A 144,179-nucleotide genomic window follows, 5' to 3' on the forward strand; every position below is an offset into this window, starting at 1 on the left:
TTTGTTCATGTTATTCACATCTTTTGAAACGATAGCTTGTAGATGTACAGCTTTTCATAATGTAAATTTACTTTTTTTGCTCTAAAACATGGAGAAAAGTTTGGAGTTGACATTATTTATATATTATTATGTTGTATTCTTATATATGTTATATTATTTTACTGGTTTGGCCCACTTCAGATCAAATTTAGCTGAATGTGGCCCCTGAACTAAGATGAGTTTGACACCCTTGCTGTGAGGGATTATCCAAAACAAGGAGCTACTTTATATTGAAAAAAATGTTGGAATGACAATCCAAGTTCGCTCTCTGATGGGACATTACTGTGTTTTGAACCATTAAGGTTCTCATAATTCATGCATGAAAGGGTTAATTTATTTTCCGCATGTACTGAATATACACATGCATATATGTTATTTATTCGGCCATTTAATTTGTTAAACATGAATTTAAAGATCTTTTAATTGCTCTCTTAAATTACTGCTTTAAAGTTGTTTTTTTGCATATTATCTCCATAAAATGAGTAATAGAGTCTACTCTCGTTATATCGCCAACTTCCGTTCACGGCCAAATTGGCGGTATAGCGAAAATGGCGTTACAACGGGTTGCATCCATAATGTGCATGTCTTTACTATATGATGTCTATGCTGCCTCCGTTAACCCGTTCTAATTGCGTTTCTAAATAAATCTTGATTCTGTTATGTTGTAAGGGATCATTTAAAGTGGGGAAACATTTTAAGCATTATTATACCGTGTCGGGAAATGACACCCCATCATCTTGAGGCTTTGGCTTAATCCCACGTCCTCTTCCCGACATCCTGACCTACTGAGTGTTCTGCGATAAATGAACGGTGGCCGTTCCGTAGACCTACTCGTAGCTTGTCGCGATCAACGTCTGGCGCGTTTGTTTCAGTGCATTGTTAAAATTTATGTGTACTCGATGGCAATCACGCTGGCGGTATAACGGTCGGGAAATCAATGGTATAAGTGTTGTTTGTGCATGGAACTGGGCTGGCGGATGGCGATAGGCGGAAATGGCGGTAGCTAATGGAATAATGCATTGGGGATTTTTATGCAATGGTTTTGGTCAGCGGTGAGCGAAAATGGCGGTATAACGGCGGGCGGTTTAACGAGAGTAGACTGTAACTAATATTAGAGTATGTTAAAATGCGATAAAACACCAAATTACCTGCATTTAAAAAAATTATTTCATAGTTTTGACACAGTGTATCAGTAAAATACATGTTTCTTTGCTTCAAAAACTAAATGCATGATGTCCAGCTAAGTGGATATTTTTGCAACTCCATGAAAAATAGGTTCACAAAACAAATTTTCAATCGCATTGTTTTTTTTTTTCATGCATAAAGAGGTATAAAAACACACACTGATTAGGGTCAAAAAACAGTATTCAAAATCTCTCTGACGGGACATTATTGTGTATTGACCCATTAAGGCACAGGTGTCAAACATGTGGCCCGGGGGCCAAATCCGGCCCACCTAAGGGTCCTATCTGGCCCTCAGGATGAATTTGTGAAATGCAAAAATTACACTGAACATATTAACAATCAGTGGTGACAAAATCTTTATAATTCAGGTTCCACATACAGACACATACAGTCCAATTAGATTTAAAATGGGTCAGAACCAGTAAAATATTATCATAATAACCTATAAATAATGACAACCCCAAATTCTGTCTTTGTGTTTTTTGGTGTAAAAAAGTAAAATTACATGAAAATGTTTACATTACCAAACTATACTTTTACAAAAAAATGTGAATAACCTGAACAAATATAAACAAATGGAAATGTCTTAAGAAAAGTAAATACAATTTTACTAATATTCTGCCTGTTACTAAATGTTTTGTGTGATTGAAACGCACATGTGTAAATGATAAACTGATAAACCCAGGCATAATACTGGTAAAACTGTACTTGTTTTTCTTAAGAATTCAATTTGTTCATGTTATTCAGATTTTTAAGGAAACTTTGTAGATGTAAACCTGATCATAATATAATTTCACTTTTTTCACTGTTATTATTTTACTGCTCCGGCCCACTGGAGATCAAATTGGGCTGAATGTAGCCCCTGAACTAAAATGAGTTCAACAGCCCTGCATTAAGGTTCTCATTACACTGGTCAACAACAAATTTATTGTTTAAGTTTTTTGAGCTGATTTAGGATCATTTTGGTGTGCCAAATCCAAAAAATCACATTAATTTTGCTCAATCAGGTCAACTTTCTGAACTATGCTACATATTGGCTTTTTAACATTTTTGCCTACATTTATGGGCATTTTCACATCATATGATATAAAATTCTTTCATATTTCTTGCAATAAACGAGTTCTGAAGATTTTGCTTTTGCCAATTTATGATTAATGGTTTTTTTTAATATTACAGGTGAATGAAATGGCTTCGACTAGAAGATCTTGCAAAAATAAGCCTGACGTATTCTGCTACATCTGCGGTGAATACACCATTGTACCTAACAGGAATCCTGTTAGAAAATGATTTTTTTTTTTCTCTTAAAACCTATTTTGGGTGAGAACGATATAAAAAAAATCAACTGATAAAGTCACAAAAATGTAATCAATTTTGTGAGAAGATCAAATTTTTCAAAATCAAATTAGCAAAAAAAAAAAACCTGACCTGATTGAGAAAAACAGATGTCATTTTTGGATTTAGCGGTGCAAAATGGTCCTAATTCAGTTGAAAAAACCTAGACAACTTGCACAAAACATTTTTTTGTAACCCAGTGTAATCCATGCATGAAAGGGTTAATTTATTTTCCACATGTACTGAATATACGCATGCATATATATTATTTATTCAGCCAATTAATTTGTTAAACATGAATTTAAAGATCTTTTAATTGCTCTCTTAAATCACTGCTTTTGTGTATTTTTTTCCACTGTATTGCTTTTGCGTTTGCATTGCACCAATTACAGACTTATTAAACAGGAAACACATATTATTTACTGCGGTAATGGAGGTTAAAATGGTCATTACTGTGTACTGCGATCACAAATGCTGATGTATCGTGTCTGAATAATTAGAAAAAAGGACTTCTGATCCAGGCCAAATAGGGGTGTTTATTGTTGTCACAGTAGTTTAATAAAAATCCGTCCCTATTATAAACTCTAACAACAATTTCTAGGGGGGAAAGTGAAGTGTTCAAGGCATGAGGTGCTAATAAAAAAAGTAATTTTTCTCCTTCCCTGTTCTGGAAGAAGAGTCACTGACTGCACTAGAAAAATGACTGGAGGTGAACAGCATGAATTATTTTCATGATTTCACACAGGCTACTCTCTGCTGAAGCATTAGCATAATGAACGGCAGTGGGTCTATGTTTCTCTTAGAATTAGCATTACATGGGCATATCAGTGACAGACCTGAGTCGGGGCATTCTTGTCGATCCGAGCTAAAATACAAACGAGCGGCTCTTGCCAAGTTTGCCTGGACTCACCGGACCGCTAAATCTTTCACATCCTACTAGTAAAGGATTCATCTCAGTGTGTCAAGAGTGGAAATTATGGCAACGGGAAATGTTTCTGTGGCCAGAAACAGACTGAAATAATAAAAAAAAGACTCAGATCCTTGGGTTTGTCTCAGTTTTGTCGCATTTTTACTCCGTTTTTTAAACACATTTTTACTCAGATCCTTGGGCTTCTCTCAGATTCTGTCACATTTCTATTTAGTTTTGTCGCATTTTTACTCTGTTGTTTATTTTTACTCAGATCCTTGGGTTTGTCTCAGTTTACGCCACATTTTTACTCAGTTTTGTCGCATTTAATTCCTTTTTTTATGCATTTTTACTCAGATCCTTGGGTTTGTCTCAGATTCTGTCACATTTCTATTTAGTTTTGTCGCATTTTTACTCTGTTGTTTATTTTTACTCAGATCCTTGGGCTTCTCTCAGATTCTGTCACATTTCTATTTAGCTTTGTCGCATTTTTACTCCGTTGTTTATTTTTACTCAGATCCTTGGGTTTGTCTCAGTTTACGCCACATTTTTACTCAGTTTTGTCGCATTTAATTCCTTTTTTTATGCATTTTTACTCAGATCCTTGGGCTTCTCTCAGATTCTGTCACATTTCTATTTAGTTTTGTCGCATTTTTACTCCGTTGTTTATTTTTACTCAGATCCTTGGGTTTGTCTCAGTTTACGCCACATTTTTACTCAGTTTTGTCACATTTAATTCCTTTTTTTATGCATTTTTACTCAGATCCTTGGGTTTGTCTCAGTTTACGCCACATTTTTACTCATTTTTGTCGCATTTTTACTCCTTTGTCTATTTTTACTCAGATTCTTGGGTTTGTCTCAGTTTCTGTCGCATTTCTACTCAGTTTTGTTGCAGTTTTACTCATTCTTTAAATTTTTACTCAGATCCTTGGGTTTGTCTCAGTTTCTGTTGCATTTTTACTCAGTTTGGTCGCATTTTTACACCTTTCTTATTTTTACATATTTCTACTCAGATCCCTGGGTTTGTCTTAGTTTACGTCACATTTTTACTCAGTTTTGTCGCATTTTTACTCCGTTGTTTATTTTTAGTCAGATCCTTGGATTTGTCTCAGTTTCCATCGCATTTCTACTCAGTTTTGTCACATTTTTACTCCTTTTTTTTTTTTTTTTTTTTTTACGCGTTTTTACTCAGATCCTTTGGTTTGTCTCAGTTTCTGTTTCATTTTTATTCAGTTTTGTCGCATTTTTACACCTTTCTTATTTTTACATATTTCTACTCAGATCCTTGGGTTTGTCTTAGTTTACGTCACATTTTTACTCAGTTTTCTTGCATTTTTACTCCTTTTTTTATGCATTTTTACTCAGATCCTTGGGTTTGTCTCAGATTCTGTCGCATTTTTACTCAGTTTTGTCGGATTTTTACTCCTTTGTTTATTTTTACTCAGATCCTTGGATTTGTCTCAGTTTCCGTCGCATTTCTACTCAGTTTTGTCACATTTTTACTCCTTTTTTTTTTTTTTACGCGTTTTTACTCAGATCCTTTGGTTTGTCTCAGTTTCTGTTGCATTTTTACTCAGTTTTGTCGCATTTTTACACCTTTCTTATTTTTACATATTTTTACTCAGATCCTTGGGTTTGTCTCAGATTTTGTCGCATTTCTACTTAGTTTTGTCGCATTTTTACTCCGTTGTTTATTTTTACTCAGATCCTTGGGTTTGTCTCAGTTTCTGTTGCATTTTTACTCAGTTTTGTCGCATTTTTACTCTTTTGTTTATTTTTACTCAGATCCTTGGATTTGTCTCAGTTTCCGTCGCATTTCTACTCAGTTTTGTCACATTTTTACTCCTTTTTTTTTTTACGCGTTTTTACTCAGATCCTTTGGTTTGTCTCAGTTTCTGTTGCATTTTTACCCAGTTTTGTCGCATTTTTACACCTTTCTTATTTTTACATATTGTTACTCAGATCCTTGGGTTTGTCTCAGATTCTGTCGCATTTCTACTTAGTTTTGTCGTATTTTTACTCTGTTTATTTTTACTCAGATCCTTGGGTATGTCTCAGTTTCTGTCACATTTTTACTCAGTTTTGTCGCATTTTTACTCAGTTTTGTCGCATTTTTACTCCGTTGTTTATTTTTACTCAGATCCTTGGGTTTGTCTCAGTTTCTGTTGCATTTTTACTCAGTTTTGTCGCATTTTTACTCCTTTGTTTATTTTTACTCAGATCCTTGGATTTGTCTCAGTTTCCGTCGCATTTCTACTCAGTTTTGTCACATTTTTACTCCTTTTTTTTTTTTTTACGCGTTTTTACTCAGATCCTTTGGTTTGTCTCAGTTTCTGTTGCATTTTTACTCAGTTTTGTCGCATTTTTACACCTTTCTTATTTTTACATATTTTTACTCAGATCCTTGGGTTTGTCTCAGATTTTGTCGCATTTCTACTTAGTTTTGTCGCATTTTTACTCCGTTGTTTATTTTTACTCAGATCCTTGGGTTTGTCTCAGTTTCTGTTGCATTTTTACTCAGTTTTGTAGCATTTTTACTCCTTTGTTTATTTTTACTCAGATCCTTGGATTTGTCTCAGTTTCCGTCGCATTTCTACTCAGTTTTGTCACATTTTTACTCCTTTTTTTTTACGCGTTTTTACTCAGATCCTTTGGTTTGTCTCAGTTTCTGTTGCATTTTTACCCAGTTTGTCGCATTTTTACACCTTTCTTATTTTTACATATTGTTACTCAGATCCTTGGGTTTGTCTCAGATTCTGTCGCATTTCTACTTAGTTTTGTCGTATTTTTACTCCGTTGTTTATTTTTACTCAGATCCTTGGGTATGTCTCAGTTTCTGTCACATTTTTACTCAGTTTTGTCGCATTTTACTCAGTTTTGTCGCATTTTTACTCCGTTGTTTATTTTTACTCAGATCCTTGGGTTTGTCTCAGTTTCTGTTGCATTTTTACTCAGTTTTGTCGCATTTTTACTCCTTTGTTTATTTTTACTCAGATCCTTGGATTTGTCTCAGTTTCCGTCGCATTTCTACTCAGTTTTGTCACATTTTTACTCCTTTTTTTTTTTTTACGCGTTTTTACTCAGATCCTTTGGTTTGTCTCAGTTTCTGTTGCATTTTTACTCAGTTTTGTCGCATTTTTACACCTTTCTTATTTTTACATATTTTTACTCAGATCCTTGGGTTTGTCTCAGATTTTGTCGCATTTCTACTTAGTTTTGTCGCATTTTTACTCCGTTGTTTATTTTTACTCAGATCCTTGGGTTTGTCTCAGTTTCTGTTGCATTTTTACTCAGTTTTGTAGCATTTTTACTCCTTTGTTTATTTTTACTCAGATCCTTGGATTTGTCTCAGTTTCCGTCGCATTTCTACTCAGTTTTGTCACATTTTTACTCCTTTTTTTTTACGCGTTTTTACTCAGATCCTTTGGTTTGTCTCAGTTTCTGTTGCATTTTTACCCAGTTTTGTCGCATTTTTACACCTTTCTTATTTTTACATATTGTTACTCAGATCCTTGGGTTTGTCTCAGATTCTGTCGCATTTCTACTTAGTTTTGTCGTATTTTTACTCCGTTTATTTTTACTCAGATCCTTGGGTATGTCTCAGTTTCTGTCACATTTTTACTCAGTTTTGTCGCATTTTTACTCAGTTTTGTCGCATTTTTACTCCGTTGTTTATTTTTACTCAGATCCTTGGGTTTGTCTCAGTTTCTGTTGCATTTTTACTCAGTTTTGTCGCATTTTTACTCCTTTGTTTATTTTTACTCAGATCCTTGGATTTGTCTCAGTTTCCGTCGCATTTCTACTCAGTTTTGTCACATTTTTACTCCTTTTTTTTTTTTACACGTTTTTACTCAGATCCTTTGGTTTGTCTCAGTTTCTGTTGCATTTTTACCCAGTTTTGTCGCATTTTTACACCTTTCTTATTTTTACATATTGTTACTCAGATACTTGGGTTTGTCTCAGATTCTGTCGCATTTCTACTTAGTTTTGTCGTATTTTTACTCCGTTTATTTTTACTCAGATCCTTGGGTATGTCTCAGTTTCTGTCACATTTTTACTCAGTTTTGTCGCATTTTTACTCAGTTTTGTCGCATTTTTACTCCGTTGTTTATTTTTACTCAGATCCTTGGGTTTGTCTCAGTTTCTGTTGCATTTTTACTCAGTTTTGTCGCATTTTTACTCAGTTTTGTCGCATTTTTACTCCTTTGTTTATTTTTGCTCAGATCCTTGGATTTGTCTCAGTTTCTGTCGCATTTTTACTCAGTTTTGTCGCATTTTGACACCTTTCTTATTTTTACATATTTTTACTCAGATCCTTGGATTTGTCTCAGTTTCAGTCACATTTTACTCAGTTTTGTCACATTTTTACTCTTTCTTTAAATTTTTACTTGGATCCTAACGAGTGGAAAGTATGGCAAAGGGAAATGTTTCTGAGACCAGGCACAGACTGAAACAGTCTTTATGTTTTGTATCTGTTATCACTGACGTAAGTAAAGATTAAAATGCTAAATCCCCTTTGCTGTGGCGCAAATAAATGTAAATTCTAAACTACATCCATTTGTCACATTTGTGCTGGGGAAAATAGGCTCCCAGTCACTAGAGTCAGGAGACATGCTTTCATTCATTAATTTTACACATTATTAATTTCACAGGTCTACACATTCTGCAAAATAATGTATGCCAGAATACAAAGCGTTTAATTTTATCATAATTTCCACCGCTGTAACCGAAGAAGACTGATGAGGCGAGAGAACGTGCAGCCAGTGTTCTCTGGTTACTATTATGTACGTTTACGAAGACAAACACCTTTTACATCCATGTCCATCCAGGAAGACGGATCCATCCTCTGTGTTTCATTACATTTGTTCTTCTATTAAAAATGTGTTTCATGGAGTTTTCCTCACCTTGAACTGACTCATTGTATAAATTACAGACGTCCAATTTGTGAAAATTTGTATCATATAAAAATAAAAGTGAAGCCAAAGTATTTGATCGCCCCCTGTTGGCTGGCTGCAGCATAGGTCACAAATCCCTCCCCCTTCATGGTATTGAATTAGACTGAGCCAATTACAAATAACCAATTATTACCCCGCCCCCCAAAGGGGAGGCAAGGGGTGTTGTGTTTGGTTTGGTTTGTTTATTTGTTAACACTTTAGCAGCAAAACTATAGGTTGAATTCATACCAAATTTGGTTTATAGATTTGCCAGTGACCCAGAATAGATATGGTTAAATTTTGGGAAAAGTAGGTCAAAGTTTGAATTTTTTATGAATTTTTTTATATCTTTTTTTTTTCCATTTACTTATAATGGGGGAAATTTCAAATGTCTCTAGCAGCAAAACTATTCTTTGAATTCATACAAAATTGGGTTTACAGATTGCCAGTGATCCAGAATAGATGTGATTACATTTTGGGAAAAATAGGTCAAAGTTAAAAAAAAATTTATGGATTAAAATAAAACAAAACAAAAAAATTTCCCCATTTACTTAGAAGGGGCAAAATTTCAAATGTCTGTAGCAGCAAAACTATTGTTTGAGTTCATACCAAATTGGGTTATGTATTGCCGGTGACCCATAATAGATCTCATTACATTCTGGGAAAAGTAGATCAAAGTTCTTTTTTTTTTATGAAATAAAAAAAACAAACAAACAAACAAAAAAACCCATTTACTTATAAGGGGAAATTTTTCAAATGTCTTTAGCAGCAAAACTATTGGTTGAATTCATACCAAATTGGGTTCACAGATTGCCAGTGACCCAGAATCAATGTGATTACATTTTGGGAAAAGTAGGTCAAAGTTTAAATTTTTTAGGAATTAAAAAAAACACACACAAAAAAAAAAAATTTCTCCATTTACTTATAAGGGGCGAAATTTCAGATGTCTGTAGTAGCAAAAATATTAATTGAATTCATACCAAATTTGATTTATAGATTGTCAGTGACCCAGAATAGATGTCAATATATTTTGGGAAAAGTAGGTCACAGTTCAAATTTTTAGTAAATTTTTAAAAAACAATTTTCCCCAATTCCTTATAATGGGCAAAATTTCAAGTGTCTGGAGCAGCAAAACTATTGGTTGAATTCATACCAAATGGGGTTTATAGTTTGTCAGTGATCCAGAATAAATGTCATTACATTTTGGGAAAAGTAGTTCAAAGTTAAAAATTTTTTATGATTTAAAAAATAAATAAATAAATAAAAAATTCCCCATTTGCTTATAAGGGTAAATTTTTCAAATGTCTGTAGCAGCAAAACTATTCGTTGAATTCATACCAAATTGGGTTTATATATTGCCAGTGATCCAGAATAGATGTCATTACATTTTGGTAAAAGTAGTTCAAAGTTTACTGTTTTGTTTTGTTTGTTTTTTTTAATTAAAAAAAAAAAAAAAATCCCCATTTACTCATAATGGGCGAAATTTCAAATGTCTAAAAAGAACATACATTTTGTTTCAATTTACTTCAATCTTGGCACATATATAGAGGCAGTTCATATGCTGACATCAGGACACAAATAGACATGATGACATCAGCTGGATCGATGCCAAAATAAGCAACAATACGTGCAAGGGGCGGGGTTTGTTGTGACTGGCACCACTATTTTTTTTTTTTTTTGTCCTAAAGGTGATGTCAGAGTTTTTAGGTAGATTTCAAGACAGTGATTTGTGTGAAAATGTTCTCATTTGTGATCAGTTTGTTCTTGATATTAAAAAACAAGTGATTGACGTCTGTAATAACCAATCACAGGCCTGACATCTCTGCAGTTTATATTTTAGATGCCTCCCCTTTTACCAGGCCAACGTTGTAAATAAGAATTTGCTCTTATACCCTGGATATTTAGCACAACAAATATTTTTCTCTACATTTGGGTCTCTCATCCACACATTAACAGCACTTTTCCGAGTGTGTATCCGTGTGGGGGTGAGAAAACAAATTAGAAAATGATGGAGTCACTGAAATATTCGCCCGGCAGAAGGATTATTCCATCCTATGAGCCACGTCGGTGCTACATAAATATAAGTCATTTGACTCATTTAGTTTCAGTGTAAACCCTCAAAGACCAAAACCACCGTCTATGGCAAAAATGAGTAGATTTCAGAAAAGTTCGCGTTTTTAACCACTAATTCTACACATTTATTTTAAGCGTGGAAAGTGGAATATGTTTAGACCTGACATTATACAGCAGTGATTTGTCATAATCTGTTATTTTTAGGTAATAAACTTCTGTAACGTCCATAGGAAAGGTCAGATATAGATATACATATATATATATATATAAAAAAAACTCATTAGCAACTCTAAAAAATATCACGTTGAACTTTCAAAATCGTAAAGATAATAGTAGAAAAAATTACTTCCTTAAGGTTATGTTTGAGTTAAAACACCACATTTTCAGTGTATTCTTTTTTTCTCATAAATTCATTCATTCTCCTACAAAGACAACGTGAAATTTTGACGTACATTGACTTACATCTGATCAGAACGTTCTCGTAAATCAGATGATATTTGACATGTGATGATAAATAAAATATTAACCCATAAAGACCCAAACATCCATAAAATCATTCACTGATATAAATTGTTTAATACCGGTTGATCCACTAATCCTATCAATTCATGTAAATAATTGGTGTAAAATGCAGTTTTTCATCTTTGATACAAACTGCACATTTGGACGTTCAGGGGCTTCGTGGTTACCATGGAAACACTGTCATCTTCCAAAAGATTGATTCAGCAGTAAAACCCATGGAGTTGGATCAATGACAGTGGATGGACACACTGGGTTTATGTTCAGTTAGTTTTTCTTTTTCATCAGTTTTCTCTCTTTCTGATGGAATAACTTTCAACTTTAATCTGAGCTTTAATGAACATCTACATAATGAGTACATTCAATATAAGAAAATGACTGATTTCACTTAAAAATGCAAAATATAAAGTGTAATATTAGAGTAAATGGTGATAAATCACTTAAGAAAGGTTGAAAATAGAGAAAAATATGATTTGGAAATCGCCACAAAAGCAGCACTGGGTCTTTATCTATTCCATCATTCTATCTATCTATGTATGTATGTATCTATCTATCTATCTATCTATCTATCTATCTATCTATCTATCTATCTATCTATCTATCTATCTATCTATCTATCGTTCTATCGTTCTATCGTTCTATCGTTCTATCGTTCTATCTATCGTTCTGTCTATCGTTCCATCTATTGTTCTGTTGTTCTATTGTTCTATCTATCGTTTTATCTCTTTCATTCTGTCTATCTATCTATCTATCTATCTATCTATCTATCTATCTATCTATCTATCTGTCTATCGTTCTATCGTTCTATCTATCTTTCTGTCTATCGTTCTATCTATTGTTCTATTGTTCTATTGTTCTATCTATCGTTTTATCTATCTTTCATTCTGTCTATCTATCTATCTATCTATCTATCTATCTATCTATCTATCTATCTATCGTTCTATCGTTCTATCGTTCTATCTATCGTTCTATCTATCGTTCTATCATTCTATCTATCTATCTATCTATCTATCTATCTATCTATCGTTCTATCGTTCTATCGTTCTATCGTTCTATCTATCGTTCTGTCTATCGTTCCATCTATTGTTCTGTTGTTCTATTGTTCTATCTATCGTTTTATCTCTTTCATTCTGTCTATCTATCTATCTATCTATCTATCTATCTATCTATCTATCTATCTATCTATCTATCTATCTATCTATCTATCTATCTATCTATCTATCTATCTATCTATCTATCTATCTATCTATCGTTCTATCGTTCTATCGTTCTATCTATCTTTCTGTCTATCGTTCTATCTATTGTTCTATTGTTCTATTGTTCTATCTATCGTTTTATCTATCTTTCATTCTGTCTATCTATCTATCTATCTATCTATCTATCTATCTATCGTTCTATCGTTCTATCGTTCTATCGTTCTATCTATCGTTCTATCTATCGTTCTATCATTCTATCTATCTATCTATCTATCTATCTATCTATCTATCTATCTATCTATCTATCTATCTATCTATCTATCTATCTATTGTTCTATCGTTCTATCTATTGTTCAATTGTTCTATTGTTCTATCTATCGTTTTATCTATCTTTCGTTCTATCTATCTATCTATCTATCTATCTATCTATCTATCTATCTATCTATCTATCTATCTATCTATCTATCTATCTATCTATCTATCTATCTATCTATCTATCTATCTATCTATCGTTCTATCATTCTATCTATCTATCTATCTATCTATCTATCTATCTATCTATCTATCTATCTATCTATCTATTGTTCTATCGTTCTATCTATTGTTCAATTGTTCTATTGTTCTATCTATCGTTTTATCTATCTTTCGTTCTGTCTATCTATCTATCTATCTATCTATCTATCTATCTATCTATCTATCTATCTATCTATCTATCTATCTATCGTTCTATCTATCGTTCTATCTATCGTTCTATCTATCTATCTTGTTTTATCTATCTTTTGTTCTGTCTATCTATCTATCTATTGGTCTATCAGTCTATCTATTTAAGAAAAGGAGAAACAATCGATATTAATGAACATTTTGAAAATATTTAATTTTACTTCTGATTTTATTGTAAAACACTTTGTGAAATCTATCTGCAAATCTGTTATATAAATAAACTTCATTATTATTATTATTATTATTATTATTATTATTATTACAAACACAACTGCAGTCTTCATGGATGCTATTCATGCTGCTTTGTGTTTTATGTAATAAAACTTGGGAACAGAGCTTTTTTTTTTTTCTTTCTTTTTTGAGACAAACAGTAGCAGAGACATGTCATGGGAAATCTGCAGAAGTTTGTGGTGTTTGCCTGGTAAACCTGTAACAACTGGAACTGGCTATATGTGTTCAGTCAGACAATTACAGAAGAACCCTCCCAAACATAGAGACACCTTATAGTTGGACTGCCAGTAAAAGAGAGAGAGAAAAAAAAACCTTCTTTCATAGGGAGATTTCACTGCAGGAGCTGTGACTGTCCACCTTATTCCCACATATTAAATATTTATTCATGGGGTCAAAATGTCAAGATGTGAACACAGGAATTGGATGATGGATCAGCGCCCATTTGACAGCTGGACGTGATAATAGCCCTTAGGTATGTTCAGGGAAGTGTCGTGTTTGTTCAGAAGCAGGTGGGTGGAAGACTGAAGTGCTTTGTTCTGTTTTTATTCTCGTGTTGGTTACCTCTTCCCTCGGCCTCCCTCCAAAAAAAAAAAAAAACAAAAAACAGAGCTTTCTTGACAAAATGTAAAGAAAGTAATGCATTTGTCTATTTTTAGGCAAGTGCCGAGTGATGATGGCGCTTGTTAAAGGGGATAGAAGAGATGGAAATTTATGGCGTACGTGACACATGCAGAGCGAGTCAATGTGCAGAACAGCTCATTGTTCAACAACGCTGAGTCAAAATCATCAATCAGCTCCTCAGGATTCTTAAATCAATACATTTGTGATGACATTTTTGACAGGGCTTCTGCCTACGTCTGCCCAAGACTTTCGGGACAAAAATAAGACTCTGCCCTAGAATATGCCATAATACATCTTCCTTTTCTCCTTCTTTATTTACCCAGGCAGTTGTTTGTGACAGAAACAGTGGCAGGTCACAGGTGCCAAGAAAATTAACCATCGTCCTCTTCCACCTGCAAACAAGTGCCAACATTTACCCTCCCATATTCTGACACATAACTCTGCGGATGTATTCACCGGCAAGCTCTGCATTTCAACTTGTGCAACAAATGAAGAATGGGCTCCTCTTCACAAGTGGAGGTGACTGCTGACCCACTTTGAATCGGGTAACGTGTGCCAAGGTCAGACATCTACAGCTGTTATTTGTTCACAAACTGCCAAAAGGTATTCTTGACTCAGGTTGTATGGACTATAACGTGGTTTTGTGTGTGTTCTTTTTTTTTTTTGTTATTTTAGATGTTGTTGTCGGTGCTCGGCGAACTCTATGAACCTGCACAATACAAAGAAAAGAGGAGATTTCTTTGCGATCTATAGTTATAGTAGTCTTTTTTTCTTTTTTTTTTTTTTTTTAAATATAAAATCACTTTGACATGACAAAGACATTCTAATGATTTTTTCAACTTAACCATAAAGAACCAAACTGCAACTGTCGACCAAAAACCATCGACTGATGTAAACTGTTTAACCCTTTCATGCATGAATTATGAGAACCTTAATCAAGACCCCCACCCCGCCCCCCCACCCCTCCAAGTGGTTTTTATTCCTCTTTAGGCATAAAAACAAAAAAAATGTGATTTATTTTTTTATGAACCTATTTTTCATGGAGTTACAAAAGTGTCCACTCAGCTACCATGACACCATGCGTTTAATTTTAGAAGAATAAAAACATGTATTTACTGATATACTGTGTGAAAACTGTGAAATAAAAACATGTTTAATGCAGCTAATCTGATGTTTTCTCACATTTTAGCATACTCTAATACTAGCTCTTTATTTATTTATTTATTTATTTATTTATTAGGATCCCCATTTGCTGATGCAGCACATCAGCTACTCTTCCTGGGGTCCTCCCATTCCAAACAAACATACAGTATCCATTTCCAAGCATAAAAACAATGTGATTCACCCTTATATTTCCTTCTTAAGAAAACTCAACAGTCAAACAAAACAACATAAACAATAATAACAATACTGCAAGATCAAATTAAAACCAACACGAACAAATGAACAAACAAACAAAAACTAATTATATTAAATAAATAAACCTAATTCTAATTGTGTGTGTGTGTGTGCATGTGTGTGTGTGTGCGTGTGCATGGCGCATGCGTGTGTGTGTGTACATGCATTTGCTAATATCACATGTTTATGTCTACATGTCTTCTGAATTGTTTACAGACGTTGGGTTATTTCATGGAGATAATATGCAAAAAAAAAAACTTATTGATTAAAAGAAAACAAAACTTTTAATTACATGTCTAATAACAATTAGCAAGGTTTTTTTTTTACACTCAAACATGTTACTGCAGATCAGGTTTATCTAGAACAGTAAAGTTACAGTAATGTATGAATTGCACTGTTCGGGATTATGCACCAGCGTCCACTGTGTCGGCTGATATGAAAATAAAACAACAAAACCCATGAATATACAAGAGAACACCTTTAAACAGCTGTCCACTGGAGTGACCACTATGCATGAAAGGGTTAATACCTGTTGTTCCACTAATTCTATCAATACATGTAAATAATTAGTGTAAAATACAGTTTTCGTCGTTTCATGGTTATCAGACATTCAGAGGCGCTGTAGTTACCATGGAAACACCGTTGTCTTCTACAACACTTATTCACTAGTGCACAGGTGTCGAACATGAGGCCCGGGGGCCAAATCCAGCCCGCCAAAGGGTTCAATCCAGCCCCTGGGATGAATTTGTGAAATGCAAAAATTACACTGAAGATATTAACATTCAAGGATGTTAGAATCATTTTAAGTCAATTCAGTCTAAAGTGGATAAGAACCAGTAAAATACTATCATAATAACCGATAAATAATGAAAACTGTAAATTTGTCTCTTTATTTTAGTATAAAAAAAAAAAAAGTAAAATTACCCAAAAATGTTTACATTTACAGACTAGCCTTTAACAAAAAATGTGAATGTCTGAAATGTCTTAAGAGAAGTATGTAGAATTTTAATAATATTCTCCCTGTTATTAACTGTTTTGTGTATTTGTAGATCCACTGTGATCTGTAAGTTGTGATTCACATGTATAAATCGTAAACTAAAGCATAATATTGTTAAAATTGCACTTATTTTACTGAAGCATTTTCAGGTTGTTCATATTTGTTTATGTTATGTTTGAGTACAATTCGTAGATGGAAACATTTTCATTACAGAATTTACTTTTTTCACTGAAAAGTTCTTATCCTATTATTTATATTATTTTACAGGTCCGGCCCACTTTATATCATATTAGGCTAAATGTGGCCCCTGAACTAAAATAGTGTGACACCCCTGCACTAGTGAAACCCATGGAGCTGGATCAATGACAGTGGATGGACACACTGGGTTTATATTCAATTAATGACAGATTTTTCTGAAAAAAATATTCTTTTTCATCAGTTTTCTCTGTTTCTGATGTAATAACTTTCAACTTGAATCTGAGCTTAAATGAACATGTACATAATTAGTACAATAAATATTGGAAAATAGCTCATTTTCACTTAAAAATGCAAAATTTAAAGCATAATATTAGAGTAAATGGTGATAAATCACTTAAGAAAGATTGAAAATATAGAAAAATATTATTTTGGAATTGCCACAAAAGCAGCACTGGGTCTTTATGGGTTAAATCAGTGTTTCTCAAACTTGGGGTCAGGACCCCATGTGGGGTCGCCTGGAATTCAAACGGGGTCACCTGAAATTTCTAGTAATTGATAAAAACAAAACAAAAAAAAGTTTGTCATCTTTTCATGGTCATCAGATATGACCCATTTGGACGTTTAGAGGCTCCACAGTGAACGCGGAAACTCCGTCATCTTCTACAGCATTGATTCACCAATAAAACCCATGGAGTTGGATCAATGACAGTGGATGGGCACACTGGGTTTATGTTCAGTTAATGATAGATTTTACTGCAAAAGTCACTTTTTCTTCAGTTTTCTCTTTTTTTGATGTAATATCCCTCACCTTTAATCTGAGTTTTTATGAACATCTCCATGATCAGTGAATTAAACATAAGAATATATCAAATATATTAAAATAAAGAAGATAATTTTGCAATAAATGGTGATAAATCACTTAAGACAGGTTAAATAGAAAGATAAAAACATTTGGGAACTGCCACAAAACTAGCTCTGGGTCTTAATGGGTTAAAATGTCACACAGCTGTGTTCATTTACCTGGAGAACCCACTGTGTCAGTTCATACAGTAAACATACAGTTCTATACCCAGTCTTTATTGTACATAGCTAATAAGTGTTTCTGCCCCTTGACAGGGTTTTGAAGTCTTAATCTCTGTTTTACAGCCTCTCTCTGTAATACCGGGTATGTCATTCATAAATCTGACCCAATGAAAAGCCTTTAGAGTCAAAACACTGTCAACAATGGAAGGATGAGATACGCGACTATCTCTGCTTCCTCTTTGCATGCTAAATTATTAAGCCGTGATGGGGAGGCACTTTGCTGCCACAACACTGCTCTCTGCTGGTAAATGAACTTCTCATGTTTGGATGACCTTTGAACAAAGGCAGGACACAGATTAGGAACGTGAGACTTCAAGTGTCTGTTTGCTACAGACCAGAGGCATAAAATGTAGTATGTGGGAACTTTCACCATTATCATAATGAATATACTGTATTTCTGCATATGTATTCAGACAGATTAATCATGAAGCCAGTGTCATTAATTATTTTGCCGTAGCCCAGCTCTCTGTGCACACTCATCAGTGTTATGTCACGTCTTCAGCAGGTTAATAATGTTCCAGCTCCTCCGCTTCGGTGACATGCAGATCCTCAGAGTCGAAGCAGAAAGTTTCAGTCTGAATCCCAGCTGCAGGGGGGATCCTGTGCATTTGCAGTAATAGGACTTTGTTCGGACGCTATAGTCATCTGACTTCTACGCTGACACCTTGTCAGGACAACGGAATTTCCCATAGAGCCCCTGGAGCTGACCACCCACCTCCTTTAAGCCTTGTTAATGAACCAAAGGGAAATCATATTTCAAGATGGATCCCCTCTCCCTTCATCTGCACTATGCTTATTACTGCATCCAAGAAAGATCAAAGCTACCAAAACTACCCTCGGAGCTCGCAGCCCCCTAAAGATTCTTCACAGTACTAGAATAACGAGGTGAAGCCTGCCTCTACTTTTATCTTTACCTTGCTTAGCAAGTGAGTCATATTTGTCAGAAGTCTTTTTGGCTGAAGGTACCATGTTCTCCTCAAGAATCCACAGATCCACAGTGGAAAAGGGGATTGTTCGTCCAGGCAAACACGAGGCATTCTTTTCTATTTGTTACTAAAGGGTGGAACCACATATTCCCTGAGTGCCAGGTATCGATTCATGTATCAGCATCAGCCAAAGCTGGCAGTAATAATCATTTGTGACCAGTATGAAGTGGTGAGTGAGGCAGCAGACCAACCTGGGGACCCTGTGCCTCCCTGTCTATCCTGAAACAGCTGTTTGAGCTCTAATTAAAGGGAAGTAGCAGGTGTCACCTGAGCCCCGACTGCAGGGGCACACCTGGTTGCATTAATTTGATCCAAAGTGGTTTTGACGGACTGCCTGCACTCCGGTGTCCCACATTAAGCCACTGGAACTGAGCACCTGCTTGGAGCCAGTGCTCCACTAACACCGCTCTGTGGAGGTGAGCCAAGCCGGCCGGCCCGTGTCTTCGCGCCGAACCCGAGGGAGCGCTCCATCATCCCTGCCTCAGACGCACCAGTAACATCTGTAAGTGAGTCGACCTGTGACGCGGCCCTGTGGCGGCGTTGGGCGAAGGCCTGGGTGTGCCCGAGATAATTGTCTGTGGAAACCTCCCCGAGGCTGTAAAGGCAGCTTGTTTCAGAGCTCTTGATGATTTCACAGGACATTTAACTTAACACCTCTCATTTGTTACCTCTTCAGGGTATTTCCAAATATCCATTACCAGGTTTCCAGGGAATGTAGCAACCTTTAACCTCCACTGGCTTTTATGTATGCATAAATTGCCTGAGGAATAAATGTGACACTATGTTTTGGGGTATTGACATGACACGGCTGAAGAGTAAAGCACACCCATGGTTCTGTGCTCAATCTTAACCCCTGTGCTTCACTTAAGGTTGGAAAAAGTCTATTTTTAAAGCACTTTTAGAAAGGTGACATTTTTGTTATTCACTCTGCACGAAGAATATATACACATCAGCTCCAGTATTGTCACTAATCATCAACATATCCAAGAAAAAAAATCCCCAAGAGAATAAATGACTCCCATGTAAAAAAAAAAAAAAAAAAAAAAAAACACATGATGCAAATAAACTTGCATTTAAAGGGTTAAATTTCTGAAAATGGATATGTAGTAATAACTGTGAATGCATTAGTATTATGTAGACCAGGGGTGTCAAACTATTTTAGTTCCACATTCAGCCTAATATGATATAAAGTGGGCCGGACCTGTAAAATAATATAAATAATAGGATAAGAACTTTTCAGTGAAAAAAGTAAATTCCGTAATGAAAATGTTTCCATCTACGAATTGTACTCAAACATAACATGAACAAATATGAACAACCTGAAAATTCTTCAGTAAAATAAGTGCAATGTTAACAATATTACACCTCAGTTTATGATTCATCCATGTGAATCACAACTTACAGATCACAGTGGATCTACAAATATACAAAACAGCTGATAACAGGGAGAGTATTATTAAAATTCCACATACTTCTCTTAAGACATTTCAGATATTCACATCTTTTGTTGAAGGCTAGTCTGTAAATGTAAACATTTTTTTGTAATTTTACTTTTTTTTTTTTTTACACTAAAACAGAGACAAATTTACAGTTTTCATTATTTATAGTATTTTACTGGTTCTTATCCACTTTAGACTGAAATGACCTAAAATGATTCTAACATCCTTAATTGTTAATATCTTCAGTGTAATTTTTGCTTTTCACAAATTCATCCCAGAGCCCTTTGGCGGGCCAGATTTGGCCCCCGGGCCGCATGTTTGACACCTGTGCTGTAGACTGTCCCAGAGCTGCATATTTGAAACTATGTTGAAAGTTTGTGTTCATTTATAAATGTCAAAAAAAACTTTGTACTTTAAACTAATATATAATATATAAGTTTTTCCATTTTTATGACAACAAAGAAAAATTTGTTTTAGAAGAGGTCATCAAATATACCAGTCATTTAATATAATATATATGCCATTCAACTTGTTGCATATTTGTAGTTATTTGTTTAAATAGATTCACTAAATTCAATTTTAATACTTTAATACTTTAGTACTTGGATCTTTAGATTCAGCTCTACAGAAAAACTCAGTTTCACTTACACATTTTTATTATCTAGTCAATAATAGTGACTGTCATGTTGCCACAATTTACTCCCACTCAGTAATATCTTACTGTGTCAAGATTTATATAAATAGTATGAATAGCTCAAAGTAAAAGAATGGAATGCATGGAAACATCAACATTTTATTAGGTTTTTCTTCTGTTTTTAAAGCAACATAATTGTGTTGAATGTACAATAAAACCTGTTTGCTGACTCTTATCATTAAATTCTATGTAATATTTTATAATTACATGTTTTTCGATTAAATGTAATCAATAAATGTGGAAAAAGTGTCTAATTCAATTTAATATTTGTCAAAACCACCTTTAGCCAGTTTTTAAGTACATGTTGCACATATTTTTTGGTATTAATTTCACATTCACTCACTTTTTATAGTGTAGCAATGACATGATTACATTAAATGTATAGGTAGTAAACTGTATACATGCGTTTGTATTATGTTAGTGTTAATCTATCATTTGGATTCATTTTTATCCTTTATTGATGTTTTTTGCTGCTAGTTGTGGTTGTTTCCTGACTACATTAATGATTCTCTTCTGCTCTTCTATAGCAGCAACAATGTGCAAAGAAAGCGACCATTAATAAATTAATTAATAAAGAAAGAAATTAAGAAACTAAGTCCAAACATGTCAGCAAATGAATGAATGAATTTCACATATTAAAACATTTAGTCAGAGTAAAATAATGTATCTTTTCTAATCTATCAAAAGTATTTAAAGATGCCAGTGGGACCTTTTTAACCCTTTATCGTATGTTGGTCTAATGTTCTAAAATACATGTTTCTTTCATATTGCATGTGTTTTTCTTTATTTTTAATAAATGCTTCTTTGAATTTTTTTTTTAATTGTATGTTTTTTATATATTTCGGGGGGTTTTTTGTTTTGTTTTGTTTTTTTGTTTTTTGCCACATACGGGCAAGAAACCAAATATGGTAGCTTCACTTACCTTGATTTTCTACATGACAATAAAAATTCTTGAAAAAAATTCACAAATTTCACAATGTATGTATGTATCAGACATACAAAAAGGGATGCTGACAAGTGTTCAAGTCACTATTAGTTATATTGTCAGTCAATTATTATTTTGTTATTTGCTTTCACTGCTGTTTCAAAATTCAAAGGTGGTCTTTGGTGATGGTGAGTGGGGGTGGGGGGTGGGGGAGTTCTGGGGGTTTATACTTAGGGGAGACCCACATAATATTACCAATTCATGTCAGAAAAGATAAGTAATGTGTTAAAAAAAATTCCTAAACATGTGTTAAAAAAAAGTATATTGTCTGTCAGTTATTATTTTGTTATTTACTTTCATCAGTATTTTAAAATTCAGAGGTGGTCTTGGGTGGTGGTGGTGGTGGTGGTGGTGGTTGTTGTTGTTATTATTATTATTATTATTATTATTATAATAAATTGTATTTGTATGGCGCTTTTTGTGGTACTCAAAGACACTTTACATACAGCATAACTAGTATTCAGACTATGTTAAAATATGAGAAAACATCAGATTAGCAGCATAATTTTTTTTTTTTCATTTCATTTATTTCATTCATGGTTGTGCATTCCATCAGCAAACATTCAATAATCATTCAGTAAACAAACATGCACACACCCATGCTCGAAAAGGAGCAGGATGAAGAAAATCTTATGTTTCCTGCCCCCTTCTAAATAATAATAGCATTAATGGTTAGCGATAAACAACTAGCTAAAAAATCCTACTGTATAAAGTCAGACAAACAAAACTAAATACATCCAAAGATTGTACAAAATGAATACAAAACCAAGTGCAAAACATAGGTAAATATATACCTGACGAAATGATGCAAAAACATTATACCAGACCAAAATAAGCAAATAAATATGTCACAAGATGCAGTACAAATACAAAGCAAAATGTAAAACTTAGAACTGTTCATATAAAAAAAAAGTTATTTCATAGTTTTCACGTAGTATATCAGTAAATATACGTTACTTTGTTTCAAAAATTAAACGCATGGTATCACCTGTCGACATTTTTGCAACTCCATGAAAAATATGTTCTTAAAAAAAAATTAATCACCTTATTTTTTTCATGCCTAAAGAGGAATAAAAACAGGACAAAAACATATTGATTAAGGTTCTCATAATTCATGCATGAAACTTTCATGCGTGAAATTAGGACATTTTTAATAGGTTACACATCTTTTCTGACATGAATTGGTAATATTGTGTGGGTGTTTCCTAAGTAAAAACCCCCAGAATGACAACCCCCCCCCCCATGAAAGTAAATAACAACATAATAACTGACAGACAATATGTATTTTTAAAAATTTTTAACACATATCTGTAGGCCATTTTTAATACATTACATATCTTTTGTGACATGAATTGTAATATTGTGTGGGTCTCCCTTGAGCATAAACCCCCAGACCCCCCCCCCACACACACACACACACACACACACACCCTGAAAACCACCTCTGAAATTTGAAACAGCAATAAATGAAAGTAAATAACAAAATAATAATTGACAAAATAATTTTTTTAACACATATCTGTTGGAAATTTTTTACACATTACATATCTTTTCTCACATGAATTGGTAATATTATGTGGGTCTCCCTTGAGCATAAACCCCCCACCCCCCACCCCCAAGACCACCTCTACAATTTGAAACAGCAATGAAAGTAAATAGCAAAATAATAACTGACAGACCATATAATTTTTTAACACATATCTTTATTAAAGTTTTCAGATATTACATATCTTTTCTGACATGAATTGGTAATATTTTCATGATGAAAGGGTTAAAAAATAAAATCGAAGGTGCCCTATAAAGGGTTAAGCGAACAGATGACCTTGAAAACTCCACTGTGCAGTCACACTGGCAGTATTGTCTCCTATCTCTGACACTTCTATTTACATAAGCTAAGAATGAAACTGCATCTGTTTCAGTGAGTCCTTCCTCGGGTCATGCTGCAGTCTCTGTTGCAACAGTTTCTTTTGTGCCACGACAATACATTAATTTCATGAGTCAACAGGCTACGACTGACAGTTTGTGTCGAGCTAAACAGTGTTTAATTGGATTCTGATCCATGGCAACACCATCGGAGGCTTGTTTCCATCTTTTATTGCTGCAGCACCTGGAGCGTAATGGTGGTTATTACATCCCTCCTGCGGCGTCCCGGTGCTTCAACACTTGGGGCCCCTGGGATTTCGCTGCAGACAGTGGCAGCCCATGCCTCCTGCTGCCCCGCTGCCCTGTTTTGGCTTATTGTAGACCCTGAGCTGCTGCTGCCGCTGCTGCTGCTACTGCTGCTGCGACGTTTTGTGACAGCACCGCTGAGACGAGTTCAGGTTCAAAGGGAATTATGATAATATGAACCAAATAAACTGTTTACTGCACAAATTCAGACACAGTTGAGAAAACAATGTTTTATGAGAGGATCCTATTTGTAGAAGCAAAGTATTGACTTCAAAGTGAATTAAAATAAAAAAAATAATTAAAAAAAAAAAATCTGAACCATTTCTGAGTCGACCTTGTTAGGATATTTTTTATTTACAAAATGCTGCTTTTGGGATGGATCAGTGCAGCGAAGGTTCCTTTTGAAGTCGAATACAAGTCAGAAATATGACGATTTCAGACGCTTCATCAAAGTAATCTCAGTAATCTAAACCCACACTGCACAGTAATATTACCGTAGGGCAGTGTTCTTCAACGTTGGGGTCGGGACTCCGTGTGGGGTCGCCTGGAATTCAAATGGGGTCGCCTGAAATTTCTAGTAATTGATTAAAAAAAAAAAAAAAAAAAACGCTTACTAATAAAAAATATATGGTGAGTTGACAGAGACAATCACAAACATAAAAAACAAACTGTGAGTCTGAAACTGAAGCACTATGGTTCTATTTATCTGTCAAAGAGGAGATTCAGGAGATTCAGTCTTTGGTGGCCGACGTAAAAATTCAGCATGAATTTGACAAGACAACACGCAACGAGCGAGTATATCAGCGACTCTGAGCAGACGACATGGTAGTAACTCACCGCATTGCTGTGACGTCCAGGTACTGTAAAGTCGGCGGTATGACATGCCCCCTGTTTTAACATGTAAAATGTTGAAAAAAAAATGCAAGCAGTCCTGCTGGGATTTGAACATTGTAGACCAGTGGGGTCACCTGGAATTCAAATGGGGTCGTCTGAAAATTCTAGTAATTGATAAAAAAAAATAAAATAAAATTACTAATGGAAAATATATGGTGAGTCCCATATGTATTGGTGAATCCCAATCCATAAAAGACATGACAAACTGTGAGTCTGAAACTGAAGCACTGTGGTTCTGTTTATCTGTCAAATGTTCATTGTGGTCAGTTTCAGATGCTGCAGCTCTTTCATAATTCATAGTTTGAGTTCTTGTTTGTTCAGTATTAATTGTCAGCCTTGTAAATCCAAGCTGGACTGACTGTACATATCCTGACCAAAGAAAATCAAATTCTCACTTTGTGCAGTAATCTACACCTGGCTTTTCTGCCTCCGTCCATAATAATATACATTATAGAGACTAAATGTCGTCTAAAATTAACGTTTATTTGCAACATAGTACAGCAAACTATTACATGATCAAAAACAAATTAATTTTAGAAAAAAAAAAAAAAAAAAAAGTCTCCGTTCTGAATGTCTGGGGTCGGCAGAAATTTGTGATGTTAAAATGGGGTCATGAGCCAAAAAAGGTTGGGAACCACTGCTGTAGGGGTTTTCTTCATACAATAACATGACCAGCTGCAGTGGTGTGCTCTGTGTGCGCTGTTACAGATGCATCTGTGTGTGTATATGTATATGTATATGTATATGTATATGTATATGTATATGTATTTGTATATGTACAGGGTGGGGAAGCAAAATTTACAATGAACATTTAGTTGTTTTTTCTCAGCAGGCACTACATCAATTGTTTTGAAACCAAACATATATTGATGTCATAATCATACCTAACACTATTATCCATACCTTTTCAGAAACTTTTGCCCATATGAGTAATCAGGAAAGTAAACGTCAAAGAGTGTGTGATTTGCTGAATGCACTCGTCACACCAAAGGAGATTTCAAAAATAGTTGGAGTGTCCATAAAGACTGTTTATAATGTAAAGAAGAGAATGACTATGAGCAAAACTATTACGAGAAAGTCTGGAAGATACTATTAAAGAAGAATGGGAGAAGTTGTCACCCCAATATTTGAGGAACACTTGCGCAAGTTTCAGGAAGCGTGTGAAGGCAGTTATTGAGAAAGAAGGAGGACACATAGAATAAAAACATTTTCTATTATGTACATTTTCTTGTGGCAAATAAATTCTCATGACTTTCAATAAACTAATTGGTCATACACTGTCTTTCAATCCCTGCCTCAAAATATTGTAAATTTTGCTTCCCCACCCTGTATATGTATGCAGGACACATCACAGTCGGTGGAACTCAGTGGAGTTACAGTCAACAGCCAACAATGTTCAGCTTCAATGCCATGAAAACACACAGGAAAACACAACTAAAAAACAAAGAGAAGGACTGTAACGTACATCAGGTGTCATTTTTTTCTTTCTTCTTGACTTTCTTTTCATTGTCTTTCACTCAAAATAAAATTAACCCTTTCATGCATGAATTATGAGAACCTTAATCAATTTTTTTTTTTTTTCCTGAGTGTTGTTATTCCTTTTTAGGCATGAAAAAAAGAAAAGAAAATATTTGTATGAACCTATTTTTCATGAAGTTACAAAAATGCCCACTAAGCTGGATGCAATGCCTTTAATTTTATAAGCAAAGAAACATGTATTTACTGATATACTGCACAAAAACTATGAAATAAAAACATGTTTAATGCTGCTAATCTGATGTCTTCTCACATTTTAACATACCTGCATGGAAATAATATGCAAAAAAAAAACAAAAAACTTTTACAATCTAATAAGAATTACCAATTTTTTACACTCAAACATGTAACTGCAGATCAGGTTTATCTAGAACAGTAAAGTTACAGTGATGGTATGAATTACAGTGTATGGGATGATGCATAAGCGTCCAATGTGTTGGTTGATATGGAACTAAAACAATGAAATCTATAAGAGAACAACTTTGAACAGCTGTCCACTGTAGTAACAACTATGCATGAAAGGGTTAAAAAACTGTCACATCCTCATTTCAATGATACACTTTTCAGCACTGCAAAAAAACGGTATCTAAAAACATGATAAAAACACTAAATCTGAGGGAAAACGTACTAAAAACAGGTGAAATATCTGTCCACGCAGCAAGATAATTTCACTTGGCAAGAATTCTTGAATTAAGATTGTTGGACAAAGTATGATATGACGTCAGTTAATGCAGTATTTTCATGTTGTAGCATGTTCTGTATTAGCTGTAATCCTTTAGTGATCACTAGCATTCATCAATGATTTTTTTTCTCTGTAAATGATGAAAATGCAATTTTTAGGTGAAAAGTCCAAAATGTACCAAATAACAGAAAAATATTAAACATTCACTTAAAAATGTGGACAAAGTATGATATAACATTAATTTATGCAGTTGTTTATAATAATGTAGGATGTTCTGTATAAGCTGTAACCCCCTTTGTAATCATTAGCATTTGGATTTGTACAAATAATTTATCTAATAATTTATCTAAAGACTCTTTTTCAGTAAGTGAAGAAAATGCAAGTTTTAGAATAAAGTCATAGATTTCAAATAATAAAAAAACAGTCACCTAAAAATGTGGACAAAGTGACATTACTGACATTAATTTATCCACTTGTTTATAGTGTTGTAGCATGTTCTAAACCAGGGGTGTCAAACTCATGTTAGTTCAGGGGCCACATAAAGCCCAATATGACCTGAAGTGGGCCGGATCATTAAAATAATAACACAATAATACATAAATAATATCAATTCCAAAATTTGTATGTCTAATTTCTATGTTTTAGAGTGACAAAAGTAAGATTATATTATCAAAATTTCTACATCTATAAACTATCTTTTAAAAAAGTATGGAAAAACATGAACCATGACCAAAATGAAATTTATTAAGAAAAAAGGTGAAATTTTAACAATTTCTGCCATTATTTGGCCTCGGCCTCTCATTTTTACGTGTTCATCACAATGTACAGATCACAGTGGATCTACAAATGCATAAAACATTTAATAACAGACAGAATATTGGTAAAATTACTCTTAAGTCTCTTAAGACATTTCAGGTTGTTCATATTTGTTCAGGTTTTTCACATTTTTTGTAAAAGGCTAGTCTAAATGTTAACATTTTTGTGTAATTTTACTTTTTTTTACACTAAAACAAAGAGGAAAATATGTGGTTTACGTTATTTATACTTTATTATGATAGTATTTTACTGGTCTGACCCACTTTAGATGGAATTGAACTAAATTTATTTTGACATCCTTGATTGTTAATATCTTCAATGCAATTTTTATATTTCACTAATTCATCCTGCGGGCCAGATTGGACCCTTTGGTGGGCCGGTTTTGGCCCCCGGGCCGCATGTTTGACACCCCTGTTCCAAATTAGCTGTAAGCCCTTTGTAATCATTACTAGCATTTGGATTTATACAAATAATTTATCTTTTTGTTTTTCCCTCGTAGGTGATGAAAATGCCATTTTTAGAATAAACTCCTAAATTTAACCAATAACAGAAAAACCAAACATTCCCTTAAAAATGAACCCCTTCTGTGTTTTCTGAGTGACACCGGCTAACAAGGCCCTCTGAGATGCAGAAGGAGTTCCATGTAAACAGGGGCAAAGGTCAGCGACCTCTGCAGATGAAGACTTTTTTTTTTTTTGATTGTACTTTTTTTATATATTTCGTTTTTTATTTTTTTGTTTTTTTATTTTTTTTGCCACATACAGGCAAGGAACCAAATATGGTAGCTTCACTGACCTCGATTTTCTACATGACAATAAAAATTCTTGAAAAATTTCACAAATTTCACAATGTATGAATGTATCAGACATACAAAAACGGACGCTGACAAGTATTCAAGTCACTATTAGTTCTATTGTCTGTCAATTATTATTTTGTTATTTGCTTTCACTGCTGTTTCAAAATTCAGAGGTGGTCTTGGGTGGTGGTGGTGGTGGTGGGGTTCTGGGGGTTTATACTTAGGGGAGACCCACACCATATATTACCAATTCATGTCAGAAAAGATAAGTAATATGTGAAAACTTTAATAAAGATATGTGTTAAAAAAAAAAAAAAAAACTTATATTGTCTGTCAGTTATTATTTTGTTATTTACTTTCATTGCTGTTTCAAATTTCAGAGGTGGTCTTTGGGGGGGGGTGTTTATGCTCAAGGAGAGACCCATACAATATTATCAATTCATGTCAGAAAAGATTTGTAATGCGTTAAAAAAATTTCCTACAGATATGTGTTAAAAAAAATTAAATACAGTAGGTGATGAAAATGCAATTTTTAGAATAAACTCCTAAATTTAACCAATAACAGAAAAACCAAACATTCCCTTAAAAATGAACCCCTTCTGTGTTTTCTGAGTGACACCGGCTAACAAGGCCCTCTGAGATGCAGAAGGAGTTCCATGTAAACAGGGGCAAAGGTCAGCGACCTCTGCAGATGAAGATTTAGGAGGACGGCCGGTGCATGAGGTCGGCGTTGACAGCACAGGGAGGAATAACATCAGCAGGCCTCTGACCTTCAGTGTAGCCCCACACTGTCTTACAACCACAGAGTCAGAAACTTGTGAATAATACATCAGCCTCTCCTGCTGGGACCACCCTGACTGCAAGCACCAGAAAACATATACACAAACAAAGCATCCGCATCATGGACAGGCTTTGTCTCCCTCAGCTTCCCATACAATAACCAACAGTGCACTTGACCGGCCGAGGCCACAGCTCTGCTATTTTTACATCTTATTACATTCGCTTTTTCCCATTTGTATTAACACAATGCTTTATTGTTCTATTTTTTTTTTTTTTTTTTTGGGGGGGGGGTTGTGATTATTATTAGTACTTTTCATATAACCCTCTGGGATTTATTATTTATAGCTGCTACTGAAAAATTAAGCTTACATAAACTATTTAATAATCATTCTTTTGAGTGAATGAATGAATGTTTTATTTTGGACATATCCTCCTGAGACCCAGAAAAGTACAAGTTTGGGCTTTTTTTTATATTAAATAATTGGCTTGAATGCAAACAGCATGATGCAACAGTTCAGCTACATTTTTCCTTTTTATGATGATGATGATGATGATGACGATGATGATGATAATAACGATGATTATTATTAAATATACATTCATTAAATATTATGACAAAAAAAAAGAAAATTAAATGTCCATAAGGTAGGTTACTTAAATGCCTTCATCCTTAATCATAAATTTTTTGCTACATAAACAGCAGAAATGTTTAATTACTAATTTAAAAAAATGTTTTTAATGTAAAAAAAATATATATTATTATTATTATTTTTTTTTTTTTTTTTTTTTTAGTAGTAGTAGTAGTAGTAGTAATAGTACTACTAGTAGTAGTATATCTATAGTTTCATTTTATTTTGTTTTCATTGTTATTATTATTTTCCTTTGCAGTGGCAGCATTTTTTTTTTTTATTATTTATTTTAATTTTTTAAGGTAAAGCTGTGAAACTCTTGCAAACAGAATGATGCAACAGTTCTTTCAGCTACATTTTTCCTTTTTGTAATGATGATGATGATGATGATGATGATGATGATGATGATGATGATGATGATGATGATGACGATGACGATGATGATGACAATGATGATGACGATGATGATGATGATTATATACACATTCATTAAATATTATGGCAAAAAAAAAGAAAATTAAATGTCCATAAGGTAGGTTACTTATATGCCTCCATCCTTAATCATATTTTTTTCAAACATAAATAGCCGAAATGTTTAATTACTAATTTAAAAAATATTTTTAATGTAAAAAATTATTATTAGTAGTAGTAGTAGTGGTAGTAGTAGTAGTAGTAGTAGTAGTAGTAGCAGTAGTATTACATCTATATTTTCATTTTATTTTATTTGTCTTATTATTTTTAATTTCCTTTGCAGTGGCAGCATTTTTTTAATTATCTATTTAAATTTTTTTAAGGTAAAGCCGTGAAACTCTTGCAAACAGCATGATGCAACAGTTCTTTCAGCTACATTTTTCCTTTGTGTAATGATGATGATGATGATGATGATGATGATGATGATGATTATATACACATTCATTAAATATTATGACAAAAAAAGAAAATTAAATGTCCATAAGGTAGGTTACTTATATGCCTTCATCCTTAATCATATTTTTTTAAACTTAAATAACCGAAATGTTTAATTACTAATTTAAAAAATATTTTTAATGTAAAAAAATTATTATTATTATTATTATTATGAGTAGTAGTAGTAGTAGTAGTAGTAGTAGTAGTAGTAGTATATCTATATTTTCATTTTATTTGATTTTTTGTTGTTATTATTATTTTCCTTTGCAGTGGCAGCATTTTTGTTAAAATTTAATTTAATTTTTTAAGGTAAAGCTGTGAAACTCTTGTCCCCTACAGGGGACAAAAACATCGCTGTATCATTGGATCTCAAGAGAATATAAAAAACACAACACAACCACCAACAAAGCAAATACCCAAAGCAAATGATCAACATAAGGCTTCCCAAACAAAAAAAGGACATTTATACTATCATAAAAAATAAATATGTACCACATTTTTAGTGTTTTTTACATATCCAAAAATGAATGAGAAGAAGTAAACACTTATATAACCCCACCCCTAGTCCCTAAATCATGTATTATAACACTCTAAGCTTCAAGTACATAGCTAATCATAGCCTCACTAGAATAATGAGGAAGAGAAAGAAAGAAAATGAATAACAGTAAATATTAATAAATAAAATAAAATAACAACAGTATTATTCTTATTACTTTCCCCCCTCGTACCCAAAGAATAAATGAGAAAACCAACCGATATTCAAACATTTTGGGGGACAACAGGACAGAAAAAGACTTTATTACTGTTGTCAAATTTTAAATTTTTTTATTGTCATGTAGAAAATCAGGTCCACGAAGTTACCATATTTGGTTTGGTCATATAAATTGAAAAGAGCATGTATTTTAAAACATTATAGAATATTAGAAAACATCAGTGCTGATCCAGACCCCTGTCCACATCCACATTCTCCCTTTGAACATCATTCCTTACATTAGTACCATTACTTCATGGTACCTAACAGAGCAGGTACACTCACTGTTCATGCACAGGTGGACCTTACAGACCCTGTAGACCACATTGGACCTGAGACTGTTGACTCACTGGAACTGTTACTGCCACTGTCTTGTAATGTATACAGAAATTACCAAAAATGGTCACGTGCCAGATAAAGGGTTAAATTCTTTAGATAGATTAGAAAAGATAGATTATTTTACTCTTTGACTAAATGTTTAATCCAGTCATTCATTTGCTAACATGAATGGACTTAATTTCATATAGTATTAACAGTAGCTTTCTTTGCACATTGTTGCTGCTGTAGAAGAGCAGAAGAGAATCACTGATGTAGTCACGAAACAACCACTTGCCCAAAAAAGGATTAAAATGAAACATATTTGGACATTGATTTTACTCCATTTTCTCACTGTTCCATAATTTCATCCCGCAAACAGAAACACGAAAGCTCTTCCTAGGTGTGCACTATGTCGTATTTTTAAAATTGTGTAAAAAATAAAATAAATGGGTCAAGTCACGCACCTGTTGACTTTGAATCAAAAAATTAGAATTGAGATAATGATTTCAAACTTTTTGTAGTTCAATAGTATAACATCTTAAGTTTCTAAATCCATTAAAATTTTTGCTAAAAAAGGATTTTCAAGAAAATTACAGAACTTTTTATTCAAATTAAATTCAGTCCCTCGGAAAGTTCTCTAAGAATGAATAATAACATAACTTATCACTGCTATAATTTGAAATCTCAATTATATATTTCTATTTTCAATATAGTTATATAACCTTTTATACACCCTTTTATGATTACAAAAATAATTTTGTCAGAAAAATTGGTGTGAATTGCTTTTTTAAGCATTTGAATATCAGATGGTGCCGGTTATGCAGGGAATTTCACTTTTCTCAAAAAACCTGTTTTTTTTTAATCACTAAGTAATCAAATGAGATAAACCAATGGAAATTTCTGAAAGTAAGCATTTAACCCTCTGCTTAAGCATGGTTTCATTGGAATTTAAGATTATTTTGTCACTAATCTAAAAAAAGATTTATTTTTTTTCCCTACAGAACCAAAAATAGGTCTCGACATGAAATAGCTAGCTTGTGAAGGATTTTTTTCTTTCACTTTCCATAGATTTAACTTTTCAAATCAATAATTATGATATTCTGTTGTCTTCATATGGATTTGGTATACATGAATATTACATTCTCTGGAAAATATTTCCTCTTAATTGAGATCAAAGGGTAGTTATCACAGGATATTGATGAGACTCAACTTGAGCACTCTGTCAGCTGGTACGAATGGGGTCGCAGCAATGGAGCCACAGCTAAGTTCCTCAAGACTGGAACAGTCTCAGAGCTTCTCTCAGCTTTGGCCACCATCATCCCTTACTTCAAGACCCACAGCTTCATCAAGAACAAGCAAGCAGCCTACTTCAAGGAGAAGCAGTCCATTCAGGATCCTAGCCGCTGCACCATCCAGATTGACTTCAGTCAGAATGCCAGCATTCTGTGGCAGGATGAGGTCCAAAGTGGTCAGTGGTGCCATGGCCATTTTATTTATTTATTTATTTATTTATAAATAAATAAATACAATTATGTAACCCACTTATGACCTGATGCAACATGAGAATATATCCGAATGATCTGACATGGACTGAAACAGGACAATATCTAAACTAACTCAACCCTCTTATCATGATGGAATAATATTGTGACTCATTGACCCACTTTGTTATCATTGCACTTTACGTTTTGATACTGCTCTGTCTGTGCTTGTCGACGCTCTTTTTATGTCTTTGCATTTTCATTTTATTGTCTGTTTGTTAAAAAAATTAAAAGTGGTCAAAAACAAAGTATTAAATAAATAAATAAATAAATAATGTAACCCCCTTAAATTGTTATTTCCTTCCATATGAATACATGTCTTCTGAATATTCTTTGGTAGATGGTTATTATTCTTTATTCTTTTTCATTACATGTGTAATTAGTCTCCACTTTCAGCAGCTTTTGTCCTGAAGCAAAAGCTTAAGAGAGAAGAAAACAGCAGTTCTGGCCTCCCCACTCAGTAATTTCTCACCTCCATGCATGTAAGTGAACAATAGATTGAGCCTGGAGAATTTTTCTGTTTACACAGTGAGAATGAACAGAAATGCATGAAACATTTTTAAAACCCCCTGTGATTTCTGGAAATGCAGGCTCTCTTTCTCCCTCTCTCTCTCTCCCTCCCTCTCTCTCTCTCTCTCTCTTGTTTCCATCTGCTTTACATACAAGAACAGTTCCTTGGTTTGCGCTGAGATTATTTGAATTTCATAGAGTGTTTGACATTTGATAATAGTGCCGTGTGTTTATAGATTCAAGACTTCCCTGCTGAAGGTTTCCTATCATGTTTGTTCAGGCTCTCCTCCTACAACCCCCTGAAAAGCAATTGAATCAAAAAAAAAAAAAAAAAAAGTCAAATATCTATGTGTGACATCAGAAAGACAAACCCAATTATTGTTTTAGCTTCGCATGAGCAGATACATATCAATCAGCCTTTAAGGAATAAATCTATATTTGCATAAATTATTCAGAACAGCATGAAAGATGAAAAAAAAGAAGTCAAGTAAGTTTTTTTTTTTTTTTTCAGAACTGTATCATTAATTACAGTCCAAATAATAGCTGGATCACTTGCATAACAATAGCTGGACATGTTTATAATTAAACGCGTTTATGTGTCTGCATTTGTTCTGACTCTTGATCACTGTTTCGCGGATAAATTTATTACAGTTGCCTCATGAGACAGAAAATTTATGCAGCTTCGAGGCTGTGATGGTGCATAGATATGTGGAAGAGAACTGAGCAGGATGATGCAGCCAATGCACCCTGGGATATGGAGGAAAAGCAACATTAAACAAACAGGCATGTGTGTTTGGTCTCCTATGTAGTCCACTACATCCTGGTCACTTAAATAGAGGGGACACAATTCAGCATTTAATTGACAGTGTTAAAAAAATAAATAAATAAATAAATAAAAGTCTGATCTGACAGGTTGTGTATGCTACTGCCCTCTACTGGAACACAAAGTAAATACACATATAAGATTCTGCCTTAAGAGTATAAAAATATAAGTATCACCCCTTGTAAATATTATTTAAGATGTAACACAAATATATGTATTATATATATATTAGAATATTTCGAAAAATATACATATTAACACGTTTTAAGAACCTTAATCACACCGCGGAACTGATCTAAGACGCTGTGGTTCCTACCCGGTGTGTTTTTGTCGACCCACCGGCAGAAGAGCAGAAGCAGCCGTGCACTAAAGTTTATAGTTTTACGGATTAACGACACAAATACGGTGGAGGATGATGTAAAAGTCAAACCAACAGGTAAATGTTGCATTTTAAGATAGTGAATATGTTGTAGTTGTGATTGTCTGATGTATTTTTTCGCTGAATGTTTGCGTTAAAAATGAAACACATCAGATGTTAAATGGAAGTTGTACAGGTGGAAACATAGTTCATCCAATTAGTGTGTTTTTTTTGTTCGTTTATTAATATTATTTTGTACCGTCAGCACTGATAACATGGTTCTAATGACTAAATGTTCTATTATTATTATTATTATTATTATTATTATTATTACTAGTAGTAGTAGTAGTAAACATGGACCATAATTACACAAATATATCTAATATTATAAATGTTATTATTCCTGTTTGTTTTGATTGTGACTGCAATAATGTCCGCAAAGTCACATTTTTTAAACAAATGTTTCAGCTTGTTTAAGAGAATATAATCTTATTGCCTCGTTTTGTGATGATAAGAGTTATTTACATTAGTTTTTAGTTTAGTTTTTTTTTTTTTTTTTTTTTTTTTTAACCTTTTATTTAACCCTTTCATGCATAGTGGTCACTACAGTGGACAGCTGATCAAAGGTGTTTTCTTGTATATTTATGGATTTGTTGTTTTGTACATCATCCCATACACTGCAATTTATACCCAGAGGTGGGTAGAGTAGCCAAAAATTAGACTCAAGTAAAAGTACTGTTACTTTAGAAACATATTACTCAAGTACAAGTAAAAAGTAGTCATCCACATAATTACTCAAGGAAAAGTAAAAAAGTACTTAATGAAAAAATTACTCAAGTACTGAGTACTTCCTGAGTAACATCATATTTATTGTTCTTTGAAATTCAACAATTAATAAATGAAATGTTAAAATAAAATATATAGAATATATGTCGAGGCCCAAAACGGAATCTGGCCCGATTCAGAATCGGGCCGGCCCAGAATGGAATTCTATTCTAAGCCGGCCTAGAATGGAATCCTGCTGCTATAATGTTATTTTTATACCATGTTTCATGCAAATGATCCATAATTCCATAATTTGTCATAATTTTACATTTTCAGTCTTACATACCTTGAGTAACTATTGTCAATTTTAGTCGACTTCACTGTACCATATATTGGTGGGGAGTACCACTAGGTTCTATTTGTAAATAAAGTGTATTATAGTTTACAATTAAAATGTTGTTTGTTTCATTTTTTTTTTTCACATATTTGCAAATTCCATGTATTGATTTTTGTAATAATTTAGATCATTTGCATTAAACATGGTATAAAAATAACATTATAGCAGCAGGATTCTATTCTAGGCCGGCCTAGAATAGAGTTCCATTCTGGGCCAGCCCGATTCTGAATCGGGCCAGATTCCGTTTTGGGCCTCGACATATATATGGGAACATTACAGCTAGTGACAAATATACCTCACAACAATCTTTGTTGGTTCCATCACTTTAATATTTCTCATCTGTTCTTATGGAGGCAGATACTGTGCATGCTTTTCTATTTACTTTTACAAGTTAGCCTAGATATCTTTATCTTAACATATCTTCCCCTTCTGTCGAATTTCTTTTAACTCATGTGAGTCGTGAGTTTTTGGTGAAAATCTTTCTAACAAAACCAAACAAATCGTTCGTCCATTAACAAATGACCAAAAATAAAAGTAATAAGTAGAATGTGCACCATTGTAATGGAGTAGAAGTAGCGTTTCTTCTTCATAAATATGCTCGAGTAAAAGTAAAAAGTATGTCATATTAAAAGTACTCTTAAAAGTACAGTTTATGTAAAAAGTTACTTAAGTAAATGTAACGGAGTAAATGTAATGCGTTACTACCCACCTCTGTTCATAACATTACTGTAACTTTGCTCATCTAGATAAACCTGATCTGCAGTAACATGTTTGAGTGTAAAAAATTTATAATTGTTACTAGACTGAAATAAACAGTTTTGTTTTGTTTGTTTGTTTTTTTTTTATTTATTTATTTTTTTGGCATATTATCAGCATGCAGGTATGTTAAAATGTGAGAAAACATCAGGTTAGCAGCATTAAAAATGTTTTTATTTCATAGTTTTCACATAGTACATCTGTAAATACACATTTCTTTGCTTCTAAAATTAAACACATGGTGTCCAGCTGAGTGAACATTTTTGTAACTCCATGAAAAATAGATTAATAAAAAATCAATCGCATTGATTTTTTTTTTTTTTTCATGCCTAAAGAGGAATAAACTAGGAATACACTCCAGAAAAAAAATCTTGATTAAAGTTCTCATAATTCATGCATGAAAGGGTGAATGTTATAGGTTGGCTTTTTGATTTCTGATTAGTTTTAGTTAGATTTATGAGTGCCCATTAGTTTTAGGCTTATTACTATTTTTGCAGAATTGTGTAGATGTAATTATATTATATTAGTAGTTGTTCTAGATATTGGATCCCATGGTAGATGTTACAAGATAATATATACTCAGATAAACAGATTTGCAGTCTGAATGCTGCTAAAATATGACCTTGGATGTTTAGAAGTACTTCATATTTTTCAATATTGGGAAATGTATTGAGGTTTTTCACACAGATAATGTTATTTGTCGTGTGTTTTTTTTGTTTTGTTTTTTTTTTGTAGGGTTTTAACACTCTGACTCAATTCATATGTATGACTTTTAAAAATGCATCATTGCTGTTTTATTAAAAGTTAAACCCCAGCCTTCCTTTAGAACCTCTTTTTCATCATCTAAAGGGTTTTTTCTGATAAAGAGATTCACTTTTCTTCGCACTGAATAGTTGCAGATCTCAGTCCATTGATAAACACCCCCGAAGTAGAAACTTAACTGACATTTTCTTGTACAATGTAGAGTGAAAAAGATTATTTTTCTAGAATGAAATACAGCATAGCGTCAGATACAATTTACAGAGCGGTTATTAATCAAATATCACATATTTTGCAAAAATGAAGGGTGAAATTACAACGCTATTTTGTTTTAGCTCCATCGTTAATGATAGTAATTTTCATTTTTATTTGCTTTAACAAAATAATTTTTTCTCAGCTATTTTTGTTTTGCTTAGTGATGCACTGAGCTGATGTTAACACTTATTTTCTGTTTATTTTCCAATCCAATTCAACTTTATTTGAAAAGAAGTTTAAAACAACCATAGTGGACCAAAGTGCTGTACAGAAGAATAAATAAAACCAAAATAAAAGAATAAGATACAAGACTAGATTAAAAGACATAGAACAACTGTGCAACAAAACCGTGTTATACAGAAAAATAAATAAAACCAAAATAAAAGAATAAGATACAAGAATAGATTAAAAGACATAGAACAACTGTGCAACAAAACAGTGTTGTACAGAAAAATAAATAAAACCAAAATAAAAGAATAAGATACAAGAATAGATTAAAAGACAAAGAACTGTGCAAAAAAAACCAGTGTTGTACACAAAAATAAATAAAACCAAAATAAAAGAATAAGATACAATAATAGATTAAAAGACAAAGAACTGTGCAAAAAAAAACAGTGTTGTACACAAAAATAAATAAAACCAAAATAAAAGAATAAGATACAATAATAGATTAAAAGACAAAGAACTGTGCAAAAAAAACAGTGTTGTACACAAAAATAAATAAAACCAAAATAAAAGAATAAGATACAAGAATAGATTAAAAAACATAAAAAGCTGTACAATTAAAACAACAAAAAATACGGACAATAAACCAATACCAAATAAAACAATAGAATAAAATTATGCATTCAAACATCTCACATTTATTTTGTCTTGGCTGTTTTTTCCCTCTTGTACTAAGGAAGAAATGTTAGAAAAAAAAATAATTGTGCAGTGTTAAAATCCTTAAGGCCTTCATAATAATATCCCCTAAATGAGAGCAAAATAATTATCACATATTAACAAAACACCCCCTAATGCAACACGACGGGTAAACATCGGCCACTGCCATCGTTGAAGCGTCATCTTCCTTGGCAACAGCTGATTTGGCCGACGTTTGTCCGATACGTCTGTGATTTCCCAGTTTCAGTCTTAGCTTTCGTTAACTGTAATAACCCTGGCTCTGACGCAGATAATTACCTCAGCCATGTGGACGCTGAGTTCTGTTCAGTCGACCTCACAGTTCAGAAAGGTGTGTTTATGCACTCAACGAATCAGGTGCTCAAAACTGGCGGCCTCACACTTTGGCATCATCTCCAGCAGCAGCACACAGCGTCCAAACATGGATGGAGTATCATCGAGTCGAGAGCTGGCGGCTCCACCAACTTTGTGACAAAGTGTCGTCATTGTGCATGTGTCACGCTCCCAGACTTGGCTCAAGTTGCTCTCACCTGCTTTTTTGCGGTTGCCAATTTGGAAATTAGGTATATACATCTGTTTCTGTGCAGCAGTGAAGCGGTCAGTAATAGAAAGAGCAAGTGTCCTGTGTGTGTGACATGGGTGCACTCATGACCTACAGAGCACAGCAAGAGCTGAGAGATAGGTAGGTAGGTAGATAGATAGATAGATAGATAGATAGATAGATAGATAGATAGATAGATAGATAGATAGATAGATAGATAGATAGATAGAACGATAGATAGAACGATAGAACGATAGAACGATAGATAGATAGATAGATAGATAGATAGATAGATAGATAGATAGATAGATAGATAGATAGAATGTTAGAACGATAGAACGATAAAATGTTAGAACGATAGAACAATAGAACGAACGATAGAACGATAGAACGATAGATAGATAGATAGATAGATAGATAGATAGAAAGGAAGAACGATAGAACAATAGATAGATAGATAGAACGATAGAACGATAGATAGAACGATAGATAGAACGATAGAACGATAGATAGAACGATAGAACGATAGAACGATAGAACGATAGATAGATAGATAGATAGATAGATAGATAGATAGATAGATAGATAGATAGATAGATAGATAGAAAGGTAGAACGATAGAACAATAGATAGAACGATAGAACGATAGATAGAACGATAGAACGATAGATAGAACGATAGAACGATAGATAGATAGATAGATAGATAGATAGATAGATAGATAGATAGATAGATAGATAGATAGATAGATAGATAGATAGATAGATAGATAGATAGATAGATAGATAGATAGATAGATAGATAGAATGTTAGAACGATAGAACGATAAAATGTTAGAACGAATGAACGAATGAACGAACGAACGAACGAACGATAGATAGATAGATAGATAGATAGATAGATAGATAGATAGATAGATAGATAGATAGATAGATAGATAGATAGATAGATAGATAGATAGATAGATAGATAGATAGATACAATAGCATAATGACTCCAAATTCAAATCAAAATTTCATAGTGAAAGTATTGGTATATCGGCAAAACTAATCATAAATAAAATCGTATCGGAAGCAAAAAAATCCATTACTACTTGTAATAGAGTCCCACATTGCCACTATGAAGTGTTACACGGCTAAAATTTGCTTAGAGGTCTTATTTGTGTCTTTGTGCATAAGAAATCAATCTAAGTGAATCCCCAAACGAACTTTGTGTTGGTAAATGCAAGTTATGCAAATTTACAGGATTTCAGTTCTGTTACAACATGTTGATGGTCATATGAACTATGTTTTCAGGTCAAAAATGTCCAATTTCATCACAATTAATGCTATATTTTCATGTCACAAATGGCCAAGTTATATTTGAACTGAATTTACCTGAAAAACAAATATTCTATTCTTTTAGATTCCCCAGTTTTTCTTACAAGATTCTATCCTACATATCACATGTTTTATTTTTACAGGTTCAATATGGAGTATGGTGCTGATCCATCCTGCTTATGTTACGCCAATACATACATTAAGAATGTCACACATCACTTTTGAAATCAACAGTTTCCTAATAATAAGCATTTTTATACAGAAATAACAATTCTATATTGTTATTTACTCTTTAGTATGATGATAAACTATACAATAAATAATTCTGATCCTAGTTTTTGCACAGGGATCATTTGTGGAAACGGTGACATGGCTGCCGAGCATCAGTATGATGGGATCTGTAACAACCATGTCACATCCGTCCACTGCCACATTTTGTGTTTTTGTGTCAGCTGTTATTGTTTTAGATCCACAATACTAACATTTATGAATAAGAGGAGAATTAGCAATAGTAAGTCTATAAGTTTATTACTAATAAAGTACTGGTACTGACCAGAGCATCATGGGTAATGTCACGTCCGTCCACCAGCAAAAGTTTTCACATACACGTGCTATTCAAAATCCAATATTTCTGAAAATATAGCTTCCACTGTCAAATAATATCAGTAGTCTGTGCACAAATGTATTAGCATTATTTCAACACAGTTCTATGCATTTCTTACAACTTTTTTTTCTTTGACAAAAATGGCCACTCATTTGACCCCCTAAGTAAATTTTAGCCGCTATAAATAATGACTCCAATTTTAAATCAAAATTTCATAGTAAAAAGTATCAGTATTGGATCGATATCGGCAAAACTAATCATAAATAAAATCGGATGGAAGCAAAAAAAATCAATTACTGCTTGTAATAGAGTCCCACGTTGCTGCTATAAAGTGTTATATAGTGTCGGAAAGCTCAGGATCTCAGCTTTCTGATGCAGTTTGAATTTTGCAGATAACGCAGACAGTTCAGGAGTTATAGTCATTTGAATGCCGTAAAGTGCAAAATGCGGCACCGGTGAGATCGCCGATGTTAAAGGGTTAAAGTGTCCATACTGTGTTTCAGGTAAATATAACTCCATCATCAGAGTGTCATCCTACTTCACCTTTATTGTCTGTCCCCACAGATTAACACCGACCCCCCCTCATCGATGACAGCGTTGTGGTCAAAACTCTCTGCCGTCCTTCCGCCAAACGAGGAAGAGTTTCCACTACAATTCAGCGACAAAGTGGAATCAAGTGTGGTGAGCGTGCTCCAACAGTCCAGGCGGCAGCTGTACAGCGACGCCACAAGCACCGACCGGACGCTCACCGCTCAGATCATTCTGGACCTTTCGTGGGAGAAACTCAACACGGGGACGTGGCGTGATGTTGACAAAGAGTGGAGATGTGTTTACTCCTATGGCTGCCTGTTCAAAGTGGCTGCACTGTGCCGGGAACATCCTTCAGCAGATGAGATCCTCCAGGGCATCAGGACTTGTGACATGGGTTTACTCATGGGTGCAGCCATTATGGATAATGTACTTCAAGTCCTTGTCCAGATCCTGCAGGAGGAAGTTAGGAAATCCACCAAAGAAGAGCATGAACACATTGCGAAAAAGGTCAGTGGTTTTGTGTATTAAACACAGATACATTTCTACATGAATTAACATGATATTCACGAAAGTTTTATTTATGTCGCCTCCAGTCATAACAATATTAATATATTCCCAACATATTAAGGCCATCCTTACAGTATTACAGATGAAAACCCAGCAGATATCCCTTAAAGCGAGCAACACAACATCACAAGCACATTTGTTTATCATGAAAGGAACAGAAACCAAAGTAGAAAGCTCAGTGTCATTATATAATGTTTATATTTTTCTCTGTGTGCAGCCATTAAAGCCTAAGGAGGAATAAAATACAGCATCCCTGTGTATCTCTCTCCTCTTTATCAAAACAAAAAGACTGAATATAAAGATATATAGAATAAAAGCAAAGTTTCTGGAGCTGCCATGTTGCTTTGAACAGTACAATCAGTTTTAACAGTGATAGGTTATTACAGATTTCAGTCACATTATTTAATTCATTTCTCCTACTTGTCTGAAAACACCTGCGATAAACCAAAACCTTCTGTCAGGTCGGTTTTTTACAGCTGATGAGCAGAAGAGTCTAGTTTCCTCTCAGATGAGTTCCAATACAATATGGTAATACAAAACGTAATAGAATTAAGCTAAAAAAAAAAAAACTATAACGCACTTACAGTTACTTTTGATTGTTTTATGCTTGTGCTGGATTTGACAACATTATATTAAATTTAGCGGAAAAAAAAGTGTTGTTTATTTCACATGGATCATGAAAAAAATATCAGGGAGAAAAGATGTGATGCACCAGATTTAGATTAAATCTCCATCTACAGTGCATGTGCAGGTAAGAACAAATATAAAACATCTGCATAATCCATAAGCACTGAATCCACTAAAAGTTCAAAATAGTAAGAAATCAACGAAAAATGAGCAAAATGAGATCTAGAATGGGGAAAAAAAAACAAATTCAATGCATTCTGGGGATCTAGATGAGAAAAATATGCATTAGAATACAAAAAGAGCAAAAAAATAATGCAAAATCAAAAAATGAACAAAACAGCAAAATGATTTAAATAATTAACAAAATACCCACAGGTTTTTTTAAGAGAAATTAAGAAATAATTGTAAAAAAAAAAAAAATTAGCCAAACGATTAAAGAAATTGGCAATATAAGTAAAAAATTTTAAGAATCAACAAAAAATAGTATAAAAAAAGGAAAATAAATAAAAAAAGGAAAATAAATAAATTAACAAAATACGCATAAAATTTTATAAAGTGGTTAAAAAGTAACAGCAAAAGTCAGCAAAATAATTTACAAATTAAGTCAAAATAATGACCCAAAAATAGCAAAAAAAAAAAGTAGTAAAACACTTAAATTAACAAAATAAAGACACAATTTTAAGAAAAATGAACAAATAATAGCAAAAGCTGCACAAAATAAATAAATGAACAAATTAAGTGCAGAATGAAAACATCAACTAAAAAAACAGCAAAAGATGAGCCTAGTAATTCAGGAAATTTTCAAAAAAAAGTGCAAAATAACAAAAAAAAAACGTAAATAATAAAAAAAGAACAAATAATTGCCAACTTGCCAACCTACGATGAACTGGCGACTTGTCCAGGGTGTACCCCGCCTTCGCCCCTATGTAGCTGGGATAGGCTCCAAGCGACCCCCGTGACCCTAGTGAGGATAAAGCGGGTTCAGAAAATGAATGAATAATTGCCAACTTAAACATCAAGCTCTTGTTGTTGTTCATCTCATCTTCGTCCGAAATTAAATTCACTCAAATGTACGTTCTTCCTTTGCAGATGTGAGAGTTAAGAATTGGATTATTGCAAAAATAACATTTCCCAAAGCCTCAACTCTGTGGAGGAACGTGTGTGTCTCCTTTTCCTCTGAGGAGCTTCAGCGGTGGAGTTGTTTTACCCAATTAAAATCCCTTTGTTGTCGGGCCATTATTCACAGAGAGTAAAGACCGAGCGCCCACGTGTTCCTGTGATCAAAGACGAGCAGGCCGTTCCCAGGATAAAGTGTCCATCACTGGAGAGCTTCAAGTCCGACTACCTGCTCCCACTCAGACCCGTTATACTAGAAGCCACCGCTGACCACTGGCCTGCGTTTAATGAACACCCCTGGAGGTTTGACGCCCTGCTTTTACCCCTGGTCAACACAATCTGCATCACACCCAGTCTCATTTTCATCACAATAGCTTCTTTTGTGTCCGTTCTGTTATGAATGCGTGTGTCGTTATCAGTATTAATAACACACACACAAAAAAAAAAACAAACCTGAAATCCAGTTTTAAATGATCACACAGTATCTGCGTTAGCATTTATCATAGTAGAAGTTTGTTTGATGTTTCATATTCAATAAGCTCTATGTTGAAAACTAAATATCTTATCTCCATGTTTAATACATGTATGAATAGGTCTCAGTAAGTACTTTCACATGACACGTGTTACAGTAAAAATTTGGGGGAAAATTATGAAAAAATCTGAAATAAAATATGAAAAAAATTTACTTTTTTTTTTCACTTTCCGCAAATGTATAAAATAGAGCCCGACCATTATGGGATTTTTGGGGCCGATACTGATATTGGGGCCTAAAAAAAGCTGATATCTAATATATCGGCCAATACCTGATATATTAGCTGTGTAACGGCGGGTAGCCATTACGTCCGGTGTTAATTATATTAGTATATTGAATAACTGTATGTAAGCGTTAACCCTTTCATGCCCAGTGGTCACTCCAGTGGACAGTTCTTCTCCAGCTGTTCTCTTGTATATTCATGGATTTTGTCGTTTGTTTTGTTGTTTGTGGACACTTATGCACCATCCCATACACTGACATTCATACCATTACTGTAACTTTGCTGTTCTTGATAAACCTTGATCTAGAGTAACATGTTTAAGTGTAAATCAAGTGCTTGCTATTGTTATAAGTCTGTAATTAACAATTAGTTTGTTTGTTTTTTAAGTTGGTTTTTTTTCATGTAGAAATGATATGTTATTACTCAAAAATCACCAAATTCACCCAAAAATTACCCTAAAACCAACTAAAAATGACTCAAAAACCACCTATAAATCACCCAAAAATGACCCCAAAACCACCAAAAAATTACTCAAAAAAACCACCTAAAAACCAGCCAAAAAACACCTAAAAATGACCCCAAAATCACCTAAAAATTAGTCAAAAACCACCTTTTTTTTGCATATTATCTCCATGAAGTGAGTACTGACTGGTATTAGCATGTTGAAATGTGAGAAAACTTCAGATTAGTAGCATTAAAAATGTCTGCTGAAGGTTCATACTGTCTTCCACATATAATTTTTGTAGTTAATTCATTTATCAGAGCAGTAGCATGATTGTCAGAGCAGGAATGAAAGTGAAAATGACACACTTTACTATTCCTCTAACTCTCTGGGCAGCACAGACACACAGGAGCAGTGAGCAACACATTCTCCGTAACAAAAAAGTTAATACATTGCTTTCATATTGGCCGATATTGATTAATCGGTGATACGCTATAATCGGTCGGGCTCTAGTACAAAACATGCTGTTCTCATAAGAAATTAATACTAAATGAAACATAGAGCTTTAGCTATGGTGTTAAACTACAATTGTGATTAATATTGGTTAAAAATGTTTAAATGATAAGTTTTTATGAACACAAATGTGGGACAGCAGTTTGTCACTTTATTTAATAGTCATAATAAAAGACTACTGGAACTATAACACTACAAATATACTAATAAACTTTTATTTAACATACATCTTACATCTGAAGTGATAGTTATATAGCTAATAGCAGAGCATATTTGACAAATAATGTGATTGTACATAACCTTTCTGTATTCTTGTACTGTCAAATGATTAGTTCCTACAGATTCACAAACTTAAAATATCACTGATACAAGAAAAAATATGATTATTAAAGTTAATAGTGCATTTACATATATGTCAGAAGTATAACTATATCTTGTTTTTCTACAAGTGATACTGACATTTTTAAACGGTTCCATAAAATAGAGCCTATTTTAGAAATGATAGGTGACACTGATGTTCTTTATCGCTTGATCTGGCCCAGAAGTGAAAAAGGAGCCTTAATGTTTTACTTACAGACTGGCTAGAGGAACAGTTTTACAGATACGGATGCACTTTATTGGTCCCCTAGTTGAATTTACACTTTAACAAACTCCTTGTTTATTTCACACGAGTCTGTTAATCAGCCCTTCACTCTAAATCAGACCCTCTGAGCTCCTGCCGCCTCCCAAAAAAACCCATGATGCTTTCAATGACCCGATGTCAGGACGCAATATCTGTAAACCGGCCCGTTCTTTTCACCATTTTCTATTAATATTAGTTTTTTAATATTAAAAAGTAGGAATATCAGCACATTACACACAGATTCCAGCAGGTTAAAGAGAACTAATAAATAAAACACTTTTAGCACTTACAGACTCAAAGAATCAAACCAAAACTGTTCTTAAACTCTGATGTAGTTTAAACAGGGTTCATACAGGTGCTTGAAATCTTTGAAAATGCTTGAATTTCAATGTTGTTTTTTCAAGGTCAGAAAAGTGCTTGAATTTTAGTTAAAGTGCCTGCAATTATAACTATATGATTTGTTGATTTATTTTGAATTTTAACTCAAGCCAAAGCGACTTACAGAAAGGTGATACATTTTTAAAAAAAATAGAAGTTTATGTCAAAAAAGAAGCAGGTGCTCTCAGGTAGAATCCAGGTACATTTTTATCTTAATCTTTGGCTCGGTGCGAGTTTGTCAGAAGAACGGCAAGTGGCTTCCATTTTTTTGGATAAAACTTTGTGTTCTTTAATTTCTAAACTTTTTGCTATTTTGAAACATCATTTTAGATGTTTATAGCATAATACAATATACATCCTTTTGATAGAAAGTGAAAAAAATAATCATGAGTATATATATTCCTTTAGATATGTATTTTACCTCAGTGATAAGGTGCTGTGCTTGAAAAAAAAAAAAAAAAAAAAAAGATCCTTAAAAGTGCTTGAATTTGACCTTGAAAAATGTGTGCAAACCCTGTTTATAGTACTGATTCTGCCAAAATAAATCAGAGTTCGGAATGTTTACCACCCTCTCATGGAGCTTTCCTGTCTGAAGTTGCCATTTTTTCCTAATTTGCAGTAAAACAAGACATTAAACAAACAGGATAATCTGCAGACAAAGTGAATGTGTCGAGCACAGACGAATGACTGGACGTAAAAGCACCACAGCCTTAATGCAAAATACCAATAATGCTACACTCTCTGATTTTACACTGGTGCACTCTGCATTTAAAATGAATATGTGCTTGAATTGAGTTTTTTGTTGTTTGTTTTATTTAGTACAACATAATGACAGTATGATCGGTGTGAACACATCAGGTGACAAATGCTGATAAACAATAAGAAACAATATTAACCCATCAGACTTATTATGTTTACATGCACATAATATCCTATTTTTTGCCCTTATTTTGAAAAAGACAAAATTACTAATAAGCTGTTTGACTAATGAATATTCCAGTATTCTAATATTCTCATTTAGATGCAGCTGTGTGTAGCCCAGTGTAATGTCTTTTTCCAAAGTTTGCCACTGGTGACAGATGTTCCACTGTGTGAACTCAGCCTCCTTCTTTCTGTCCTTCAAAAACTTTTTTGAAAAGGTCAGTTCTTGATATTTGGTGAGATTTGTTTGTTATCTGTTGACATCCTCTGTCATAATATGGAACAGTTTGTGTGTTTCTCCTTTCGACCTGAAATGTGGACTTTTCCTTGGAGCGTCCATCTCTACCATAGAGGATCTTTGTCTTTACTACAACTTTGCATAAACAATCCTTGAAGAACTGGAATAGTATTAGTATATCCCATGTATCTTAATTAGAAAATGCTCAGTTCCTTAAAAGGCCTAATGAGTCAGATCAAGCGAAAGTGAACATCAACACGAAAAAGTAAATTTGAACACATCATTTATCAACAGGGCTAATTTTTTAGCTACGGATCTCTATTTTATGGAACTATTATCGTTTTTAAAATACCACTTGTAGAAAAAAGGTTCCAACCGATTTTATCAATTGTACTTTTTATACTATAGCCATAGCTCGAATTTGATGCTAAAAATTTTATCCAAAAATTTGAAAATTTATTTGGTCTGTTGATTATATAAATGATTGTTAAGTTTTAAGTATGAGATTTTCATTATTTTGTGAATATTATTGATATTTATGAGTTTGAACATTTCTGAGTTGCTTAAAAGGCCCTGTCCACGTGTTACCACAAAAATACCAATTTTTAATTTTCAAGTTCCTTATAATTCAGATATTTGAGGGAAACTTTCAGAAAGTAATGATCTTTTGATACATTTTAGGTGATCCATACAATGATAAAGAGTCGTCCGCGTGTTACTATGGCAACCTGTCCATATATTTCCACATTCTCATGTCAATAAAACAGAGATTTTTCAATATTTTACTCCAAAATTTATTTTCCATGTAGTTGAACATAATATCTAAAAGGTTTTGTCCTACATGATTATCAGTTTCTGTCGAGAACCACATGTTCTGAATGTTTGTGTAAAGCTTAAAAAATGTATGTCTTTTTCAAGACCACGTGTTACCGAGCAGTAATTTGACATTTTTCACCTAAACATTTAATCTCCCCAAATTTTGTTAAACATAATGTTAAAGTACTTATAAATACCTACTCAAATATGTATAATAGATGCATATAAGTTACTCTGTTGACATGACAGAGACTGTTGAACACAAAATGTGTCCACGTGTTACCGCTTAATCGGACCCTAATTCAGAATATCCAAATGGAATATGCTGTTTACATATGACACATGACACCTGTCAAACTAGAAATATTGTCACATTCTTAATTAATCAGAGGCATCTACTGATTTTAAACTTATCCTATAAACATAATGAAATAATTCATTTCATGGTCATCAGATGTGACCCATTTGGACACTCAGAGGCTCCATAATGAACATGGAAACACCATCATCTTCTGCAACATTGATTCACCAGTAAAACCCATGTACCGTGACAAATGACAGTGGTTAAGAGCTCGCAGGATTCCCAAACCATATAAAGAAAAACTAAAATGAACCTTTGCCATGTCTGCATTTGAATAAATACCTAAAAAGTACAATACTTTATACAATACATACAATATGGCTAAAATTTGCTTAGAGGTCTTATTTCTATCTTTGTGCATAAGAAATCAGTATAAGTGAATCCCCAAAGGAACTTCGTGTTGGTAAATGCAAGTTATGGAAATGTACAGGATTTTAGTTCTGTTCAACATGTTGATGGTCATATGAACTATGTTTTCAGCTCAAAAATGTCCAGTTTCATCACAATTAATGCTATATTTTCATGTCACATATGGACAAGTTATATTTGAACTGAATTTACCTGAAAAACAAATATTCTATTCTATTAGATTCCCCAATTTTTCTTACCAGATTCTATCCTACATATCACATGTTTTATTTTTACAGGTTGCAATATGGAGTATGGTGCTGATCCATCCTGCTTATGTTACGCCAATACATACATTAAGAATGTCACACATCACTTTTTAAATCAACAGTTTTCTAATAATAAGCATTTTTATACAGAAATAACAATTCTATATTATTATGTACTCATTAGTATGATGATAAATTATACAATAAATAATTCTGATCCTAGTTTTTGCACAGGGATCATTTGTGGAAACGGTGACATGGCTGCCGAGCATCAGTATGATGGGATCCGTAACAACCATGTCACATCCGTCCACTGCCACATTTTGTGTTTTTGTGTCAGCTGTTATTGTTTTACATCCACAATACTAACATTTATGAATAAGAGGAGAATTAGCAATAGTAAGTCTATAAGTTTATTACTAATAAAGTACTGGTACTGACCAGAGCATCATGGGTAATGTCACGTCCGTCCACCAGCAAAAGTTTTCACATACACGTGCTATTCCAAATCCAATATTTCTGAAAATATAGCTTCCACTGTCAAATATCAGTAGTCTGTGCACAAATGGATTAGCATTATTTGAACACAGTTCTTACAACTTTTTTTTTTTGACAAAAATGGCCACTCATTTGACCCCTCAGTAAATTTTAGCCGAATACAATACTTTTTAATATATAATATGATATACGATATGATACAGATGCAGAACCAATATTTTCCAACACCCCTAAATATGATCATGTTTACATATACAGAATAAAAATCAGTAATCAGTGTTGTGGTTGACACAATCGGCCAAGCTGGACTCTGAGAATTTTGACATTTCTAGTTAAAATTTTTTTGAAAAAGACTAAAACCGAGTTATTTATTGTTAGATACTACAAAGTGTGATGTAACATATCATCACATATTGAGTCAGCATTTGACTTCAAGATGTGGTTAAGTGAAAGCAGCAAACAAAAAAGGGATTCAGTTGGGTTTATTCCTGACTTTAATGTTTGACACCAGAGTCTGACATAACTGCTTTTCCATTTAAGAATATCCTTCACTGTCCTCCCTCTCGCCGCTGAGTCCTGACAGCTGACTATTCACTCTGACATCTGACATACGGCTCCTGGCATCTGACTCTCCACTCTGATGGTGGAGGAGGACATCAAAATGTGCACGCATGACATGTTATTCAACACTGCTAGGATGTAGAGAAGCTGTATTTTTATGTAAATGATCCTGCTGTATTCAAATGTTTAATTCATTCCTTCCTTCCTGTAAAAGCGTAGAATACTTGAGGTCCGTCGCCGGGTGTCGGACGGTTCCCGTGGAGGTGGGGTCGAGGTACACAGACGAGGAATGGTCACAAACACTCCTCACCGTCAACGAATTCATCGATCAGTATGTTTTAAACAGAGTAAGTGCATCCTCATTGAGTCAGTTTCCATTTTTGACGCTGTATGAATGTTTATTTTCTGATTTTGTTTTCTCTTTGGGTTTAAATCACTCAGGACGGAGCCAAAGCTGTGGGTTACCTTGCTCAGCACCAGCTTTTCGATCAGGTAAAATTCATCATATTTACCTCTTACGGCCTGTGTTAAATTCAGCCACCCCCACCTCACCCCCCTTATTGCATCCACTTTGGAAACGATGAAATGATTACAAAAATAATCAGTTCATTAACTGATTTTTCAGTCGATATTTCCACCACTCCGAGGAGGGGAATTCTCCTTTCTCCCGGCTGTCATCCTCACAATACATCGCTTTCAACAGCATTGACTTTTCGTCCTAATTTTACCATCAGAGTCGATACGTCGTCTGGACTGAACTTTGAGAAAAAGGGCACCTTGTCAAACTAGAAACTGGCTCGGGGCATTTTAGGACATTTTATGGTCTCCTCTAGATAACTCATGCCCAAATTAAATTCCTCACATTTTTCTGAAGGCTAATGAATTTATTCCCGTCTCATTATGAAGAATAGTTTCTGAAATGGATGAAATATTAACATAATAGTAATTTTGAAGTCTCTTTAAACATATCGTAGTATGAAAGGAAAATACGTTGGCCTGTACCTTTTTTTCTTTGCGGTTTTTAATGATGTTATAAACAGTTTTAGATGAATTTTATATGGATTCTGTTGAACAAACTGGCATCATGCAGGGCGGAAATAAGGAAGTTGATTTGTACGTGTCAAAATCGGCTTTAACCTGAATATCCACAAGGATTTGGCAGCAAAAATCAATCCTCACCAACCTGCATGTTAAAATCACCAAACAAACTGCAGAAATACACATTTTCACAGCCTTTTCTGTCTCCAGTTAATTTCTCCGTCTATGATTTAATGAATTTTGATGTAACTGACCTGTTTAAATTATCCAAAGCCCAAAAGTTTGGTCACTGTGATTGACAGATGAATGTCTGCATCTGCCATGTTGTTTGTGTTTGATCAAGCATTAGGTTAGCTTCTGATTTTGCTCTTGTTTACTCAATAAAATATATTTTTCTTTCTGACAGACACCTCTGAAGTAGTTGTATCAAAGGAGTTACACTAACAAGTGTCAGAGGATTCTGCTTTGACATTTACAATACTTACAAAAATATAAATAGTATAATTTGCTGACAAGTTGCATTAGCTTAAGTTAGCATTAATTGCCATTGACTTATATGGTTTGCCAGCTAGCCTGCTAATTAGCTCAAGTAGCTGCTATCAATATGTTTATACATTTTGTTAGCCATTTTTTGTGCTTCAGTTAAAAATTCATATTTCTATTTCTATTTGGTTTCATATATATTTAGATTCGATTTCTTATTAATAATTTATGCATATTATATGAATGCTGAGTAATAATAGCAAAAATCAGTCCTCACCAACCTGCATGTTAAAATCACCAAACAAACAGCAGAAATACACATTTTCACAGCCTTTTCTGTCTCCAGTTAATTTCTCCTTCTATGATTTAGTGAATTTTGATGTAACTGACCTGTTTAAATTATCCAAAGCCCAAAAGTTTGGCTGCTGTGATTGACAGATGAGTGTCTGCATCTGCCATGTTGTTTGTGTTTGATTAGCATTAGCTTAGCTACTGATTTTGCTCTTGTTTACTCAATAAAATATATCTTTCTTTCTGACAGACACCTCCGAAGTAGTTGTATCAAAGGAGTTACACTAACAAGTGTCAGATGATTCTGCTTTGACATTTACAATACTTGCAAAAACATAAATAGTATAATTTGCTGACAAGTTGCATTAGCTTAAGTTAGCATTAATTGCCATTGACTTATATGGTTTGCCAGCTAGCCTGCTAATTAGCTCAAGTAGCTGCTATTAATATGTTTATACATTTTGTTAGAGCCATTTTTTTGTGCTTCAGTTAAAAATTCATATTTCTATTTCTGTTTGATTTCTTATTAATAATTTATGCATATTATATGAATGCTGAGTAATAATAGCAAAAATCAGTCCTCACCAACTTGCATGTTAAAATCACCAAACAAACAGCAGAAATACACATTTTCACAGCCTTTTCTGTCTCCAGTTAATTTCTCCGTCTATGATTTAATGAATTTTGATGTAACTGACCTGTTTAAATTATCCAAAGCCCAAAAGTTTGGCTGCTGTGATTGACAGATGAATGTCTGCGTCTGCCATGTTGTTTGTGTTTGATTAGCATTATCTTAGCTACTGATTTTGCTCTTCTTTACTCAATAAAATGTATTTTTCTTTCTGGCAGACAGCTCTGAAGTAGTTGTATCAAAGGAGTAACACTAGCAAGAGTGTCAGAGGATTCTGCTTTGACATTTACAATACTTGCAAAAACATAAATAGTATAATTTGCTGACAAGTGGCATTAGCTGAAGTTAGCATTAATTGCCATTGACTTATATGGTTTGCCAGCTAGCCTGCTAATTAGCGCAAGTAGCTGCTATTAATATGTGTATACATGTTGTTAGAGCCATTTTTTTGTGCTTCAGTTAAAACTTCATATTTCTATTTCTATTTGATTTCTTATATATTTAGATTCTATGTCTTATTAATAATTTATGCATATTATATGAATGCTGAGTAATAATAACAAAAATCAGTCCTCACCAACCTGCATGTTAAAATCACCAAACAAACTGCAGAAATACACATTTTCACAGCCTTTTCTGTCTCCAGTTAATTTCTCCGTCTATGATTTAATGAATTTTGATGTAACTGACCTGTTTAAATTATCCAAAGCCCAAAAGTTTGGCTGCTGTGATTGACAGATGAATGTCTGCGTCTGCCATGTTGTTTGTGTTTGATTAGCATTATCTTAGCTACTGATTTTGCTCTTCTTTACTCAATAAAATGTATTTTTCTTTCTGGCAGACAGCTCTGAAGTAGTTGTATCAAAGGAGTAACACTAGCAAGAGTGTCAGGATTCTGCTTTGACATTTACAATACTTGCAAAAACATAAATAGTATAATTTGCTGACAAGTTGCATTAACTGAAGTTAGCATTAATTGCCATTGACTTATATGGTTTGCCAGCTAGCCTGCTAATTAGCGCAAGTAGCTGCTATTAATATGTGTATACATGTTGTTAGAGCCATTTTTTTGTGCTTCAGTTAAAACTTCATATTTCTATTTCTATTTGATTTCTTATATATTTAGATTCTATGTCTTATTAATAATTTATGCATATTATATGAATGCTGAGTAATAATAACAAAATCAGTCCTCACCAACCTGCATGTTAAAATCACCAAACAAACAGCAGAAATACACATTTTCACAGCCTTTTCTGTCTCTAGTTAATTTCTCCATCTATGATTTAATGAATTTTGATGTAACTGACCTGTTTAAATTATCCAAAGCCCAAAAGTTTGGCTGCTGTGATTGACAGATGAATGTCTGCGTTTGCCATGTTGTTTGTGTTTGATTAGCATTAGCTTAGCTACTGATTTTGCTCTTGTTTACTCAATAAAATATATCTTTCTTTCTGACAGACACCTCCGAAGTAGTTGTATCAAAGGAGTTACACTAACAAGTGTCAGAGGATTCTGCTTTGACATTTACAATACTTAAAAAAACATAAATAGTATAATTTGCTGACAAGTTGCATTAGCTTAAGTTAGCATTAATTGCCATTGACTTATATGGTTTGCCAGCTAGCCTGCTAATTAGCTCAAGTAGCTGCTATTAATATGTTTATACATTTTGTTAGAGCTATTTTTTGTGCTTCAGTTAAAAATTCATATTTCTATTTATATTTGAGTTCTTATATATTTAGATTCGATGTCTTATTAATAATTTATGCATATTAGATGAATGCTGAGTAATAATAGCAAAAATCAATCCTCACCAACCTGCATGTTAAAATCACCAAACAGACAGCAGAAATACACATTTTCACAGCCTTTTCTGTCTCCAGTTAATTTCTCCTTCTATGATTTAGTGAATTTTGATGTAACTGACCTGTTTAAATTATCCAAAGCCCAAAAGTTTGGCTGATGTGATTGACAGATGAGTGTCTGCATCTGCCATGTTGTTTGTGTTTGATTAGCATTAGCTTAGCTACTGATTTATACATTCTTGTACTTGTTTACTCATTAAAATATATTTTTCTCTCTGACAGACACCTCTGAAGTAGTTGTATCAAAGGAGTGACACTAGCAAGAGTGTCAGAGGATTCTGTCTTGACATTTACAATACTTACAAAAAATGAATAGTATAATTTGCGAACTAGCTGCATTAGCTGAAGTTAGCATTAATTCCCACTGTCCCACTGACTTATATGGTCTGTCAGCTAGCTTGCTAATTAGTTCAAATATCTATGAATGAATGAATGAATGGTTTATTTTTGGTTTGCACATTAATAAACACACACAATAAACACAAAAACAAAAAAAAGGAATAGATTAGAAGCAAAAGCTTATTTTTTGGCAATCCTTTTCACCTGACACGCTGTTTACATTAAATTAAATGTGTACATCATCGAGGATTCGCATTATAACAAATGAATCAATAACAACGAAGACACATCTACCATCTCCACTTAATATTACTGAATGATCTTATACTTAAGACATTTTTTAAACTGCTGCTATTAATATGTTTATACATTTCATGACTTTAGTAGTGTGTTATCAACCATGAGTCAAAGTCAAAATCGGCTTTATTTTCAATCAAACTATATATTCAGCTCATACAGAGGATTGAAATTGTGTTCTAAGACCCACGGTAAACAATAAGTAAAAAATATAAACTTCTAGCATTAAGCATCAGTAAAAAATAAAAACTACGGGTATGCAAAATAATATATCAAGTCAGTAAATATAACAAGTTAAAGCATATAATAAGTAAAATTGCATGTAGTGCAATTGTAAGTATTAATATTTATTCAGTTTCTTTCCTCGCTCTTCTCCAACTCCAGCTCATTGTTTTCACAGAACCAACTTTTTTTTTTCTGTTTCTGTTTTTCATTTGGCTCCTGTATTCAGTCTGCTGCAGTACTGTGTCAGTGACTCTATAAAACACATCTAGTTTTTATTCCACCATTTTACATGCGATGATAAAGAGCAATGGAAATGAATGAAGATGATAAACAAAGAACAAGAGAAAAAAAAAAAGTTTGGCTTCAGCTAATGTTAGTGCATTAACAAAGTAAGATTAGTTCCAACTGCATCTGGACTGGAACTGTATGGATTCTCCTGACAAAGAATAAGGTGTTTCACATCCTCACATTTCGTGTTTCATTTGTCGGCCCTGTATCTGTGCTGTCCAACTCAGTGTAAAGTAAATAAAGTAACGATTTATGTCTATGTACACAGCTGAGCATGAAGTTGAAGCGATGCACTGCAGTAAACGGACCGGAGGCATAGACACTTAAAATCGACTGCTAGTAAAAACACTGACTATGGAAATGTATGTTTCACCGTATTTGAGTTAAATTAATGAATTTAGCTCCTTGTGAACATTATGGTGCCTGAGTTTTATGTCAGACATCAGACAGTGGTTGGTATCAGAGAGGGTTTGTCCTCAATGTAAATACAGATTGTGGTCAAACTAAATGTTAAGGGCATCAGATGATTCTAATTTCAATAATTTCTCATTATCTCCTGTTCTAAACCTCACATCATAACATCAATGACCATTACTTTTAACAGCTAAAATTTACTTAGGGGGTCAAATGAGTGGCCATTTTTGTCAAAAAAAAAAACAGTTGTAAGACATGCATAGAACTGTGTTGAAATAATGCTAATACATTTGTGCACAGACCACTGATATTATTTGACAGTGGAAGCTCTATTTTCAGAAATATTGAATTTGGAATAGCACGTGTATGTGAAAACTTTTGCTGGTGGACGGATGTGACATTACCCATGATGATCTGGTCAGTACCTGTACTTTATTAGGAATAAACTTATATACTTACTATTGCTAATTCTCCTCTTATTCATAAATGTTAGCAGCTGACACAAAAACACAAAATGTGGCAGTGGACGGATGTGACATGGTTGTTACAGATCCCATCATACTGATGCTCGGCAGCCATGTCACCGTTTCCACAAATGATCCCCGTGCAAAAACTAGGATCAGAATTATTTATTGTATAGTTTATCATCATACTAAAGAGTAAATAACAATATAGAATTATTTCTTTATAAAAATGCTTATTATTAGAATTGATAGAATTGATTTAAAAAGTGATGTGTGACATTCTTAATGTATGTATTGGCGTAACATAAGCAGGATGGATCACCACCATACTCCATATTGCAACCTGTAAAAATAAAACGTGATATGTAGTATATAATCTTGTAAGAAAAAACTGGGGAATCTAAAAGAATAGAATATTTGTTTTTCAGGTAAATTCAGTTCAAATATAACTTGGCCATTTGTGACATGAAAATATAGCATTAATTGTGATGAAATTGGACATTTTTGACCTGAAAACATAGTTCATATGAGCATCAACATGTTGCAACAGAACTGAAATCCTGTAAATTTGCCTAACTTGCATTTACCAACACAAAGTTCGTTTGGGGATTCACTTATATTGATTTCTTATGCACAAAGACAGAAATAAGACCTCTAAGCAAATTTTAGCCATTCATCATCCAATAAACCTACACTACAAACAAAAAGTTTCTGATATTTCTTTTTTTTTTTTTGTCTTTTTTTTGTCATTTTTGCCATTTGTAAATAAAACTATGTCTGCTCATTAAAAAAAATGTGTTTCCATTCAGTTCACACAAAAAAGAAAAAAGCGCCCTGCAAGAATCCCAACTGAAAAAAATAGCCCAAAAATTAAAAATATCCTTAACTTTTTGTTTGTAGTGTAGGTATTAACTATTGTATTAATAACAGTATAATAATGTCTGGTGGAAATGCGCTATATTTTTACTAGGAATGGACAACATAGCCACTGACATTTTTTTCAATGTTATGGATTAATAATTGATTTTTCCATCTGCGTGAACTCAAGACACAAGTGTCTTTATTAGATCTATGACCATACATCTGCAGTACCAGCAAACAATTATATAACAAAATGCAGCACTTGCAAGAATGTTAATATGCTTTATTTGTTAAAAAAAAAAAAAGAAAGATTTTAATTAAAATAGAGCTCCTCTTATAGACAACAGGGTTACGATAATCACATTACAACAAACGAACAGGTTGTGTTTTTGAATATTTGTTCCCACAAGAAAGCTCTCCAGAGGAAGAACTAACCTCGATTTTTGTCACTTAGGCATTTTTGACAATTTTCACAAAGTAAAAACTTGATTGAAGAGAATTAATTTGCTTGCTCGGCTTTATCTTCAGTGTAATACTGTCTGTTTGGGTTGTGTGTAATTATGCTAATAGAGGAATCCCTCAGCTAGTTCTAGTCTGTATTCTACAGTACATTTCAATAAGGAAAGTTAGAAGTTTAGTAAATGCAAATTAAAAAAGGAAAATTGAAATTAACTTCTGGCTTGTGTTTCATTGAAGACAGTATGAAGACAATGTCAAACCATCTCTGATGTGCTTCAGACTTTCAGGAAATAATATTATCACAAACTGCCTACAATAATATTAAGGATGTGTACAAGAGGGAAACAACTAATGTATTACATGCAGTTAGTTAATACTCTATTAAATGTAGTTTGGATGAAGATATAAACTTCATATTTTGTGCATATATTAATGAAAACATGTTTTTCTAGTGATGTAAAGGCTTTTATGGTAGATGTCATATATCACAGGTGTAAAACATGCGGCTCGTGGGCCAAAACCGGCCTGCCAAAGGGTCCGGTTCAGCCCATGGGATGAATTTATGAAAAGCAAAAGTTGCACTGAAGATATTAACAATCAAGGATTATTATTTTAGTTCAGGTTCCACATTCAGACCAGTATGATCTAAAGTGGGTCAGACCAATAAAATACTATCATAATAACCTATAAATAATGACGACGGCAAATTTTTCTCTTTGCTTTAATATTTAAAAAAAGTAAAATTACATGAATATGTTTACATTTACAAACTATACTTTCACAATAAATGTGAATAACCTGAACAAATATGGACAACCTAGAGAAATAAGTGTAATTTTAACAATATTCTGCCTGTCACTAAATGTTTTGTGTTGTAGTAGATCCACTGTGATCTGTAAGTTTAAAGTATGTGTGTACATGATAAACCGAGACAGAATATTTTTAAAATTGCACTTGTTTTTATTTAAGACATTCCAAGGTCACATTTTTAAGGAAACTTTGTAGATGTAAACATTTTCATAATGTAATTTTATTTAATTTTTTTTTTTTTTTTTTTCACCATTGTTATTTTACTGGTCCGGCCCACTTCAGATCATACTGGGCTGAATGTCACCCCTGAACTAGAATGTGTTTGACACCCCTGTCATATCCTACTAAAAATGCACATCGTCCGACTGATGTTGCAACACGGGAGGGCGTTTGTACAAATTTTCCTCTGCCTTCACAGGCCCGATCGCCGCCAAACTTGCCAAATGAATAGAAACATTACCTGACTGTCTACTAGGCACCATTTTATGTCCGTTTTCAAATGTTGTGAGGTCTTCTGGGCGATTTTAGCCTCTCATGCTATGGTACAATGGCACCACGAGTACAATGCTGCTAGTTTGAACAATATGCATTTGATATAAAGGTGTGAAAAGTTCTCATTTTAATGCTTTATAAATAGGAAAATGTTTCTTCCTCTCAAAAAAATAGTTACTCAGACTAGTACTACAACATGACAAATAAATACCAAAAGTTGAAAGATCTAGTGTTTCAATGTAATCTGAAACACAAATGATTTTTACCTCTCGACCATGGACCGCAGGAGTAAATAAAAGAATGTGAAGCTGTTCGATGAGTTCTTTGGGCGTCGACCTTGACCTTTATTTAAGGTCAAATAGGGGTTAATGTGTTAAATCGGGACAGCAATGTTGACCTACATTTTTCAGGTTTTCCAGGGGGCAGTGCATGGTCATAGGGGCAGATGGGAGAAGCACAGATGAGGGGAGGGGGTGGTAGGACTGGTAGGGGGAACAGGGGGTAACAGGGGTTTAGGTACCGGGCAGAACTTGGGGGTCATCACAATGTTCAATGTTGGTCTTGTTTTTTTCCCCGACTGTTTTAGGCAGTCTAATTTGGCTAATATGCAACTGTGACTCTTCTTTTTTAAAGAAGTTTTAACACATCTTGGATAATTCCTGAAAATTTCATGCATCTATCATGAACAGTTAAAAAATGATTTATTTAGCTTTGCACCTTTTTCTGAACCATTTGGTTTTATGATAAAATCAGTTTCACATCCCATTTTCTAAAACCAGATATCTGTAAAACTAATGAAGATACAAAGGTGATGTTTTGTCTGGTCTTTCCTATGAATAATAACATTATTATTATTGTTATTATTATTATTATTAATTATTATTATTTATTATTATTATTATTATTATTATCATTATTATTATTTTACCATTGAATTTCCCCATTGTGGGATCAATAAAGTCTAATCTAATTTTCTTAATGTTTGAAACAAATTCCAGATGGTCAGTCCAGCAATATTTTTTAAAATCTTGTGGTTTGAGTTGGATTTATGCACACAATCAAACGACAGAACATTCAAGAAAAATAACTAATAATGAGTGAAAATAATGAAACAATATGATCTGATTAGGATGTAAACAGGTGAGGGGCTGAGAATCACCAGTTTGTCAACAAATGTATGAGAAAAATATCATAGGATGTGGATATTTCAACCTCTAGGGGAAGAATGTGTAAAAATTCAAGGAATCTATTCTTCAAATCACTTCCATTCTTTTCTTGTGATTGATGGACGCCCCCCACCCCTCTTCCTCCTTTCCTTTTTTTTTTTTTAATTATCATAATATTTCTCTTCGTGTTTTTATATATTTCATTTTACTTAATTACTTATTTTTTATGCATGTTTTTATGTTTTTTTTTTTTAATGTAGGTTTGCTTACTTCTAGTATACTTTGTTTAAAAAATGATCTTTTTGTGTGATGCACAAACAACTTAGATAGATAGATAGATAGATAGATAGATAGATAGATAGATAGATAGATAGATAGATAGATAGATAGATAGATAGATAGATAGATAGATAGATAGATAGATAGATAGATAGATAGATAGATTTTCATCTTTGACAGGCTTGTACACAGCAACACACTAAAAACACAAACAATTTAACAAAACACATTGAAAAAAACGGCTTTCTGGTGCAGTCATGCTAAAAAGGAGCAGGGGTGCATTTCAAAACAGCAAAGTGTTCATTTTAGATTCATTTTCAATTTTAGGCTCATTTATCTGTTTATTTCCTGAAATGTTATTTTTCTGTCTTTAATGTGCCATATTTTTCAATAAAAAATATTTATTTAAAAAAAATCGAGGAATCTGGATGCATTTCAGTGTGTTACAGGCAAGGGTTGGAAAAAACACAGTAAAACAGTTTGAATGCCATAAGTCACAGGTGTCAAACATGCGGCCCGGGGGCCAAATCCAGCCCGCCAAAGGGTCCAGTCCGGCCCATAGGATGAATTTGTAAAATGCAAAAATTACACTGAATTCAAGTTCTACATACAGATCAATCAGATCTCAACTGGGCCAGACCAGTAAAATAGTATCATAATAACCGAAAAATAATGACAACTGTAGATTTTATATTTGTTTTAGTGTAAAAAAGTAAAATTATATGAAAATGTGTATATTAACAAACTATCCTTGTACAAAAACATGAATAACCTGAACAAATATGTACAACCTGAAATGTCTTAAGACACAAGTGTAAAACATGCGGCCCGGGGGCCAAAACCGGCCCGCCAAAGGGTCCAATCTGGTCCGTAGGATGAATTTGCAAAGTGCAAGTTAAGGCATCAAACTCAAAAGTAATATCATAATAACCTGTAAATAATGACAACACCAATTTTTCTCTTTGATTTAGTGCAAAAAACATTAAATTATAAAAAAAAAATGTTTACATTAACAAACTAACTATTAACAATAACACGTGAATAACTTGAACAAAATGAAGAAATGAAGAAAATTAAGTGCAATTTTAACAATTTTCTGCCTGTTACTAAATGTTTTTGTCCATATGTATAAATGATAAGTTGAGGCATATTATTGATAAAACTGTACTTTTATTTCTTAACAAATTCCATTTTTTCAGGTTATTCACATCCTTTTTGTTTGGATAGTTTGTAAATGTAAATATTGGCGTAACTGAATGTTATTTTTTGCACTAAAACAATTTGGAGTTGTCATTATTTATTGGTTATCATGCAATTATTTTACTGGTCCGGCCCACTTTATATCATGTTAGGCTGAATGTGGCCACTGAACTAAAATGAGTTTGACGCCCCTGTCTAAAGAGAAGTAAATGCAATTTTACCAATATTCTGTCTGTTACTAAATGTTTTGTGTATTTGTAATTGTAATATAAGTTATAACGCACACGTGCAAAAGAAAAACTGATAAAGTGAGGCAGAATATTGTTTTTCTGAAAATTGCTCTTGTTTTTCTGAAGACATTTCAAGTTCGAGTTTCAAGTTCATTTAATTCATTTTTAGGGAAACGTTGTAGATGTAAACATTATAATGTAATTTTACTTTTTTCACTGTTATTCTTTTACTGGTCCGGCCCACTTGAGGTCATATTGGGGTGAATGTGGCCCCTGAACTAAAATGAGTTTGACACCCCTGTCTTAAGAGAAGTAAATGCAATTTTACCAGTATACTACCTGTTATTAATTGTTTTGTGTATTTGTAATCGTAACATAAATTATAACGCACATGTGTAAAGGAAAAACTGATAAACTGAGGCAGAATATTGTTTTTATTAAAATTGCTCTTGTTTTTCTTAAGACATTTCAAGTTCGACTTTCAAGTTCATGTTATTCATTTTTAGGGAAACGTTGTAGATGTAAACATTATAATGTAATTTTACTTTTTTCACTGTTATTCTTTTACTGGTCCAGCCCACTTGTGGTCATACTGGGGTGAATGTGGCCCCCGAACTAAAATGAGTTTGACAACCCTGCCATAAGTAAATACAAGGTAAAAAGGGAAAAGTCACGTTTCTTTAATGATTTTAATTTACCGCCGCCTCGTTTTACTGCCATGTTTATGAGAAGACACGACTTTAGTGTTAAACCCCCCCCTGATGGTTTTGATTGATGCCTCCTCAGATACCAGAACTAAAAGAAGACATCCGCATCCCTGATTACTGCTGCCTGGGCGACGGCGACGAAGACGACATTACCGTAAACGCCTGGTTCGGGCCCGGAGGTACCGTGTCGCCGCTTCACCAAGACCCTCAGCAGAACTTCCTAGTCCAGGTGACACGGGTCAAACTGATCCAGTTCATGTCATATGTCACAGATCCATCACATGATTGAAGTTTGTTTACCGCAAGGGATTTCTTTTCTTTTTTTTTTTTTCTTTTTTTTTCATCTATACATCAGGTTGTGGGAAGCAAATACATTCGCCTATATTCCCCTGAGGACACAGACAAGCTCTACCCTCATCAATCATCGCTCCTTCACAATACCAGTCAGGTGGGATTGACAGTCCATAGAGATAATGCATGTCAACCCTGCAAAATGAATGCAGTATTTCCAATTTCTACTGCAGGTGGAGGTGGAGAATCCAGACACGGAGCGGTTCCCAGAGTTTGCCAGGGCTCCGTATCTCGAATGCGTGTTACAGCCTGGAGACGTGCTGTTCATCCCCGTCCAACACTGGCATTATATTCGCTCTCTGGAACTCAGCTTCTCTGTCAGTTTCTGGTGGTCATAATAAAAAATAAAAAAAGTCACGGTAACACTTTATTTGAAGGTCTAGGTTATAATGCATTAAGCGCACATTTATAATGCATTATAAAAGTCATTACAACAGTTTATGATCATGTACAACAACTTATACCGAGGTTAATAAAATATTATAAGTGTAGGCATAATGTATTATAAATTCAGCTTTCATAATGTTTTATACGTCCATACCAAAGCAGTGTGAAGGAATTTATTTTTTTAGGTGGGGAACTTTTGTTAGGTTTTGTCACTGGTCCCTATACCCATCTATTTTAGGGATTTCATATTTATTAAAAAAAACAAACAAAACTATGTGTTTGAATTAACAAAGGTTTAGAGCTGCCACATTATTTTTTATTTATGTACAAAGCAACATGTAACACTCATATTTACTGTTTCTGTTCTTTTAACCCCTTTAGTCCTATCAGCCCGCCGGCGGGCCGAAAAAATTATATTAATATTCATTCATTCATTCATTTTCTGAACCCGCTTTATCCTCACTATGGTCACGGGGGTCACTTGGAGCCTATCCCAGCTACATAGGGGCGAAGGCGGGGTACACCCTGTACAAGTCGCCAGTTCATCGCAGGGCTGAACATTTAGAGACAAACAATCACTCTCACATTCACACCTATGGGCAATTTAGATTAACCAATTAACCTATCGGTGCATGTCTTTGGATGGTGGGAGGAAGAACCCGGAGAGAACCCACGCAGACACGGGGAGAACATGCAAACTCCGCACAGAAAGGTCCCACCCCCCATCGACTGGTGTTTGAATCGAACCCAGGACTTTCTTGCTGTGAGGCACGAGTGCTAACCACTGCACCACCGTGTCGCCCCCATATTAATATTCATCTACTATAAAAATATAATAAATCAGGACAATGGATGTTTTTTTTCAACTTTTGCTCAAAGTTTAGACCCTAATGTTAATAAAAGTACATCAAAAGTGTATTTTTGTGCAAACTTTAATGTTCAAACATGATTTTTAATCTTTGTGGGGTGAAATATACGCTATTAAAAATCTCCGAGATGAACAATTAATTTATGCATATCATTGTCAATTCAGCCAAAAAAAAACAGGCGAGGATAAAAAATTCTAATTTCTCTTTTAGTTTGTTACAGTTTACTCAGGCATAGTAATAGATACAATATTTTAGACAATGGGAATAGATTCTGTGAGGTCTCTAAATGACCATAGACACCAAGAACATCCATATGAACCTTATTATTGTAAGTACAGGGTGACCCAAAAAAACAGGAATTTTTGAAGTGCGTATTGGCAGACATGAGCAAGTGGCAGCACTGCGAGACAGTGACCTTGAGCAAGTAAACACACCCCCATTTTAGTAACCATTGGCGGCTGTGCGAGAATTGTTCGGTAACCATGTGATCTCAAGATTCGGTAACGTTCCCTGGCCCCCTAGATGGCCAGATTTGTCCGTTTGTGATTTTTTCTTGTGGGGCTATCTCAAGAGTAAAGTGTACACGACTCGACCAAGAACTCTGGATGAGTTAAAACAGAGAATTGAGGATGAAATTCACAGTATCCCAGCTGAGATGTTGCAGCGGTCAATGAGGAATCTCAACAGCAGATTTCAATAATGCATCCATACAGGAGGACGCCATCTACAGGAAGTAATTTTTTAAAAATGAAAATTCCATCATTGTTTCTTAAATGGCATGTTTTAAGGTTTCAATTACTATGAATAAAATATTTTTCTTCCATCACTCTTGGTTTTATTGGATTGTTAAAAAGTTCCTGTTTTTTTTTGTGTCACCCTGTATTATAAGTAATTCTTCATTTACTTTGGGTATGTCTTTTTAGGTGTTTTTCCCCTGAAAATATGGTCAGGGTCAAACAGGTTAATGTTTTTTTGTTTTCGCAAAATAAAGAGTTATTAAGAACACTTTGTATAATTTTTGACTTACACTTTACTTAGAGCCGGCAGATACTGCTCATACGTCATCTTTTTTTTTTTTTTTTTTTAATTCATACGTCATCATTACTTGTGTTATAATATCATACAATTGCTAATAACCTTATACAGTGTTGTCACTTTACTAAAAGCTCTGAAAGTCATCCTGTAACTTATTATTGATGTTTATGATAAGGCATTATTCAGTTTCAGAAACTACATGTCAGAGCAGTTCTCTGTGTCTTTATAACTGGCTAGAGTTATGATGGTTTTAATGTGTTCTGTAACCCAGGACTGGAGATTCTTCCTTCAAACACTGTTGTCACTTTGGTATGGAGGTATAAAACATTATGAAAGCTGAATTTATAATACATTACGCCTACACTTATAATACTTTATTAAGTTGTTGTACATGATCATAAACTGTTGTAATGACTTCTATAATGCATTATAATGTCTTATGAATGTGCGCTAAATGCATTATAAAGTAGACCTTCAAGTAAAGAGTTACCAAAGTGACTTAGTTGCAAAAAAAAAAAAAAAAAAAAAAACCTTTCCATCATGGTTTTTAACTAATGCGAGGGTAATTCTCATAAATACCAGGACAACCACGTTTCGCACAAACCTTTGATCCATGAACAATGAACACACGGCGCTGAATGATTAGTTCAATTGAGCTGCTGATGATTGCAACTGCATCTATTGTGTGTGGAAAACTACCAACGGAGGAGAGAAAAACAAATGAGCATTTTAAAACTGCTGTGCTCATTTCATTCCGCATATCATTAACAGGGGGTTGTTAGTTGTCTAATATGATAGGATATGTTTTTCCTTTCAAATTGGCTTATTTAATTGCGTGCTCAACCTTATTCCTACAAATACTCACAGATGTATGATTTCCATAATACATGGAAATGAAGCGAGTCTTCAAATTTAATAACTGAGCCGAGCTACAGGTGCAGAAACGCGCCGATAACAAACATGCCTCTGTGCTTTAAACTGACAGTCCGAGGCCGTCGAGCAAGTCACAGATGAAAATTAATAAATCAAATGGATTAATCCCCCGAGCGAGGACGGACTTTGAAAGTAAAATCATCCCATCGGTTAAGTACCCCGACAGCGGTACAACTCCCATCTCGAACCCAAAACACAAAAGCTTCTCTCCACCGACTACAAAGACAGCAGCGTTTTTCGTTGTAGATTTCAGACCTCTGACAAGCCCCAGTCGTGTGTCCCGTAGGTCCATTTCAATCAAACCTGCTAATTAGCATGAAGTATGTGAGGATGTGGCACAATTAAGTAGATCAGGACTGATGTACACATTTGATCTGCTTTTTCAACCAAATTCACACAGAGCTAAAGTGGTGTTTGGGGAAATTAAGCCTGCACAAAGCACAAGCACGCCACAGTTGTGTTGTCTCGTTTGGATGTATGAAAAAAAAAAGACAAGAGCTTAATTCTGTTAGTTTTTCATGAGTGTTAGTCATATTAACAATGCAATAAAATTAACTTTAATGGGCTTTAACTCGGCTAAAATTTGCTTATTTATGTCTTTGTGCGTAAGAAATCAATCTAAATGAATTCCCAAAGGAACTTTGTGTTGGTAAATGCAAGTTATGCAAATTTACAGGATTTCAGTTCTGTTGCAACATGTTGATGCTCATATGAACTATGTTTTCAGCTCAAAAATGTCCAGTTTCATCACAATTAATGCTATATTTTCATGTTACAAATGGCCAAGTTATATTTGAACTGAATTTACCTGAAAAACAAATATTCTATTCTTTTAGATTCCCCAATTTTTCTTACAAGATTCTATCCTACATATCACGTTTTATTTTTGCAGGTTGCAGTATGGAGTATGGTGCTGATCCATCCTGCTTATGTTACACCAATACATACATTAAGAATGTCACACATCACTTTTTAAATCAACAGTTTTCTAATAATAAGCATTTTTATAAAGAAATAACAATTCTATATTGTTATTTACTCTTTAGTATGATGATAAACTATACAATAAATAATTCTGACACTAGCTTTTGCACAGGGATCATTTGTGGAAACGGTGACATGGCTGCCGAGCATCAGTATGATGGGATCTGTAACAACCATGTCACATCCGTCCACTGCCACATTTTGTGTTTTTGTGTCAGCTGTTATTGTTTTAGATCCACAATACTAACATTTATGAATAAGAGGAGAATTAGCGATAGTAAGTCTATAAGTTTATTACTAATAAAGTACTGGTACTGACCAGAGCATCATGGGTAATGTCACGTCCGTCCACCAGCAAAAGTTTTCACATACACGTGCTATTCCAAATCCAATATTTCTGAAAATATAGCTTCCACTGTCAAATAATATCAGTAGTCTGTGCACAAATGTATTAGCATTATTTCAACACAGTTCTATGCATTTCTTACAACTTTTTTTTTTGACAAAAGTGGCCACTCATTTGACCCCCTAAGTAAATTTTAGCTGAACTGTATAATGTTATATTTTGCTAAACCCACTTTTATTAGTCTTTGGTTCATTTATTTGTGTATTTGGATCCTAATAGTTCATAAAGTTTGAATTTGAACCCTCCAGGTGCTGCAAAGTTATTTTTTATATTCATTCTGGCAAAAATCCAGTGGATGTCTACATCATGTTTCAATCCCTGCTTAATTTGTTACGTTTTATAACTAGTTACATCACAACATTTGCACATATAAGGTCAAGACTTCAGATGAACGTTTCTCCGAGTACGCCATAATTGTCAGCAGCAGCGGTTGTAGTAAAAACTGAAAGTATGTCCAAACTTCGAGCCGATTACCTAAAATGTTCAGTTATTGGTTGTATTAACGAACACAAGTGGCTGAACGGGACAGAAAGCTTGGTCGACAACCTGGAGGAGGTGGAGTCCTGTGCATTTAAAGGGCCAGCGCTCAAAACCACCTTTCTGGTGTCATTAGTCAGGAACACCAACACCAAAACGACCTCAGTGTCAACACGTTTTACCTCCGTTTTCGAGAGTGAGTTGAAAAATTCTGCAGAGACATCTTTAGCTACTGTAATCAGATCGTACAACGACAGTTAAGACAATGTCATCTGCAATTTTCTGGTGTGGTTGTCTTACAGCACAGGTGTCAAACATGCGGCCCGGGGCCAAATCCAGCCCACCAAAGGGTCCAGTCCGGCCCTTGGGATGAATTTGTGAAATGCAAAAATGACACTAAAATATTAATAATCCTTTTTGTTCAGGTTCCACATTCAGACTAATTCAATCTCAAGTGGGCAGGATTCAGTAAAATACTATCATAATAACATATAAATATTGACAACTCCAAATGTTTCTCTTTGTAAATGTAAATATTTTCATGTATTTACACTAAAACAAAGTATAATTTTGCAAAAAATGTGAATAACCTGAAATGTCTTAAGAGAAGTAAGTACAATTTTAACAATATTCTGTCTGTTATTAAATGTTTTGTGTGTGTTTGTAGATCTACTGTGATCTGTAAGTTCTAATGTACATGTGTAAATGATAAACTGAGGCAGAATATTGTTAAAATTACACTTATTTTTTCAGTTTGTTCATGTTATTCACATCTTTTGAAAGGATAGTTTGTAGATGTAAAGCTTTTCATAATGTAAATTAACTTTTTTTTCGCTCTAAAACAGAGAAAAGTTTGGAGTTGACATTATTTATATATTATTATGTTATTATTTTTCTGGTTTAGCCCACTGCAGATCAAATTTGGCTGAATCTGGCCCCTGAACTAAAATGAGTTTGACACCCCTGCTTTACAGTGTGTACAGTATAGTGTAGTTTTATAGCAAATGGTGACTTGACTTGCAAAATTGTCTTTTAAATTAACAATTATATGTGTAAATCAATCAAAAAAATAACTTGTTACTTACCTTTTTTTTTCAAAATTAGGTCCAGTAGGGCACAAATGTAAGGGCTATCCAATATTTATGGATCGTACTTTTACAAACAATGTTACAAAATGTCCGACCCTCCTTACATTCATCCTGGATTCTTTTATTTTGACTCTTTTGCATCAAGGTTATTATCGTTAATGAAAACTAACGAAATGATGAAAACTAGAATTGAAAAAACATTTTCATTAATTGAAATTAATTAAAAGAAAAAAACGATAACTGAAACTGTATTGTGTGTTTACAAAACTAACTAAAACGAATAAAAATTACGGATAAAATTCCCTTCTTTTTCGTCTTTGTCAATGTCGGTTTGATACGAAATCGATTTATTTTGCTCGAGCAATTTTAGCTAGCGGTACCATACGACACTTCACGGTCCATCATTTCTTGTCACTTGTCATTTACAGTTGTCTTCTGGTCCCCACTCTACCTGGAAACATGGAGACTAAAGTTGGGAGAAAGCAGCAGAGTCCTGTCTGGGATTTATTTGAATACGACGGCGAAGAAGAGAAAAGATATGAAACAACTAAACTAAAACTAAGCATTTAGAAAAAAATGAAAACTAATAAAAACTAGCAAACCTGCTCTAAAAACGAATTAAACAAACTGAATTAGAGGAAAAAAAAGTCAAAACTAAATAAAACTAAACTATGATAAAAAATCCAAAACTATTATAACCTTGTTTTGCATTCCTCTAATTTACGGCCCTCAGGCCAAAAAATTTACAAAAAACTGCTTTAAAATCACCATGTGTCAATATTTTTTTTCCTTTTTTTCTGCATAAATCTCCTAAACCACTTCAGCTCTGGTTGTATTTTTCAGTTTCCAGAGGGTTTAGATCTTATTATTACCTCCGCCAAGGAGGTTATGTTTTTGCCCGGGTTTGTTTGTTTGTTTGTCTGTTTGTTTGTTTGTTTGTTTGTTTGTTTGTTTGTTTGTTTGTTTGTTTGTCTGTCCGTTAGTGTGCAACATAACTCAAAAAGTTATGGACAGATTTGGTTGACATTTTCAGGGTTTGTTGGAAATGGGATAAGGAAGAAATGATTAAATTTTGGTGGTGATCGGGGGTGGGGGGGCCCACGGGGGGGGGGGGGGGGGGGGGGGGGGGCACTGATCAGCCTTGGCGGAGGTCTGCGCTCTCCGAGTGCTCCTAGTTGTGGTTTGCATTCCTCTAATTTACTGCCCTCAAGCCAAAAAAATTACAAAAAACTGCTTTAAAATCACTTCATATCAATATTTTTTCTCCTTTTTTCTGCATAAATCTCTTAAACCACTTCAGCTCTGGTTGTACTTTTCAGTTCCCAGAGGGTTTAGATCTTATTATTGTGGTTTGCATTCCTCTAATTTACTGCCCTCCAGCCAAAAAAATTACAAAAAACTGCTTTAAAATCACCACGTATCAATATTTTTTTTTTCCTTTTTTCTGCATAAATCTCCTAAACCACTTCAGCTCTGGTTGTATTTTTCAGTTTCCAGAGGGTTTAGATCTTATTATTGTGGTTTGCATTCCTCTAATTTACTGCCCTCCAGCCAAAAAATTTTCAAAAAAACTGCTTTAAAATCACCATGTCTCAATATTTTTTTTCCTTTTTTCTGCATAAATCTCCTAAACCACTTCAGCTCTGGTTGTATTTTTCAGTTTCCAGAGGGTTTAGATCTTATTATTGTGGTTTGCATTCCTCTAATTTACTGCCCTCCAGCCAAAAAATTTTCAAAAAAACTGCTTTAAAATCACCATGTGTCAATATTTTTTTTCCTTTTTTCTGCATAAATCTCTTAAACCACTTCAGCTCTGGTTGTATTTTTCAGTCTCCAGAGGGTTTAGATCTTATTATTGTGGTTTGCATTCCTCCAATTTACTGCCCTCCAGCCAAAAAAATTACAAAAAACTGCTTTAAAATCACTTCATATCACTATTTTTTCTCCTTTTTTCTGCATAAATCTCCTAAACCACTTCAGCTCTGGTTGTACTTTTCAGTTTCCAGAGGGTTTAGATCTTATTATTGTGGTTTGCATTCCTCTAATTTACTGCCCTCCAGCCAAAAAATTTTCAAAAAAACTGCTTTAAAATCACCATGTGTCAATATTTTTTTTCCTTTTTTCTGCATAAATCTCCTAAACCACTTCAGCTCTGGTTGTATTTTTCAGTCTCCAGAGGGTTTAGATCTTATTATTGTGGTTTGCATTCCTCTAATTTACTGCCCTCCAGCCAAAAAAATTACAAAAAACTGCTTTAAAATCACTTCATATCACTATTTTTTCTCCTTTTTTCTGCATAAATCTCCTAAACCACTTCAGCTCTGGTTGTACTTTTCAGTTTCCAGAGGGTTTAGATCTTATTATTGTGGTTTGCATTCCTCTAATTTACTGCCCTCCAGCCAAAAAATTTTCAAAAAAACTGCTTTAAAATCACCATGTGTCAATATTTTTTTTTCCTTTTTTCTGCATAAATCTCCTAAACCACTTCAGCTCTGGTTGTATTTTTCAGTTTCCATAGGGTTTAGATCCTATTATTGTGTTTATTTGATTCATTTTCCATCATTTTGTGTCTGTGTTATTATAACCCTTAGATAACAGATAATCATTTCAAAGCTTTCCACTCCAATGAGTAAGAAAATAACCAACAATTGCTGTTCTGATTTCATGTATTCCCTTCATTAAAACTTAACGCTCATGGAAATTTTATCCTCAGAACTTGAAAACTCACCTAAAAGCTTTGATTGTAAGAATGTGTTTTTGCAGAAAACAGTATAGATAGTATAGAAAATGGCACAAGTAACAGCATTAGACGTACTTATTTTCAGGTAATAGACTTAATGCAGTTACGTTCTTTTGTCCTTTTCTTTAAGTCAATAATATGAGCGCTGCCAGGATCCAATTTTGTGAGTAAATGCTGTATACTTCGCTTAGGCCATCTGTGCTTTGTTGTTGTCGTCATCTAAGTGGCACAATTGACTTAAGATCACACAAAACTGCTTACTCTCATTATAATGTGATCAATATTCAATTACCAGTGAAGTAATGCGGGACCTCCGGGCCTATAACCCTTTCTCTACAGACTACACCCATTCCTTCTGTTTGACTTTTGATTAATGGCCCCCGTGGCTCTTCATATACATCTGGAGAATAAACAGTGGATGCGGTAGATTTATTTTAAACGGTTATATACTAAGAATCAAGTGTCTCAAAGGAATACATTTCTTATTAATGCAGCTCAATCAAAGAAAACAAGAAAGAATAAAATGAAGGTATTTCATCTTATAAATAAATAGTCTGGTGGCAAACACACAGATTATAACAGGTTTTATATGCTTGTCTCCAGTGTTGTATGAATGGTTTTAGAACTGAGTTTTATTACCCCACCCGTATTGTTTTTGTTTGTTTGTTTTTTTAATGTATTTATTTTGCATACAACAACAAATCAAACATTAGGACAAGCAAAGAAAAAGGGGTTTATAAAATTAATCTCACCTCATTACAGCATTAGCATAAAGAAAGTCAATAGAAATAAAACAATAATATACAAAGTACAACAAATATATAAACAAGGTTCAGTTTGTTTCTATGTTAACATTTTAGCAGCAAAACAATTGGTTGAATTCATACCAAATTAGGTTTATAGATTGCCAGTGACCCTGAGTAGAAGTCATTACATTTTAGGAAAATTAGGTCAAAGTTCGAATTTGTTATGAATTTTTTATTTGTATTTTTTTCCCATTTACTTATAATGGCCGGAATTTCACATGTCTGTTAAAACATCAATTTTCTTTCAATTTACTTCAAACTTGCCACATATATAGAGGCAATTGACATGCTGACATCAGCTGGATCAATGCCAAAATAAGCTAAAATATGTGTGAGGGGCGGGGTTTGTTGTGGCTGGCACCACTTGTTTATTATGTGTTTTATGTACATTTTTTAATGAGGATGTATGGATGAAATCGCTATTGTTTGTTACTTCTGCTGCTATTTTGGCCAGGACACTTGCAAAAGAGGTTTTTTATCTCAACAAGCTTTTTCCTGGTTAAATAAAGCTTAATAATAATAATAATAATAATAATAATAATAATAATAATAGTTGTAGTAGTAGTAGTAATAATAATAATAATAATAATAATAATAGTTGTAGTAGTAATAATAATAATAATAATAATAATAATAATAATAATAATAATAATAGTTGTTGTAGTAGTAGTAGTAATAATAATAATAATAATAATAATAGTAGTAGTAGTAGTAGTAGTAATAATAATAATAATAATAATAATAATAATAGTTGTAATAGTAATAATAATAATAATAATAATAATAATAATAATAATAATAAAACTAACACATGGCAAAAGAGAAAATTAAATGTCCATAAGGCAGGTTACTTATATGCCTCCATCATAATCACAGAAATGTGCAACTGAATGTACTGTTTAAAAGGGTCCCACATTGCCTCTTTTATGGAACTTGCTTGTCCACTAGTACAATGGTTCTCAAACTTTTTACAGCGGAGTACCCCCTGAAACATACTTTTTTAACCAAGTACCTCCAACTCTCACTTCAGCATTTTTGATTGAAAAAAAAAAAAAAAAACTGGCAAAATTAGTTCCTGTGTCAAAGGTGTATGTTTAATATTTTCAAAACTTTGCAAATAAACAACATATATTTAACTATAATATATAACAAATATCAAATTTCTTACAGTAAATTTTGTGTGCAAAATATAAACTGAAAAGTGCCCTGTTTCACTGATAACAAAAATAAATAAATTGGTCATTAATTAATAAATGACCCTTTCATCAACAAAAAACAATTACTTAGCGACTTATATAAACTGATTTTGAATAATAAAAAATAGAAATGTTCTTAAAAAGTTTCCAAAGCTTAAACAAGATGATTGACAACCAAACTATTATATGAATGTATTTATTATGTTTTAAATTTCAGCATTAATTCTCATTATTTTTTATTCAGTACATAACGACTTATTTAAAGTATTTTTCCCCCCAAAAAATGTTAAGTACCCCCTGGGCTTCTTCCAAGTACCCCTGGAGATACATATACCCCACTTTGGGAACCCCTGCACTGGTCTAATGACAGATATTCCAGTTCAGTCCTGTATCATTGAGTTCCAGATGGAGTTTTACATGTAGTCCACGTCAGAAGAACACATTTTTCTTGCACAGAATGTAAGCATCCTGTAGAATTCCCAGTGATAGTGGCATTTGTTACTCCTAGTAGCATGCACAGTATGTCACGGAAAGGATCTTATCAATTTTGCATCCTGTACCAAACCAGAACTGCTGTTTTTTTTTTTCCTACAGGACCAGTGAGTCCTAATGAGTAGCACAGTCTGTCTCTGTTCAGGTACAATGAAGAAAGGTCTGGACGGGATGAGCCACTAAAAGATAACAGTACACTCACTGGCCATTTTATTAGGTACACCGGTTCACTTGCATTTGAATAGGCCAATCCCATGGCAGCATCTCAGTGCTTGTAGACTTGGTCAAGATGTTCTACTGAAGTCCAAACCCAGCAACAGAACGGTGAAGAAAGGTGATTTAAGTGGCTTTGAATGCTGATATAATGGTTGGGGGAGTCAGGCGGGTTGGTCTGAGTGTTGCAGAAACTGTTGATCTACTGGGATTTTCACGGAAAACCATCTCCAGGGATTACAGAGTATGGTCCAACAAAAGAAAATAGAGAAAAAGAGTATCTGTGAATTCACAACATGTTGAACTGTGAAAGAAATGGCCACAGTTTGCAGGAGCTCACTAAATTGCATTTAAAAAAAAAAAGTGGAAAACTCTCAAATTATGCTGCAACATCAGAATTTGGTATAAGCAACATGAAAACACGGACCCATCCTGCTTTGTATCAACAGTTCAATGTAATGATGGTGAGATATTTTGTTGTGATGCTCCTTAGACCAAATTGAGCTTCATTTAATCCAGGGGTGTCAAACTCATATTCAGCTAAATTTGATCTGCAGTGGGCCGGACCAGAAAAATAATAACATAATAACCTATAAATAATGACAACTCCAAATTTTTGTCTGTGCTTTAGTGTTAAAAAACCCATTAAATTATGAAAATACTTACTTTTATAAACTATCAAAAAAACAAACAAACTGGAATTTAAATTAAAAAACAAAAGAAAATTTAGTGCAATTTTAACAATATTATTCTGCAACTTCTCATTTGTCCTTGTGCATTATGGATCAGATCTACAAAGACACTAAACACTGAGGAACAGGAAGAAAAACTGCTAAAATTGTGCTGAATTTTCTTTAGACATTTCAGGTTGTTCATATTTCTTCAGGTTATTCACATTTTATGGTTACAGGATAGTTTGTAAATGTAAATATTTTCATAATTTAATGTTATTTTTTGCATTAAAAGAAAAAAAAAAGTTAATTCTAGATTTTTTTGGCTTAATTGAAGATTTTTTTACTTAATTGAAGATTTTTTATTTTTTTTTTTTTGGCTTAATTCAAAATTATTTTTTGTAAAATTTGAGATTTTTTTTTGGCTTAATTCAAAATTATTTTTTGTAAAATTTGAGATTTTTTTTTTTGGCTTAATTGAAGATTTTTTTTTTTTTTTTGCTTAATTGAAGATTTTTTTTTGGGCTTAATTGAAGATTTTTTTTTACTTTATTGAATTTTTTTTTTTTTTTTTTTTTGCTTAATTCAATTCAAGATTGTGGAATTTTTGCACTTGGCAAAAACATCCCAGGGGCTAAGCTGGACCCTTTGGCAGGCCACATTGAAAACTTGGTCACGAAAGTCTCCCGCACCTTTTACGGGAATGTTTCCAGCACTTTACCACATCTATGCTAAGAATTACTGCAGTTCTGGAGGCAAAAGTAGGTCCAGACGAGTACTTTCAAGGCGTACCTAATAAAGTGGCCACAGAGTGAAAGTAAGTAAAGTTTTCGATCATGGACTCTCATGCTCTCCCTAAAATCCTCTATGTTATGGTTTCTTCTTTTTTTGAATCACACCCATGGCATCATGAGCCTACTGGCGCCCCCCCATGCCCGATAAATCTGTGGGATCGGGGGTGGGGGTGCATAATTCTACAAGTAATGTGACGGACCTGTATGTGGAGGACGTACAGATAGAGCTGTGATAAACTGAGCCTATCTGCTGCCCCCCGTGAGCAAATCTGTGACCTTGAGGGGGTGGGGGGCAGAGATGTGCCAGACGATATGCCCCCCCCCCCCCCCCCCATTCTCACCAACCTCAATCTGTTATGTGAGTGGGGGGAGTATGTGTTGACTGATTTATCCTGTTGTGATGTACAACAGTAGTAACAGTAACACACTCACACGCACACCGATGTCACTTACGACCCCCCCCCCCCCACACACACACACACACACACCAGTTGAGAACCACTCCTCTATTTTAAAGGCTATAATCACCAGGCACATTCCTCAGTAATTGTCTATCGTATAGATTTCTATCTAAATATATCTGCAGGTGATTTTCAGTTAACATCAAGGGCACTTAAACCACAAGCTGACTACTTGATAATAAATGGTATGAGGTGTAATAAAACTGTTAAAAACTTTATTTATTAAAGATGACATCCATCCAGACACTGAAAGTTCATTAATATGCAAAAATTTACAAAACAACAGTTAATAACAAGGATTGTCAAGCATTATTTAGTTATTTACGGTTAAAATTAAAATGTCAGATTCTCAACTTGATTTATTAAAGACTTTCTGAAACATAAAACTCCAGATCCTAAATAAATGACAAACCTGAGCCAAAAGCAATGCAAGTAAGTAAAATGAGTGGTTATTTTCATGATCCTTCAGTTTGCAGAGTGCAGTTAAAAATGTATATGACAAACCATCACTGTGTGGTGTCATGTTACTAAAACATTTGACACCGATATAATACTTGTCAAATATTTAACAACAGCAACATGTTTTTTTTTTTTTTTTTATTTATCAAAGTGTTATGAATGTGACATAACTGTGACTTTCAGTGCAACATCGCGCTTTAAAAAACAGCCTGTCGTCAAATAAAAGTTGTTGATTGTCTGTCTAACAAAGCCGTTGACACTTTTTTTTCAATATTCCTGCAAATCTGTGAAGTTTTGCATCCTCTCCACCATGAAGAAGCAGAGCGTTCCAGTGAAACCCAGGGCGATCATCAGCAGGAGCTGCCACATCAGCATGAGGTAACCGCTGTAGAAGAACGCCACCGCCGCGAAAACAGACTGAACACACACACACAGATGACAACAGAGGGTCAGGTCAGTAAAAAAAAAAAAATGGACAGAAAAGATGTTATGAACAAAATGCAACGTCTCAACACTTTCTCTAAACTACAAAATATTTAAAACACTATAATGTGCATCAGTAGGTTATAGGAAACTGAATTGATCTGTATAATGCTGATGGATTTCTTTACATTTATGCCTGTTTGATATAAATGAAATAAAATTATAACAAGTGGTTCCAGGCACAACAAACCCCGCCCCCTCGCACATATTATAGCTTCTTTTGGCATCGATCCAGCTGATGTCATCATGTCTATGCATTTCCGGATGTCAGCATATCAGTTGCCTCTATATATGTGCCAAGTTTGACGTAAACTGAAACAAAATTGATGTTTTTATAGACGTTTGAAATTTCGCCCATTATAAGTAAATGGGAGAAAAACAAAAATTTAAAAAATTATTTAAAAAAATTTTGAATTTTGACCTAGTGTTCCCAAAATGTAATCACATCTGTTCTGGGTCACTGGCAATCTATAAACCCAATTGGGTATGAATTCAACCAATAGTTTTACTGCTACAGATGTGAAATTTCTCCCATTATAAGTAAATGGCAAAACAAAAAAAAAAGATTTAAAAAATTCATAAAAAATTTTAACTTTGACCTATTTTTCCCAAAATGTAATGACATCTATTCTAGGTCACTGGCAATGTATAAACCCAATTTGGTATGAATTCAACCAATAGTTTTGCTGCTACAGACATTTGAAATTTTGCCCATTATAAGTAAATGGGGAAAAACAAAAAAGATTTAACAATTTCCGAAATTTTTTAACTTTGACTTACTGTTCCCAAAATGTATTGAGATCTATTATGGCTCACTGGCAATATATAAAAAAAATTCAGTCAAAAGTGCTCTTTGGCTACTGGTTCTACTTAAAACATTGTCTGTGCATTGGAATATTCACTTTTCAGCGTCACACAAGGTCACAGGTGTCAAACATGTGGCCCGGGGGCCAAATCTGGCCCGCCATAGGGTCTATTCCGGCCTGCGGGATGAAAGTGCAAAAATGAACCTCAACAGTCAAGGTTGTCAAATTCATTTTGGTTCAGGTTCCACATACAGACCAATGTGATCTGCAGTAAAAAATAACAACACAACAACCCATAAATACGAATTTTCTTTGTGAAAAATTGTGGAAAAAATTTAAGTGAAAAAAATAACATTACACTGTGAAAATATTCACATTTACAAAACTGTTCTGTCACAATAAAATGCAAATAAATACATAAATAAAAACAAAGATGAACAACCTGAAATGTGCAATTTGAACAATATTCTGCCAGTTACTAAATGTTTGGTGCATTTATGGATCCACTGTGATCTGGAGTTGTGTTAATAATAAGAGATGGAATATTGTAGAAATTGTTCTTATTTTCGTTCCAAACTCCAAAATTTTAACAATATTCTGCCTGTTACCAAATGTTTATGTCACACTATGTGTAATGTACATGTATAAATAATAAGTCGAGGCATAATATTGTTAAAATTGCACTAATTTTTCAAATGAAATTTCTGTTTTTTTAGGTCATTCACATCTTTTTTTGTAAAATGTAAGTATTTTCTTAATTTAATTGGGGTTTTTTGTACTAAAACAAAAAGAAAAACTTGGATTTGTCATTATTTATAGGTTATTAAGTCATTATTTTACTGGTCTGGCCCACTTGAGATCAAATTGGGCTAAATATGGCCCCTGAACCAAAATGAGTTTGACACCTTTGCACTAGTGTAACATTAACAAATGTACCATACAAATATACATAAACCTATGTATACATGCACTTAAACCAACCAGCACCTCATTTGTGCTGTCATTTGTTTTCCAGTTCATCTTTTAAATGATGTAAGATTTAACACATTTTGTCTCTGAGGTAGATAATTTCCAATAAACTAAGCAAAATACATAATAAAATAAATGCTAATTCATTATTTATTTGCAGTCTAGATGCTGATTTTAGGTCCTGAGTAAAAGTGGAAATAACCTAATTGTTTTTTTGTGTGGAGTTTTAGTTTGTTTGTCTGTCTGTTAGCAAGATAACTCAAAAAGTTATGGATGGATTTTCATAAAATTTTCAAGAAATGTTGGTACCAGCACAAGGAAGAAATGATTAAATTTTGGTGGTGATCGGGGGAGGGGGCTCTCTGAGTGCTTTTCTGGTTATACAGGGTGGGGAAGCAAAATTTACAATGAACATTTAGTTGTTTTTTCTCAGCAGGCACTACGTCAGTTGTTTTGAAACCAAACATATACTGATGTCATAATCATACCTAACACTATTATCCATACCTTTTCAGAAACTTTTGCCCATATGAGTAATCAGGAAAGCAAACGTCAAAGAGTGTGTGATTTGCTGAATGCACTCGTCACACCAAAGGAGATTTCAAAAATAGTTGGAGTGTCCATAAAGACTGTTTAGAATATAAAGAAGAGAATGACTATGAGCAAAACTATTACGAGAAAGTCTGGAAGATACTATTAAAGAAGAATGGGAGAAGTTGTCACCCCAATATTTGAGGAACACTTGCGCAAGTTTCAGGAAGTGTGTGAAGGCAGTTATTGAGAAAGAAGGAGGACACAGAATAAAAACATTTTCTATTATGTCAATTTTCTTGTGGCAAATAAATTCTCATGACTTTCAATAAACTAATTGGTCATACACTGTCTTTCAATCCCTGCCTCAAAATATTGTAAATTTTGCTTCCCCACCCTGTAAACCAATTACTAATGCCCTATTAACGAGGCTTTTTTTTAATAGCATTATTTATGTTACTGGTGAAAACAGTTAATCACATAGAGAATTACATAATTAGTTTAATTCAATAAGTGAGATCAATAAGTGCATTATGAAAGGTCAATATGTATGTTAATAAGAAACTTCCTAATGGTGAATATGCTCATGTTAATATCAGATGCTTCCATTTACTTGTGTCATTTGTATTGGTTTGCAAATTATTCCGTGATGCTAAATAGTTTGTAAATTTATTCAATTTGTAAGAAAAATAGTATCATCTCTTCAAAGAAAAGATTTGAACAAAAGACGAACAAAACCCACCAGGGGCTTACGAGGCGTTTGTGGACCTTGTTCTTCTCCTTTTAATGGGGCTTCAGGTGAATTTATTTTACACTTGACAAAACAACATTTTACCTCAGCTTTGCTCAGCTCCGCTAACAATGTCTGAGAATTGGCAACGCGGGATTACCTGGATGAATTTGAAGATGGCAAAAGCAGGCGTGCTTTGCTCTGCATAAACACGGCCTAATATGCTGTAGAGCTGCGTGTTGAAACAACTGTCCCCGAGTCCGAGCAGGAAGCTGCACAGCAATGCGATGGATGCACTGAGGGAGGAAATATGGGTGGGATTAAAGCCAGGAGGAGGTCTGACCACGTCTCCTGATGTTTACTGGGAAGAATCAGAGGAATAGATTACCTTGGGGACAGATATGGGTTCTTTTGGGTGTTGGTTTTAATGACGACAGGCGCGTCATCCGGGATGTTGAGGAAGATCAGATAGAAAGCCACGAAATGGACGACCATCCCCAGAAACACCACAGAGGTCCGTCTGAAGCGATTGTTCTTGCATAACAACCCAAAGAAGCCTCCACCTGAACAAAAGAACATATATGGACACACTGCAAAAATCTTAAAAAGGTCTTAAAACAGTGGTTCCCAACCTTTTTTGGCTTGTGACCCCAGACATTCAAAACAGAGACATTTTTTTTTGGCTAAAATTAATTTGTTTTTGATCATGTAATAGTTTTCTATACTATGTTGTACATAAATGTTAATTTTAGACAATATTTAGACGATATAATGTAAATTTTTATAATTAAGTTTTAATTTTTAAATTTTTTTTTTTTAGAAATTATTAGAAATTTCAGGCAACTCCAGAAATTCAAAATGGAGACATTTTATTTGGCTAAAATTTATTTGTTTTTGATCGTGTAATAGTTTGTTATAATATGTTGCAAATAAATGATAATTTTAGGCAACATTTAGGCTATATAACGTAAATTTTTATTAGTAAGTTTTAATTTTTAATTTATTTATTTATTTTTACAAATTATTGGAAATTTCAGGCGACCCCAGAAATTCAAAATGGAGACATTTTATTTGGCTAAAAGTAATTTGTTTTTGATCGTGTAATAGTTTGCTATAATATGTTGCAAATGAACGATAATTTTAGATAACATTTAGGCAATATAACATAAATTTGTATTAGTAAGTTTTAATTTTTTAATTTTTTTTTTTTTTATAAATTATTAGAAATTTCAGGCGACCCCAGAAATTCAAAACGGAGACATTTTATTTGGCTAAAATTAATTTGTTTTTGATCGTGTAATAGTTTGTTATAATATGTTGCAAATAAATGTTAATTTTTGGCAACATTTAGGCTATATTACATAAATTTGTATTAGTAAGTTTTAATTTTTTACCAGTTACTAGAAATTTCAGGTGACCCCACGTGGGGTCCCGACCCTAAGGTTGAAAAACACTGTCTTAAAAAGTCGCAAATTTAACTTTTAGAAACCTGTAGGAACCCTGCACTGCAAAAATCTTACCAAGTGTATTTTTCTCATTTCTAGTCAAAATATCTCATCACACTTAAAATAAGACATAATCCCCTACAGAGTAACTTTTCAGTGAGATATAAGAACTTATTTTTAGACAAGAGATCTTGAAAATCTTGTTTCAAAAAATCTTACCAAGATAATTTTCACTTGTTCCATTCGCAGATTTTTTTTTTTTTTTTTTGCTTGAATTATGCAAAAAAAATCTTGAATTAAGTACAAAAAAAATGGACTTAAGCCAAAAAATCTTGAATTAAGTAAAAAAAAAAAAATCTTGAATTAAGAAAAAAAATCTGCGAATGGAACAAGTGAAAATTATCTTGGTAAGATTTCTTGAAATAAGATTTTCAAGATCTATTGTCTAAAAATCAGTTCTTATATCTCACTGAAAAGTTACTCTTTAGGTGATTATGTCTTATTTTAAGTGTGATGAGATTATTTGACTAGAAATGAGAAAAATACACTTGGTAAGATTTTGATTTTTGCAGTGTAGGGTTCCAACAGGTTTCTACAAGTTAAATTTAAGACTTTTTAAGACTACTTAGAACTGACTTTAATGCCCATTTCACAAAGGAGATTTACAAAGTATAACAAAACACACACCCTAAACCCCTCCCACACACATCTGTACTTACTAACCACATACAGTCACAGAAAAAAATTATTAGACCATCAAAAGTCATCAAAAACAATAGTTGTGCAATCAAGTCCTAACTCCTGTGTGTATCATGTGACTAAAACAGACAGAAAAGAAAACATGGAATGCCTAAAAGCACTGTTTTTGTCAGTACAATGCCATAGATGTGGATGTAAGAACTGAAGTGATTTTGGTTATTATCAAGAAAACATGGAACATGGATTGATATCAGCTCTGAAATGAAACTCTTGTGAGCTATTTTTGTTGTTATCAATATATTTGTCCAAACAAATGTACCTGTAGTTGTACCAGGCATTAAAATGAACAAGAAATTGAAGAAAACAAGGGGTGGTCTAATAATTTTTTCCGCGACTGTACATTTACCCACACCACACATATATTTATGCACACCCACACACATATATGTCTAAATATACACAAGCAGGCATATATTCCCATATTCACACATATATACTTACATACATATAGACACATACATAAATACACATATATACACACAAACACACTTTTTCCTTTTTCGTAAAGGATGTCATATTTTGTTTTTTTTTAATGGAATTCTATATTTTAAAACATTTCCCTGTGGTCTACATAAACTGTAAATGCTCTGCTTGGGTCTGAATTCTTCATTAATTCAACTCCACAGGTCCATCTTCAACCCTATTTCTGACTAATGACACCAGAAAGGTGGTTTGGAGCACTGGCCCTTTAAATGCAAATGAGCCACTTCATGCCCCACCCCCTCCAGGTTATTGGCCGTGCTACCCTGTCCCGTTTCTCCTGAGAAATGTTCGTCAGAAGTTAAGCAGGAATTAAAACAGGTTGTAGAAATCCACTCGATTTTTGCCAAAAATGAATATAAAGATAGCTTTGCAGCACCTGGAGGGTTCAAATTCAAACTTTTGGAACTATTAGGGTCCAAAAACACAAATAAATGAACCAAAGTTTAGCAAAATATGACCCCTTTAAATGAATGAATGGTCTTTTCTTCGATCAGGCTTTATTAAATTTGCACTTCCCCTTAAACTTCCCCAAGTCAGCTTTCTTGTGCAATGTGTATGTGACTATCGGCTGCATGTGTGTTGGGCTGAATGTTCTGTGATCACTTCTCACTGGGGGTTGCAGAGTTAGCAATAACTGGTTCCTAATTTCAATATAAATTGTTGGGTTGGAACGGGTAGAGCTGAGTTGACTAATGTTACTGTCTTTGCAGTTTGGACATTTAACAGACACATTTAAACACAATACAGCCAACAAGTTTATGGCAACATAACATAGCATAATATAACATAGCATAGCATAACATAACATAGCATAACATGGCATGGCATAACATAACATAACATAACATAACATAACATAACATAGCATAGCATAACATAACTTAACATAACAAGCAAAACATAGCATAGCGTAGCGTAACATAGCATAACATAACATAACATCATATAACATAACACAGCATAATATAGCATAGCATAACATAACATAGCAAGCATAACATAACAACATAACATAGCATAGCATAACATAACATAGCATAGTACAGCATAACATGACATAACATAACATAACAACATAGCAAACAAAACATAACATAGCATAAAATAAAATAACAACATAACATAGCATAACATAACAACATATCAAGCATAACATAACATAGCATAGCATAACATAGCATAGCGTAGCATAGCATAACATAACATAGCATAATATAGCATAACATAACATAGCAAGTATAACATAACAACATAACATAACAAAGCATAACATAGCATAGCATAACATAACATAGCATAGCACAGCATAGTATAACATAACATAGCATAGCATAATATAACATAACAGCAAACAAAACATAACATAACATAACATAGCATAGCATAGCATAACATAACATAACATAGCATAATATAGCATAGCATAACAACATAACATAGCATAGCATAACATAACATAGCAAACAAAACATAACATAGCATACCATAAAATAACAACATAACATAACATAACATAACATAAGACCTACCATACCACCTACCAGACCCCGCAGAAACCCTGTATTGTAACAGATTGAATCCACATCGCTGAATGTAAATCCACTAAAAAAGCTCTAAAGGACGACTTACCCACAATTTCTCCAATTCCTACCACGATCCCAGAGATTCCGATCAGGCCTTTGGCTGCGTCTCCAAACTGTGCAGTGGCTCCGATGCACGTTCCATACACTCCACTGTAGAAGGATAGCTCCAGGCCTACAGAACGAAGACGACGACGACACGCTACAGCTTTAAACTTCCACTGGAGGCTGAATCACTTAGAATAAAATAACCTCTGTCTGACTTACCGCTGTATGCCATGCAGGGACTCAGGAGGAGTATAGTTTTAGACTTCACAAGTTCCAAGATGGTTCCTGAAGAGAACACACTGGATTGAATTGCCAATAAAAAAACCAAGAATTACATCCTGAGCAGTAAAACAGCCCCTATATGTGGATGGAGCTTATATAAAATGCTGGTTTTAACCCCCCCCCCCAGTTTCAGTTCAGCACATACATAACAAAAATTCTAAAAGAGGTGGCATACTGTGTAAAATGTAAATGTAAATAAAAACAGAATACAGTGCAAATCACATAAACCTAATTTATTCACAACATAGAAACACATAAAAAATGTACCATTGTTAAGTATAAAAATGAGGTTAATGGTATCAACACGTCTGTAAAGTGCTGGGACAGGGCCATGTTTTCCACTGTCTGCACCCCACTATTGCAGCTGTAACCTGCAATAGTGAATGGAATGGAGAAGTGACTGAGACATGTACAGGGGGTGAGTGAGTGAGTGAGTGCATGAATAAATGAATGACTGAGTGAATGAATGCATGAATAAATAAATAAATAAATGAGTGAGTGAGTGCCTTAATAAATAAATGAATGAATGAGTAAGTGAGTGAATGAGTGAGTGAATAAGTGCATGAATAAATGAATGAGTGAGTGAGCAAAGGAATGAATGCATGAGTAAGTGAATGCATAAATAAATGAATGAGTGAATGAATGCACGAGTGAGTGAGTGAATGCATGAATAAATAAATAAATGACTGAGTGAGTGAGTGAAGGAAGGAATGAATGCATGAATAAATTAATGAGTGCCTTAATAAATAAATAAATGAATGAGTGAGTGAGTGAGGGAGTGAGTGCATGAATAAATGAATGAGTGAGTGAATGCATGAATAAATAAATGAGTGCCTTAATAAATAAATAAATGAATGAGTGAGTGAGTGAGTGAGTGAGTGAGTGCATGAATAAATGAATGAGTGAGGGCGTGCATTAATAAATAAATGAATGAGTGAATGAATGCATGAGTGAGTGAGTAAAGGAATGAATGCATGAATAAATGAATGAGTGAGTGAATGAATGAATGCATGAGTGAGTGAGTGAATGCATGAATAAATAAATGAGTGAGTGCCTTAATAAATAAATAAATAAATGAATGAGCGAGTGAGTGAGTGAATAAGTGCATGAATAAATGAATGAGTGAGTGCATTAATAAATAAATGAATGAGTGAATGAATGCATGAGTGAGTGAGTGAGTGAGTAAAGGAATGAATGCATGAATAAATGAATGAGTGAGTGAATGAATGAATGCATGAGTGAGTGAGTGAATGCATGAATAAATAAATGAGTGCCTTAATAAATAAATGAATGAGTGAGTGAGTGAGTGAGTGAGTGACTGAGTGAGTGCATTAATAAATAAATGACTGAGTGAGTGAATGAATGAATGCATGAGTGAGTGAGTGAGTGAGTAAAGGAATGAATGCACAAATGAGTGAATAAATGCATGAGTGAGTGAGTGAGCGAGCGAGTGAGCGAGCGAGCGAGTAAAGGAATGAATGAGTGAGTAAGTGAATGCATGAATAAATAAATGAGTGAGTGCCTTAATAAATAAATGAATGAGTGAGTGAGTGACTGAGTGAGTGCATTAATAAATAAATGACTGAGTGAGTGAATGAATGCATGAGTGAGTGAGTGGGTAAAGGAATGAATGCATGAATGAGTGAATAAATGAATGGGTGAGTGTGTGAGTGAATAAGTGCATGAATAAATGAATGAGTCAGTGAGTGCATTAATAAATAAATTAATGAGTGAATGAATGCATGAGTGAGTGAGTGAATGAGTGAGTGAGTGAATGCATGAATAAATAAATGAGTGAGTGCATTAATAAATAAATGAATGAGTGACTGAGTGCATTAATAAATATATGACTGAGTGAGTGAATGAATGCATGAGTGAGTGAGTGAATGAGTGAGTGAGTGAGTGAGTGAATGGTATCCTGTTGGTTAAACAGACAGTGGTTTCTGCAGTGCTCCTGAGCTCATACAGTCATTTCAATGGCAGAATCATCACTAGTTGTAATGCAGTGTCTCCTGAGTATTTAATATTGATTTTCAGTCTGGTCCCTGTGCACAAAGACTTCTCCAGATACTTTTAGTTTATGTGCTGAACAGCATATGATGAGATATTCAAAGTCTAAGTAATTTTACATTGCGGACCATTATTCTGAAACTGATGCAGTTTTTCGTAGACTGGTACACCTCTGCCCAGTTGTACTTCTGAGATACTCCTGACACCTCTGTTAGATGCAATTATATCACTGACCTGTTGACTATTAACCTGATTAGTAGTCAAATATTCCTCTGGTTGTTTCTCTTTAGTACCATTTACCTTTGTGACCCCTGTACCAACTTTTTTGGAGATGTGTCACTGCCATGAATGACATTTTTTCTTAAAATGGACCATTTTATCAGCGTAAGCATTTGATATGTTTCTGAATAAAGTGTAGGTTTATGAGATTTGCAAATCATTGTGTTTTTATTTACATTTTACACAATCCTAACTACTCTGGAATGGGGTTGGAGTTCACAGCAAATAGACGACAGAATCTCAAAAGCCAAAATGCTATATTTAAATGCAGGTGGAACAACTCCACAGATTTGCACACAAGCAGTTTAAGAAATTCAGATGTAAAAAAAAACAAAACAACAACAACAAAAAACAATTCCCTGTAGATTTGTTTATATATGCCTGGTTGCCCTGTCTTTACATAAATCACCGTGCACCTTTGATAAAGTTAATACCTTTAAGGCAGGTGTACACAGGTCTACATGCAGTGCAGATGCACGCAAGACAAAGAGGCATCTGAGCATCGAAAAAACAACTGTGGGCTGCACTGAAGGCAGGTGCAAGTGCAGCAGAGTTCCTGATGACAAACAGATACAATCTGAAATAAACTCTTACGCAGGCAGTTTCTGTGTACTCTTGTAATGCTAGATTTTTATCCACATAAAAGCAATTTTTACTTGAAGTAAAACACGCACATACACACACATACACACACTCACACACACAAAGCTGCAAGTGCCTGCTTGTTTTAAGCTAAGAGGGATGGAATGTGAAGACCACAGGTTACCAGCAGAGCGACAAATAACTGAGAATGAAAATGTTAAGGAGTCCATGTTCGTGTAAGCACTTAAATCTTTTTTTTTCTCTCTCTCTCTCTTTCTTAGATGATGCACCGTTTCACTGCAGGGGAAAATCTCAGTCTCACTTCTACTGCAAATACTTTTCTACCACATTAAGATGAATTATGTGTGGATACATAATTAATACTCTGAATGCATACTGATGCAAAGTGTAAATGAGCATATCCCACCAAGAATTTTAACAACACGGGTGATTAATACGCCGGATTGGTATTCTAAAGAAGTGAAAACACTTACCGAATTCCACTTTTGCATCTTGCATGGCGTTATTTGCTCTGTGCTTATACCTGGACACAGAAAAAGAATGAACCATTTATAGGGCAAGTGATTATTTTTGGTTATTTCTACACACATTACAAGACAGTGACCGCAACAGTTAAAGTGAACTCAGGTCCAGTGTGGTCTACAGAGTCTGTAAGGTCCAATGTGGTCTACAGGGTCTGTAAGGTCCAATGTGGTCTACAGGGTCTGTAAGGTCCACCTCTGCATGAACAGTGAGTGTACCTGCTTTGTTAGGTACCTTGACGTAATGGTACTAATGTAAGGAATGATGTTCAGAGGGAGAATGTGGATGTGGACAGGGGTCTGGATCAGCACTTATGTTGGTCTAATGCTCTACAATACATGTTCCTTTCCCCTAACGTGTTTTTCTTGTATTTTGTAATAATTACTTCTTGGATTTTTCTTTCTTTTTTCTTGTGGGGTACATACTTAAAGATAACAGAGCTGTTTTTGTCCCGATTTTCCCCATTCCCGACCAAGGGCAACAAACGCCAGATTATCTTACGTTTTGTATGATTTTCTTGTGGTCTGAGGTGTGTTAAGAGTGAATTTGTTCCGATAATCGGCTCTGAAATGGGTCGGGACCAACAATTGCAAATATTAAACTTGTTCAATATTTACGACAAAAAATCTTCATATGTGTGGGGAAAGCCAATGACTCCACTTTTCCAAACCTGCACCCGCCCGTACCCACGTACATTAGACCTGCAACCCGACCCAATCTGTAATTAAACACATTGTCTACACAGTAACTCATGAATTTTAATTTTTTCACCTCCTTGCCTGCTACCCACCCGCATTTCATTTAATTTTACCCGTGAAAACTCTTCTTTTTTTTTTTTTTTTTTTTTTTTTTTTTTATACCCGTGTTACCCGACCTGTTGCAGCACTCTGCTCCCGAGTTATGCTATGTTGCTTCTTCATTTTTGTTAGATCACATTTGATCACGTGAGATTTCTGGCTTGGAAGACTAGATTCTAGATCGGTGGTAGGACCTGGGGTGCTGATAAGAGGGGTACACATTACAAATTCATGGGGCCCAGCATTTGTGGGGGGCCCATAGAGTAGAGGAGGGGGTCCAGTGGATACAGGTTAGAAGTTGTGAAAATGAAGTGTAAGATCTGCTGATTAATAGAAGCATAGAAGTCGTCGGGAGTTGGACGTTGAAAGTATGTTAAGTTTCAATTTCATTTTCACGCTAGCATAAGAGACGTTATGCATGGACACCCCCCACGCTAGCGCTGCCCCTGGGTGGGACAGAATCGTTGTGTGTATGGTGTGCTTGTTCAGATTATCAGAACACACCACACACAGTACAATCAAAATTGTTCAATGCTTGATTTTTCATCTTCATGCGTGGAGTCTGTAACAGATAAAAAATCTCTTCAGATTTAGAAAATCCTTATGTGTCTACCCCAATTTACAGGTAAGAAACCAAATATGGTAACTTCATTGACCTTGAGTTCCTACATAACAATAAAAAGTTTTTGAAAAATTTCACCCAAATAATAAAGTCTTGTAACTGGTGACTTGTCCAGGGTGAACCCCGCCTTCGCCTATAGGTAGCTGGGATAGGGTCCTAACCCCCCCCCCCCCCCAAACCCTAGTGAGGATAAAGTGGGTTCAGAAAAAACTTGGAAGCCTCTCTTACATTAAATTGAATCTTGGACATCTATCCTGGACTCTTGTTTTATTTTGGCTATTTATATTTCTTAATTACACAATTTTTTTTTAATCTATTCTGTACTGATTGCATGTCAATATTGGATTTACATTAAGAATTGTCTTCTTTTGGCTTGGTGGGATTGTGGGAGGGATAAAAAGACAAATGAAAGAATGGAAGTCCTTTTTATTACAATGCACTGTCATGCTACTGCCTGTGAAATTGCTTCCAACAAAAAATAAAATAAGACTAATGGCCCTGTAGCTTACCGGCCAAATTAAAAACTTTGGGAAATGTATCCAGATGCAATTTACTATCACCCAGTTCTGTGTATTTATTATATTACAGAAATAGCCCATGTTTTAAAGGTCATATTCCAATCAGATCTGTAAAAAAATCAACTTCCAACTTGATATCATTGATACTGATTTACTGGATCAATCCATTTCCTATCTGTTATAATGTGAAAACTTTTCAAAGTCGCACCAAATCCAGAATCAGATCCGGATCCAAATAACTGCAATACCTTGTGTTGACATCATCATACAGAAGCTGTATACCAAGTTTGAAGTCAATCAGAACTGTAGTTTCGGAGAAGAAGACGATTGAAATTTTTTCCCCATAAGAGCCCATGTTAAATTTTCCGTAAATTCCCGGATCCAGAAGAAGATCCTGATCAGCATGTGGACATTATGTTTTGGTCATCTCCCCATCAGGGCTGGACTGTAGAAATTCACACTGGGTATCATTTATATTTACTGAGTTATTGTATCGATCCACTTCCTATGTCTTATAATGGGGAAATTTTTCAAAGTCACACCAAATCCAGAATCAGATCCGGATCCAAATAATTTCATTAACTTTTGTTGAAATCATCATAAAGAAGCTGTATACCAAGTTTGAAGTCAACTGGAATTGTAGTTTCGGAGAAGAAGACGATTGACATTTTTGTAACGGACGACAGACAACGACAGACGACGACAGACGACGACAGACGACGACAGACGACGACAGATGACAGATGACGCTGGATGCCGCATGACGACAATAGCTTTCGGCATGTCGGCTGGTAAGCTAACTAGAAAAGCACTTGGAGAGTGCAGACCTCCACCAAAGCAGATCTGTTCCCCCCGATCACCACCAAAATTTAATCATTTGTTCCTTGTGTCAGTATCAACATTTCCTGAAATTTTCATGAAAATCCGTCCATAACTTTTTGAGTTATCTTGCTAACCAACCAACCAACCAACCAACCAACAAACAAACAAACAAACGCTGGTAAAAACATAACCTCCTTGGCGGAGGTAAAAATCAATTAAAGAAAAAAAAAAGTGGGTTCAGAAGATGAATGAATGAATAAAGTCTTGTTAGGTCCTCCAATAACAAACTAAGCTTGAAAATTTGAATTTCCGAGTATTTCTGTGAGTGTCCTCCTATAAAGGGTTAACCACAGCCTTCAGAGAGTTGAAATAAACTGCTCACACAAAGTATGACAGAATTGCCCCTAAGTGAAAAACTGCACAGGTAAATTAAATGTAAGCCTTCTGCAGGATCATAAGGCTTTCACTGAATCCACACAAAGCTGCCGGAATGAGATGAACAAAAAAGCAAAAACAGGGAAATGATACAGACTCTGCCACAAGTCAGTGAAAATCTCCAGTGAGAACGTGTTGTTCATATTTATGAGTACAGGTGTGGAAATCCATTCACTCAGAGATGTCATAATTGCAATGTGAAGCCAGTGAATATTCATGCGTCTACTTGTAAAGCGCTGCAAAGGGATTTATGAATTGTTTTGATGAAATTTACAGACTGAGGTCAGTTACACAGATGCAGGGATTGAAAAGACGCAGCTGTTTATATTTTATCCACCAGGAGTTCCCGACCCCAAAGACAGACCTGTTCTGATCTCTCCCCAGCATCAAAATGCACAAAAACACACCACGACCTGCCATAACATCTACATTTTTTATTCTTCCACCAAGGTGAAGGAAAAAAAACACACCCTCAGACTGAATTAGACAAAATGTGAAAAAGGATCTTTGAGTAAAAGCCAGACAGTCAGACAGTATCACCTTACGATCCTATGACCAAGGCTTAGTTCCTGTTCCAAGGTCTAGATTAAAAATCAAAGGTGATGAAGCTTTCTCTGTGATGACACCACGTCTTGGGAACAGCTGACTGACTGCAGTTTCTGTTTTTAAGTCTTGGTTTAAAAACTCACTTTTATCGCTCTGCCCTTGAAAACGCACTACTTTCTTAACCCATAAAGACCCAGTACTACTTTTATGACAGTTCCCAAATGAATTTCTTTCTATATTGAACCTTTCTTAAGTGATTTGTCACCATTTATTATAATATTATCCTCTGAAATGTAGGTTTTTTTGGGAACGCCCTTGCAGACCATTTTCACATTTTCTGGGATTGTCCAAGAATTAGGCCAAGTGCAAGGGCCAAGGGGTAGGGGTTAGGGGTGAATTGGGATTGGGCTTGAGTGTCTCCATCCACTGTCATTTGTCAAACTCCATGGGTTTTACTGGTGAATCAATGTTGTAGAAGATGATGGTGTTTCCATGGTAACTACAACGCCTCTGAACGTCCAAATGGGTCATATCTGATGACCATGAAAAAAAAGATGATAAACTGCATTTTACGCCAATTATTTATAGAATTAGTGGATCAACAAGTATTAAACATTTTACATGACTAGAGTGGATATTTGGGTCTTTATGAGTTAATATGTTTTGATTTTATGTATACAGGGTGGGGAAGCAAAATTTACAATGAACATTTAGTTGTTTTTTCTCAGCAGGCACTACGTCAGTTGTTTTGAAACCAAACATATATTGATGTCATAATCATACCTAACACTATTATCCATACCTTTTCAGAGACTTTTGTCCATATGAGTAATCAGGAAAGCAAACGTCAAAGAGTGTGTGATTTGCTGAATGCACTCGTCACACCAAAGGAGATTTCAAAAATAGTTGGAGTGTCCATAAAGACTGTTTATAATGGAAAGAAGAGAATGACTATGAGCAAAACTATTACAAGAAAGTCTGGAAGTGAAGGAAGCAACAAAAAACGTACCAAAGCTTTTATTAAAGCTCTCAAATCCAAAATCCTAAAGGATCCAAACAAATCCATGAGAAAAATGGCAATTGAACTTGAGGTAGACAACAAGACTGTTAGAAATGCAGTAAAATATGATTTGAAGTTAAAATCTTACACAAGAACACCAAAACACTTGTTGACAACAGCAACAAATCCAACTTTAGCAATTTTTGGGAATCATGTTTATGGCCGCCTTCTAGCCCAGATCTAAACCCTCTGGATTCTGCTGTTTGGGGCGTTTTAGAACATGCTACCAATAGAACATCACACAGCAATGTCGACTTTCTTAAATATACTATTTAAGAAGAATGGGAGAAGTTGTCACCCGAATATTTGAGGAACACTTGTGCAAGTTTCAGGAAGCGTGTGAAGGCAGTTATTGAGAAAGGAGGAGGACACATAGAATAAAAACATTTTCTATTATGTCAATTTTCTTGTGGCAAATAAATTCTCATGACTTTCAATAAACTAATTGGTCATACACTGTCTTTCAATCCCTGCCTCAAAATATTGTAAATTTTGCTTCCCCACCCTGTATATGAAGCCTTTTGTGTTTATGAGCATGTGGCTGATGTTGATTTTTTAATAACTTTAATTCTTTAAAAAGTTAAATTTACTTTTATTGTCTCTCTGGGGAAATTCAACTTCTATCAATCTGAGGATTTCAGATTGAATACACTGCATATAATACATGCCACTAGTTCACTGTTTCAAATAGAGCATGACTGAAGGACTTATTAGCATTAACCACTTCCTTCCCACCTAATTTGTGTTCATTTCCGCCTACTTACCATGGCAAATTCCAAAGCTTATAACTGAAGAACCACAAGGCCGAAATGAATCAACGAAAAGTAATAACCTCTAGTTTCAGAATGTATGTATTTAGTATGTAAATACAACCTCAATTATTTAACTTAATTTAGATTTTCTCTCTTTTTTTTTTTTCCCCAATTTTGAATCAGAGTGCAATTAATCATGGAATGGACCAGTAATGTAACCTCATGACCACCAAATAGGTAGGAAGTCCCATTAGCTTTGATCGCTATCCTTAACTCTTTCGGTGCCAGACAGTTAAGGGGCTAATAAGCCTTAAAAGCCTTAAAAGTGCCACAGAATTTTTCAGTATTTCGCGTCGTTTTTATAATATTTGAAGAATCCTGCAGGAAACCGCTCGGTAACATCCGGCGTGTTCTCCAAAGCCGATCTGATCGGCCCGCGGCACTTTAAAGGTTGTATTCGTAAAGCCGATTTAATCGGCCCATGGCACTGAAAGAGTTAATACTGCAAAAATAAGCTTTCTAACGAGCTATAGTAATATATGCCAATTTAGTCAATATACATCCATGTAGTAGAAACTTTAATGTGTTTAAAACAAAACGCCAACTGGAATCTGTGAGAACAGAGAGGTTAATGTCATGTCATAGTCGGACTAAATCTTCATCTCTGATTCAACATCATCAGCTGAGCCAGTGATTTGCATATATTTGTACATTTTTATGAGTATTAGTGCTGGTATTGATGTGAGTCATCACACATTAAGTCATATAATTCCATTTACAGCTATAAGAAAACATGTTTTAGTGTTTAGTTTTGCCAGTTGTACAGCTCTGCAACCCTAGATACATTTTGGAAGCACTTTCTCAATAAAACAGAGTTGAGATTTGTACAGCTCCTTGTATTTTTAGTAATATTAACCCATAAAGACCCAGTGCTACTTTTGTGTCAATTCCCAAATGAATTTTTTCTCTATATTTAACCTTTCTTATGTGATTTATCACCCTTTATTGTAATATCACCCTCTTTATTTTGTGTTTTTCTAGTGAAAATCAGGTATTTTTCTATATTTAATTCACTAATCATGTAGATGCTCATCAAAGCTCAGATTAAAGTTTAGGGTTATTGTATTAGAAATAGAGAAAACTGAAGAAAAAGGGACTTTTTCAGCAAAGAAGTAAATAATTGAACATAAACCAAGTGTCTCCATCCACTGTCATTTGTCAAACTCCTGCTTCAACATTATCAGGAAGTGACGAACTGAGTCACTGATTTGCATATATTTGTACATTTTTATGAGTATTAGTGCTGGTATTGATGTGAGTCATCACACATTAAGTCATATAATTCCATTTACAGCTATAAGAAAACATGTTTTAGTGTTTAGTTTTGCCAGTTGTACAGCTCTGCAACCCTAGATACATTTTGGAGGCACTTTCTCAATAAAACAGAGTTAAGATTTATACAGCTCCTTGTATTTTTAGTAATATTAACCCATAAAGACCCAGTGCTACTTTTATGCCAATTCCCAAATTCATTTTTCTCTATATGTAACCTTTCTGATGTGATTTATCACCCTTTATTGTAATATTATCATCTATATTTTGTGTTTTTCTAGTGAAAATCAGGTATTTTTCTATATTTAATTCACTAATCATGTAGATGCTCATCAAAGCTCAGATTAAAGTTTAGGGTTATTGTATTAGAAATAGAGAAAACTGAAAAAAAGGGACTTTTTCAGCAAAGAAGTAAATAATTGAACATAAACCAAGTGTCTCCATCCACTGTCATGTCAAACTCCTGCTTCAACATTATCAGGAAGTGACGAGCTGAGTCACTGATTTGCATATATTTGTACATTTTTATGAGTATTAGTGCTGGTATTGATGTGAGTCATCACACATTAAGTCATATAATTCCATTTACAGCTATAAGAAAACATGTTTTAGTGTTTAGTTTAGCCAGTTTTACAGCTCTGCAACCCTAGATACATTTCGGAAGCACTTTCTCAATAAAACAGAGTTAAGCTTTGTACAGCTCCTTGTATTTTTAGTAATATTAACCCATAAAGACCCAGTGCTACTTTTATGCCAATTCCCAAATGAATTTTTCTCTATATGTAACCTTTCTGATGTGATTTATCACCGTTTAGCCCATGCAGCTATGGCTACAAACATAGTTTACCAACACCAGAATATCAATGCAAGAGTGAATAAATTATGGATCGATAATGTAAAAAAGCTTTGGGTGCCTTGAAAAGCACTATAGAAATCTAATCCATTATTATTATTATTATTATTATTATTATTATTATTATTATTATTATTATTATTATTATTTATTGTAATCTTATCCTTTTTTTGTGTGTTTTGCCAGTGAAAACCAGGTATTTTGCTATATTTAATTCACTAATCATGTAGATGTTCATAAAAGCTCAGATTAAAGTTGAGGGTTATTATATTACAAATAGAGAAAACAGAAGAAAAAGGGACTTTTTCTGAAAAAGTCTAAATAATTGAACATAAACCAAGTGTCTCCATCCACTGTCACTTGTCAAACTCCAGGGGTTTTACTGGTGAATCAATGTTGTAGAAGATGACGGTGTTTCCATGGTAACTACGGAGCCTCTGAACGTTCAAATGGGTCATATCTGATGACCATGAAAAGATGACAAACTATTAAAGTTGAGGGTTATTATACTACAAATAGAGAAAACAGAAGAAAAAGTGACTTTTTCTGCAAAGATCTAAATAATTGAACATAAACCCAGTGTCTCCATTAACTGTCATTGATCCAACTCCATGGGTTTTACTGGTGCATCAATGTTGTAGAGGATGACAGTGTTTCCATGGTAACAACGGAGCCTCTGAATGTCCAGATGGGTCATATGTGATGACCACGAAAAGATAACAAACTGTGTTTTACACCAATTATTTACATGTATTGATAGGATTAGTGGATCAGCAGTTATTAAACAGTTTAGATCAGTAGATGGTTCTGGTCGACAGTGGATGTTTGGGTCTTTAGGGGTTAACTGATGAAATAAAGTGAGATGCATCAAAAGCCATTGTGCTGTGAATCTTAAAGCTGGTGAAAATTTATGCCTTTGTTTATTAGTGAACAAGAACCCTTTATTTAACTGAATCCATGTTATGCACAAACTGATGTAGTCTGGGTTAAACATCTGAACGTCCTCTGCCCGCTGTTTTGGTCGTTTCCTTTTTCCTCCGTGACTTTCAGAGGTCTTTGACGCCGGCTGTATTTTTTTTTCTGACATCCTCCAACTCTCACGAGTCATAAAAATGTATAAAAATTTAAATATGTCTGACATAATGCGTGGAGGGCCGCGTTTCAAGAGTCGGAGTTTTCAACTACTGTCACTCTCTAAGAGGGAGTCTGAGTCGTAGCTGCCCCGAATCTGCCTGATTGCACCCCACTCATGTGAAGTACTATGATTAGGCCCGACTGTGTCAAAATTGCAATGATCTGGAGAAAAACGGTCCGTGTCACTTTTTATGAAGGACGAGAGTGATTTAAAACGGCTGCAGAACTGCGATGGTTAGTCATATTTAAACCTGTGCACAATCAGAGTTGGATTTTTCAAACAAATATTAACCCTAAAAAGACCCAAACAACACACTGGCAACCAAAGGCATCTAATACAAGTGAATAACTGGTTTAAAATGCAGTTTTTCATCTTTACATGGTCATCAAATATGACCTACTCAGAGGTCCCATAGTTACCATGGAAACACTGTCATCTCACTGTCAGCAAAACAACACTACAAAACCGTTCTGGAAAATAAAATGGCTGCAAACAATCTTGGTTCTGCATGGACATGTATGAAAACCATCGCAGGCCTTCAAAATCCCCAGAGCAGCAGGCAGACTATTTCAGACGGTTTTAATTCAGAGATTTTGCAAATGCTCTTAACAGCTTTTACACTCGTTTTAATTCTTCTGATTTTAGTAAGGACATTTTAGAGCTGAAACAGGACCTGAAGGACACTAAGCACTTTACCACTGACCTGAGCGATGTCAGAGAGGCTTTTAGTACTGTGAAAATGAACAAGAGCCAGGACAAGATAGATATTGGGTAAAATTTACTTACGGGGTCAAATTAGTGGCCCCTTTTGTAAAAAAAAAAAAAAAAAAAGTTGTAAGAAATGCATAGAACTGTGTTGAAATAATGCTAATACATTCAGAAATATTGGATTTTGAATAGCACGTGTATGTGAAAACTTTTGCTGGTGGACGGACGTGACATTACCCATGATGCTCTGGTCAGTACCAGTACTTTATTAGTAATAAACTTATAGACTTACTATTGCTAATTCTCCTCTTATTCATAAATGTTCGTATTGTGGATCTAAAACAATAACAGCTGACACAAAAACACAAAATGTGTCAGTGGACGGATGTGACATGGTTGTTACAGATCCCATCATACTGATGCTCGGCAGCTATGTCACCGTTTACACTAATGATCCCTGTGCAAAAACTAGGATCAGAATTATTTATTGTATAGTTTATCATCATACTAAAGAGTAAATATAATTTTTAATATAATAATTTAATATAATTTTATATAGAATTGTTATTTCTTTATAAAAATGCTTATTATTAGAAAACTGTTGATTTAAAAAGTGACGTGTGACATTCTTAATGTATGTATTGGTGTAACATAAGCAGGATGGATCAGCACCATACTCCATATTGAACCTGTAAAAATAAAACATGTGATATGTAGGATAGAATCTTGTAAGAAAAACTGGTGAATCTAAAAGAATAGAATATTTGTTTTTCAGGTAAATTCAGTTCAAATATAACTTGGCCATTTGTGACAAGAAAATATAGCATTAATTGTGATGAAATTGGACATTTTTGAGCTGAAAACATAGTTCATATGAGCATCAACATGTTGCAACAGAACTGAAATCCTGTAAACAATTTGTGGAACGATCTACCAAGTACTACCAGAACAGGGGCGTCCCTGCCTATCTTCAAGAAGCTCTTGAAGACCCAGCTCTTCAGAGAACACATCCTCTGCTAGCATTTTCAAACATTCCATTTTAAATGTATTATTATATTTATTCTACTGTTTTACTTGGTATTTTTATTTCAATGTTTTTAATTGTACAGCTGTTTTTATGTCTTTTCAATCTATTCTTGTATTTTAGTCTATCATTTAGCTTTTTTATTTTTCTGTACGACACTGTTTTTAATTGTACAGCTGTTTTCATTAATTTATTCGTGTATTTTAGTCTATCATTTAGCTTTTTTATTTTTCTGGATGACACTGTTTTTAATTGTACAGCTGTTTTAATCTATTCTTGTATTTTAGTCTATCATTTAGCTTTTTTATTTTTCTGTACGACACTGTTTTTAATTGTACAGCTGTTTTCATTAATTTATTCTTGTATTTTAGTCTATCATTTAGCTTTTTTATTTTTCTGGATGACACTGTTTTTAATTGTACAGCTGTTTTAATCTATTCTTGTATTTTAGTCTATCATTTAGCTTTTTTATTTTTCTGGGTGACACTGTTTTTAATTGTACAGCTGTTTTATGTCTTTTATCTATTTTTGTATTTCATTCTTTTATTGTGGTTTTTCCCCTGTAAGTCACATCTGCCAAATGCATGTATTTATATATATATATATATATATATATATATATATATATATATATATATATATATATATATATATATATATATATGTGTGTGTGTGTGTGTGTGTGTGTTTTATTGATTTTAGAAAAAGAAAAGAAGTAATCGTCCCTCAGTTTGGAGGGACATCATGGCATTGTACATGTTGGACACACTTGTTTTATTGCCAGTTAAGGATATATTTGCTGAAAAAGTCACTTTTTCTTCAATTTTTACCCCTCGGCCAACTTAAGGCCAAAGGGGTATTTTTACCTCCGCCAGGAGGTATTGTGATCACTTTGCTTTGTGTGTTTGCGTGCGTGCGTGCATGTTTGTTTGTTTGTTAGCAAGGTAACTCAAAAAGTTATGGACGGATTTTCACGAAATTTTCAGGAAATGTTGATACTGGCACAAGGAAGAAATGATTAAATTTTGGTGGTGATCGGGGATAGGGGGGCCAGGGGGGCCCACTGATCTGCCCTGCCTCTGCACTCTCCAAGTGCTTTTCTTGTTATTATTTTGTCGTCTGTCCATCCATTCAACAACATAATCTCATTATCTGAAGAGTGCATTGAGATATCTGCACCAAATTTACACTGTGGATGCATCTTGGCATGGAGCAGAAGCCTACTGAAAATAGGTGATCTACTTTTTCAAGGTCAAATGGTGACATGTCCTTTCAACGACATAATCATATTATCTGACACATTATCATTTTGCTTTTTTATTTTCCTGGACATCACTGTTTTTAACTGTACAGCTGTTTTACGTCTTTGATCTATTCTCGTATTTTATTCTTTTATTTTAGTTTTCCCCTGTAAATCGCTTCGGAAAAAGGCATCTGCCAAATGCATTAAAAAAAAAAAAAAAAAATAAAATATATATATATATATATATATATATATATATATATATATATATATATATATATATATATATATATATATGTGTGTGTGTGTGCGTGTATATATGTATATATGTGTGTACATATATATATATATATATATATATGTATATATATGTATGTATATATATATATACATATATACATATATACATATATATATATATATATATATATATATATATATATATATATATATATGTGTGTGTGTATATGTTTCATTGATTTTAGAAAAAGAAAAGAAAGAACCGTCCCTCAGTTTGGAGGGACATCATGGCATTGTACATGTTGGAGACACTTGTTTTATTGCCAGTGTTAAGGATATCTTTGCTGAAAAAGTCACTTTTTCTTCAGTTTTACCCCTCGGCCAACTTCAGGTCAAAGGGGTATTGTAATCATTTTGTCGTCTGTCCATCCATTCAACAACATAATCTCATTATCTGAAGAATGAATTGCGATATCTGCACCAAATTTACACTGTGGATGCATCTTGGCATGGAGCAGAAGCCTACTGAAAATAGGTGATCTACTTTTGCAAGGTCAAATGGCGACATGTCCTTTCAACGACGTAATCACATTATCTGAAGAATGCATTGAGACAGACAATCTAATCTAAATTTCAGGACACTAACTTTCAGCAGAATCTTACACTATATTTGGCTGAGGGGTATTAAAAGTGCACAGCATGTTATGTTCTCTGTTTTGGTATAATTTACTGTGAGTTGTCATGAACACCTAAATTAAAAATAGGAAATTAACCCTTTCATGTATGAATTATGAGAACCGTAATCAAGATTTTTTTCCCTGAGTATTTTTAGTCAACTTTAGGCATGAAAAAAACAATGTGACTGAAATTTTTTTATGAACCCATTTTTCATGGAATTACAAAAATGTCTACTTAGCTGGACACCATTTAATTAATTAAATTTTTGAAGCAAAGAAACATGTATTTACTAATATACTGTGTGAAAACTATGAAATAAAAAACATTTTTAATACCGCTGAGCTGATGTTTTCTCACATTTTATGCTAGTTATTATTCACTCAAATAATATGAAAAAAAACCTTTTTGTTTAAAAAAAAACAAAACAAAAACATGTTAATTACAGTCTAATAACAATTACCAATTGATTTCCACCCAAATATGATAATGCAGATCAGGTTTATCAAGAACAGTAATGGTCTGAATGTCAGTGTATGGGATGGTGCATAAGTGTTCATTGTGTTGGCTGATATGGAACTAAAACAACAAAACCTGTGAATATACAAGAGAACAGCTGGAGAATAACTGTCCACTGTAGTGACCACCATGCATGAAAGGGTTAAATATAGGGAAATATGTGATTTACAGTGAAAAATGCAAAATACAGAGGTTAAAATTAGAATAAATGGTCATAAATCACTTAGGAAAGGTTAAATAATGACAAAAAACATCACTTGGGGCTGGGTCTGTACGGGTTAATGTTGTGGTTTATCTTTTCGATTAACGTGCATCAGGACTGGAGGTAAATTAACTTTTTTAATGTTCAGCTGGATATAAACTCTTTTCACTTGGAGTCCTTTTTGAGTAGAAGCAATTCTGTGTGTGGAAAACCTATAATTATGTAAAGGATATTCATTTACATCATGCCGGCTGAGAGCAGCGACTGCCCTTCCTCTTCAGAGAGCATCTCCTCTTCATGATGATTCTTCCTCAACACCAGGAAGCTGAGTGTACCCAGCACAGATGCGATCAGCAGGGACAGAAAAATGTTTTTCCTGCTGCTGTCTGAGAGAGGAAGATTAAAATAAACCAGTTCATTAAAACACACAAGATGTATTAGCACCATTAAGCTGCAGCGCGTTCAGAATAATAAATCTATGTAATAACTCAAATCATCCTTGTGATAGTTGAACCCTACCTGGTATTTCTGTTCTTCCATTCCAGTCAAAATAAATGTACAGGTTCCCAAACAACATGCTGCGAACACAATAAAGCATATGAGTCAAATTAGTGAAAAAACAACATAAAACAACCAGAAATTACAGTCGATTCTGGGTAAAACTTCACTGTTATCACCAGAAAAGTGAAAAAAAAAATTAACTGTGAAGTAACTAGTGACTAATTAAGTTATTAAAATAATAATTAGATTAGTCATTAGATTAATTTTAACTCAGGCTCAGTAACAAAGCAATATTATGATGTAATTTCATAATATAATAAATATAATTATCATGATATACTTTTTTATTTTGCCTTAAAAGTTTATTTTGTTGAAATTTTCAGCTAAAACATGAAACTTTCATTTTGTTGAGGATGAACATAATATAATGAATATAATTATCATGATATGCTCTTTTATTTTGCCTTAAAAGTTTCTTTTGTTGAATTTTCAGCTAAAACATGAAACTATTTAATTTTATTGAAGATGAACATAATATAATAAATATAATTATCATGATATGCTCTTTTATTTTGCCTTAAAAGTTTCTTTTGTTGACATTTTCAGCTAAAACACGAAACTATTTAATTTTATTGAAGATAAACAAAATATAATAAATATAATTATCATGATATACTCTTTTATTTTGCCTGAAAAGTTTATTTTGTTGGGATTTTCAGCTAAAACATGAAACTATTTCATTTTATTGAAGATGAACATAATATAATAAATATAATTATCATGATATACTCTTTTATTTTGCCTGAAAAGTTTATTTTGTTGACATTTTCAGCTAAAACATGAAACTTTAATTTTATTGAAAATGAACATAATATAATAAATATAATTATCATGATATACTCTTTTATTTTGCCTTAAAAGTTTATTTTGTTGACATTTTCAGCTAAAACATGAAACTATTTCATTTTATTGAAAATGAACATAATATAATAAATATAATTATCATGATATACTCTTTTATTTTGCCTGAAAAGTTTATTTTGTTGACATTTTCAGCTAAAACATGAAACTATTTAATTTTATTGAAAATGAACATAATATAATAAATATAATTACCATGATATACTCTTTTATTTTGCCTTAAAAGTTTATTTTGTTGAGATTTTCAGCTAAAACATGAAACTATTTAATTTTATTGAAAATGAACATAATATAATAAATATAATTATCATGATATACTCTTTTATTTTGCCTTAAAAGTTTATTTTGTTGAGATTTTCAGCTAAAACATGAAACTATTTAATTTTATTGAAAATGAACATAATATAATAAATATAATTATCATGATATACACTTTTATTTTGCCTGAAAAGTTTATTTTGTTGAGATTTTCAGCTAAAACGTGAAACTATTTCATTTTATTGAGGATGAACATAATATAATAAATATAATTATCATGATATACTCTTTTATTTTGCCTTAAAAGTTTATTTTGTTGACATTTTCAGCTAAAACATGAAACTATTTAATTTTATTGAAGATGAACATAATATAATAAATATAATTATCATGATATACTCTTTTATTTTGCCTTAAAAGTTTATTTTGTTGACATTTTCAGCTAAAACACGAAACTATTTAATTTTATTGAAGATAAACAAAATATAATAAATATAATTATCATGATATACTCTTTTATTTTGCCTTAAAAGTTTATTTTGTTGAGATTTTCAGCTAAAACATGAAACTATTTAATTTTATTGAAAATGAACATAATATAATAAATATAATTATCATGATATACTTTTTTATTTTGCCTTAAAAGTTTATTTTGTTGACATTTTCAGCTAAAACATGAAACTATTTAATTTTATTGAAAATGAACATAATATAATAAATATAATTATCATGATATACTCTTTTATTTTGCCTGAAAAGTTTATTTTGTTGACATTTTCAGCTAAAACATGAAACTTTAATTTTATTCAAGATGAACATAATATAATAAATATAATTATCATGATATACTCTTTTATTTTGCCTTAAAAGTTTATTTTGTTGACATTTTCAGCTAAAACATGAAACTATTTAATTTTATTGAAAATGAACATAATATAATAAATATAATTATCATGATATACTCTTTTATTTTGCCTGAAAAGTTTATTTTGTTGACATTTTCAGCTAAAACATGAAACTATTTAATTTTATTTAAAATTAACATAATATAATAAATATAATTATCATGATATACTCTTTTATTTTGCCTTAAAAGTTTATTTTGTTGACATTTTCAGCTAAAACATGAAACTATTTCATTTTATTGAAAATGAACATAATATAATAAATATAATTATCATGATATACTCTTTTATTTTATGTTTATGTTTATGTTTACGCATTTGGCAGACGCTTTTTTCCAAAGCGACTTACAGGGGAAAACCAATTAAATCACTCAATCAATCAAATTTTATTTATATAGCGCCAGATCACAAGAAAGTTATCTCTTGACATTTTATATATAGAGTTGGTCAAAACCAGACTCTAAGCCAATTTACAGAAACCCAACAGAATTTTGCCTGAAAAGTTTATTTTGTTGACATTTTCAGCTAAAACGTGAAACTATTTCAATTTATTGAGGATGAACATGATATAATAAATATAATTATCATGATATACTCTTTTATTTTGCCTTAAAAGTTTATTTTGTTGACATTTTCAGCTAAAATATGAAACTATTCCATTTTATTTAAGTATAAATTGATGTAAAAATGATTGATGTTAGAAAAAAAACAACTTGATATGCATTTTAATTTTGCCTTTAGGGAGGATTATTGATCATATTTTCAGCTAAAATCTAAAACATATCTATTTAACTTTACTCATTTATAAATTTATGTTATGTAAACAGATTTTAACAACTCAGATTGCAGTTATTTGATTGAATAAAAATTTTAAAAAATGAACAAAATTAAACCTAAATAATCTTTTGTGTCATTTTTAATATTTTAATCATTTAATTTAGCCTTTTATTTTGTTGTTTGGTGCTTTGTGTTTTTCTTCCCTCTTTTTCATTGTTTCTGTGCAGTCTTTTATGACTTTTTGTCTTTTTCATCATTCCATTTTGTTTTGTTATTTACATTTTCTCACCGACTTTCACATTTTACATTTTCATTTTGTTTTGTCTTTTATATCTGGGCGCTTCTGTGAAACTGGTCCCTAACAACAGAACATAGGGGCTAAAAATTACTAATGTTGACTAATGACTAATGTTACGAAGCAAGTTTGGAAGCACTTTTGAAAGCACAATTTTTTAGATAAAACATATATTATTTTTATCCACACGAAAAATCCACATGTAACACGATAAATGGACACGAAAATTACACACTACTACTTTTTTGTATATCTTTTTATTCTCTCACAGGTACATTTTGGGAATCAAACTAATTATGCAAGGCAGAGTGTTTCACAAAAATGACCGGTGTTGCAAAATCACTTGTGATTTATATGCGTTTAAATGGGCAGGTTCTGCATGTAACACAAGTGGACACGATGGGTTACAAACAAAACCTGGAATGAGACTGCCATTCATGAAAAACCCGCATGTCTGGATTAGAAAAACCACTAGGATCATCAAATTTAACACAGTATCTTTATTTATAGTGGTATATAAGACCATTTACAGCCATGATTTCCAGATCAAATGGACTGACACCTTGGTAGTTTTTCATGTCCCAATTCTGGTCCTATTTTTGACCCCAATATTTGATTAAAAATTCATTAATTTTGGGATGGCTCAGAGTATAAGTTTTTTTTAGTGCTAGGCAGCGATTAAAATTTTTAATTGCAATTAAACGCATGGATTTCTGCGATTAATCACGATTAATCGCATAGTTATATGGAGGGGGGTTGCTGGCATCAACATCGTGTATTGCCTTTCAGTGATATTTCAGACTCAAAGTACTCCGGTGATAAAAATAATTCCACATTGCAGTGCTTCCAAACAATTTTGTCCTTCTCAACCCCACCATCTGAAGACATTTAAAAAGAAAATGTCTATGTAAAAAACCGATACTTTTCTCTATGTTTATGTCCCCACCAGTTTATTTCCGGTTGTGGGTGATTGACAGGAGTCTTAAGCCCACTAATAAGTACTAATACTAATAAGCCCAATAATATGTGATGTTCAGTTGTTAAAAGCAAGCAAAGGGAGCCCTCTAGTGGTCGGAATAAGTCGCACTAACGTATGTTTTGTCCTTGCGGTGTTACCATAGTCAGTTCGAACATAAGAAGGAACTAACAGACACATTTCTTTCACTCTGTTTGTATGGCCCGACAAACGTTTGCCTGTGAGTATTTTATGTTCAATTGTTGTAAGAATGAATAGTATAAAATATCTCTGATGGGAACCTTTGCTGCTGGATAAAAAGACGTTGTAAAGCTTAAATTAATCTGTAAATGCTAATCGTTAGCGTGTCTATGGATTTTCCCATTCAAGTTAGGATCGAGCTAGCAATCTTTTTCCCATTCATTTAAATGTATAATGCCATGTAAATGTACTAAGGCGATGAAAAGAACTGAGGGGCCGTTTACACGGCGTACGATTCAGTCGACTCCGGGAAGATTTCATTGCGGATTAGCCTTCTGTTAACATGGAAACGGTGCCTAGAGTGCCTGAATCCGGAAACTTTTGATACCAGGGTCCAGGGTGGAATGTTATTGATACGCTCCGCATTTCAGCTCCGTGTTAACGCGAATCGGAGCGTTCCAGGGTAAAATATGATGTCACCGCATGCGCGCGCAGCCAAGAACCGCCAGTTAACCCACTCCAGGCCAGTTGGTGGTGGTAATGCGCCTCCAAGCTGGTTTGCCAGCCTCTATGACACAATAAAGCTGCAGAAAAAGAAGGAACAACCGCAACAACAATGGCCGGTTTCAGAACAACATACGTGCTGCTAACTGTGCTCAGCTCGTCTGTCCAGACAAAGAAGTCCTGCGTCTTTGTACGACCACTCGCCATTGCTGTTTGTAAATAGCGTTGTCCGCCTCTTTTTCTTCTTCTTCTTCTCCTCATTTAAAGGCTGTCTAAACCGGAAATCGTTTGTGCGCAGGCGCGTGTTTTACCGCCACTGTTTCACTACAGCTCTACATCGCCAGCTACTGGTCTGGCATGGCCACTACAGCGTATTCAGCCGTCCTCGCGGACTCATGTTAATGCAGATCGTTATCATAGCGGCTTCGTCGTAACGCGGAATGATTTTATAACGCAAAGGAGAAATCTTTGCGGAGTGTTGCCGTGTAAACGTACCCTGAGACATATTTTGTATGTATGTTGCAGTTTTACAGTGAGTCTCAAGTAAAAAATTTGGAGAGAAGTTTTGGGCGTCCGGCTTTTCTTGGGAAACCTGTTGTCTACCTGCCGAGCTAATCGCTACACGCACACAAGCAGGGGCAGAAGAATAGGAGTTAGAATAAAACAGCATTAACGTGAGATAAAAAAAAATTGTCAGCGCTATTTAATGAATGCGTTAACGCGGTAATAACGCATTAACTTGCCCAGCCCTAGTTTTTTTGCATTTATCTAAAGTCATCATTAAGTACATCCTGGGGGGAAATATGTCTACATTTCTCTTTTATTATTGGGTGTAAAAAGCTGGTACCAAAATGAACCCAGTTTCATAGAAGCACCCGCATTGTAATTTCTATCTTGTTCAGTGTTTTGCATTATTTGTTTTTTGTTAGGTTTTTAATCTAGTCTGGAAATATGGACACTGACATTGGTAAACACTGTATTATGAGCTACAGAATTTCATCTGATTCTGATAAATCATCTTTTGACATTTCCTCATAATCAGAGCAGTGCTGTGTGGTATTTAATATTTTAATAAAAGGCTCAACTTTCTCAAGGGAAAACGTTTCCCTTTAAACTGTGAAGAAATACTGATTTGACATTTATTGTAATAATTACCAACATCAAATAACAGGAAACATCTCCCGTATGTAATTTTAAAGCTAAGAACCTTAAAATCTTATAATCGTTTAGTCTGGAAAATGGATTGTTGCGTGGAATAAACTTTAATTTTTGTTTTTTATTTTATAAAAAATACAAAGTGGAAATGACGACGACGATACTGATGGACATATTAGGAGCTTCACATTTTATCTAATTGTGATAAATCATCTCTTGACATTTCTACCTAATCAGAGCAGCGCTATGTGACATTTTATATTTTAATAAAAGGCTTTAGCATTTAATTAAAATCCCCTCTGTGCTACTTGTTTTGTACAGCGAATTTAATGGTTATCAAACTACTCTGAGCCTCTGAGTTTCAAATTTTAACCTTTAATCATCTTAGACTTTTTCTTCTTCTTCTTCTTTTTTTTTATATATATATTTATTTAACACGGTTGGAAATCATTCTTAACACAAGAAAATTGTGAAATACGGCTTATGCTCAACACAAAAATGAGCATTTCTGCCTCTGAGAATGAGTGTTACATTTTAAAAGCTGCTTATTAACCTCCTAAAAGTCCTATGAAATGATGTTATCTATGCATGTTTTTAATTAAATATGCCGTAAAGTACAGACAATGTAGCCGTGTGTGTCCCGAAGAATCAATAAGGAATAACAGGTGTTGTCGGTAGCAGATAACAGCGGCTGCATTCTGTGTGCGTCTGCAGGTTGTGACGAACAGACCATAAGTTTACCGTGGCAGGGATCAGCGCTGCAGACTCAGATTAGCATTGCCCTATTGTGAGCCTTGGCACAGGTGACAGCCAATGTAATTATTAAACTAATTCAATTTGCATATTTTAGCAAATACAAATTAGTTGCCCAAGCCAGAGTGCAACAGCAGCAGGCCAAATACAAGAGATGAAAAGGGAATAAGGCCAAAAAAACTCCTACCTATTAATACTCAATGTTGTTTTTATGTCAGATTTTGCTTAATTATGACAGTTTGTGGCACGATTTATTATAATATGACGTTAAATAAAGCGCAATGGCCTGTCTAACTACAATCACAGTTTCGTAAAAGTTAGGTTGATGTGTAAAATGCAAATAAAAATACAATGAAAATCAAATATCAAATATTTAAACAGCAATATTTGGAGTGAGTCCACAGAATACACACCTCAACAAGAATTTTAAGAACGTAGTAAGTAATTTTATTTATCCATCTAACACACAGGTGTCAAACATGTGGCCTGGGGCCCAAAACCAGCCCGCCAAAGGGTCCAATCCGGCCCGCGGGATGAACTTGCAAAGTGCAAGTTAGGGCATCAAACTCGAAAATAGTATCATTATAACCTGTAAATAATGACAACACCAATTTTTCTCTTTTATTTAGTGCAAAAAACATTAAAATATGAAAATATTTACATTAAGAAACTATCCTTTAACAATAAAATGTGAATAACCTGAACAAATATGAACAACCTGAAATGTCTAAAGAAAATTAAGTGCAATTTTAACAATATTCTGCCTGTTACTAAATGTTTTGTGCCGTTGTAGAATTGATCCATAATGCACGAGTATAAATGATAAGTCAAGGCATAATATTGATGAAATTGTACTTACATTTCTTAAATTTGATTTTTTTCAGGATATTCACATCCTTTTTGTTTGGATAGTTTGTAAATGTAAATATTGGTATAATTGAATGTTATTTTTTGCACTAAAACGATTTGCAGTCGTCATTATTTATTGGCTATCATGCTATTATTTTACTGGTTTGGCCCATTTCAGATTAAATTGGGCTGAATGTGGCCCCTGGATGAAAGTGAGTTTGACAGCCCTGATCTAACAGACCATAATAAATACAGTACATACGCACAATTTGGATTTCTGTCTTAAACATGGGTGAAAAGGCATAGGCTGAAGCAACAGCTTATTTTTGCCTATTTTATTTACAAAAAGGAAAGTTGTAAAAACAGGACAAGATAAGAAGATGGCACAGTTTTAAACAATAATATAAACAAAACTAATAAGATAAATCTAAGCTAAAATCTTAGATTTATACTAATAATTGGTTAACTTTATCCTAATATTTTCTATTTATTGAATACCTTAGTTTTAAACTTCCTTTTAAATGTAGTGACTGATGTGCATGTTTTTAATTCTTTATCGAGGTTATTCCATATATTTCCTCCAATTACAGATATACATTTGCCTTTTGTGCTGGTCATTGCCTTTGATTTCTTGAAACTGCAGGTAACAACTAAGGTTGCACTGGGACTCTCATCATTGCCTTCACAACTTTAACCCTTTCATGTATGAATTATGAGAACCTTGGTTGACTTTTCTTTTTTTTTCATGAGTGTTTTTATTTCTCTTTAGGCCTGAAAAAAACTATGTCATTGAAATTTTTTTTATGAACCTATTTTTCATGGAATTACAATAATGTCCACTCAGCTGGACACCATGGATTTAATTTTTCAAGCAAAGAAACATGCATTTAAAACCCATTATGAGAAAGTGATATATTGTGCGAACACAATGAAATAATAACATCTTTCACGCAGCTAATCTGATGTTTTCTAACATTTTAATATACTCTAATATTAGTTATTACTCACTTCATGGAGATAATACGCAAAAGAAAACTTTTAAATTACAGTCTAATAACAATTAGCAATTGATTTACACTAAAACATGTTACTGCAGATCAGGTTTATCAAGAACAGCAAAGTTACAGTAAAGGTATGATTTGCAGTGTATGGGATGGTGCATAAATGTCCACTGTGTTGGATGATACGAAACTAAAACAACAAAACCAAAGAATATACAAGAGAACAGCTGTAGAATAGCTGTCCACTCTAGTGACCAGTATGCATGAAAGGGTTAATAGCTCGTCGGCTCATTCTGCTTAAATGGAAGGATAGAAAAACCCCGAAAGTCAAACTCTGGACTTTATGAACAATCTGGGATTAGACAAAATAAGAAATGCCACAAGAGGCAATGCAGCCAAATTCTATACAATGTGGCAGCCTGTTTAATCTTATATTGAAAAGATGGACACAAACAACTTCTCATTGTAACTAAGGATATTTTTTTTTATTCATTAATTTATTTTATTTATTTTGGATGTATGAGTTTATATATTTTGGTTGGATTACGAGGTACATAAGGGTTATTTGACTCTGGGGGGTTAGATAACTGTGTTGCTGTGAATCAGTTGGTAGAGCAGGTCGTCAATGAACCCTAAATTTCTCCCAGTAGGGCCTGGCAGTGCCTTGCATGGCAGCAGCCGCCAATTGGTGTATGAGTGTGTGCGTGAATGGATGAATGTGAGGCTTTGTAAAGCGCTTCGGGCACCATGAAGGTGTGGAAAAGTGCTCTATAAGTGTAGTCCATTCACCATTTTTTCAGGGAAGTGCTTGAATACAAACTAAACCACACAGTGTATCTGTTCCAACAGCATGGCTTCATAGTAAAAGAGTCTGGGTCCTGAACTGGCCCACCTCCACCCCAGACCTTTCACTAACTGAAAACATTTGGAGCATCATAAAATTAACTATACACAGGCTTCCTGCAGGGTCCTAAAAAATCTTGCAAATCTGCATGTAATACCTTAAATAAAAATAGGACCAAGGCTCCTGTGGTCCAACGGCATATTTAACCCTTTGATGCATGAATTATGAGAACCTTAGTCAAAATTTGTTTTCCTGAGTCTTTTTATCCCTCTTTAGGCATGAAAAAAACAACAACAATGTGATTGAAATTTCTTTAATGAACCTATTTTTTATGGAGTTACAAAAATGTCCATTCAGCTGGACACCATGTGTTTAATTTTTGAACCAAAGAAACATATATTTAACCCTTTCATGCATAGTGGTCACTACAGTGGACAGTTATTCTACAGCTGTTCTCTTGTATTTTCATGGGTTTTGTTGTTTTAGTTCCATATCAGCCAACACAGTGGACACTTATGCACCATCTCACAAACTGCAATTCATACCATTACTGTAACTTTGCTGTTCTTGATTGATTCTTGAGTGGAAATCAATTGTTAATTGTTATTTTTTGCATATTATCTCCATGAAATAAGTAATAACTAGTGTTAGAATATGTTAAAATGTGAGAAAATATCAGATTAGCAGCATTAAACATGTTTTTATTTCATTGTTTTCATATCATTTTCTGATATTGGGTTTTAAATACATGTTTCTTTGCTTCAAAAATATAATGCATAGTGTAGCTGAGTGGACATTTTTGTAAATCCATGAAAAAAAACAACTCAATTGTATTGTTTTTTCATGCCCAAGGAGGAATAAAACACTCAAAAAAAAAAAACAAAAAAAAAAAAAAAAAACAAAAACTTTACTCAGGTTCTCATAATTAATGCATGAAAGGGTTAAAACACAACAACAGAAAGTGATATACTGTGTGAAAACTATGAAATAAAAACATGTTTAATGCAGCTAATCTGATGTTTTCTCACATTTTAACATACTCTAATATTAGTTTTTACTCACTTAATGAAGATAATATGCAAAAAATAATAATAATTTGTTCCAGAAAACTATTACAGTCTAATAACAATGAGCAGTTGATTTACACTCACATGTTACTGCAGATCAGATTTATTAAGAACAGCAAAGTTACTGTAATGGTATAAATGTCAGTGTATGAACTGGTGTAAAAGTGTCCACTGTGTCAGCTGATAAGCAAATATAACAACAAAACCCATGAATGTACAAGAGAACAGCTGGAGAAGAACTGTCCACTGTAGTGACCAGTATGCATGAAAGGGTTAAAGACATTTATTTACATTCATTTGACCTTTCAAGGTCACTCAAGGTCAAAGGTCATGGCACCAAATGAAAGTCCATATGTGACTTCTTATCTATTGCCAACAGTAATTATATCAATATCTTCCACTGTTCTGAATTTATAGTACTTGAACATTTTTCCCATTATTAGCCAATGGGGATTTTTCAAATTTGAAAAATTCATAAAAAATTCAAAAATCAATATTTCTCAAATATTTGAATAAATTTGGCGACCTTGCCCCAAGGAACTTCTGCTATGAATTTCAATTGGTTCTGGCTAACGGTTTTGGAGAAGAAGATTCTTCAAAAATTGTTAACGGACAGATGGACGATGGATGGACGACAGCTGATCCCAATAGTCCACAGGTGTCAAACATGCAGCCCAGGGGCCAAATCCGGCCCACCAAAGGGTCCGGTCTGGACCTCTGGATGAATTTGTGAAATGCAAAATTACACTAAGATATTAACCCTTTCATGCATACTGGTCACTACAGTGGACAGCTATTATACAGCTGTTCTCTTGTATATTCATGGGTTTTGTTGCTCTTTTCGTTTAGTTTTTTTTTTTTTTTTGCACATAACTTTATTAAAGTTTTAAGACACTACATATCTTTCTGACATGAATTGGTAACATTATGTAGATCTCTCCTGAGCATAAACCCCCAGAATCACAAGCCCTCCCCATCGTTTTCACACAATTTATCAGTGAATACATGTTTCTGTGTGTCAAAAATTAACCGTGTGGTGTCCAGCTGAGTGGACATTTTTGCAACTTCATGAAAAATAGGTTCATAAGATTTTTTTTTTTTTTCATTATTATTTTTTCTATGTATTTAAAAAAAAAAAAAAATTTTTATTATTTTTATTTTATTTATTTTTCAGAAGAAAATTTTCCAATCGCATTGTTTTTTTCGTGCCTAAAGAGGAATAAAAACATTCAGGAAAAAAATTTTGATTAAGGTTCTCATAATTCGCGCATGAAAGGGTTAACAATCCTTTTAGTTCAGGTTCCACATTCAGACCAATTCAATCTCAAGTGGGCAGGATTCAGCAAAATACTATCACAATAACATAGAAATAATGACAACTCCAAAAGTTTCTCTTTGTAAATGTAAATATTTTCATGTATTTACACTAAAACAAAGTATAATCTCGCAGAAAATGTGAATAACCTGAACAAATATGAACAACCTGAAATGTCTTAAGAGAAGTCAGTACAATTTTAAAAATTTTCTGCCTGTTATTAAATGTTTTGTGAATTTTGTAGATCCACTGTGATCTGTAAGTTATAACGTACATGTGTAAAGGATAAACTGAGGCAGAATATTGTTAAAATTACACTTATTTTTTTCAGTTTGTTCATGTTATTCACATCCTTCGAAAGGATAGATTGTAGATGTAAACCTTTTCATAATATAAATTTATTTTTTTCACTCTAAAACAGAGAAAAGTTTGGAGTTGACATTATTTATATATTATTATGTTATTATTTTACTGGTTCGGCCCACTGCAGATTCAAATTTAGCTGAATGTGGCCCCTGAACTAAAACGAGTTTGACACCCCTGCAATAGTCCATCGGACCCTTCAGGCCGTTGAACTAAAAAGTCTTTAAACGGTATTAATTTGATATGGTAGGTCTTAAGTTATGTTGCTATAAACTTGTTCTCTGTATTGTATTTAAATGTGTCCAAACTGCAAAGTAATGTTACTCTACTTAGTTCCATTCCAACCCGACAACGTATACTGAAATTAGGAACAAATTATCTCTAACTTTGCAACCATGGTGCAAATCAAGGCTTTGGGGTAATAGATACATTTTCCTAATTCTTGGAGTTGTGAATTTTTGCCAGTATGGACATGAAATAGACTGTGAAATGGGCATTAAATTCTGTTCTAAGTACTCTTAAAAAGGTCTTAAATTTAACTTGTAGATACCTGTAGTTACCCTGAATACAACAAAGAAGACCCAGAACTGTTGAGCAGCTAGAATCCTACAAAAAAAACAAAAATAGGACAACGTTCCCGTCCAAGAACTCCACCAACTGCTCTCGTCACTCCTTAGATGTTTATGGACTGTTTTTTAGAAGAATTTTGGATTCGACACAGTGGTAAATGTAGCCCTGTGTTCAATGATCCTATTTATAACCGCTACATTTTCTCAGTTTACACATTTGATATGTTTTCTGTGTTATATCGTGAATAAAATGTGGGTTTTATGAGACGTGTGAATCATTACATTCTGCATTTATTTACATTTTATACAGCTTGTGGTTGTATTTTGGCATCTGCAGTTCGACTTGATCTTTGATCAAATGGGGCGAAGACATGAAAACCACTGTGATGAGTGTTTTGATGGTGAGAGATAATAAGACGCAGACTCTTCAGTAACAGACAGTGGTTGGATAATATTACAAATCAGTAAAGGAAAAAAAAAGGGCTGTCACTGTTACTGTATTGGTATTATTGACTTTGCTGTTTTTTCTTCTTCTCTTTCTTTTCTTTCTTTTCCCTTAATCTTCTTTCTATACCATTATTTAAAACCCTTTCCTGATTTCTCATTTTTGTATACTCACATCCTTTGACCCTTTTACTTATTAGACTGTTAACTTTGCTTTCATTCCTTCTTCTGTCTCCACCTGAATATGCCCAACCTGCACAAAATAATCATAAATAATCATACATATACACAAACAGACGCATACACACAGAAAAACTCACCTGTAAATAACAGTTTGCACCCGTCCTTGTTTTGCTTAATTAGGGTCTGAGCCTATTTTGGCCATTTTTGAGTACTTTTGATTTTGCCTTTATATACTACATAAGGAAATGCTTATTATACCCATGTTTGGTATCTTTTTTTTTTCAACACAACTTCATCTATCTCATCTGCCTATTATTTTTTCACTTTAGCCTACTATATCAACACAAAAGGCCAAAAAACACACAAAAAATATAAAATCCAATTTGAAAATGTATATAATTTATTGCATAAATTACACAAAGATGCTTAACGAACCTTTTCGAAGACTTTAAAAGTGAATATTGGTTCCAAATATTAGGTATAGAAAATCAAAATTGTAATAAATTAAAACTATGCTCAAATATTTGACATAAAAGCAGATCTTTACATAGGTGTTTTCTCCGGTTTCCGCATCCGGTTCAAGTGAGGGTCATTATCACCCTTACCTGTAATGCTAATGCAGTTTTTTGATTAGAATCCGCAGATTTGGCCAGTTTATTCCGTTTTGAAAAAGGACAAAAAATGACGAAGCTATGGTCAGAAATATAACGCCCGCCCCACCTCATTTTCATACTTTACTCACGTTTGTTTGCGCCGGTTTCAAAACGTCATATCTCCGGTTGTATTTGCTCTATCAACGTCAAATAAAAAGTGGGAGAGTGCTTCAATTCCGCACTTTAAAATGCAACTGTCCCTAGTGGGCTACGTGACTGACTTCTGACGCTACGACGTGTTGAAATGTCATGTGATTCAGTCACAGGGCCGTGACCGTGGACCCTATGATCTATACCAGTGTTTTTCAACCTTGGGGTTGGGACCCTATGTGGGGTTGCCTGGAATTCAAATGGGGTCACCTGAAATTTCTAGTAATTGATAAAAACAAATTAAAAAAAACTTACTTATAAAAAATATATGTAAAGTTGAGAGAGACAATCACAATCCATAAAAACCATGACAAACTGTGAAGCTGAAACTGAAGCACTGTGGTACTGTTTATCTGTCAAATGTTCATTGTGGTCGGTTTCAGATGCTGCAGCTCTTTCATAATTCCTAGTTTGAGTTCTTGTTTGTTCAGTATTAATTGTCAGCCTTGTAAATCCAAGCTGGACTGACTGTACATATCCTAAGCAAGGAAAATCAAATCAAATTCTCACTTTGTGCAGTAATCTACACCTGGCTTTTCTGCCTCCGTCCATAATAACATACATTATATAGACTAAATGTCATCTAAAATTTATGTTTTTTGCAACATAGTATAGCAAACTATTACATGATCAAAATCAAATTAATGTCAACAAAAAAAGGAAAAAAAAAGTCTCAGTTTTGAATGTCTGGGGTCGCCAGAAATCTGTGATGTTAAAATGGGGTCAGGAGCCTAAAAAGGTTGGGAACCACTGATCTATATTGTTTATGTCTATGAACTTGTATCCTTAAAGCAGGGGTGTCAAAGTCATTTTCTTTCAGGGGCCACATTCACCCCCAATTTGATCTCCAGTGGTCCGGACCAGTAAAATAATAACAGTGAAAAAAGTAAAATTATATTATGATCAGGTTTACATCTACAAAGATTCCTTAAAAATCTGAATAACATGAACAACTTGAACTGTCGTAAGAAAAACAAGTGCAATTGTAACATTTTAACAATATTCTGCCTCGTTTTATCAGTTTATCATTTACACATGTGCATTACAATCGCACAAAACATTTAGTAACAGGCAGAATATTGGTAAAATTGCATTTACTTTTCTAAAGACATTTCCATTTGTTCATATTTGTTCAGGTTATTCACATTTTTATAAAAGTATAGTTTGGTAATGTCAACATTTTCATGTAATTTCACTTTTTCACACCAAAAAAAACAAAGAGAAAATGTGGGGTTGTCATTATTTATAGGTTATTATGATAATATTTTACTGGTATGACCCACTTAAAAAAATGTAATTGGACTGTATGTGGAACCTGAATTAAAATGATTTTGACACCACTGATTGTTAATTTTTTCAGTGTAATTTTTTTGCATTTCACAAATTCATACCGCGGGCCGGATTGGACCCTTTGGCGGGCCGGATTTGGCCCCCGGGCCGCATGTTTGACACCTGTGCTTTAAAGTCTATGAATTAGTATGTCAGATGTTTTGTCTTGTATTTTTTTGTTACCCCTATCGCAATATTTGTCTAGCACTAAATAAAAATAAATAAATAAATGAGTGTGAGGGAGTTTTTGAAACGTAAATTAATGTCAGTTTTCCTAATGTCACAGTTTTTTGAGGGCGAACATCATATAATCCGAGGCAGAAATGACTAAAATGAAGCTTCAAAGTGCTAAATAAAGAAATAGCGGTGCAGCGGGATGTACAGTATTAGCGTAGGTGGAACATTAATATTTGTCGGTCCGTACCTGCACTGTAGGAGAGCCCAGAACATCCCCGTGTTCCTGTTGATAGTGGAAGCCTCCGAATTTTCCACCAGAAAGTGTCCTTGAGCTGTCCAAAGCACTGTAGGAAAATGAGGCAGAGGGTCATTTGTGGGGAAAAAATAACCAGTCCGTTAATTGCCGACATGAAATGAAAAATTATCTTTCTGTGTTGGTAGGTAATGCGTCTAAGCATAGCATCCCAGGGCCGTGATAAAAATTCATCACATTCAATGATTTTAGGCATAATTTTTTTGCTCTTTTTTTCCCTGTGAATGCTCAGCAGAGGTGCTTTCTCAGTATTTCCACTAATATCTATGAGCTCAAGGTGCTGCACACTCTTTGCCGTCACAGCTCCTAACCCATTTAAGGTCTAATTTGGGATATACTGTTTATATGCATCGTCACACTGCAGTCATGATAATCCCTGTATGCATGATTAGACACAATTTTGGGAGTGTAAAACAGAAAATAAGCGTTTCAATGCTGCAAACCGAACAGGATGTAAGGTTATAGGTTATTTATGTTCCACTGTATCTTGAATTAACACTTATAGCTGTGTCTTTACATGCATGGTGAGGTAAATAAATTAGTTTAGATTCAGTTTATTTTAGTTTCTATTGGAATATTACCAAAATGTTCTAGATTTACATGGAAAACAAAACATTATTGACGGAAAAGGTGCAGAATGAAGGTGCCACTTAGAATAGAAATCCTACTTTTTCTGGATAAAACCTCTCTGAAAGTAATAATAAGCAAGAAAAGTCATAATAACCTTTAATAACCTTTTATTTTTTTCTGTCTTCATTTAAAAGAAGAACCGCAGTGGAATAAAAAAGGACCAAGAACTTATCAACTAGGGATGACTGATGATTGACCCGGATGATTATCCTTCATCATTTTATGATTATTGCTCTTTTTTTTAATCTACCGTCCAATAAAATACATTTTTAAGAGGTTCGTTTTATAATAAATGCTTCCAAGGATTAAATGTTGAGAAGTTTATGTTTAATTAAATACAGGCTGAGAGCCTCCAAAACTTTTGAGCTTGACATGCAAATGAGCTGAATTTACAAAAAACATGTCTAACCCATAAAGACCCAGTGCTACTTTTGTGGCAGTTCCCAAATACATTATTCTCTATTTCTATCTTTCTTAACTGATTTATCACCATTTTTTAACCCTCCTGTATCCAGGTGCGCCTTTTAGGCACACTTTGCACTTCGCTTTCAAAAACTTCATATTATTTTTCACAATTTAAATAAGGTTAGAATTCAAAAGTTGTTCATATTTGCATGATCTTTAAAATTCTGGCCTCCAACTAAAATGTGCACATTGTAAACAAAAGAAAATTACAAGACTAGCATCTGTCTCCCAAGTGTGCCTAAAACGCACTATTTCTTCTATTTGATATGAATGATTAGGGCTGACCTTGATTGACAAAAATAAAATCAAATTAGAGCAGAAAAATAAATCAATATATAATAGTTAATAGTTTGATTTATAGGTGTGCATTTTACGCACACTTGGTGACAGATGCTAGTATTTTTCAACATTTGACCTAGCGCCAAAAATAATAATGCAAATAAACCAATGTTGGAGTTAATCATTGACATATGCCAGGATGAAAAAATCAAATAATATGTGATCCACTTTTTATGTAGTATATTGAAAATTTTTTTTTTGTTTTGTTTTTTGTTTTTTGCATCCAAAAAAATGGTTTGTTTACATTACAAACACGGCATTTAAAGGGTTAAAAAATGTGACAGTTATTGAGTATTTGGTATTTTTATTTATGGCTCAAGTTGATGAAATAGAAAAAAGTGTAAAAGAATTAGAAAATAAACTATGAAAAATTTTTTGACATTATTCCACAAGTGTGTGAAAAAGGTAAACTTGGTGCTTAGTAAGGGCCTGGCCAGATGGGATACCGGAGGGTTAGCATAATATTATCTTCTGTATTTTGCATTTTTAGGTGTAAATCATGTATTTTTTGTATTTAATTCACAGATCATGCAGATGTTCATGGAAACTCAGAGTAAATTCAAAGTTAACATGTGGTTCCAAGCACAACAAACCCCGCCCCTCGCATGTATTGTAGCTTACTTTGGCATCAATCCAGCTGATGTCATCATGTCTATGTGTGTGCTGATGTCAGCATATCAATTGCCTCTATATATGTGCCAAGTTTGAAGTAAATTGACACTAAATTGATGTTTTTATGGACACCTGAAAGTTTGCCCATTATAAGTAAATGGGAGAAAAAAAAGATTTAAAAAATTCATTAAAAAAATTTTACTTTGACCTACTTTTCCCAAATGTAACCACATTTATACTGGGTCACACTATCCCATTTGGTATGAATTCAACCAACAGTTTTGCCGCTAAAGTGTTAACAAACAAACAAACAAACAAAACCAAAACAATACCCCTTGCCTCTGAACAGTTACAAGTTATTGCATAGTATCAGTTTTTTAGTTAGTTTTTTAATATTATTTATGTATTTGCTTTTATAATTTCCATTGACATGTAAATCTTAGGCACATACAGATATTCACATACACATTATACATTCATGTATACCTACATGTGTACTCTAGGCTCATTTTCTCAAGTTTGTATCTCTAATATATCCTTTTCTCAGCAGTCAGTGGAAAAAACAATTGAAATAAAGTCATAGAAAAAACATTTAAAAAACAGAACAACAACAAAAAAAAAAAACACCAGATCTTGAACAATAAACATTTGGGAGTGACCATGTAGCTGTGATTATTCATTTACATAAAATAAAATCTGGATTAACATATATTGAACCCATTTTTCCCAACATGAAAGCAAAAAGTTCCAGTCAATGATGACTAATACAGTTATTTTCTCCAGTTTGTAAATGTCTATTGTTATGTCCATCCATGCTATTAGTTAGTTATTAGTTCGTAGTTTATTCATAACGCTTCCTGGGCTCATATTGTTAACATGGTGACAATACAAATACACATTACTACTGACCATAACACACTATAATGCACATCAGTACAATGGGAACAACCTGACTGAATCCATCATGATTAAACAGGAAATCATTAACCTGTAGAGACACCGAGCTATTTTTACCTTGACTTCCAGATGAATTCTCCTCTACAGCTAACCTTTCTAAAGTGATTTATCGCCATTTATTAGAATATTATCCTCTGCATTTGGCATTTTTCTGGAGATCATGTAGATGTTCACAAAAGCTCTGAATAAATTCAAAGGTTATTCTATAAAAAACTGAGAAAACTGGAGCAAAAATGTCTTTTTCTACTAAATATATCATTAACTGAATGTAAAATCAAGCATCTATGACCACTGTGAGTGGAGAAAACATTTGAAAGTTGACTTAAGAGCTCCTTAACGTCTAAATCAGGGGTTCCTAAAGTGGGGTACGTGTATCCCCAGGGGTATTTTGAAGTTTTTTGAGAAAATACATTAAAAAAATAAGTCATCATGTACCGAATGCAAAATAAATAATAAGAATTAATACTGAAATATAAAACTCTAAATACATTCATATAATAGTTTAAATGTCAATCATCTGTTTAAGCTTTGATAACATTTTAAGAACATTTCTATTTTATATTATTCAAAATGAGTTTATTTGAATTGCTAAGTAATTATTTTTTGTTGATGAAAGGTTCATTTATTAATTAATGACCAATTTATTTATTTTTCTTATCAATGAAAGACAGCACTTTTCAGTTTGTATTTTACACAAAAAAAAAAGCACTTTAAAATTTTGCTATTTTTTATATATTACAGCTTGATATATGTTGTTTGTTTACAAAGTTTTGAAAATATAAACAGACACCTTTGGCAAAGAAACAAAATTTACAAAAAAAAAAAAAAAAAAAAAAAAAAATTTGCCTAATTTTTTGCTGAAGCGAGAGTTGGGGGTACTTGGCTAAAAAAGTATATTTCAGGGGGCACTCCACTGTAAAAAGTTTGAGAACCACTGGTCTAAATGATGATCGGACACCAACAAAAAAGGTGAGAAATTTTACCCAAACTATTTAATATATTAGTTCATATTATTAATTGTGTATTATCTTAGGATTTTATTAGTGTAGAACTTTTTAAAACATTTTAAACCAGTGAATGCTCTTAGTCGCCAGCAGCTGTTTAGGTTTTTGAGGATTAAAAACACATTGAAACACATGTCAAACAACACTGTTTTTTTTTTTTTTTTTTCCGTTAATTAAGTTTTATTATATACTGTGTACTGGTATGTTAATTATTATCCTGTCAGGAGCTTGTCTTGATAGTGTGGATCCTGTTATTGTCTTGTTTACTTTATTACATTGTGCATATGTGTCAAAATGTAAGGTTTTCTGCCGCAGTGCTGTAGGTAATGAAGATCAGCGCTGGAAAATAATTTAAGTCAAATTAATCTTTATCTGAGTTACATGTCATTGATTAATAAAATCCTTAGACTGACTTTTAATCATATGTCATTTCCCATGGTTGAGTCAGTTTGAAGTTTAATTTCTGCTCTGAAGAAAGTACTTTCTGTGGTTAAAAAAAAAAAAAAAGTTAATGACAGTCAATCTTTAATGGAAACATAAGTACTTTTAATTATCCATTCATTTTAAGGGTTCCTTGTACAGTTATAAACACTACTTCTTTGGCATTCTCTTACATATCCAAAAAAAGTTAGTAATGTAAATGAATCCATCTGTCTTCTTCTGCTAATCCGGGTATTAATCAGTTCAGAAAATTAATAAATTAATAAATGAATGAATCTGGTGAAGAAGAATCAGTGGTAATACCCAACCCCATGAGGACTAAAAATCAGTTTCTTTGATTATTAGTATTTTATATCAGTACTGGCTTTGAAAAATATCCGTGGGAAATTCATTAAGACTGGGCAATATAAACTAACTCAGTGTTTTCAACCTTAGGGTCGGGATCCCGCGTGGGGTCGCCTGGAATTCAAATGGGGGTCGCCTGGAATTTCTAGTAATTGGTAAAAAAAAATGTAAAATAAATAATAAATAAAAAGAAACTTACTAATAAAAGTCACATTATATAGCCTAAATGTCCTCTAAAATGGATGTTTATTTGCAACATAGTATAGCAAACTATTACATGATCAAAAACAAATTAATTTTAGCAACAAAAAAAAGTCTCCATTTTGAATATCTGGGGTCGCCTGAAATTTCTAATAAAAAAAAAAAAAAAAAGAAAAAATTAAAACTGACTACAAAAAAATTTACATTATATAGTCTAAATATTGTCTAAAATTAGTGTTTATTTGCAACATAGTATAGCAAACTATTACAGGATCAAAAACAAATTAATTTTAGCAAAAAAAAAAATCTCCATTTTGAATGTCTGGGGTCACCTGAAATTTCAAATAATTAATAGAAAAAAAAAAATTAAAAATTAAAACTTACTAATAAAAATTTACATTATATAGTCTAAATGTTGTCTAAAATTAACATTTATTTGCAACATAGTACAGCAAACTATTACAGGATCAAAAACAAATCAATTTTAGCCCAAAAAAAAAAATCTCCATTTTGAATATCTGGAGTCGCCTGAAATTTCAAATGATTGATAGAAAAAAAAATCAAAAATTAAAACTTACAAATAAAAATTTACATTATATAGTCTAAATGTTGTCTAAAATTAATGTTTATTTGCAACATAGTATAGCAAACTATTACAGGATCAAAAACAAATGAATTTTTGCCAAAAAAAAAAAAGTCTCCATTTTGAATGTCTGGGGTCGCCTGAAATTTGTGACGTTAAAATGGGTCACGAGCCAAAAAAGGTTGGGAACCACTGATCTAACTATTACAATCAACAGAGTTTTTTCTGATGCTTAAATCATAAGATTCAGACTTGCACGTACTGAAGATAGATTCTGTCATTTAAATGTTATTTTGTTTGGTCTTATTTTGCTTGTTTGGTTTTATTTTGTTTCTTTGCTTGTTCGAAATAATAAATAAATAGAAAATAGAAATAAAATTGAGATAAATCCAATGTCAACCTTTCCTGCAATGCAACCCTTTTACTTGTTGTGAAATATTAACTACGAACGTGTTGATACAGTCACATATTGATCAAGATTTTTATTTGTCACATGTAGATGTACAGGTACACTCACAGTGAAATGGAATCCCAAAGGCACCCCTGTGCAAACTGTGCATAGCTGAGAAGATACAATACATAAAATCCATAAAATATAATATAAAATATAAAATGTACAAATGAAATACAGTGTAACAGCAGTATATGCGATATGTTACAAAATGTGTAATATGTGGGGTTTTTTTTTTTTTTTTTTTGGTTTGTTTGTGTGGCCAGTTTAGTAAAGAAAGAGTTTAGGATCAACTTTTATCTTCAGTTCATGAAGCCAGAAACAATTGATTAAACTATAAATTCTCCAAAATATTGAAAGTTGAGATTTAATATTTGCCTTGATCTAACAGTAATTTATTTTTATTTATTCATTTATTCATCAGGGACCATCCAGTGAACATACCTTGCGTTTACATGACAACTTTTTATTCCTGGTTTTAAACTATTAAAGGTTAGATCCTATTTCAGATGTCCATGTAAACACCTTATTCCAGTTGAAAAGAAAAATTGGGATTAAATTTAAACCTGATTAAGTCACTGGGTTAATCCACTTTTAATTCCAAACTAAATCTCCTCGGACATGTAAACCCTTTATTCCTGTTTGGACTTTATTCCTGCCATTCTGCACATGCGCGTTGTCTTGTTGTGTCACGATGGCGCACACATTCTGCGCTGGCGGAAGAATATGCAATGCAGTCTAGTCAACCCAAACCGTTCCAGTGGGCTATTCTGATGGGATCTACCAGCCTCTAAAACCCTGAAGGAAGAGTTCACCGCTTGTTTTGTATTCATTCATTTGTCATGCACTAATGAGTTCGATAAGTGGGCTAAACAGTTTGCACTGCAGTGCACTGATTGCCTTGTTTTCGTAGTCCTTCCGTTAGCTTAGCTTAGCCTAGCTTAGCATAATCCACTTCATTCCTATGGTCAGACGTAGCCAGGCTTTTATAGGTGATTGTAGTATTTTATGAGTGATTTTGTGAAATTCAGTTCTCCCTAATCATTCCTTTAGTCCGCTAGGGTCAATATGATCACAAAGTGAGGCTCAAAATCATGGCCATGTGACTTACTGCACTAATAAAATCTTGGGAAATAAAACTAATGCAAAGCTAAAATGCTAAAGCAAAGCTAATTTCGCGCACGCATCCCTTCCAACAAAAAGATTTTCCAACTTCCGTCAACACAACAGTCCCAAGACTGTAATGAGTGCAGTAAGTCGCGGATCTAAAGAAATAATTAGGGAGAATCGGATTTCACAAAATCACTTACAAAAGACAACAAATCCCTTTAAAAAACTGGCTACATGTGACCATGGAAATGCAGTGACTATGCTAAGCTAAGCTAACAGAAGGGCTGCCAGAACAAGGCAACATGAGCACTGCAGCGCAAACCCTTCTGCTCACTTATCTACCTCATTAATATCTCATGTAAACCTTTATTTGGGTTTAACATTTCCATGTAAACAGAAGAGAAAATACTTTAGTTACGAATTAATTTCTTCTGGAAAAATAAATCGGTTTTAAAAAACGTCATGTAACCGCACACATAGCCGACATATAGAGCATCCGATGGGTATATTGTAACTATCGCACAAACAAAATCAACAGAAAAAACTCATAAATGCCTGTTTAAATGTCGAGGACATAGAAGATAAACTTACGGCAGCTCCGACACCGATTTAGCGCTGAAGTGAAGTAAAAGGCCCAGGTTACGGGGGACGATGACACGGCGATGTACCCACGGACACAGAAAATACAACAGTAGTCACATGTTTCAGCTTTATTATCTTTATCGTGTACATGCTATATTAAAGTTAAGGTGTTACCTGTAGAGGAGGGCCGCTCCCAAACATGGCGCATTTTGGTCCAATTACTGTAACACCTGTCGGTGCAGTAAATTGGAGAATGAGAGACGCCATAGATGATCCCGAGACTGTAAAAGAGACACAAATGAATAACTGGACGACTGAGGAGTTAAACTGGGAGGCATCAGTTAAGATCTGAGAAAACCCCGGATTCATGGTTGAACTATTAATATACAGTCAAGAGTCATGATGATTTATTGTCATTCAATATTGGTGTGGTGAACGGAATTACTATCTACAACATCGATAGTGAAATGAGCATTAAAACACACACATTTGCAATCGAAAAAAAATAGAAAACAACAGAGCAAAGTGCAGATAATATCAAGTGGTGCCAGGCACAACAAATCCCGCCCCTTGCACATATTTCGCCCATTATAAGTAAATGGGAAGATTTCAAAAAATTCATAAAAACTTTGAAGTTTGACCTATTGTTCTCAAAATGTGATGAGATCCATTCTGGGTCACTGGAAATCTATAAAGTCAATTTGGTATGAATTCAACCAATAGTATTGCTGTTACAGACATGCGAACTTTTGCCCATTATAAGTAAATGAGAAAAAATCATAATAAAAATTCATAAAAAATGGTAACTTTGACCTACTTTTCCCCAAATGTAGTGACATCTATTTTGGGTCAATGGCAATCTATAAACCAAATTTGGTATGAATTCACCAATAGTTTTGCTGCTACAGACACGTGTATTTTTGCCCATTATAAGAAAATGGGGAAAAAAAAAAATAGAAATTCATAAAAAAAATGTAACTTTGACCAACTGTTCCCAAAATGTAGTGACATCTATTCTGGGTCACTGGCAAGATATAAACCCAAATTTGGTATGAATTAAACCAATAGTTTTACTGCTACAGACATGTGTAATTTCGCCATTATAATAAAATGGGGGAAAAAAATTATAATAAAAATTCATTAAAAATGTGAACTTTGACCTACTTTTCCCAAAATGTAATCAGATCTATTCTGGGTCACTGGCAATATATAAACCAAATTTGTATGAATTCAACCAATAGTTTTGTGCTAGAGTGTTAACAAACAAACAAACAAACACACCAAACCAAAAACAGTACCCCTTGCCTCCCGTTCAGGGGCGGGGCAATAATATTAATAATAAATAAATAGAAGAGAGGAGAAATGACTGAATGTAAAAGATTATTGCACATTATATGTAGTATTGTATGTTATATTATAATAATGCACTTTTCACTGTAGTAGTAGATTGCATCGCTGAATGTTCTAGTGTTTTTGTGTAGTGAACCATAGGCTGTAAAAGCAACATCTATATTATAAAAGCCAAGTGGCCCTCTGTGTGTGTGTGTGTGTGTGTTGTGGTGTGTGTGTGTGTGTGTGTGTGTGTGTGTGTGTGCATGTGTGTGTCTTAAGACTTAAACATCTCAATTGAAGACGCCCTCTGGTCCGATTTGTATGACAACAGCGTATCAGCCACTATAAACTCAAGATACAGGGGTTGGACAAAATAATGGAAACACCTAACATTGTGGCATCATTGAAGGTGTTTCCATTATTTTGTCCAACCCCTGTATAGGCTTATCCATTACAACTTTCTGCATCAGTTATATCTGACTCCAGAAAAAATCCATAGGTCTAAACCTGAACTCTCTGATGTATGCTTCTGATGTGCAGTAGAAGACGTGGCCTCATTCTTACATTGTACTTGGTCATGTGTGAAAGTCAGAGATTTTGGCTGGGCTTGTGTGATATTTTGTCTAATGTTACCAAGAGTTCAATACCCCTGGATCCTGAAATTTTGTCTAATTGGAAATTTTATGAAGATTAATGAACCACTAACAAATATCAAACAAAATTTCTCGAATTAGCCTTGGCAGTGGCTAGAAAAATTATTGCTGTTACATAGAAGTCTGATTCTCCCATTCCTTTAACCAAATGGTACACAGAGATGAACAGTTGTGTCCCTTTAGAAAAAATAACATATAGCCTAAGAAAGTCATAAAACCTTTGTCAGAATTTGGCAACCTTACTTAGACTATGTAGGCGCAATTGTAATTTACTGGTCTATTGTGTCATGCCATGTGTCCTTTTGAACAAAAAGTAAGGCAGGAGCCTTTTTTTTTTTTTTCAAGGGAGGGAGGGGGGCAGTAATTGCCACATTTGTTTGTTCCATTGTTCTCTTTCTCATTTGCAAAATGAAAATTCGAAAATCAAAATAAACTAAAAAGCACTCGGAGAGCGCAGACCTCCGCCAAGCGCAAAAATTCCCCACATAATCGGTGATACAAATCCTACATTTATTTTTTAAAATAAAATCTGCCTTCTGGATCAGATCCGGATCAGCCTTTCAAATGTGATAGAGGACCCCATTGTCAATTCCTGAGTTAAATTTCATGAGTTTTGGTCAATAATTAAGCGAGATTGGGAAACGAAAATTTTGGCCCCATTTACCACAATGTTAACGAAAATTTCAAAGTGATCCAGAATCCAGGATTCTTCCAGATCACCCCCAAAAGTTAATCATTTCTTCCTTATCCCATTTCCAACAAACCCTGAAAATTTCATCAAATCTGTCCATAACTTTTGAGTTATGTTGCACACTAAACAAACAAACAAAAAGACAGACAAACAAACCCTGGCAAAAACATAACCTCCTTGGCGGAGGTAAATATTAAAAAAAAATAAAAATAAAAATGTGTGTGTGCTTGGGCATTACACAAAATCTGGCAAGAGCTGACTGCTGCAGTTTGTCATACTCATGTTTTTGGTCAAGGAACAGACTAGCAAAAATGGCAAGTTGATAGGACCAATATTTTGAAAGATATTTGTAATTTTGGAAAACAATAGCCATGCAATCACATTGCTATACCCACAATGCTTTGGCGGTGACTGCTGGACAAATATGACACAGCATTCATGAATACACAACAGCATAAAAACCTACCACATCTAGAACCGGTGGATCCCCGCAGGTCAACGCGCTAGTCACATCATATGATTCCATCTGTGTTGTTCTGCTGAAGGGTCAATTTTCTAATACTTTTCAGTGTCGATAAACATTAACCCATAAAGACCCAGTGCTGCTTTTGTGGCAGTTTGCAATTATTATTTTTTTTTTTCTCTATTTTAACATTACTTAAGTGATTTATCACCATTTATTCTAATAATATCCCCTGTATTTTGCATTTTTCAGTGAAAATCAGGTATTTTCCAGTATTAATTCACTGATCATCCAGGTGTTCATTAAAGCACAGATTAAAGTTGAGGATTTAATTAAACATTAAGGATAGTGTATGTATATATATATATATATATATATATATATATATATATATATATATATATAATATATATATACATATTATATATATAGATAATATATATATATATATTATAATACTCTAAAAGACACTCGCTAAAGAACTAAAGAATTACCTCTAAAAGAGCTTCCTGTACAGTACTGTAAATAAAGACTTCTGGTTGTATTTACAATTTCAGGGCAGTAATCTATATTATATATATATATATATATATATATATATATATATATCACACTCATATGGTTTAGGTAGAGTTCCATTGCTTTTCCTCTATCTGTTTTGTTTTACAGTCTTGTATTGTTGGCATCCTGTGTCTCAACTGGCATTTAAAGAGTTAAAATCATGAAACTTATTGAACATTTGGTAGTTTTGAGCAATACTGAAGTGGTTTGCGGGGTTTATGTATAAAAAAAAAGTAGAAAAATATTGATTTATAATGGATTTCATAGGAGTTTTTGCATGTGCCCTTTTGGCTGTAAGAGTAAATGACATTAGATTAAAAAATATGTCAAAAAAACAAACAAACTGTATTACTTGGTATTCAGGTGACTGATGAAGGAATGGGGGCTATTATAAGATTATGTCTCTCTATGACGATATTGTAGAAACTTGGCAGAAACTAATACTTATTTCCATATGATTTCTCTTTATGGTATTTGTATTGTATTCCATTTACATGTGCTTTAATTCACAGGGTCCTATGTCAGAGGATGTTCTGTTTTGTGGAAAAACGAAAAAATATAAATAAAAAAGTTTTCCAAAAATGTCAAAAAAGAGACATTTTTGCAGAAAATAAAAGCATACAGCTGTAATGATCACTAAATCAAAACAGAAAAAAAAAAAAAAAGTACAAAAATGACCTGAGGGGGGTCACTAAGGGTTAATAAATGTTTTGTTTTTGTTTGTTTTTGCTCATCCATCCTACCTGTGGTACCCACTTCCAGTGACGGTTCCTCTATCTGTGTTTTGTTTTAATGTCTTGTATTGTTGGCATTGTGCGTGTCAAGTGGCATTTAAAGAGTTAAAATCTTGAAACTTATTGAACTTTGGTAGTTTTGAGCAAGTTCTGAGGGGTTTATGTGTAAAAAGTAGAAAAATATTGATATATAATGGATTTTATAGGAGTTTTTTTGCATGTGCCCTTTTGGCTGTAAGAGTAAATGACATTAGATTAAAAAACAAAACAAAACTGTATAACTCGTATTCAGGTGACTGATGAAGGAATGGGGGCTATATAAGATTGTTATGTCTCTCTATGACTGATATTGTAGAAACTTGGCAGAAACTAATTCTTATTTTCCATGTAATTTATTTCTGTTATATTCCATTTACGTGTGCTTTAATTCACAGGGTCCTATGCCAGAGAATGTTCTGTTATATGGAAAAATGAAAATATCTAAATAAAAATGTTTTCAAACACTGTCAAAAGAGACATTTTTGCAGAAAATAAAAGCATACAGCTATAATGATCACTAAATCAAAACAGAAAAATTAAAAAAAAAAAAAAAAAATGTACAAAAATGACCTGAGGGGGTCACTAAGGGTTAATAAATGTTTAGTTTTTGTTTGTTTTTGCTCATCCATCCTACCTGTGGTACCCACTTCCAGTGAATGTTCCTCTATCTGTGTTTTGTTTTAACGTATGGTATTGTTGGCATTCTGCGTGTCAACTGGCATTTAAAGGGTTAAAATCTTGAAACTTATTGAACATTTGGTAGTTTTGAGCAATACTAAAGTGGTCTGAGGGATTTATGTATAGAAAAAGTGGAAAAATACTGATATATAATGGATTTTATAGGAGTTTTTTGCATGTGCCCTTTCTGCTGTAAGAGTAAATGACATTAGATTAAAAAAAAAAAAAAAAAAAAAAAAAAAAAAAAGCTGTATTACTCTGTATTCAGGTGACTGATGAAGGAATGGAGGCGATTATAACTTTGTTATGTCTCTCTATGACTGATACTGTAGAAATTTGGCAGAAACTAATTCTTATTTTCCATATAATTTATTTCTATTGTATTCCATTTACGTGTGCTTTAATTCATAGGGTCCTATGTCAGAGGATGTTCTGTTTTGTGTAAAAATGAAATATCTAAATAAAAAGTTTTTCCAAAAATGTCACACAAAAAAATACATTTTGCAGAAAATAAGAGCATACAGCTATAATGATCACTAAACCAAAACAGAAAAATAAGAAAAGTGTACAAAAATGACCTGAGGGGGGGTCACTAAGGGTTAATAATGTTTAGTTTGTTGTTTGTTTTGCTCATCCATCCTACTGTGGTACCCACTTCCAGTGAACGGTAGACTATCCAGGCTTTTTCACCACTGTTTGCTGGAGTAAAATAAGAGAAAAACAAGAATATTCTGGGTTAAAGTGCACAGAAAGGGGTCCTAATTCCCCCCGCAGTCATTCATCCGGTTTGATCATTTGTCTCAGAGAATTAGAAACACGGGCTGCGTCTGACACAGCTGTAAAACTGCTTTTTTTTTTTTTTTTTCAGCAATAACACTGTATTACAACACAGCTGACATTACACAATAACTGTAGTTGAAACTCATGAGTAAAAAGTTGGATGTGGACTTACTTCAACGTTCCCCACAGGTGGTAAAAGCAGTAAAAATAAACAAAAACCCACTCCTAAAATCGCGGACGTTTAAAAGTCCTTGTATCCGCCATGGTTTTGTTTTGTTTTGTTTTTACACTCGTGCTAGAATCCATTTTTAATTCATTGCACTTTCATCTGAACTGACTTTTCTCTCACAGACTCAAGGAGAAATAAGCATTTTCGCAAAAGTCGCGCCAGGAAAGTTGACTTTAGTGTTTAGTTACGGTTTAATGCGTCAATAAGACGCGTAAAAGTACAGATCTGCGTGGACAGTGAGGCGTTCAAATGCGGCTCTGTTATTTGGCCACTTCCCTCATGTCATGCTAAAGTACGCATGACCACTTGTGACTTTAATTAAAAGCAAATTTTCGTCTTCCTTTTTACTTTTACTCCCAGGGCTGTCGTCATGTCTCTGCTTCTTCATCCGCTTCTTTTTGTGCAGTTTGCGGTTCCGCTGATTTGGATTTGCTGCCTTCCAGAGGTGACCAAGAGGAATTCAACAACAGGGGGAAAGAGTATACTCCCACGATATTCGGAATACTGAGCTTTAAATGTGTCTACAAACATCACTTATTCACAGCAAACTTGATTTGATTTTTATAATTAGGCTTTCACTGATCAGTTTGGAAAAAAATCGTGACTACATCAAAGTAACTGTAATTACAAGAAAAAAAAATCTTGTAATTAAAATCACATGCAACACTTTCTCCATGATTATGAAAACAGTGCAGTTGTTTAATAAGCAAAAATATGCAGAGTGAGTAGAGTTATGAAGAACAGTCTAGTCGTTTTATTGTCTGAAAGTCAACCGTACATTTATTATTTTTAATTTTTTTTTTTTTTTTTTTTCAGTTTTGAATATTATACAGACTTTTCTTTTGAATAATGGGATAAATTGGCTTAAGCCCTTGGTAAGACTTATAAACACTGCTCCAATTCTACTCTTTATGTGATTTTATAATTAGGTTTTTCACTGATCAGTTTTGGAAAAAATCGGTGACTACAATCAAAGTAACTGTAATTACAAAAAATCTGTAAGTTATAATCACATGCAACACTTTCCACATGATGATGAAAACAGTACAGTTGTTTAACAAGCAAAAATATGCAGGCTGTAGAGTTATGAAAGACATCTAGTCGTTTATTGTCTGAAAGTCAACAGTATATTTATTATGTTTAATTTTAATTTTTTTTTTTATATTATACAGACTTTTCTTTTGAATAATGGGATAATTGGCTTAAGCATTGTGTAAGACTTATAACACTCCTCCCATTCACCCTTATGTGATTTTTACAACTTAGGTTTTCACTGATCATTTTGGAAAAAATCGTGACTACATCAAAGTAATTGTAATTACAAGAAAAAAAATCGGTGATTAAAATCACATGCAACACTTTCTACATGATGATGAAAACAGTACAGTTGTTTAATAAGCAAAAATATGCAGTGAGTAGAGTTATGAAAGACAATCTAGTCATTTTATTGTCTGAAAGTCAACAGTTTATGTACTATTTTAATTTTTTTAAAAATATTATACAGACTTTCTTTTGAATAATGGGGTAAATTGGCTTAAGCTTGTGTAAGACTTATAAACACTGCTCCAATTCTACTCTTTTTACATATTTTGTATGCTTAGTCATTATCATTTCCTTTTTATTATATCTATTTTTATGGACTTTTAATCATCCTATCCCATATGTTGCTGTAATACTGCAAATTATCCCTGCTGTGGGACTCATAAAGGATTATCTTGTCTTGTGTTTTTTTTATTTTATTTATGTATTGCTTGCACAACAAATAGAAAAGTAATAAAACAAAATACAATATATTATGCAGGTGGGACCAAAAAACAAGAGATTTAAAAAAATATATCAGCATAAATAACAAGGGCATAACTAATAACTAATTAATAATTTATTTATTTATTTTTTTAAATCTTGCTATGATTTTAAGGTGAATGGATTCAAAATATGTTCATTTCCTCAGATTGCATAAGAAAACTTCATGAAAACTCCTTTTTTGCGTGTATTAGACCAGAGCTCTATGACTCATTTGTCCAAACATATTTACATATAGTTACTAAACTAAATTATCAGTGATTGCACATTAAAACCCAAAGTCCAGACTAAACGTGGAGAAGAAGAATTTAGCTGCTATGATGCAAACAACTGAGAAACATTGCAAAGGGAGCTTAGATTTGCCCCAAATACAGGACATGTTTTATTCAGGTTGAAACTTCTCTTTCAAATGCATATGAACTAACCCTAACGTACACATTATTCTTATTGCATTCTATATCATTTTTAATTACGTATATATGGAGGACTGCATATCGTTTTAATAATTCTAATGTAGATTTTATTACTTTTCTATTATTGTTTCATGACTCCTATTCTCTTCTGCTCATACTTTATAATATTCTGATCTTTGTATTGTTCAAACACATTGTTCCTGGATGTTTCTGTTATTGAATGTGCTGTGTAAATACATTTGCCCTGCAGTTACTAAGATAAATTGACCTAATTAAACAGAAAAGGGGCAGCATCTTCAGTTAATGTTAGTCACATGGGACTGTTCCTAGTCAGAGTAATGATTCCACAAAAGCCCTGACTTTTGCACTCTTTATGTTTACTGTACTTTAGGATATGTTAAGCCCAATGAGATCCACAAAACATGTCCATCAGACTAAGATGAAGAAGATGAAGATGTTTCATATATCCTATAGTTGGCGACATATTAAATCTCAAACGTCATTGCATACATGTAAAGAAGAAGAACCTTTGGACCAATAGTTGCAGAAGTAAGTGCACCCTCTCGGCAGACTGCTGCTTTAATAAAACAACAAACAAAGACGCACTAAAGACGAGAGCATTCACTGCCTCTCACTTCCGGATTGCTCAAATCCCCGGATGTATTCTTATCAGACTGTTCATATTTTTCAGCGAGAAAAATCCAAATTTCTGTTTCTAGCCCATGTTTGTACGGTCTACATATATTATACATAACTTAGAAACTCATAAATACACATTTAGTTGGTTGGCAGCTTATTTTTAGATTTTTTTTTTTTTTTTTTTTTTTTGTGCGACACGCGCATCAGTGGTCCTCTTGCCCGCCAGTTACAACCGAAACTAGCATATGCGTTAAAGTTGCCACGCAGCTAAAACACGTATTCCCTCAAATTATTAGATATATTAACACTTTTTACTGGGTTGTCACCACTGAAATCTACAAAAGGAGCGGGTTCATGCAAGTTGTCGCGGACTTTTCGCTTCGGAGAAGAAACAACTCATCCTGTAGGTGTAATCTCTTTGCCTCAACCTACAAAGATTGTACACAATCATCATGGCGACCCAGGATGGTGGGTATTCAGAAAAGATAGCTGCATTTTACTAGTATCTTTACATTAGCGCAGCCACTGTTAAGGATACGATTGACGTTTGTAACTGACATGTTAATATGTGACACCATTTACGCGGTGTTACATCATTTCGTGCTTCTCATGTAACGTTTTTCCTTAAATGTTCAGCAGTGTTGTAGCTAGCTTACGTTAACGATTGCTAACATGAGTCAAATATAGAAAACGGGAGCACTAAGGCAACTAAATATGTACATGCTTCGACCTGTGTTAGCTTGAACTAGATTCCCTTAAGCTTTTCAACAGGTAAATGTAAATTGTGAGGTGAAATAGTTTACTGTTTGTAGTACAGCACGTTACCGTTACCAGTTTTCAAACCAACAAGGCCAGAAAATTTTAAATATTCAGTTTTTTACGAGCATGTTTTGGCCTCATAAACGTTGTTTTAGTTTAGCTTTGTTCTTGTAGTTTAACTTCCCACTCACAACTAGCTAAGTTTATGTGTCTAGATAGGGGGAAAAATGAATAAGCGATTAAAAGATCTAGAATGATCTGGGCTTAAAACGAAACTGAGCTTCAGTACTCATTTTACACTGTAGCGTATTTACTATTAACAAACTAACAGACCGTTTAAAATATATAAACACAGCTAGAACTTTAAACTGATCTAATCATCCAGGGTTAACTACCTCTCAGTGTATTAAGTTAAATGTTATAACATGGTATTTAAATATATTTAATACATGAAAGTGTAGTTGGATTTGACTTGATAAGATCCTGACATGACTTGTCCAAGTAAAGGAAATTATAGTCAAATAGATAGTAGCCTATATTAAAAATACAGTAATGCTGAATTAATCTTAAAGTTGACTTCAATTTGAACCCTTTCATGTAGTTCTTCTCCAGCTGTTTTCTTGTATATTAATGGGTTTTGTTGTTTTCGTTCCATATCAGCCAACACAGTGGACGCTTATGCACCATCCCATACACTTTAATTCAGATCATTACTGTAACTTTGCTGTTCTTGATAAACCTGATCTGCACTAACATGTTTGAGTGTAATCAGTTGTTATTTGTTAGACAAGAAGGGTTTTTTTTTGCATATTATCTCCATGAAGTGAGCAATTACTAGCATTAGAATATGTTAAAATGTGAGAAGACATCAGAGTAGCAGCATTAAAAATGTTTTTATTTCATTGTTTTCATATCACTCTCGGATATGGGTTTTAAACACGTTTCTTTACTTCAAAAATTAAATGCATGGATAGTTTTGTAACTCCATAGGAAAAAAAAAAAAAAAAACTCGATCGCATTGTGTTTTTCATGGCTAAACACTGAAGAAAAAAAATCTTGACTAAGGTTCTCATAATTCGTGCATGAAAGGGTTAAGGACTTTCCATTACACTGATAACTGATTTTAAAATGTTGTAGAGACTATGTAGAACTCCACATTACGTTTTCATGTTATTTTTTTGTCAGATTAACTGGGGCTAGACTCCTCTTAGTCAATATGTTATGTAGTAAATAACATTTTGTTCCCATTAATTAACATTTAGTTCGTAAAACCAACATTTCATGGTTTTTGACAGATATTTTGTCTCACGCTGCTTTACAAGTTACAGTTACGTCAAGTGTTTTGTGTGCTTTACACTACTTTTTCATAGTAGTTTAATAAACAGCTGTATGTTTTATATAAGACTGATCAGCATTACAAATAAACATATGTGCCATTATAATGCTTTTGGCACAGCTGCATTCTGTTTTATAAGAATTGCTTTATAAAGTGGAATATAACATAACCATCATTAAGTATTCCAACATTAAGAAGTTGACTGGTTTACTTAATCCAGCACATTTACAATAGTTTTTCAGAAATCTGAAATTAGCTCAAGCAATAATCCTGAAACAAGCTTTGACTTATATTGTTCTGATGTATTGAGAATGATGTTCACAGATTTGGTTTTAATCTTACACATTTTCTCTAGCATCATAGAAATTAGTGAAGAAATGTACAGAATAAAACTGAACCACATGTACTGCCCAAGTGTTGTATAACTCAGTTGGTTCTTCTGTGAGAAAAAGACGTTAATTTTATTTTTTATTTTTTTCAGCCAATGTCGGTGTAGTACAGGGGTGGGCAACCTGTGGCTCCAGGGCCACATTTGGCTCTTGGGCCCTTGTCAAGGGGCTCCATGTGGCTTTGTCAAAAACATATGAAATGAATAATGCCTAGTTTTACACATTTGCTATTCCTGTCACAACCAAGTCATTCTGATGTTATGCAGATATAAAAATGTAGACAACACTCCAAAAAAAAAAGTATTAAATAGAAGTTGTAGTAGAAGATAAAGTAGACTTTTTATTTTATGACGCTGAAGGTATTCATCTGTATTCGTCATTGCAAAGAAAGCTTTCACATACCAGTCCGTAATAATAACAATGTCACCATTTTGCCTGGTGTGGTTCTGTAATTTCATTGTATTTCTGTAAATGCACCAAAACTTTGATTAATTCTCAACAATTCCGTACACACTAATTCTAAACAACTTCTTAAACAGTCACCACTTTGAGGTAAAACATACCATAGACGATCTTTGGCTCCAGACAGCTTGGTTTTTCTATTTTTGTCTAAATGTTTCTTAGAATGCAAAGGTTACTGACCCATGGTGTATTACATGCTCATGGTAGTACTGGATTCTCTTTTTTAATGAGTTTTTACTGTCTTCCAGGAAGTGCAGAAGTCATAATGGAAACAGAGGCAAGCCAAAAGAAGCTGAACCACTAGGTGAAAACGCTGAGAAAAGTGAAACAGAAAACACGTCTCAAACAGATGCAGGAGACGCCACAACTCAGGACTCAGTATTAGCAACGGAGACGACACCGACGACAAGCAGGAGATGGTGGACTTGAAGATTATCTGGAACAAGATTAAATATGATCTGAAAATTCCTGTTGATAGCACCGGAGCCAAAACTAAAAGAGAGAATCCACTCACTCAATGGTAAGAGAGCATAGTACTTTAGGTATTACACAAAAGGCTGCAGCTGCTGTTTTTAGTGATTCACAAAGGTAATAATCATCTTCCTTTCCTCTGATTTTTACTAGGTCTTCCACCGGCAATGCAGAAGTGATGTATAAAGGATTGCTTCCAGAGGACAAGACGCTACGTGAAATAAAGGTTACAAATGGTGCAAAAATAATGGTGGTAGGATCTACAATAAATGATGTATTAGCTGTGAATACACCCAAAGGAGGTCATTCAGCAGGAAGTAAAAGCTGAGGAAAACAAGAAAGAGCCTTTATGTAGGCAAAAGGGTGAGATTTATTACTTTTTTTTTTTTTTTTACAGTACCATAAAATATTTACAGTGGTTTTATTATTATTTCTTCAACTTTTGTTTTGTTTCAGCAACACAGGAAAGTTTGGACAAAGGTAAACCAGATGACATAATGACAGCTATTAAAGGAACAAAGGTGAGATCAATGAAGGGAGAGCATTGCCTCTTGTTTGTCTTTTATTGGCTTAAAAAGAAAGGAAAAGAAAGTGCTTTGATGTAGTTGTTAAAATGACTGTATTGTGATAATGTTAGACAAGGTGATTAACTGCCTTGTCCCGCTAACAGGAGCGATTACCAACAGTGCCTTTATCCGGAATGTTTAACAAGTCCGAGGAAAAGTTAGACTCACATTCAAACTGGAGCAGATCAGTTGTGGATTGGAAACTAAGTGTGAGATCACGACTGGTCCTCCATTAGCTACATTCAGAGCAACCTTAAGGTATCGGTATGAACATTTCCCTCATGTTTGTGTGTGTGTGTGTTCTCCTCCACAGAGAGGACGTGAGAAAGTCCCGATGGGCTCCATTAAAAACGTAGTGTCCGAACCCATTGAAGGCCATGAGGACTACCACATGATGGTTAACTGTTTTGTACACTGAACGAAAAGGAGATCATGTTAGAATACAATGTTCACATGACACACAGAGACATCAGAGACGAGGAGTTTAATCGGACAGTCCTGTAACTTCTATCTTAATTTTCATGGATTTGATTGCAGCTTTAGAAAGTGAGTTGACTTTGGCTCAGGTTTGGCTTCTCTACCCACAAAATATAGTGCTGTTCAAAAGTCTTGGCCTGTATGTAGGTTCTACAGCACAGGTGTCAAAAATGCGTCCTGGGGGCCAAGACTGGCCTGCCAAAGGTTCCAATCTGCCGCTCGCGATGAATTTGCAAAGTGCAAAAATTACCCTGAAGATATTAACAGTCAAGGGCGTCAAACTCGAAATAACAGCAAAATAACCTAGAAATAATGACTCCAAATGTTCTTCATGGTTTAAGTGAGAAAAAATAACATGCCATTATACCTATAAATAATGACAACCACCAATTTTTTCCTCTTTGATTTATTGCAAAGAACATTAAATTCTGATATCCTTTAACAATAAATGTCAGTAACCTGAACAAATATGAACAACCTGAAATGTCTAAGAAAAATAGTGCAATTTTAACAAGATTCTGTCTGTTTGTGCCTTGGTAGATCTGATCCATAATGCACATGTAGAAATCATAAGTTGATGCAGAAATTGATAAAATTGTACTAATTTTTTTTTTTTCAGAAATGTCAGTTTTTCAGGTTATTCACATCTTTTTCTGTTTTGGATAATATCCGTGAAATGTCATTTAATGTTATTTTTTGCACTAAAAATTTGGAGTTTGTCATTATTTATAGGCTATTATGTTATTATTTACTGGTTCGGCCCATTCAGATTAAATTAGGCTGAATGTGGCCCCTGAACTGAAATGAGTTTGACACCCCTGGTGTACGGTCCGTATGGGTGCTTGAAATCCTGAAAAGGCTTGAATTTCAGTGTTGTGTTTTCAAAGTCCTGGAAAGTGCCTCAATTTTGTTTAAGTGCTGCCATTATAACTGTGATGTGTTTTATGTATTGATTTTTAATATTTACTCAACCAAGTTTGAAGAGTTAAGCACTGACATCTATCCATATTTTCCATGTTTCTTGATAATAACCAAAATCACTTCAGTTCTTACATCAATAGCTATGGCAGTTGTCTGGCAAAAACAGTGCTTTTAGGCATTCCATGTTTCTTTCTGTCTGTTTTAGTCACATGATACACACAGGGGTCAGTCCTCAATTGCATAAACCATTGTTTCTGATTACTTTGATGGTGTAATAATTTTTTCCATGACTGTAGGTAGGCAGAAGAAATTCCAGATTCAACAGGACACTGCAATATATGGAAATAAATCAACCAAAAAAGAAAACGAATTTTAGAGGAGAGGCGGCTGTTTTTAAGCTGCAGAGGTCAGTAATCAGGCACTAAAAGTGCAAATATCTTAACTAAGAATTACGAGTGTTGTTTAGTCGTTTCACTGTCACACAGACTTAAATCAGTCAGTCCCTGTCCGAAGTGTTTAGTCCCATTAAACCTCTGTGTTGTCGTCTCTAAACACTCTCATTTGTGTATCTGAATCCATCTGAATTATCTATGAGTTATTTGTCTATTTCTGTACTCGGACAGCCGCGGCAGGTTTGGATTATGACGCCCTTATATTAACCCGCAGCCACTTCTGAGATAAATATTTCTGTTTTTATTACCATGACTTTGTTTGATTTAATCGGGATATCATTGGTTCAGGATTCAGAAATGTAGATATGACCTGATAGTAACTGACATACACGAGTCCATGTAACACACACATATGTTTGTTAAACTGCAGTAAATAATCCCAGTTTTTAGTGTGATGCTTTGTGTGTCTTTTACACCGGGGGGACTTGTTTCACTGAAGTGACACTTGAGAGCATTATGTGTTTCCCAGTGATGGGGTCATCTTGTGCTGTTTTGGTCTCTTCAGTGGAGCGGGAAATGTCAGCGCCTTCTCTAAATTAACCTTTATGTCTGAAGCAGTTTCTGCACTGTGAAATGGAAGTCTTCGGACAAGTACCTTGATTTGACCAGGTAGTCTATAGAAGAGCAGGATGTCTTTGAAGAAAATGAACCCTGTGTGCCATAACAGCAACATAAACGCTGAGAGATAAAGCTCAGGAGGGGAGGGGGCCGTAAGCTCCTCTAGCTTTTCTACCCAATAAAAAGCCAGACCTTTTTGAGATGATACAGGTCTAATAACCTCATCTGTCATTTGTCCAGTTCCGTCAGCAAAAGGAAAGTAAACAAAACCCGACAAAAGACCTAAATATCAGGTACTGCGTTGAAGCTGTTTGCTTTTAGAGACAGTCCACTTTGTGAGAAATATTGAGATAAAGTGGTTCTATGTAGTATTGATATTCTAACCTCATAGGAGAGGGAAGTCATGCACCAGAAAACCATCAACAAATCAGTGCTATGTATCCACAGACTGTAACATCACGAATTTAGATTAAAGCTCATTTATTCTTCAGAAAGAAAAAACCTTCTAGCCACTAATTGGGACAGTCGGATCAAAATAACAGTGCGTTATAATCTTCACATGCTGTAGCTGATAGTTTACATTATACTCTGTTAGCTTAGCTCGGTTTTAGACAGGAACACAGACACAGTAAAACCACAAATCACCAACCGTTTCTATGCGTTTGTGTTGTCAATAGCTGCACTAAAAGATCGTTTGGAATCGTCCAAAACAAGGTCAGAACTGTCACAGTTTAGTCTGAACTGTGGATCAATAAACAGTAACCTACAGAATAGCTTTTTATCTTCACACGCCTCAGAATCAACACTAGACCTGTGGTCAAGTGGTTGAAAACAACATTAGCACTTCTAGATTTTATCGCTTCTTTTCTTTGACTTTAAAAGTGTTTCTTCTTAGCGGTTCTCATTCCCATCTGGTCACTTCTATCTGAGTCTGGTCATCAAAGGCCTCGTGGTGTTCGTTTTCGTCACCATTGGAGACCAGCAGAGTGACTCACTACTCCCTCTAGTGGTCACATAAATCCACTGGACCAGGGTTTCTCAACCTTTTTTGAACCACACCCCACTGACGGCATCTAACGGCCTACTGCCCCCCCCCCCCCCCCGTGTCTAAAATCTGTAAAAATTTGTGGGTCGGGGTGTAAAATGTGCCAGACGATATGCAGCCCCCCCACTTCATGAACCTCAATCCATGAGTGGGGGGGTTATATAGCTCTGTAGATAAAGCTGTGACAAAGTGAAAGTGTGCTTCCCTCACCTTATCATTGACTACCCTGCTGCCCCCAAAAACGAATTGCGACTGAGGGGTTGGGGGGTGAGAGGCAATGTGCTGAACGATATGTAACCCACACACCACTGTTTCTGTTGGGTTTCTGTAGAATTGACTTAGAGTCTGGTTTTGACCAACTCTATATATAAAATGTCAAGAGATAACTTTTTTTGTGATCTGGCGCTATATAAATAAAATTTGATTGATTGAGTGATTTAATTTGGTTTTCCCCTGTAAGTCGCTTTGGAAAGAAAGCGTCTGCCAAATGCGGTAACATAAACACACACACACACACACCTCAATCCTTGAGCGGGGGGGGAGAGTATGTGCCAAGTGATTTATAATGTTGTGATGTACACAGTGGTTGCTAACGCACCCGCACACATGACAGTTTCACTCACAACCCCCCCACCACCACCACCCCCCCAATGTGCTTGTGCCCGACTGTCCGCGCCCCCCGGTTGAGAAACCACCGCACTGGA

The 144,179-nt window shown here is 33.9% G+C and overlaps 2 protein-coding genes and 1 pseudogene across 2 annotated transcripts; 2 read left to right on the forward strand and 1 right to left on the reverse strand.

The window, feature by feature from the left end:
- The first annotated feature begins 35,022 nt into the window (after window positions 1–35,022).
- Window positions 35,023–64,147, forward strand: LOC115424961 (lysine-specific demethylase 8-like). Its single transcript, XM_030142386.1, has 8 exons — window positions 35,023–35,124; window positions 41,907–42,380; window positions 44,314–44,486; window positions 51,120–51,252; window positions 51,347–51,397; window positions 63,527–63,676; window positions 63,803–63,895; window positions 63,972–64,147. Exons 2-8 carry the CDS (start codon window positions 41,931–41,933, stop codon window positions 64,134–64,136), a joined length of 1,215 nt encoding a protein of 404 aa, XP_029998246.1. The 5' UTR covers window positions 35,023–35,124; window positions 41,907–41,930; the 3' UTR covers window positions 64,137–64,147.
- A 13,404-nt stretch (window positions 64,148–77,551) lies between these two features.
- On the reverse strand, window positions 77,552–119,331 carry LOC115424967 (UNC93-like protein MFSD11). Its single transcript, XM_030142395.1, has 9 exons — window positions 119,239–119,331; window positions 103,342–103,400; window positions 103,064–103,208; window positions 89,291–89,340; window positions 85,863–85,928; window positions 85,645–85,770; window positions 81,717–81,891; window positions 81,489–81,624; window positions 77,552–78,226 (listed from the first exon to the last, which is right to left on the reverse strand). The coding sequence occupies exons 1-9, from the start codon at window positions 119,262–119,264 to the stop codon at window positions 78,077–78,079; spliced, it is 933 nt and encodes a 310-aa protein (XP_029998255.1). The 5' UTR covers window positions 119,265–119,331; the 3' UTR covers window positions 77,552–78,076.
- Window positions 119,332–139,235: 19,904 nt separating this feature from the next.
- On the forward strand, window positions 139,236–140,061 carry LOC115424969 (ubiquitin domain-containing protein UBFD1-like; annotated as a pseudogene).
- The last annotated feature ends 4,118 nt before the right edge of the window (window positions 140,062–144,179 follow it).

Source organism: Sphaeramia orbicularis, chromosome 8 (assembly GCF_902148855.1).
Source record: "Sphaeramia orbicularis chromosome 8, fSphaOr1.1, whole genome shotgun sequence".
Lineage (NCBI taxonomy): Eukaryota > Metazoa > Chordata > Actinopteri > Kurtiformes > Apogonidae > Sphaeramia > Sphaeramia orbicularis.

Coding starts and splice junctions, on each gene's coding strand:
- LOC115424961 (XM_030142386.1), top strand. CDS start 41,931: ATGACAGCGTTGTGGTCAAAACTCTCTGCCGTCCTTCCGCCAAACGAG. Junction 44,487..51,119: donor TTTAATGAACACCCCTGGAG/GTTTGACGCCCT, acceptor TTCCTGTAAAAG/CGTAGAATACTTGAGGTCCG. Junction 51,253..51,346: donor ATCAGTATGTTTTAAACAGA/GTAAGTGCATCC, acceptor TAAATCACTCAG/GACGGAGCCAAAGCTGTGGG.
- LOC115424967 (XM_030142395.1), bottom strand. CDS start 119,264: ATGTTCTGGGCTCTCCTACAGTGCAG. Junction 81,892..85,644: donor AGGAATTGGAGAAATTGTGG/GTAAGTCGTCCT, acceptor TCTTTTGTTCAG/GTGGAGGCTTCTTTGGGTTG. Junction 81,625..81,716: donor AACCCATATCTGTCCCCAAG/GTAATCTATTCC, acceptor TTCCTCCCTCAG/TGCATCCATCGCATTGCTGT.